We start from the raw sequence: 140870 nt of genomic DNA, 5'->3' as shown, positions 1-140870 counted from the left end.
ATACAATCCACCTGTGTGTAAGCAAGTCTCCGTATAAATGCACCTGCACTGTGATAGTCTCAGAGGTCCGTTAAAAGCGCAGAGAGCATCATGAAGAACAAGGAACACAACAGGCAGGTCCGAGATACTGTTGTGAAGAAGTTTAAAGCCGGATTTGGATACAAAAAGATTTCCCAAGCTTTAAACATCCCAAGGAGCACTGTGCAAGCGATAATATTGAAATGGAAGGAGTATCAGACCACTGCAAATCTACCAAGACCTGGCCGCCCCTCTAAACTTTCAGCTCATACAAGGAGAAGACTGATCAGAGATGCAGCCAAGAGGCCCATGATCACTCTGGATGAACTGCAGAGATCTACAGCTGAGATGGGAGACTCTGTCCGTAGGACAACAATCCGTCGTATATTGCACAAATCTGGCCTTTATGGAAGAGTGGCAAGAAGAAAGCCATTTCTTAAAGATATCCATAGAAAGTGTTGTTTAAAGTTTGCCACAAGCAACCTGGGAGACACACCAAACATGTGGAAGAAGGTGCTCTGGTCAGATGAAACCAAAATTGAACTTTTTGGCAACAATGCAAAACGTTATGTTTGGCGTAAAAGCAACACAGCTCATCAACCACAACACACCATCCCCACTGTCAAACATGGTGGTGGCAGCATCATGGTTTGGGCCTGCTTTTCTTCAGCAGGGGCAGGGAAGATGGTTAAAATTGATGGGAAGATGGATGGAGCCAAATACAGGACCATTCTGGAAGAAAACCCTGATGGAGTCTGCAAAAGACCTGAGACTGGGACGGAGATTTGTCTTCCAACAAGACAATGATCCAAAACATAAAGCAAAATCTACAATGGAATGGTTCAAAAATAAACATATCCAGGTGTTAGAATGGCCAAGTCAAAGTCCAGACCTGAATCCAATCGAGAATCTGTGGAAAGAACTGAAAACTGCTGTTCACAAATGCTCTCCATCCAACCTCACTGAGCTCGAGCTGGTTTGCAAGGAGGAATGGGAAAAAATATCAGTCTCTCGATGTGCAAAACTGATAGAGACATACCCCAAGCGACTTACAGCTGTAATCGCAGCAAAAGGTGGCGCTACAAAGTATTAACTTAATGGGGCTGAATAATTTTGCACACCCAATTTTTCAGTTTTTGATTTGTTAAAAAAGTTTGAAATATCCAATAAATGTCGTTCCACTTCATGATTGTGTCCCACTTGTTGTTGATTCTTCACAAAAAAATACAGTTTTATATTTTTATGTTTGAAGCCTGAAATGTGGCAAAAGGTCTCAAAGTTCAAGGGGGGCGAATACTTTCACAAGGCACTGTACGTATACATATGAGATGAATAATGTAGGGTATGTAAACATTATATTAGGTAGCATTGTTTAAAATGGCTAGTGATATATTTTACATCATTTCCCATCAATTCCCATTATTAAAGTGGCTGGAGTTGAGTCAGTGTGTTGGCAGCAGCCACTCAATGTTAGTGGTTGCTGTTTAACAGTCTGACGGCCTTGAGATAGAAGCTGTTTTTCAGTCTCTCGGTCCAAGCTTTGATGCACCTGTACTGACCTCGCCTTCTGGATGATAGTGGGGTGAACAGGCAGTGGCTCGGGTGGTTGTTGTCCTTGATGATCTTTATGGCCTTCCTGTAACATCGTGTGGTGTAGGTGTCCTGGAGGGTAGGTAGTTTGCCCCCGGTGATGCGTTGTGCAGACCTCACTACCCTCTGGAGAGCCTTACGGTTGTGGGCGGAGCAGTTGCCGTACCAGGCGGTGATACAGCCCGCCAGGATGCTCTCGATTGTGCATCTGTAGAAGTTTGTGAGTGCTTTTGGTGACAAGCCGAATTTCTTCAGCACCCTGAGGTTGAAGAGGCTCTGCTGCGCCTTCTTCACGATGCTGTCTGTGTGAGTGGACCAATTCAGTTTGTCTGTGATGTGTATGCCGAGGAACTTAAAACTTACTACCCTCTCCACTACTGTTCCATCGATGTGGATAGGGGGGTGTTCCCTCTGCTGTTTCCTGAAGTCCACAATCATCTCTTTAGTTTTGTTGACGTTGAGGGTGAGGTTATTTTCCTGACACCACACTCCGAGGGCCCTCACCTCCTCCCTGTAGGCCGTCTCGTCGTTGTTGGTAATCAAGCCTACCACTGTTGTGTCGTCCGCAAACTTGATGATTGAGTTGGAGGCGTGCGTGGCCATGCAGTCGTGGGTGAACAGGGAGTACAGGAGAGGGCTCAGAATGCACCCTTGTGGGGCCCCAGTGTTGAGGATCAGCAGGGTGGAGATGTTGTTGCCTACCCTCACCACCTGGGGGCGGCCCGTCAGGAAGTCCAGTACCCAGTTGCACAGGGCGGGGTCGAGACCTAGGGTCTCGAGCTTGATGACGAGCTTGGTGGGTTCTATGGTGTCAAATGCCGAGCTGTAGTCGATGAACAGCATTCTCACATAGGTATTCCTCTTGTCCAGATGGGTTAGGGCAGTGTGCAGTGTGGTTGAGATTGCATCGTCTGTGGACCTATTTGGGCGGTAAGCAAATTGGAGTGGGTCTAGGGTGTCAGGTAGGGTGGAGGTGATATGGTCCTTGACTAGTCTCTCAAAGCACTTCATGATGACGGAAGTGAGTGCTACGGGGCGGTAGTCGTTTAGCTCAGTTACCTTAGCTTTCTTGGGAACAGGAACAATGGTGGCCCTCTTGAAGCATGTGGGAACAGCAGACTGGTATAGGGATTGATTGAATATGTCCGTAAACACACCAGCCAGCTGGTCTGCGCATGCTGTGAGGGTGCGGCTGGGGAGTCAGTGAAGGAGAGTCCGCATGTTTTCGTTGCAGGCCGTGTCAGTGGCACTGTATTGTCCTCAAAGCGGACAAAAAAGTTATTTAGTCTGCCTGGGAGCAAGACATCCTGGTCTGTGACTGGGCTGGTTTTCTTTTTGTAGTCCGTGATTGACTGTAGACCCTGCCACATACCTCTTGTGTCTGAGCCATTGAATTGAGATTCTACTTTGTCTCTATACTGACGCTTAGCTTGTTTGATAGCCTTGCGGAGGGAATAGCTGCACTGTTTGTATTCGGTCATATTACCAGTCACCTTGCCCTGATTAAAAGCAGTGGTTCACGCTTTCAGTTTCACGCGAATGCTGCCATCAATCCACGGTTTCTGGTTAGGGAATGTTTTAATCATTGCTATGGGAACGACATCTTCAACGCACGTTCTAATGAACTCGCACACCGAATCAGCGTATTCGTCAATGTTGTTGTCTGACGCAATACGAAACATATCCCAGTCCACGTGATGGAAGCAGTCTTGGAGTGTGGAATCAGCTTGGTCGGACCAGCGTTGGACAGACCTCAGCGTGGGAGCTTCTTATTTTAGTTTCTATCTGTAGGCAGGGATCAGCAAAATGGAGTCGTGGTCAGCTTTTCCGAAAAGAGGGCGGGGCCTTATATGCGTCGCGGAAGTTAGAATAACAATGATCCAAGGTTTTGCCAGCCCTGGTTGCGCAATCGATATGCTAATAAAATTTAGGGAGTCTTGTTTTCAGATTAGCCTTGTTAAAATCCCCAGCTACAATGAATGCAGCCTCAGGATGTATGGATTCCAGTTTGCAAAGAGTCAAATAAAGTTCGTTCAGAGCCATCGATGTGTCTGCTTGGGGGGGAATATATAAAGTCTGTGATTATAATCGAAGAGAATTCTCTTGGTAGATAATGCGGTCGACATTTGATTGTGAGGAATTCTAAATCAGGTGAACTGAAGGATTTGAGTTCCTGTATGTTTCTGTGATCACACCACGTCTCGTTAGCCATAAGGCATACGCCCCCGCCCCTCTTCTTACCAGAAAGATGTTTGTTTCTGTCTGCGCGATGCGTGGAGAAACCCTCTGGCTGCACCGACTCCGATTACGTCTCTCCAGTGAGCCATGTTTCCGTGAAGCAAAGAACGTTACAGTCTCTGATGTCCCTCTGGAATGCTACCCTTGCTCGGATTTCATCAACCTTGTTGTCAAGAGACTGGACATTGGCGAGAAGAATGCTAGGGAGTGGTGCACGATGTGCCCGTCTCCGGAGTCTGACCAGAAGACCGCCTCGTTTCCCTCTTTTACAGAGTCGTTTTTTGGGTCGCCGGCTGGGATCCATTCCGTTGTCCTGGTTGAAAGGCAGAACACAGGATCTGCTTCGCGAAAGTCATATTCTTGGGCGTATTAATGGTGAGTTGACGCTGATCTTATATTCAGTAGTTCTTCTCGACTGTATGTAATGAAACCTAAGATGACCTGGGGTACTAATGTAAGTAATAACACGTAAAAAAAAACTGCATAGTTTCCTAGGAACGCGAAGCGAGGCGGCCATCTCTGTCGGCGCTGGAAGTTCACCTTACAGTGAAATGCTTACTTACAGGCTGTAACCAATAGTGCAATTAAAATAAAAAAAGGTGTTAGGTAAGTAAAGAAATAAAAACTACAAAAAAAACAGTAGCGATGCTATATACAGGCACCGGTTAGTCGAGCTGATTGAGGTAGTATGTACATGTAGATATGGTTAAAGTGACTATGCATATATGATAAACAGAGAGTAGCAGCAGCGTAAAAGAGGGGCACATAATGCAAATAGTCCAGGCTATATTATTATAGTGTGTGTGTGTGTGTGTCAGTGTCCTAACAAATATAAAAATCTGCATACTTTTAGCCCTTTCCAGCTTTATGCAAGTCAACAATTCTTAATCTTGGGTCTTCTGAGATCTTTGGTCGAAGAATGGTTCACATCAGGCAATGCTTTTTGTGAATAGCAAACTAAAATTTGGAGTGTTTTTTTATAGGGCAAGGCAGCTCTAACCAACATATCTAATCTTGTCTCATTGATTGGACTCCAGGTTAGTCATTAGCCTGGGGGTTAATACTTTTTCCAACCTGCACTGAATGTTTCAATTATGTATTCAATGTAGAGAAGAAAAATACAATCATTTGTGTGTTATTAGTGTAAGCAGACTGTTTGAACCCCCCAGGCTAATGACTAACCTGTCTCTGTCTCCTACCCTGTTCCCTTTAACTCTGCTCCTGTTGTTGTGACTTAGATGAAGATCAGATAAAATTTGATGACCAATTTATGCAGAGATCCAGGTAATTCCAAAGGGTTCACTTACTTTTTCTTGCCACTATCTCCCATTTATAACAATGCACTAATCTATCAAATTTTCTCACAGTAAGTTTAACCTGTGTATGTGCTTGTTTATGTCTCTGTCTCTGTCTCCTACCCTGTTCCCTTTAACTCTGCTCCTGTTCTCCAGGACCTCAAGGTTCTGCCCAATACACAAACGTGGATCCACCTGATGTCCTCCATTACCAACCACCCTCCAACTTTTCATTACATCATCTACAGCTACTGTTGTTCTCATGTTGTCATTATCTGCTAAGAAAGTTCTTTCTCGATCATACCGAGCACATAATGTGAGATACACAGATTAACTTAACAAGAGCACTGCAAACACTCAGAACACCTTTGCCCGCTTTGAGGAGAATACAGTGCCACCGACGCGGCCCACTACCAAGAACTGTGTTGCTCCCCCTCTCCTTCTCTGTGGCCGATGTGAGTAAGACATTTTAAACGTGTTTACGGACATATTCAATCTCTCCCTATCCCAGTCTGCTGTCCCCACATGCTTCAAGATGGCCACCATTGTTCCTGTACCCAAGAAGGCAAAGATAACTGAACTAAATGACTATCGTCCCGTAGCACTCACTTCTGTCATCATCAAGTGCTTTGAGAGACTAGTCAAGGATCATATCACCTCCACCTTACCTGCCTCCCTAGACCCACTTCAATTTGCATACCGCCTCAATAGGTCCAAAGACGATGCAATCACACTGCCCTATCCCATCTGTAAAAGTGGAGGTACAGCATGTAAGAATGCTGTTCATTGACTACAGCTCATTATTCAACACCATAGTTCCCTCCAAGCTCATCATTAAGTTTGAGGCCCTGGGTCTCAACCCCACTCTTTGCAATTGGGTCCTGGACTTTCTGATGGGCCGCCCCCAGGTGGTGAAGGTAGGAAACAACATCTCCACTTCGCTGATCCTCAACACCGGGGCCCCACAAGGGTACGTTGCTCAGCCCCCTCCTGTACTCCCTGTTCACCCATGACTGCGTGGCCATGCACGCCTCCATCTCAATCATCAAGTTTGCAGACAACACAACAGTAGTGGGTTTGATTACCAACAACGACAAGACATCCTACAGGGAGAAGGTGAGGGCACTCTAAGTGTGGTGTCAGGAAAAAAACTCACTCAACGTCAACAAAACAAAGGAAATGATTGTGGACTTCAGGAAACATCAGAGGGAGCACCCCCCCCATATCCACATTGACGGGACAGCAGTGGAGAAGGTTCCTCTGCGTACACATCACGGACAAACTGAAATTATCCACACAGGCAGTGTGGTAAAAAAGGCACAACAGCTCTTCAACCTCAGGAGGCTGACGAAATTTGGCTTTCGCCACCTAAAATCCTCAAAGTTTTACAGATGCACAATTGAGAGGATCCTGTCGGGCTGTATCACCACCTGGTAAGGCAACTGCACCGCACACAACTGCAAGGCTCTCCAGAGGGTGGTGCGGTCTGCACAACGCATCACCAGGGGCAAACCATCTGACCGACAGCAACCGATGTCACAGGAAGACCAACAACTGTTACGTTCCCCAGTTTGTGTTGTAGTTTGTGTATTTGCATGTGTTTATTTCAGGAAATGGCTTCCTGAAATCCCTCAAGCAGCTGATTGGTCAACTCCATGGCTAATTGAAGAGCTGACCCCACCCCCTCGTCAAGACACAGCTGTCTCCAGTTACATATTCATTCTGAAGCTATATAAAAGCCAGTGTTCTGTTCAGGAGATTCATTGCTGGGAGGTCATTGCAGAGAGATTGAATGTGATAGAGAATCATTGCTGAGAGAGGAGGCTGATGGCTGTGGATAATTTACTATGTTAGTTGTTGGTAGCAGTTGGTATGTTCAGTGAGTTTGTTGCTCAGATAGAGCTTATTTGATGTACTTTGTTTGAGAAATGATTTGTTCTCCTGTTTAATTTGTTCCCAGGGGGGAAGGGGAAGGCACCTAGGGAGTGCTTAGGCAAGAGGCCCGCGGGCATACATATACCCGTAGTATATTCACTGTCTAGGCACAATAGGTAAGACCTGAGCAGAACACCCCCTGTATTTTGGTTAGGGCACCAGGTGGTGCTAAATTAGGTAAGTATAGGAGAGGGGGGGGGGCTTTGAGATTTACTTTGCTTTGGTTCCGTCCATCCCCTTTTCCCCATATTACCGTGTAAAGGAATAAAGTCCTTGTAAACGGTACCACATTCTGTCTGTTGTCATCCTTACTCGCACCTACAGTCCATACCTTTTTCACTTCACGGAGAGTTGAGTTGTAGCAGGGTTAGCGTTCCCTCTTCATAGAGACGTGCGTAACAACAAAAAAAGCAAGGTCAGTGCAGGTGCATCAAAGCTGGGACCGAGAAGCTGTTTTTCAGTCTCTCTCAAGGCCATCAGACTGTTAAACAGCCATCATTAACAGAGGCTGCTGCCTACATACAGACTCGAAATCATTGGCGACTTTAATAAATTAATCAGGCACTTTAATAATGTTTACATATCTGACATTACTCATCTCAAATGTGTATATACTGTATTTTATGCCATCTATTGCATCTTGCCTATGCCGCTAAGTCATCGGTCATCCATATACAGTTGAAGTCGGAGTATGTGGTCATCCATATACAGTTGAAGTCGGAAGTTTACATACTCCTTAGCCAAATACATTTAAACTCAGTTTTTCACAATTCCTAACATTTAATCCAAGTAAATAATTCCCTGTCTTGTGTCAGTTAGGATCACCACTATATTTTAAGAATGTGAAATGTCAGAATAGTAGTAGAGAGAATGATTTATTTCAGTTTTATTTTTTTCATCACATTCACAGTGGGTCAGATTACATACACTCAATTAGTATTTGGTAGCATTGCCTTTAAATTGTTTAACTTGGGTCAAATGTTTTGGGTAGCCTTCCACAAGCTTCCCACAATATGTTGGGTGAATCTTGGCCCATTCCTCCTGACAGAGCTGCTGTAACTGAGTCAGGATTGTAGGCCTCCTTGTTTGCACATGCTTTTTCAGTTCTGCCCACACATTTTCTATAGGATTTGAGGTCAGGGCTTTGTGATGGCCACTCCAATACCTTGACTTTGTTGTCCTGAAGCCATTTTGACAAAACTCTGGAAGTAAGCTTGGGGTCATTGTCCATTTGGATGACCCATTTGCAACCAAGCTTTAACTTACTGACGTCTTGATGTTGCTTCAATGTTCCTCGGCTTGCAAGCCTCCCCCTTTTTCCTCGATCTTTGTCCCAATGTGCAGTTGCAAACTGTTGTCTTGCTTTTTTTAAATGGTTGTTTTGGAGCAGTGGCTTCTTCCTTGCTGAGCAGCCTTTCAGGTTATGTCGATATAGGACTTGTTTTACTGTGACTATATATACTTTTGTACCTGTTTCCTCAAGCATCTTCACAAGGTCCTTTGCTGTTCTGAGATTGATTTACACTTTTTGGACTGTTGGAACTAGAAGCACAAGAATTTCGCTACACTCACATTAACATCTGCTAACCATGTGTATGTGACCAATCAGCTTTGATTTGAACAAAGAGCAGCAGTACCTGGACTTTGCAGTCTCCCCTCTTCAAGTCCCCCTTCTGAGACTGGCTGTCTGTTGAGAACAGGCAGAACCTCGCAACCACCTCTATTCCAAACACCAGAATGCAGTTTTTTAGTCTATGATGGCCATGTGAGTGGTAAAAAAAAAAATCATAGAAAATAAATCATACAATTGTACCAAAAACTATCAAAGTTTATGTATTAAAATCTTAATATTGCCAGGTTGGTTTTCACAGCTGTTTCACAAGGTATTAGTTGTAAATTACTCTTAGATCGTAGTTATTTGCACCACGTTATTGTTGTATTTATTCTAGGACCTACAATAGATGGGTGTACCACATGGGTGTACTAATGAGCTTTGCGAGTTAGAAAAAATAATTGTGGGACAACTGAAATTATATTATTTCAGTGTAGATAAGGGAAGGGCAGGTAAAAATGAAAACATGATAGCTTGACAAGCCAGTCTATTAATCAAACGAATTTGCATATAAATGGAGTGTAAATTAGCTGACTTCGTGATCTGTCAAGCAGATTACACGTTCTTTGCCTTTTCCGAAAGGTAGCAATGTTGAAGTCATAGAACATCAAATCTAATGTTAACAAGGTACCCAAAAGTAGTTCGAATTAACTTTGTCCTTATATTAGCTTACAGCTTGTTAAAACAGCGAAATTGTCGCGGAAATCAGGCGACGTTGAAAATTGTCATTTAGGCCTTAATGATAATCACAGCGTTGATAAAGCAACGGACGGTAATATTTGGCATGACAGAGCCAAAAGGAGTGTAAATTGGGATGGAGCCTGTCAAAGATCAGCCACAGAGATGTGACTGGGAGGTCTCGCCAGAGCTGTAGTGAATGCAGTGCACACTTGATTCATCTCGATCATGGACACAGATTTCTTGGTAATCTGGAAATTAAGATGAATTAAAAACTAAAACTGGTGAATTTGTAATTGTTTTCAAGAGTGCGATCTAGCAGGCGTATTCTTTAAATCTGTGTCCTTGAAATACGCGAGCATGGTTTTACGCGCAGCAAGCAATTATAACACACTGACCTGAGCTAAATTACATAAAGATGAACCACATTCGTGCAGCCAGAATATAATGAGAAGAAATACAAGTATGTGATTTTGTTCCTTGGGTTAGTACGAATCCGAATATTACGCAACATCTACGACTATTAAGGATTCCTAGTCATTATGACGCAGCTGTCACAAACCGTTGAAGAATCAGGAGGGATTCATTTCGTCAGTTGCTGTCAACTTCGAGCATTACCTGCGTCTTACCACTGTATTTTACTTAATTGTTTCCTTATCCGTGTCTTCTCGTGATATTGAACATTGATTAGCTAGGCTACTTGTTTCTTTTCAAGCAATTATTATTGAACAAGTGTCTCTCTTTTATTGGGTGATCAAAGAGATCTGCATCCATAAATTCAGCTTGTCATGGATGGAAGCTCAAGTTGTGGATGGCCTTGTGCAGGCGATAGTTTACCACAGCCCCCCTCCCCTCCTGGTGAAGATGCAAAAGCTCCACGAAGAGCTTGGCGAGTTGACTGCATTAATGCAGCCTGTCCTGGATCAAAGCAGCAACGCGATGGAGGCTTCACCACAGCCCCCCCCCCCCCCCCACCTGGATCTTTCCTGCGCCAACAAGGGGTTGCCGACCTGATTGCATTAACTTAACCTGTCCTGCTGGATCAAAGCCCAGTGCACACTTCAACACAGATATGGACACGGCCCCTCTCCCCTGAAGCCCTCCTAACACAGATGCAGCTGCTCAGCCAAGAGGTTGTGGAGCTGAGTGCTTCAATCAGCCAAGTTCTGGATGAACCCGAGACAACCGATTTGGACGCACCGACACCTCTCCCTAAAGCCGCCTGGGCCTCCAAGGGTGAGCCTCAGAGGGCCCTGAGCCGGTTCTCCATCTCCAGGAGTGGGGGCATGTCATGGCCGAACTCCATCTACCCTCACCGGCAAACCAGTTCCTGAGGAGAAGCCTGTGGCAATTGTTGACAAGGCTTCCTCAAATCCCAATAAGATGTCTTTCTGGAGGAGGCTGGCATGTTTTGGGAAGAGGAACAAGACTGGATCCACTAAGAACAAGGTCAAGAAGAAGACCAAGGCAAAGGGGGAGAAGACCAAGGTGAAGAAGGTGAGATGACCACTGGCTCATCAGTCATAAGTATTATTATGTGCCAGTGTACCATGACATCTCTAAAGTCTTGTTTCTGTTCTCTGCTTATAGGACACTGCCATGACCAGGGGATATTTCAACCTCAAAACTACTCACAAAGTAATACAACAAACGGGTGAAGAACTGAACTAGGATTTTTATTTAATTGTTTTTCCTATAGATTCAGCTATTAAAACATGGTTGCCTGACCCAAAGACAAACGCATCCTATCCATCAGGATATCCCGAATGGGAGAGATCATAACATACTTATCAAGGCTGGGATGGTTAATGTTGTTAATCATGTTTTCAATTAAGTTTTCTAAATGATCTACCGATTCTACGTGACTTTCATATGATAACTTTAGGGTTCTGACATGAGAAAAAAAGACTCAACATCAAACCCAATGTGGTGATCTGGTAATACAAATTGTGGGTTACAAATCTGGAGAAGTTCAAGCTCCTTTTTAAAACACTATCATTCAGCACCCTATGTTGATATGGGTTGCTAAGTCTTATCAATCAAAGAAGGCTGTTGATAAAGACTTCCCACCACCAGACTCATTTAAAAGCAGTTTAATTAAAACAATGGTAAAACAGTACAAATGTAGGGTCAAGTTACAGTAAGTATATTCAGGCAAATGATCTTGGAGGACAAATGATCTTGCAGTGGGAAGCAGCTTTGAGTCATTGCCTTGTGCAGCAATATCTAACAAGTGAACTAACAATTCCATAACAAATACCTAATACACACAAACCTTTACTTAGATTTGTGTTTATTAGGTAGTTGTGGAATAGTTTATATATAAAAAAAATATATTGAATATTTAAAACGTACAATATACTTGCTGTGAAGCCACTCAACTTCATCACATTAGTCATCTAACAGACCCCCATCCAGAGCAACACACAGAGGCAACCAACATCATGCGCAAGGGCACGTCAACAGATCTCCCACACGGTCAAAAACGGGGACCGAAACCAGCAATCCATCAGCCACCGGCCCAAGCTCCCTGCCCCTCAACCATCCGAGACCCCCCACAGTCCCCCAGGTTAGTCAGCTAACCTGGAGTCCAATCAATGAGATTGGAGACGTTGGTTAGAACTGCCTTGCCGTATTAAAAAAAACTCACAAAATTCTTGTTTGCTATTCACAAGCATTGCCTGATGTGAACCATGCCTCAAACAAGGAGACCTAAGATTAAGAATAGTGGACTTGCATAAAGCTGGAAAGGGTTACAAAAGTATCTCTAAATACCTTGATGTTCATCAGTCCACGGTAAGACAAATTGTCTATAAATGGAGAAAGTTCAGCACTCTTGCTACTATCCCTTGGAGGGGCCGTCCTGCAAAGACAACTGCCAAGAGCACAGCATGCTCTATGAGGTTAAGAAGAATCCTAGTGTCAGCTAAAGACTTACAGAACTCTGGAACATGCTAACATCTTTGTTGACGAGTCTACGATATGTAAAACACTAAACAAAAAAACATTGGCATGTCTGACGTTTGCAAAAGTGCAACTGGATGTTTTACAGCGCTAGTGGCAAAATATTCTGTAGGCAGATGAAACTACAGTTGAGTTGTTTGGAAGATCACTGTGTGGAGAAAAAGGCACAGCACACCAGCATCAAAACCTCATCCCAACTGTAAAGTATGGTGGAGAGAGCATCATGGTTTGGGCTGCTTCAGGGCCTGGACAGCTTGCTATCAATGGAAAACATGAATTCCCAAGTTTATCAATACATTTTGCAGGAGAATGTAAGGCTATCTGTATGCCAATTGAAGTGCAACAGAAGTTTGGTGATGCAAAAGGACAATGACCTAAAACACAGAAGTAAATCAACAACAGAAAGGCTTCAACAGAAGAAAATACACCTTCTGGAGTGGCCCAGTCAGTCCTGACCTCAACCCGATTGAGATTCTGTGGCATGACCTCAAGAGAGCAGTTCACACCGGACATCCCAAGAATATTGCTGAACTGAAACAGTTTTATAAAGAGGAATGGTCCAAATTTCCTCCTGACCGTTGTGTGGGTCTGATCCACAACTACAGAAAACGTTTGGTTGAGGTTATTGCTGCCAAAGGAGGGTCAATCAGTTATTAAATCTAAGGGTTCACATACTTTTTCCACCCTGCACTGTGAATGTTTACACTAGAGGTTGACGATTAATCGGAATGGCCGATTTAATTTGGGCCGATTTTAAAGTTATAACAATCGGTAATCTGCATTTTTGGACACGATCATGGTCGATTACATTGCACTCCACGAGGAGACGGCGTGGCAGGCTGGTTACCTGTTATGCGAGTGCAGCAAGGAGCCAAGGTAAGGTGCTAGCTAACATTAAGCGTATCTTATTAAAAAAAAAATCTTAACATAATCACTAGTTAACTACACGTGGTTGATGATATTACTAGTTTTTCTAGCTTGTCCTGCGTTGCATATAATCGATGCGGTGGCTGTTAAGTTATCATTGAATCACAGCCTACTACGCCAAACGGGTGATTTAACAAGCGCAATCGCGAAAAAAAAGCACTGTCGTTGCACCAATGTACCTAACCATAAATATCAACGCCTTTCTTAAAATCAATTCACTAGTATATATTTTAAAACCTGCATATTTAGTTAATATTGCCTGCTGACATTAATTTATTTTAACTAGGGAAATTGTGTCGCTTCTCTTGCGTTCTGTGCAACAGAGTCAGGGTATATGCAGCAGTTTGGGCCGCCTGGCTCATTGCAAACATTGTGAAGACCATTTCTTCCTAACAAAGACAGCCAACTTTGCCAAACGGGGGATGTTACGGATCGCTTTTTGGCCCGACAGTCTAGGGGGGGATGGTAATGAGACCCGTAACATAACTCATGCAAATTATAAGTGACACAGTAAAAGTGTCAACGAAATAACCAGGACAACTGAAATCTACCGTCAAACTCAAGGTTTATTTGAAAACACACGGTATTGGGGGGAGCAGGAAAAGGGGCTGAGCTGGACCCAAGGAAAGAAACAAGTATTTAAAAAAAAAACTAAGCTAGACTAGCCTACTTTAACAACAGCTAACTAACCAAAAATACAGTGGGTGGTCCGCCCAGTTCTAACTAGTGTATTTAACAGAGTCTACCTCTGGGTAGTGTATGACCATGGGCGACTTGTCTTGGTTTCCCCTTTTCCCACCAGCAATCAAACACCATAACCAAAACAATACTCACAAGTGCTATGGAGGTACTCAAACAAAAGAGAGGTTAATACACACCGAGAGAGTGAACCACAGAGACCTACAGACATGGCATTTACAGAGCGATTGAGCTCTAGAGCAAACAACTGACAGGGTTTTTAAACCTAGGGAAAGGAACTGTGATAGGGTAGGAAAACAGGAGGAGGTGTGTCTTCTGATTGATGATTGATTGGTGACTGATTGGGGAGTGATGATTTTCACCTGTGAGGGGAGAAAGAGATCAAACACAGGATACACACACACACACACACAGGATACCTGTATCCGTAACAGGGGATGATTTAACAAGTGCATTTGCACTTAATCGTATAACATTTGCACATAATCGTTGCACAAATGTGTACCTAACCATAAACATCTGTTACTTTTATTTGGGCTGCAACTTTTGTTAACTCTAATGAACCTTTGCGTCAGAGGTCTTCCTTTCCTGTGGCGGTCCTCATGAGAGCCAATTTTATCATAGAGATTGATGGTTTTTGTGACTGCCCTTGAAGAAACGTTCAAACTTCTTACATTTCCGTATTGACTGACCTTCATGTCTTAAAGTAATAATGGACTGTCAGTTCTCTTTGCTTTATTTGAGCTGTTCTTGCCATAATATGGACTTGGTCTTTTACCAAATAAGTCTATCTTCTGTATACCAACCCTACCTTGTCACAACACAACTAAATGGCTCAAACATATTAAGAAAGAAAGAAATTCCACCAATTAACTTTTAACACGTGTTAATTGAAATTCATTCCACATGTCTACCTCATGAAGCTGGTTGAGAGAATGCCAAGAGTGTACAAAGCTGTCATCAAGGCAAAGGCTGGCTACTTGGAAGAATCTCAAAAAATATATATTTTGATTTGTTTAACACTTTTGGTTACTACATGATTCCATATGTGTTATTTAATCTTTTTGATGTCTTCACTATTATTCTACAATGTAGAAAATAATTTAAAAAAAACCCTGCAATGAGTAGGTGTGTCCAAACCTTTGACTTGTACTTTATGTGTAAAAAATTTGATACCCATTCACACCTCAAACCAGAGAGAAAGCATGTGGTCAGTCAGGGGCATGTCGCCTCTGTAAATATCAGTGGGAACCTGCTTTGGATTCCCATAGCTAGTCTTCCTGGATAAGAGCTAGATGTGCTTGTTATTCCTGGGAGGCACAGTAGTAGCACCTCCTTTTCTCTGTGAAACAACAATGGAAAAATCTAAACAATTCGATCCAAGTAATTTATCGGTTTTATGTCATCAAAAACATGTACAAACTATGGTTTAAAACACATACAGTGAGCTCCAAAAGTATTGGGACAGTGACACATTTGTTGTTTTGGATCTGTACTCCAGCACTTGGATTTTAAATTATACAATGACTCGTTAAAGTGACTCGTTAAAGTGTAGACTGTCAGCTTTAATTTGAGGGTATTTTCATCCATATCGGGCAAACCGTTCAGATATTACAGCGCTTTTTGTACATAGTTCAATTTAGGAGTATTGGAACAATTTCACTTGTGTGTATCAAAGTAGTAAAAAGTTAAGTATTTGGTCCCATATTCCTAGCACGCAATGACTACATCAAGCTTGTGACTCTACAAATTTGTTGGATGCATTTGCTGTTTGTTTTGGCTGTGTATCAAATTATTTTGTGCCCAATAGAAATAATGTAGTGTCATTTTGGAGTGACTTTTATTGTAAATAAGAGTAATGTTTCTAAACACTTATACATTAATGTGGATGCTTCCACAATTACAGGTAATCCTGAAAGAACTGTGAATAATGAATGAGAAAGTTAGATACACCCCAAAAAATGCTAACCTCCCCTGTTATTGTAAGAGAGGTTAAGAGATGTCTTGGGGGTATGATATTTGTGCGTCTAACCTTTTCACTAATCATTATTCACGACTCATTCAGGATTATCTGTAGTCATGGTAGCATCCACATTAATTTAGATGTGTTCATTACATTATATAAAAAGGTAAAAGTTGAAACATCAGGGACGTGTTCATGTGGGCACATTCAAATGATTTGAAAAGGAAAACAAACATTTATGTTTATTTTTGGAATCCAGGTAGTCCCTCTCCTTTTAAGTTTTTCTTCTGTTTGATGCCCAATGAACCTGACCCTAGGCTTACCTGAGGGACACCTGACGCCTGTTGTAGTTGTAACTTTCACATGTTTCGCTTAATAACACTCCTGCTTGTCGTATGAGTCATTTTTCTGAGACGGTGATGACAAAGACAATGGCTCAGGTCTCAAAACAACAGAGATCTGTTATTTACCCAGCTAGCGAACAGAGGACAGGCCTCATCAGGTACTGACTTGGAAGTGGGAGAGACTGTCCATTACATTCCCAGAGTATTAGCCAATCCCCTGTGACAGGGAGGAATGCCGAATGTTCAAAGTTCAGGCTAGGGGGAGGAACACAAGAGGGAGCCTGTTAAAGTTACTGTAAAGAGAGACCAGATACTGTAACAAGCAGAGGATCTGTGCAGGGTCAAAACATCTCAAGAGGCCAAGTATAAGAGTCAACCGCTACATGACTTGGGAGTTGCACTGGTGTTGGGGTCAAATTGTAGTATGATTTGAACTATCAACCATACCTTCCTAGGAGGGAAAAAAGGAGACGTTACTGCATTGACTGAAACATTACCCTTTATGGATAACCAAAATCCAGAATATGTGTTCTAATCCAGTAGGGTATGTATGGTACAATGAATGCGCAGTGAATATGCTAATAAGACCCCTGCAGCAGAGGGATTGTTCTGGCTGAATCGTGGGACATCAGACGCTCTTCTATGTCTTAATTACAGCCCTCGGTGCTATTGGTCATGGGCTTTATGATGGGAGACCCACCCAGACCAGTGTGCACGCTTTTTGAGCTCTGGAGCTACCACAGCCACAGACTCTACAAGCAAATCAAAACAAAATATAATTTTATGTCACCAAATACAGCAGGTGTAGACTTCACCATAAAATGCTTACTTACTCTGCATTGTTGGGAAAGGGATTGTAAGAACATTTGAAAATACAAATAGAAAACAATAACACAAATAACAAGAACTAGTGCTCAGTCCCCTCCTGTAGACCGGACTGTAGACCGTCGTTGGAGGTTCCGGAATGTGGACTGTCGCTGGAAGCTCTGGACTGGGAACTGTCGCCGGAAGCTCTGGACTGTGGAGGCGCACTGGAGGCCTGATGCGTGGTGCCGGCACTGATGGTACCGGGCTGATGACATGCACCTCAGGGCGAGTGCGGGGAAGAGGCACAGGACGGACCTGACTGGGGAAACGCACTTGAGGGAGAGTGCGAGGAGCAGGAACAGGACACGCCTGACTGGGAAAGCGCACTTGGGTTGTGAAGGTACACTGGAGACCTGGTGTGTATAGCTGGCATCAATTGTTCCGGAACTTTAACACACGTTTCAGGACAAGTACGGGGAGCTGACTCAGGTGGTACCAAACTGACAACACGTTCCTTTATTCCAAATCCGTGCGTCCTCCACCAACTCAACAACTCCATTTCTCTCTCCTCCGAATTCTCATTCTTCTCCCAGACTGGCTCTGGTTTACTCCTGGGCTCCGCCGACTCCATGTGCCCACCCAAACATTTTCTTGGGGTTTCTGTGGCCTACCTCTCCGACTTAACTCCTCGTATCAACGCTGTTCCTCTCTCGCTGCCTCTCTCTCCTCCTTCGGACGGCGATACTCCCCGGCGCAGCGTGAGTAGACTACCACATATTTTTTATGAGCTGAAACTCACCAAAACAAACACCGAACCGTGAAGCTACTTGTGTGCACACAAGATCCCACACCTGAAAGTGGGGAAAAAGGGCTGCCTCAATATGATCCCCAATCAGAGACAACGATAAACAGCTGTCTTTGATTGGGAACCATATCAGGCCAACATAGAAATACAAATTCACCTAGATGACCCACCCAAGTCACCATCACGTCCCAATCAACACAGAGAAAAAACAGCTTACTATAGTCAGGATGTGACCCACAGAGACGATCACGTTCTTAAACCTCATTACTCAAAGAGTATATCTAATGATTATACAGACATTCAGAAAGTACACACATGACAAAGCAAATGCAGGTTTTTCGAAATTTTGGCAATTTTATTATGCATTTAAAAAAAATACATTATTTACATAATTATTCAGACCCTTTCCATTGAGACTCAAAATTGACTTCAGGTGCATCCTGTTTCCATTGATAATCTTTAAGATATTTCTACAACTTGGAGTCCACCTGTGGTAAATTCAATTGACTGGGCATGATTTGGAAAGGCACACACCTGTCTGTATAAGGTCCCACAGTTGACAGTGCATTTCAGAGCAAAAACCAAGCCATGAGGTCAAAGGAATTGTCCGTAGAGCTCCGAGGCAGAATTGTGTCGAGGCACAGATCTGGGGAAGGGTAGCAATCAATGTCTTCAGCATTGAAGGTCCCCAAGAACACAGTGGCCTCCATCATTATTTAATGTAAGAAGTTCGGAACCACCAAGACTCTTCCTAGAGCTGGCCACCCAGCCAAACTGAGCAATCGGGGAGAAGAGCCTTGGTCAGGAAGGTGACCAAGAACCCGATGGTGACTCTGACAGTGCTCCTCTGTGGAGATGGGCGAATCTTCCAAAAGGACAACCATCTCTGCAGCACCCAATCAGGCCTTTATTGTAGAGTGGTCAAATGGAAGCTACTCCTCAGTAAAAAGGCATATGACAGCCCGCTTGGAGTTTGCCAATAAGCACCTAAAGGACTATTAGACCATGAGTAACAAGATTCTCTGGTCTGATGAAACCAAGATTGAACTCGTTGGCCTGAATGCCAAGCATCATGTCTGGAGGAAACCTGGCACCATCCCTACGGTGAAGCATGGTGGTTGCAGCATCATGCTGTGGGAATCTTTTTCAGCGGCATGGACATTAGTCAGGATTGAGGTAAATATGAACGGAGCAAGGTACAGAGAGATCCTTGATGAAAACCTGCTCCAGAGCGCTCAGGACCTCAGACTGGGGCAAAGGTTCACCTATCAACAGGAAAACAACCCTAAGCACACAGCCAAGACATCGCAGGAGTGGCTTCAGGACAAGTCTCTGAATTTTCTTGAGTGGCCCAGCCAGAGCCCGGACTTGAGCCCGATCGAACATCTCTGGAGAGACCTGTAAATAACTGTGCAGCGACGCTCCACATCAAACCTGACAGAGCTTGAGAGGATCTGCAGAGAAGAATGGGATAAACTCCCCAAATACAGATGTGCCAAGCTTGTAGCATCATACCCACGAGGACTCGAGGATGTAATCGCTGTTGAAAATGCTTCAACAAAGTACTGAGTAAAGAGTCTGAATACTTATGTAAATGTGATGTTTTTATTTATTTATACATTTGCAAACAATTCTAAAAACCTGTTTTTGCTTTGTCATTATGGGGTATTGTGTGTAGATTGATGAGGAAGAAAGGGGGAGACGCTACATTATGTCTGTAATGTAACAAAATGTGGAAAAGGTCAAGGGGTCGGAATACTTTCTGAATGCACTGTATTATACACTCACCAGCCAGTTTAGTAGGTATACCCATCTAGTAGCGGTTCGGTCCCCCCTTTGCCTCCAGAATAGCCTTATTTCTTCAGTACATTCTACAAGGTGTCGGAAATGCTCCACAGGGATGTTGGTCCATGCTGACCCGATGTCATCAAGCAGTTGTTGCAGACTGGACAGCAGTACGTTCATGCTGCGAACAGCCTGTTCCAGCTCATCCCAAAGATGCTCTATTGGGTTGAAGTCTGGGGACTGTGCAGGCCATTGAAGTGAAGTGAACTCGCTGTCATGTTTCAGGCAATGTATTTTCATTCCTCAATTGTCCAGCATTGCCCAATGGAGCCACTTCTTGTTTTTAGATGATAGGAGTGGAACCCGGTGTGGTCGTCTGCTGCAATAGCCCAACCGTAATGAGGATCGCCGAGTTGTTTGTTCCGAGATGCCGTTCTGAACACCACTGTTGTACTGCGCCATCATTTGTCTTTTGTGGCCCACTTGTTAGCTTGCACAATTCTTGCCATTGTCCTTGGTCATTGTCCTGTTGTAATGTAAATCTTCGCCCTTTAGGTAGTTTGCACTCGGAAGCAGGTTCTCATCAAGGACGTGCCTGTATTTGGCTGGCTTCATTGTTCCCTCTATCCTTACCATCTCCCGGTCCCTTTCACTGAAAAGCATCTCCATAGCATGATGCTGCCAGCACCATACTTCATAGTATGGATTGTGTTAGACGGGCGATGAGCTGTGCCTGGTTTACTCCAGCCAAAACACTTTGCATTCTGACCAAATTTTTGTCTCATCAGACCACAGAATCTTTTGTCTTTCATGTGCCATTTTGCAAACACCAGGCATGCTGTCATGTGCCTTTTTCTCAGGAGTCATGATAAGTGAAGTGCTGTAGAGACGTGTCCTTCTGGCAGGTACTCCCATGTCAGCCAAGGAATCCTGTAGTTGCTCAGTTTGGTCGGACCGCCAGCTCTAGACAGTCTAGGTAGTTCCATATTTTGTCAATTTCCCAATGATGGAGACTACTGTGCTCTTGGAAGCTTTCAACGCTCTATAAATTGTTTTATCCCCTTTATGCCTCATCACAATTCTATCTCAGCGATCTATGCCCAGTTCGTTGGACTTCATCGTATAGTTTCTGCTCTGGCATGCACTGTCAACTGTGGGACCTTATATACAGTTGTGTTTCTTTCTAAATCATGTCCAAACAATTGAATTGGGCACAGGAGGACTCCAATCATGTTGAAGCGACGTCTCACAGATGATCAAATGAAATTGGATGCACCTGAGCTCAATTTGGAGTGTCATAACAAAGGGGTGTGTGAATACTTACAGTACCAGTCAAAAGTTTGGACACACCTACTCATTCAAGGGTTTTTCTTTATTTGTACTATTTTCTACATTGTAGAATAATAGTGAAGATATCAAACTATGAAATAACACTTATGCTACTACACTACTATGTAGTAACCAAAAGTGTTAAATAAATCAAAATATATTTTAGATTTTAGATTCTCCAAAGTAGCCACCCTTTGCCTAGATGACAGCTTGGCACAAGCTTGGCATTCTCTCAACCAGCTTCACCTGGAATGCTTTTCCAACAGTCTTGAGGGAGTTCCCACATATTCTGAGCACTTGTTGGCTGCTTTTCCTTCACCCTGCGGTCTAACTCATCCCAAACCATCTCAATTGGGTTGAGGTTGGGTGATTGTGGAGGCCAGGATATCTGATGAAACACTCCATCACTCTCCTTCTTGGTCAAATAGCCCTATCAAATCAAATTTCAAAATCAAATCAAATTTATAAAGCCCTTCTTACATCAGCTGATATCTCAAAGTGCTATACAGAAACCCAGCTTAAAACCCCAAACAGCAAGCAATACAGGTGTAGAAGCACAGTGGCTAGGAAAAACTCTAGGAAGAAACCTAGGAAGGACCCAGGCTATAAGGGGTGGCCAGGCCTCTTCTGGCTGTGCCGGTTGGAGATTATAACAGAACATGGCCAAGATGTTCAAATGTTCATAGATGACCAGCAGGGTCAAATAATAATAATCACAGTGGATGTCGAGGGTGCAACAGGTCAGCACCTCATAGCGCTCTATGGTTTTTCTGACTACACTTGAAAAAACGTTCAAAGTTCTTGAAATGGTCCACGTTGACTGACCTTCATGTCTTAAAGTAAGGATGGACTGTCATTTCTATTTGCTAATATAAGCTGTTCTTGCCATAATATGGAGTTGGTCTTTTAACAAATAGGGCCATCTTATATATACCACACCTGCCACACTGATTGGCTCAAACTCATTAAGGAAAGAAATTCAACAGATTAACATTTAACAAGGCACACCTGTTAATTGAAACGCATTCCATGTGTACCTTATGAAGCTGGTTGGGAGATTGCCAAGAGTGTACAAATCTGTCATCAAGGCAAAGGGTGGCTACTTTGAAGAATCTGAAATCTAAAATATATTTTGATTTGTTTAACACTTTTTTGGTTACTTACATGATTCCAAATGTGTGTTATTTTATAGTATTGATGTCTTCACTACTATTCTACAATGTAGAAAATAGTAAAAAATAAAGAAAAACCCTTGAATAGGTGTGTCCAAACGTTTGACTGGTACTGTATGTAAATGAGATATTTCTTTATTTCATTTTTAATAAATGTGCAACATTTCCCATGTTTTATTTGATTCATTACGATCCCCTGTAGCCAACATCAATGGTGACAGCTCGTCTTACTGGGATTCAACACAAAATTAAAAATGCCAAATACTTTACAATTTACATAGATTTAAAAACATTAACATGTAGAGTGTGTGCATCTATCAGTTACACATACAGTACATGTCAGTACATACAACAAGTAGGTCACATGGGGGAGAGGCATTGTGCCCCGAAACCAGGTTTACTGTTCACTTGCGCAATGCACTCATGGCTCTGTATAATACTGTACATTTCCTTGAATTTGATCTGGACCTGGGGACTGTGAAAAGACCCCTGGTGGCATGTCTGGTGGGGTAAGTATGCGTGTCAGTGCCCTGTGTAATTCCCAACATATTGTTTCTTATACAAACAAAAAGGGACACAGTCTTTCCTCAACTCTTAGCCAAGAGAGACTGGCATGCATAGTTATAATATTAGCCCTCTGATTACAATGAAGAGCAAAACGCTCTGCTCTGATCTGGGCCAGCGCCAGCTTAACTGGGTTTTTCTTTGCAGCACTTGACCATTTGACTGGACAATAATCAAGATAAGATACAACTAGAGCTGAAGGACTTACTTTGTGGAGTCAAAGAAGCAGAGCAACTCTTTATTACAGACAGACCTGTCCACACCTTTACAACCATTGAATCTAAATGTTTTGACAATTGCAGTTTACAATCTAAGGTAACAGAGTAATTTAGTCTCCACTTGTTCAACAGCCACACCATTCATTACCAGATTCAGCTGAGGACTAGAACTTAGAGAATGATTTGTACCAAATACAATGCTTTTAGTTTTAGAGATGTTCAGGACCAGTTTATTTCTGGCCACCCATTCCAAAACAGACCGACTCCTTGTTAAGAGTTACAGTGACTTCATTAGCTGTGGTTGCTGATGTGTATATGGTTGAATCATCAGCATACATGGACACACATACTTTGTTTATTGCCAGATCATTGGTAAAAAATCGAAAAGAGTAGAGGGCCTAGAAAGCTGCCCTGCGGCACACCGCACTTAACATGTTTGACATTAGAGAAGCTTCCATTACAGAAAACCATCTGAGTTCTATTAAATAGATACCTCTGAATCCACGATATGGCAGAGGTTGAAAAGCTATAACACATACGTTTTCTCAACAGGTTATGGTCAATAACATCAAAGGCTCCACTGAAATCTAACAGTACAAATCCCACAATCTTCTTATTAATTTCAAAATTATAACTTACAATGCTTTTCTTTCATTATGTGTTTTTTTTAAGCACGAATACATTGGCTCACTGTTCGTTATTGGCATTGTCTGCCTATGTTTTTCCACTCTGCCAATGAAGTAATCATTAAAATAATTGGCAACATCAACTGGTTTTGTGATGAATAAGCCATCTGATTTGATGAAAGAAAAATGTAACTTTCTGCCCAAACTTTCATTTAAAGTACTCAAGTTTTTTTCATCATTCTTTACATCATTGATCTTGGCTTCATAAAACAATTTCTTCCTTTTGTTGAGTTTAGTCACATAATTTCTCAATTTGCAGAAAGCCAGACTTATTAGCCACTCCTTTTGCCCCATCTCTTCCAACCATGCAATTGTTCAATTCCTCATCAATCCATGAAGCCTTAACAATTCTAACAGTCTATTTCTTAAAAGGTGCATGTTTATCAATAATTGGAATGAGCAATTTCATAAATGTATCAAGCGCAGTGTCTGGATGCTCCTTATTAATCACATCAGACAAACAAATATTTTAAACATCATCCACATAAGTCACATCCTAATCTTTTGTATGATCTCTTATATACCATTTTAAGCCCAGCTTGTGGAACTTGGGCTTTCCTGGATATAGCCAATATATTGTGATATATATTGTAATCACAGCATCCAATGGGTACGGAAACATGTTTGCACACTGTCGTTGTGGGGTATTATGTGTAGATGGCTGACGAAAAAAAATCAATTAATTTTGAATTCAGGCTGTAACACCACACAACCTGACTCAGATACCAGGCTAATAGCCTAGAACTGACTCTTATCAGCCAACAGCGATCTTGATAAGTGTATATTCCAATGTAAGTAATTAGATTACGACTTGAGTCTTTGGGCCAACATAAATATTCTGCTCCACTGGGCAAACAGGCTCTCTGAGGAAAAAGACTACTCCATGCCCCCCTGGTCGAACTGAGATCAGATGGTTAGGCTGTGAAGTACAGTGTGAGAGAGACAGAGTGGCAAAGTCAGCCAGTAGAGAATGTAAGGGGACACATGAAGGGGACATAGAGAAAAAAAACACAATATAGACAAACAGTACCTTGTGGGACACAGTACGGTATTGAGTGAAGGAGATGGAGACAATTCAAAAGAATGACAGAGTTATTTGAGTGACAGTAGTACCATACCAGACTGCTGTTTTGACCTCTGCGACATTGTGTATGTGATTGTCCTGGTGCAGGTAGCCATATTTCTCCAGGAAGCCCTGCAATAAATGTCACATCATTTTTCATGAGACTCCCACACTTACACGGTATTTAAACATTATGAAATCAGACACTAATTTAACTCAGCCTTGTAAACTTCAACTTTTTCCTTAGGGCCCCTCTTCATGTCTTTAAAACGCCATCTGGATATTATTTTTTTGCATTTCATGTTATAGTCACTGTCAAGTAGTAACTTCCCCCTCATCCTTCTGGGTGACTGAGGAGAGAGGTGCTTTTTTAATCAACAGATGACAACTCTGTTCAGAGGTGCAAAACACAGCTGGCGAACGGTAGGCAAACCTATGTGTCCGACTTCTTACACACAGGGAATGTGGAGAGAAAAGTTCCATTGTCTTTAACATCTTGGCAGAATCAAACCACAATTTTTTATTATACTGGGATCCACTTTTAGCTTTTGCCTGTCTAATACAATATCAGTTGTCTTCTGAATCAATACTTTGCCTTGTTTAATTGCACAACACAGCAATTTAGCAGTTTATGAAACCAGTTACCACAGATTGTTTCATACACCTATTTTGCCTCAGTACTACGCAACTTACAATTACAAATTACAATGAGCAAAACTATAAAACGCAACATGTAAAGTGGTGGTCCCATGTTTCATCAGGTGAAATAAAAGACCCCAGAAATGTTCCATACTCACAAAAAGCTTATTTCTCTCAAATGTTGTGTACAAATGTCTTTACATCCCCGTTAGTGAGCATTTCTTCTTTGCCAAGATAACAAATTATAAATGTGCACTTTTGTCACACAGCACAATGCACCAGATATTTCAAGTTTAGGGAGAATGAAATTGGCATGTTGACTGCAGGAATGTCCACCAGAGCTGCTGCCAGAGACTGAATGTTAATTTCTCTACCATAAGCCACCTCATCTTTTCAGAGAATTTGGCGGTATGTCCAACCGTCTTCACAACCATACCAGCCCAAGACCCCCACATCCAGCTTCTTCACCTGCAGGAGTCTGAGACTTCACATAGTCATTGAAGAGTGGAACACTCCTCCACAATCTACTATATGCAGACTTGTTGCACTGCATGAGGCAAATGGTCACACCAGATACGGACTGCTTTTCTGATCCACACCCATGTCATTTTTTTATGGTATCTGTGACCAACCAATACATATCTGTATTCCAAGTCATGTGAAATCCATAGATTAGGGCCTAATTATTTTTTACTTCAATTGATTCGATTTCCTTTATGAACAAACTCAGTAAAATCTTTGAAATGGTTGCAATTATATTTTTTGTTCAGTGTGTATAGAAATACTCAAACAGTATAACAAATTGAGTTGGGTAAAATGTTAGGCTATAATACTGAACAAGAAATGTATTGAAGGTGTTGTGGGAAGTCAGTGTAACCACAGTAAAATAGGATACCAATTTTCATAAAACGCAGCCAGTGTTAAAATATCTTATAACAAAAGTAGGATAGTTCTAAAGTTGTAAACCTGAAAAGCTCAAAATACAAAAAACGTACCTCTGCCTCAGAGGTCTCGACCCGCCAGTCCGTTGACAGCGTTCAAACCGTTGACTTGGATTATAACTGTGCTGGTACTCGTGCCAATATTCCACAAGTTATTCTAGTCCGAAGAGTCAAAATCATTGTATGACACTTGTAATATTCTTTGACTAACCCCACAGACGTCACCATACATTTAAATCCAAATAAGTTATATCCAAGTACTGCTTGTCTAATGTGCAACAGCCAGGGGAATATCAATGTTTGTGATCCGAGTGTTGCGAAGGCAACACCGGCACACGAGCCACTCATATGTCCTAGTCATTTTGCTCACATAGGGGAGGGACAGTACCACCCACAGCTCAAGGGCTAGAATGTCAAAACTTCCCTTCTCTTGGCAATTTGTATAAGCTACCTCAATATTGTTTAATTAATTGACCTAAAGATATTTAGAAAGCTGACCACAAGTTCACTTAGTGCTGGAGTATTATGTTGCTTGTGTTTTGACTACTTAGCAATTACTACCGAAGCACTCAAATTATATAAATACTAACTAGAAATAAAACATACATGAAGACACTAAGATCAGAACAGTTTAATATCATTTGGAAAAAAGAGAAACCCAAATAAAACTGTTCATTTAAATTTGACAAAACAATGATACGAAGTCTACCTCACGATGCCTGGACCTAGTAGAATCAGGGAAATGAAAAAAAAAGAAAAGACATTTGACCCTGCCCCCTTCTACACCTACAACCCTGCTTATCAGCACAAAAGTCCTTTCACAGTAGTTGCACATATTTCCCAGACCTCTCGACAAGACAGATCAGAAGCAATACATGTGATGCATTGGTAATGAAAGGTATGCAAATTAAAGTGTAGATCAATCCCCCCCACTCCCTTCCCACTAACCCAACCCAACCCCTGGGCATTCTGGAATGGTGTCCATGTGAATCCTTAGTATGGCCGGTCTCTTCTGTCTTCTCTATGGTCACCTCTGAGGGAAAAGGGGAAATAGATCCATAGTAAATTATACTGTACCATGAAGCTAGCTTAATATAGAAATATCTTACCATTGAAAAAAAAAAAAACACAAAAGTAACCCTAATTCAATATTCTACAGGTCTTTCATGTCTCAGGTATGCCCTCTCCTGGTCAAACATCAAACTGCATGGGTGGGAATTTAAGTCGTGATCAATTTACCTTCCTCCCATCTTGTAGCCCCTGTCACCACCATATCCACCTCCGCCATAACCACCGCGGTCACCTCCACGGAATCCCCCACGGCCTCTGTACCCACCGCCCCTGTCACCACCATACCCTCGGCCTCCACCACGATCTGCAAACACAAACCAGCCATTAGAGCAAGTTCTCAAACAGACCTGTAATAGTTTATAGTATGTGGTTAAATTACTCAACTTCCCCAACAGTGTACCCGACACCAGTTCTCTACAACAAGCTCATAGCCATTCTTACATACCTCCTCCGCTGTCCCCTGGTTTCGGTGTGCCACACTTGTTGCATTCGTACCTACGCGCAAAGTTCATGTTGCCACAAGAACTGGAAAAGGATAGGGGAACAATTGTCAATCACATTCAAAGATGTAGCCATTCCATATGAGAACAGAGTTCAGTGACACATACAAGGTGCGATGGATGACCCATCAAATTGTTTTAACTGCATCTGTCATGCTTCAAATAAAATAATGTAAAACAAATACCTGTTAGGACATGGCCAGTCCCCTCCCTTGATGTCAAAGTTGGGTCCACCACCACCACCACCACCTCCTCCAAACCCACGTCCACGACCACGGCCCCCAAAACCTAGAGAGCGACAAACACCACTTAACTAAGTGCAAGGGACAAAGGACCTCTGAAGGACTAGCTACAATAAAGGGGTTCCAAAAACATAAATTAATTGTTTAAAAAGTATAAGATATCAAAGCAACTCAATCCTGACCTGTCTACACATTTTAAAGTTTGACCAGCGTTTGTAGCTTAAACAGTGTAAGAGTTGCGTGCTAAAGACTAACTAAACTCAGCAAAAAAGAAACGACCATTTCTCAGTACCCCGTCTTTCAAAGATAATTCATAAAAATCTAAAAAAACTGAACGGATCTTCATTGCAAAAGGGTTTAAAGCACTGTTTCCCATGCCTGTTCAATGAACCATAAACAATTCATGAACGTGCACCTGTGAAACAGTCATTAAGAGACTAAGAGCTTAGACGGTAGGCAATTAAGGTCAGAGTTATGACAACTTAGGACACTAAAGAGGCTTTTCTACGGACTCTGAAAAACAAAAGAAAGATGCCCAGGGTCCCTGCTCAACTGCATGAGCGTGCCTTAGGCATGCTGCAAGGAGGCATGATGACTGCAGATGTGGCCAGGACAATAAATTACAATGTCCGTACTGTGAGACGCCTAAGACAGCGCTACAGGGAGACAGGACGGACAGCTGATCGTCCTCGCAGTGGCAGACCATGTGTAACATGCACAGGATTGGTACATCCGAATATCACACCTGTGGGAAAGGTACAGGATGGCAACTGCCAGAGTTGCACCAGAAATGCAATCCCTCCATCGGTGCTCAGATTGTCGGCAATAGACAGAGGCTGGACTGAGGGCTTGTAGGCATGTTGTAAGGCAGGTCCTCACCAGACACCACCAGCAACAGCTACGGGCACAAACCCACCGTCGCTGGACCAGACAGGACCGGCAAAAAGTGCTCTTCACTGACGAGTTGAGATTTTGTCTCAGATTCGCGTTTATCGTAGAAGGACTGAGCATTACACCGAGGCCTGTACTCTGGAGCGGGATGGACTGAGGTAGAGGGGCCGTCTTGGTCTGGGGCGGTGTGTAACAGCATCATCGGACTGAGCTTGTCATTGCAGGCAATCTCAACACTGTGTGTTATAGGGAAGACATCCTCCTCACTCATGTGGTACCCTACTTGCAGGCTCATCCCGAAATGACCCGCTCGCGCGACAAAGCCACCAGCCATACTGGTGGGGTAACATCTCACAGCAAGAACTGGCAAATCTGGTGCAGTCCATGAGGAGGAGATGCACTGCAGTACTTAATGCAGCTGGTGGCCACACCAGATACGGACTGTTACTTTTGACCCCCCTTTGTTCAGGGACACATTATTCCATTTGTTAGTGACATGTCTGTAGAACCGGTTTGGTTTGACTCAGTTGTTGAATCTCGTTATGTTCATAGAAATATTTACATTAAGTTTGATAAAAATAAATGCAGTTGACAGTGCGAGTTTCTTTTTTTGCTGAGTTTATAATAAGAAATATGTTGAAGGTTAAAAAGTGGGGACCCCTGCTTTGTAAGCCCAAATAATAACTAGAAGTCAGCTTTGCAAGCCACAATTACTTGTTTCTGTGAAATTACTCAGAAAGATTTTTGTCCATCTTCATTGACTTTTGCGGGACTTTTTTCAGCATTCACTGTTAACGCAATAATGCAACTTGGCACAAATCAGCTACTTTCACAAAAATCTTCCTCTACTGCTCTCCTATTTAAATCGAAACAATAATTTATACCAATCAAACAATACAGCTATTTTACTAACCACGTCAACATTTCCTCAAACATTTTTTATAAAGTGAAATTGACCACTTTCCCAAAAAGTTAGGAGCGTATGAAAATCATCTACTTCGCTGCTATTCTAATCCGAAATAAAATACCTGCTATCAAAACAGTTTTAGTAACCGCATTACATTTGAAATTGACAAGTCACAGGACTTCAGACTTAAACTTACAGGGTATGATATATTGGTCTACTTTTGTACTATTCAAATCAAGAATAGAATTATCTACTACCAATCAAGTTACTGCTGTTTGCCGGTATTGAGTGACAAAAAGCAGCTAGCTAACATCAAACAGCTCTCGTGTCTCGTCATTGAGCAGGCCAAACCGAGCCATTGCCATAGATACTCATAGGAGCACATGGGGCAGCACAGGAAAAATGATGAGGGTGAAACCGCGCTTGAATTTAGAAGAGTGTAATGATCAAGGGGCTGGAACCCTATTTTTTTAAATTTTATATACAAATAAAAAAATAGTGTTACAGCCCCTTGATCATTACTCTCTTCTAAATTCAAGCACCCTTTTCACCCTCATTTTTTTGTAAAATGATGCACAAATACATTAGGTTACACATGGTTGCGCTATGAGCCACTTTGGACTTCAAAAGGTTAGCCCCGCCTCATAGTTCAACCTAGTCTTGGAATTTGGCACATGGGTTCCTCTACCCGAAGAACAAATTTGCCATCTGGACCAATGGCACCATAAATTATCAACCACCATCTTGAAAATGATATATATATATATATTTTTTAAGTTACAAAATCTTATGACACCAAACAGATCTCTAAAACTGTGTACAATATTTATAGACCAATATCTTTATATGTATTCTAAAAACAGGGGTTGGAACTGGTTCGAGAAACAAAAATACATTTACGGAACCTGGAACAAAAGTGAACCATACTGTTCTGGAAGAGAACCGTTATTTTCCACTGCAGGCATTTTTTTGTACTTATTCCCACAACAAAATGCAACAAAGCTACAATGGAAAGCCCTACGTCACTCAGAAACCTATTCATGCCTGCCTGCAAGATGAAAGCCAGTGCGTGTGGCCGGCATACTCTGACATGTCACCAATTGAACATGTTTGGGATCTCTGGATCACTGTGTTCCAGTTCCTGCCAATATCCAGTAAATTCACACAGCCATTGAAGAGTGGGACAACATTACACAGGCCACAATCAAACAGCCTAATCAACTACGCGAAGGAGATGCGTCGCACTGCATGAGGCAAATGGTCACACCAGATAGATCAGAACTAGTCTATGCCCCTACCTTTCATCTGTGACTAACCAATGCATATCTGTATTCCCAGTCATGTGAAATCCATAGATTAGGGCCTAATGAATTTATTTCAATTGACTGATTTTTTAGAATATATGCATTAAAATCTGTCATCAATTGGATGAAAACGAAGCTAGTGACCTTTCTTGTTGTTTTGGTTCAGTACACCAGCACTTTATATTTTTAAAGCAGCAGCACGGCTTGGGGTCATGTTTCAGAGGACGCATGACTTGACCTTTGCCTCACCAGAGCCCGTTGGGGAGTTGCAGCGATGAGACAAGATCACAATTGAATATTAGAAAAAGGGGGTAATAATCCACACAAATTATTTTTACTGATACATTGACTATGAGGTTAGAATGTAGACGCATCTTTAATTTGAGGGTATTTTCATCCCATTGGGTGAACGGTTTACAAATGAGAGCACTTTTGTACATTAGTCCCTCCATTTTAGGGGACCAAAAGTATTGGACCAAATTCACATTTTAAAGTAGTAAAAAGTTCAGTAGTTGGTCCCTTATTCATAGCATGCAATAACTACACCCATCAAATTAACATTACATTACATTTAAGTCATTTGGCAGACGCTCTTATCCAGAGCGACTTACAAATTGGCTTATTATTAACGGGATGCTCTTTATTTTAAGATGGTCATATCAAGGATAATTTACCCATTTGATTTAAATTGTGTGCCTTCCTTCTAGTAGCCCATATAAATGCATTGAATGACATTCATACATAGAAAAGGTCAAAATAAAATCAAAAGGAAGAAGTGTCTGTAGTTTAGTGTCTCCTATATAAACTCAGCAAAAAAAGAAAACGTCCTCCCACTGTCACCTGCGTTTATTTTCAGCTAACATGTAAATATTTGTATAAACATAAGATTCAGATAAACTGAACAGGTTCCACAGATGTGACTAACAGAAATGGAATAATGTGTCCCTGAACACAGGGGGGGGTCAAAAATCAAAGTATCAGTCAGTATCTGGTGTGGCCACAAGCTGCTTTAAGTACTGCAGTGCATCTCCTCCTCATGGACTGCCCCAGATTTGACAGTTATTGCTGTGAGATGTTACCCCACTCTTCCACCAAGGCACCTGCAAGTTCCTGGACATTTCTGGGGAGAATGGCCCTAGCCCTCACCCTCCAATTCAACCAGTCCCAGGCGTGCTCGGTGGGATTGAGATCCAGGCTCTTCGCTGGCCATGGTAGAACACGGATATTCGTGTCTTGCAGGAAATCATGCACAGAACGAGCAGTATGGCTGGTGATATAGTCGTGCTGAAGGGTCACGTCAGGATGAGCTTTCAGGAAGTGTACCACATGAGGGAAGAGGATGTCTTCCCTGTAATGCAGTGTTGAGATTGAATGCAATGACAACTCAGTCCGATGATGCTGTGACCCTCCACCTCCAAATCGATCTCACTCCAGACTACAAGCCTCGGTGTAACGCTAATTTCTTCAACGATAAAAGCGAATCCGACCATCACCCCTGGTGAGACAAAACCGCAACTCGTCAGTGGACTAGTCCTGCCTGGTCCAGCGACGGTGGTTTTGTGCCCATAGGCGACGTTGTTGCCGGTGATGTCTGGTGAGGAACTGCCTTACAACAGGCATACAAGCCTTTAGTCCAGCCTCTCTCACCCCATTGAGGACAGTCTGAGCACTATTGTGCGTTCCTGGTGTAACATAGGTTGTTGTTGCCATCCTGTACTTGCCCCACAGGTGTGATGTTCAGATGTACTGATCCTGTGCAGGTGTTGCTAAACGTGGTCTGCCACTGCGAGGACGATCAGCTGTCCGTCCGGTCTCCCTGTAGGGCTGTCTTAGGCTTCTCACAGTACAGACATTGCAATTTATTGTCCTGGCCACATGTGCAATCCTCATGCCTCCTTGCAGCATGCCAAAGGCATGTTCATGCAGATGAACAGGGGCCATGGGCATTTCTTTTGGGGGTTTTCCAGTCAGTGGAAAGGCATCTTTAGTATCCTAAATTTTACTAACTGACCTTAATTGCCTACCATTAGTGTCTTTAACAACCGTTCCACAGGCGCACGTTCATTAAATGTTTATGGTTCATTGAACAAGCATGGGAAACCGTGATTAAACCCTTTATAGTGAATATCTGAAGTTATGATTTTTAAGAATTCTCTTTGAAAGGGCCGTTTCTTTTTTTGATGAGTTTACATGCATACATACAGATATACACTGAGTACATCAAATATTAAGAACATTCCTAATATTGAGTTGTGCGCACCCCCCCGCATGGACTCTACAAGGTGGCGAAAGAATTCCACAGGGATGCTGGCCCTTGTTGACTCCAACAGCCATGTCAAGAAGGCTGGATATCCTTTGGGAGGTGGACCATCCTTGATACACACGGGAAACTTGAGCACCAACTGGTGCGCCCGGCACCTACTACCATACCCTGTTCAAAGGCACTTAAATATTTTGTCTTATCCAATCACCCTTGAATGGTACAAATAATGTCTCAAATCCTTATTTAACCAGCACAGCCCCCCCCCCTTTTATTTATTTATTACATTTTCAAAATATATATATATTTTTTTTTAAATCGGCAGATTAATCGGTATATGCGTTGAAAAATCATATTCCGTCGACCTCTAGACTCCAGGTTAGCTGACTCCTGGATCCAATTAGCTTTTGGAAACGTCATTGGCCTAGGGGTTCACATACTTTCCCCAACCTACACTGAATGTTTAAATGTATTTTTCTTGTCTATATTAAATACAATAATTTGTGCGTTATTAGTTTAAGCACACCGTTTGTCTATCGTTGTGAATAAGATGAAGATCAGATCAAATTTTATGACAAATTTATGCAGAAATCCAGGTAATTCCAAAGGGTGCACATACTTTCTTGCCACTGGAGCTGAGCCATAGCGGAGACTGGGCATCTACCACACCTCATAATGGGGTGGTGATAATGTATGCTTTATGACTCCCCCTTATGATCTGCACTCACCGTCATCCACTAATTATCTTGTCGTCAATTTTGCAAATAAGTTTGAGTTAGTTATGCATCAATATCTACATTTAAAATTGAGCTTTTTTCAGGGAGGTTCTCTTCTCCTCCAGGGCGAGTAAACCATGTCGCGCGGCTCGCAAAAGTGATTTCTATACAAGGACAGCATTTATCAACTTTACTGTGTAAATCTAAAAATGATTATGGTGACACTTATCATAAAGAGCAAAACATTTATTTATTTTTTTAAATACCAAAACTATTGCTGATGGGAAACCTGAACAAATGTCTGAGCTTGTCACTCAACTAATAAAGCCTAATAAAGCGCAATCTATTTCTACAAGCATTTAAAAATGCGGAAGATGGGTCTATTCCAGATTTTTGCACATCACCCCTTGGAGTTTTACTGCCCGATTCATGTTACATTTGGGGTCCCTACGGACTGATGCACTCATATCGTAAACCAGAATCCGTTTTTTAAATTGGTGAATTGTTATACCCAATGGATTTAAAGGGCATTTTTAGCACAAAGATAATCTTGTGTTTTTGGCGAACTCACCCACAGGCAGTTGCAGCAACATTTGAATGCTTGTCAACCAAAAGTGAATGAAACATACCTCCTCCTCCTCTTCCTCCTCCTCCTCCTGCTGCACCGCCACCCCTCTGCGTGAACTCGGCTCTTCGGGTGGCAAAAGACACTTTGAGGGGTTTCCCTTGGAATTCTTTGCCTAGAAGAAAATTGACAGATTAGAATGGAACAGAAGAACTGTAGACAGCATACGTGCACAGGTAGAGAGAGTACATTCTTACCGTCAAACCACTCAATGGCCGCTTTGGCAGAAGGTGGATCATCAAATGAGACAGTGGCCTCTCCCTTCAGTCTTCCAGTAGCCTTGTCAGAGTACAGGTTGATCATGGGCAAGCCAGTCTTCTTGTTCAACTACCAAACAGGACACAAAGATTAACACGGTGACACAAATCTGGGTAGCCATTATGACTGGGAATTGCCAGGGACCTCACAATAAATTATCACAATACTTAGGCGCCAATACATTATGTATTGCAATTCTCACAATTCTATATGTACAGTGGGGCAAAAAAAGTATTTAGTCAGCCACCAATTGTGCAAGCTCTCCCACTTAAAAAGATGAGGCCTGTAATTTTCATCATAGGTACACTTCAACTATGACAGACAAAATGCGATTTTTTCCCAGAAAATCACATTGTAGGATTTTATGATTTTATTTGCAAATTATGGTGGAAAATAAGTATTTGGTCACCTACAAACAAGCAAGATTTTTGGCTCTCACAGACCTTTAAGAGGCTCCTCTGTTCTCCACTCGTTACCTGTATTAATGGAACCTCTGAACTCGTTATCAGTATAAAAGACACCCGTCCACAACCTCAAACAGTCACACTCCAAACTCCACGATGGCCAAGACCAAAGAGCTGTCAAAGGACACCAGAAACAAAATTGTAGACCTGCACCAGGCTGGGAAGACTGAAGCTGCAATAGGTAAGCAGCTTGGTTTGAAGAAATCAGCTGTGGGAGCAATTATTAGGAAATGGAAGACATACAAGACCACTGATAATCTCCCTATATCTGGGGTTCCACACAAGATCTCACCACGTGGGGTCAAGATGATCACGGGAACGGTGAGCAAAAATCCCAGAACCACACGGGGGGACCTAGTGAATGACCTGCAGACAGCTGGAACCAAAGTAACAAAGCCTACCATGAGTAACACACTACGCCGCCAGGGACTCAAAAATCCTGCAGTGCCAGACGTGTCCCCCTGCTTAAGCCAGTAAATGCCCAGGCCAGTCTGAAGTTTGCTAGAGAGCATTTGGATGATCCAGAAGAAGATTGGGAGAATGTCATATGGTCAGATGAAACCAAAATATAACTTTTTGGTAAAAACTCAAAACGTCGTGTTTGGAGGACAAAGAATGCTGAGTTGCATCCAAAGAACACCATAATTACTGTGAAGCATGGGGGTGGAAACATCATGCTTTGGGGCTGTTTTTCTGCAAAGGGACCAGTACGACTGATCCGTGTAAAGGGAAGAATGGATGGGGCCATGTATCGTGAGATTGAGTGAAAACCTCCTTCCATCAGCAAGGGCATTGAAGATGAAACGCGGCTGGGTCTTTCAGCATGACAATGATCCCAAACACACCGCCCGGGCAACGAAGGAATGGCTTCGTAAGAAGCATTTCAAGGTCCTGGATTGGCCTAGCCAGTCTCCAGATCTCAACTCCATAGAAGATCTTTGGAGGGAGTTGAGAGTCCGTGTTGCCCAGCAACAGCCCCAAAACATCACTGCTCTAGAGGAGATCTGCATGGAGGAATGGCCAAAAATACCAGCAACCTTGTGAAGACTTACAGAAAACATTTGACCTCTGTCATTGCCAACAAAGGGTATATAACAAAGTATTGAGAACTTTTGTTATTGACCAAATACTTATTTTTCCACCATAATTTGCAAATATTCATTAAAAATTCTCCAATGTGATATTCTGGATTCCCCCCCCTCATTTTGTCTGTCATAGTTGAAGTGTACCTATGATGAAAATTACAGGCCTCATCTTTTTAAGTGGGAGAGCTTGCACAATTGGTGGCTGACTAAATACTTTTTTGCCCCACTGTATTGCAATTTGATACTGTGATTTTAGTAAGGAAAGGAAATGTATTGTTAAAAACGGATTGTTACAAAAAAAAAAAAACGAATTGGCCGATTACTCCTATCGACGAGATTATTTAATTACTTTATGAAGGGGAAACCATTGGAGCCATTTCAAATTTGGATCACAATATCCTTAAAATGCTAATATTATCTTTAGGTAATCTTAGGAAGCCATGGCAGGTGCAATTACAGGTGTAGATATCAGATGAGTTGGGGGAATGTATGGAAATGACTATATAAAGCCACTACAAGTAACCGAACAAGGGAGTTTCAATTCAAAGTACTACATAGTTTTTTTATGAGCCCTGATAAACTTAATAAACTGAAGGAATGTCCGCTACGTGTTGGAGGCAGTGTGGACAAATGGGTACTTCATCACATGTTTTGGCAATGTCCAAAAATCCAGCCCTTTTGGTTTGAAATTCCCCATGTTATACAGGACATCACAGGTATTATTCAACCAGACCCATGTCATCTCCTAGGTATTGTTCCTGTGAACATAACCTATCAATTTAAGTGGAGAGGATTGGAGTGTCTTTTAGTAGCAGCAAGGAAATGTGAAACAAAATTAAATTGTGGTTAGGTCTATGCGGGGAACTTGCTGACAGAGAATTACATCATTCTTGCAACATTGACAGCATAGGTATGAAGGTGTCTGGTCAGAGTCCCGACATACTGCACTGATCTTATTCTGTCATTTCTGGGGGTTTTGTTTGTTGTTTTTCCTGGGGCTTTAACCAAATTATACTCTTATTCAGACCCTTGAAATATGTGCTCTATACAGCAAAATTGTACCCTTAACATGTGAATGTAATTATGCTCCTTTATAAAGACCACAAAGAAATGCTGTGTTTGAACAGAACATGTTATTTATGTGCTCTTGAATAAAACTTTTTTTTTTACAGTGCAGAAAACATGTTGGCTCACTTTATTTATCTGTTATTTTACCAGGTAAGTTGACTGAGAACACATTCTTATTTGCAGCAAAGAACTGGGGAATAGTTACAGGGGAGAGGAGGGGGATGAATGAGCCAATTGCAAACTGGGGATTATTAGGTGACCATGATGGTTTGATGACCAGATTGGGAATTTAGCCAAGACACTGGGGTTAACACCCCTACTCTTACGATAAGAGCCATGGGATCTTTAATGACCGCAGAGAGTCAGGACACCCGTTTAACGTCCCACCCGAAAGATGGCACCCTACACAGGGCAATGTCCCCAATCACTGCCCCCAGACATTGGGATATTTTTTAGACCTGATAAAAGAGTGCCTCCTACTGGCCCTCCAACACCACTTCCAGCAGCATCTGGTCTCCCAACCTGGTCTTAAACCATGTAGCCAACACTGAAGTCTTGTTCTGCCCTAAATGACTGACCAGGACCAACCCTGCTTAGCTTCAGAAGCAAGCCAGCAGTGATATGCAGGGTGGTATGCTGCTGGCATTTTTTTAATGATGAGAACAAGCTATAGGATGAAAAATACCAGTTTTGGCGCAGGTACAGCCGACTATTGATAAGCTAAGGCTACCTAGCACCAACATAAACCAAAAGTTTGTAGATTTTTTTTTTGCGATATCGATACGAGTCAAAATATCGATATAACACTACAGACCTGTCAACCTTGAATTTGTATGAATACCAGGTCAGCGATGTAGCGCACATACGACACCCACACCGCTCAAATTATAGGCAAAAGCACTGCCTAATAATGATGTTGGCATTAGACTGCTTCAGTAGGAATTGTAAGCTTATGACTTATGGGTACTTGGCTGCTATTCAGTAGCTCACTCGCTCCCCCTCAGGAAACTTGGGGCATTTTTTAAAAACCTATAACTGCCATTTCCTGAAACCTGGTCTTAAACCATGTAGCGAACACTGAAGTCTTGTTCTGCCCTAAATGAAAGTGTTCTCAATTACTATTTTCTCTAGATAAATGTAGATGTAATAACTGATTCATTAACATAGGCTTACTAATGTACAGTAACAACGTTATATAAAGGACAGTATTAGCAGAACAGCTCTCTACCATGTCCGTTTCCATTGACGCAGCGACGTGCACTACTAAACAACTGCACGTTTCCTTGCTCGTCAATGTGCTCACGTCTACTACCTTTGTTGACTAAAATCTGTCGCTAACTACCTTTGTCGTAATGACTAATGAGCCAACCCCACACGGTTGAGTCCAAAACCACAGTGTGCCAATAGTAGCCCATTTCAGGGGCGTTTTTATGTACCAGCGTACTTGTGTGCATGGTACTCAAAATGTCTGCAGGTTGGCAGGTCCAAAATAATAGTGCGATATTTAACTAAATATTTACACCCCCACCCCACCCACTAGTACCCATGCAAGTGAATAGGGAGAAGCAGTCCCCATCCAGAAACAATCACTCAATCCATACCTTAATGATCCCAATCTGTTTGAAGTAGTTGCCCACTTCATCACTTGTGACATCTTCTCCCAGTCCCTGGACAAAGATGGTGTTGTTGTCAGAGTTGTCCTGTTCCCCACCGCTGCCGCTACCTTGGCTACCACCGCTACCCCCAGCTGGGGACAAACATTGAGGTACTACTCAGCAGATGCATCACTTGAACCAGCCTGTTCTGTGGCATTTGCTTGTGAGAGACTGGAGGTCTGTGTTAGTCTGGCATGATTGCAGGATGTGTCAAACCCTAGATTGAATTTCAGGGCAACAAGAAGCAAACAAGCATGTGCAACTCACTTGGTTCATCCCTTGAGCCGTAGTCTCGAGGACCTGAAACACAAATGGGAAAGGTGGGGAAAGCCATGAGAATCTGCACTTCGTACACAACACAAATGCATTTGTCAACTCTCTACCAATAGTGTATGCATGAGGCTACTTTAAAACATTTTGAATAAGGCAGTTTACAGCTTTCTGCTGCAGTGTTGAGACAGTTGCATCATATATATCTCAACACCTTCCAACATGGGCAGAACTGTTTGAGTTTAGAAGAAATAAAAAAATCTCTCCCGTTTCTAGCCAGTTTCCTTCTTCGCCACAGCACACATCTCATCTTCTGTCATTTACATTCAACATTGTCCTCATGCAACAATACCATTATGTATAAACTTCAGGTTTCATGTGCTAAAAGACCTAAAGAGGATATGAGAAAACCCCATCCCTAAGAACAATAGGTGGAGGCCCTTGAGGTTTGGACAAGAAAATGGTGGCATTCAGTTTTTTTGCTTTCTTTCTCACTCCCGTTTTTATCTTTGCTAATCAACCTTTTTACTCCCCAACCGAGACAGTTCTGATGCTCGTCACTTACCACCGTAATTTTTGTAGCCACCACGGTCACCACCTCTGCAGAGGAAAAATTGTAGATATGATGGGTTTCCTTTGTCCCAACAGAGCTCAAAGCTCCCCTACATCCCCATCAGTATGCACTCCTGCCATGGTGTGCGACTATCGTGGAAATGTCTTCCAACTCAGATGGGAAAGTGTCATTCTTGGACGTTTTAAAATCAAATGGACAAAACTTAGCAGAACTCCCACTATGTACAAGTAGGTTCTGATGAGTGAAGAGGCTCTGATGGCTAATGTGTAAATTTAGATTGCTACAAGACCAGATTAGTTCCAGCATTCAGTTGGCTAACATTTTTTGATAAAAGTTACTGATAGGTCGAAATGGTTTGAATAGTTGCGGCACTCGACAAGACGAGTGTTCTTCCATTGAGTGCTTATATGAGCTCCATTAGCTGAGGTCCAAGTTTTATTTCATTCACTGAAACCTGTAGTATAAAATGTAGATCCAAAGTTAACACAATACAAATGTCTCCATGTCAAATATACAACACTTAAATGAAACCTGTTGATGTACAGCAGCTTACAATGTTCCTTGGGTTTAACTTGTGAAAATCAGGTCACTTCAAGAACAGATCACTCTGGGGCATTGTTTAAACCGTTCATGAGGCGGTTCTCAAAGCAACATGGGGGGCAAAAACAATCCTCATTCCTAGAGACCAGCTAGACTATAGTCTTAACTGTGCACAAAAACAGCCAATGAATGGTTTTAATTAGGAAAGAGCGCTCATAACAGCCAGTAGGCATCGTAGCAGATCTTAGATTGACGCCACATTTGATATACATGTATTGAAGCATTCCAACCTGCCTCTGATGTCTATTACTTGTCAGGGACCATGTAATATGAAATCTAGATTGTCAGCAATTTTTAGAATGTGACAGTACTGTGGCAGACCTACTATACGTGTTACTAAATGCCATTACTAAAATGGTTGTTAAAAGCTACCAGTTACAAATAATGTCTCAATTTCAAATCATAGCCACAGAAAATATAAGTCTTCTTGCCAAAATACTGGGTTAGGCTAAAAGGTCCTCTACACTGAAAGCTACTTGGCCAAGATCTATACTTGATTGTTTTTTCAGAACTAACCCCTGTAGAGATTGCAAGGTGAACCGATTTCTGGCAGGCAAATGTCTTGACTATGTTCAACAGCCTTGTTAATGAAGATGTAAAAAAGCTGGGGTCTACAGGATCCTTGGATGGTGAAGTGACTTAATCCTCAAAAACCCTATGTAGTTCATAAAGGGGGTCAGGTGAACAGTGTCCACTTAACTCTTTGCACCACAGGTGTCAGTAGCAGACACCCCACCATGTCATCTGTCCCACAAGCCTTTTGAGCTTCTCATTTATTGCCATTTGCTAGCAAGGCCATAATCAGCTAGAATATTGCATGCATATTTATGATTGAGAATGAATACAAGTAATTGCCTCACAGGTCATTGAAACCATAGAAATATAATTCAAATTGTATGAGTGAACCCTCAAGGTGAAACATAGCACATCTAGGGCTGGGCGATATAGACTTAAGTTAAAGCAACATTCCAAATGCCTGTATAGCTAAATTTAAGGGTAACATTTTTTTGTTCGTTTTTGAGCGTTCTGTGTCTTTTTTTGTCTCGTCTCCGGTCATATAGACACCGGAAAACTTACATTAATTTTACTGTAATAGACAAGAAGTTATTTTTATGTCTCAACTCCCAAAATGTAGAACAGCCACTATTAAAACAAGAGTATGAATGAACATGTTGTGGAAAATAAATGCTCAGTTTGTCATGCATGGCATTGCAGTACCGCTAGCATTATTTTAGCCACAGTCATGTGTCGCTGTCTGGTCTGTTTCACAAATGTGCAATGAGCACAAAAATGCATGTATAAAGGAATTGGCAACTTGTTCTAATTGAGAAATAAGCATCTTATTCAGGTAAGCCACTTGGCATAAATATCTAAACAAAGTGAACAGACAGGGTGTTCCAACAGTTGAGGATGGACAGGCGGGTCCGTTAGCAAGAAAATAGTTCTAAACTTGAAACATAAAATATCAGTTGGCTACTCACTAGCACTTGTGCTTGAGAGATTGAACCCTGTGCTTATTTTCTATAATGCCTGTTACAAGAAGTTGGTCATTATTAGTAGATGTGCATGGTTATTGTTCAATTTGTAACAGAAGTTGCATTTTTCAAAGACAGTCTTTAAAGCCAGATCTGTGTTCATTGCGCAAAAAGCAGAGTGAACTATTTTGATAAAATAATTAAATGATTAGTGGGTCTTATGGTTATAGTGGGTCCAGGTCATCTATAAGTCTCCGCTGCCTTATCTCAGCTCACTGGTCACCATAGCAACACCCACCCGTAACACACGCTCCAGCAGGCATATTTCACTGGTCCCCTAATCCCCTAAGCCAACACCTCATTTGGCCGCCTTTCCTTCTAGTTATCTGCTGCCAATGACCACCGAATTGCAAAAAAAAAAAAGTGACGCTGGAGACATATCTCCCTCACTAACTTTAAGCATCAGCTGTCAGAGCAGCTTTCCGATCACTGTACACAACCCATCTGTAAATAGCACACCCAACTACCTCATCCCAATATTGTTACTTATTTTTGCTCTTTTGCACCCCAATATCTTTCCTTGCACATATATCACTCCAGTGTTAATGCCACTATGGCTGTACCTCCTTAACCTTACTACATTTGCACATCAATTTTTCTACTGTGTTATTGACTGTACGTTTGTTTATCCCATGTTTAACTCTGTTTTAGTCACACTGCTTTGCTTTATCTTGGCCAAGTCGCAGTTGTAAATGAGAACTTGTTATCCTACCTACCTGGTTAAATAAAGGTGACAAATAAACAAAAATGGTTGTGGAAGGCTTATATTAAGCCTAGGTATAATTTTACAAGACACGAAATCATTAGATTGTTTGAAATGCAGTGTATTGCCCTTTAATTGCACAACAAAGCTTATTTACACAACATTTCAAAAATCAAGATGAAATAGTGTGACTCAACCAGTTGGGGAAAAAAAATTTAAATATGATTTTTAGGCCATATCGCCCAGCCCTAAGCACATCCCAGGTGAAAATAGCCGGGTGGGGTGGGAGGTGAGGAGGTATTAGTCCATGTGGATGAGGTATGGGGTGATGGACCAGAATGGTGAGGAGGTATCATGCATTGCGTTGGAAGGAACATCTACCTGGCATGGGTGTTGCAGAAGTACCTTGCGGGTGGTCACGCTCTGGAACTTACCCCATACCAGATGGAGGGCCGCCTCTTCCACCCCTGTCGTATCCCCCACGCTCGTACCCACCACGCCCTCGGCCTCTATACCCGTCAGAAGAGCCCCTGTCTGAGCCCCCATCATCTCCACCATACCTCCTGCCCTGACCGCCTTCACCTGGGGCAAAACACAGGCACACAAGCCCTTTGAGTTGTGGTATTGACTTTCTTTGAACACGTTTTTATTTCCTGTTTTATATGGCACTTTGTTTTATATGTACGAGATCCTTCTGCAATGAAAAGTTATTATATTTATTAGAGGCAATCAGCCATAAACAGGCCAGTCTTGGCAAAAGATGGCTATGAATCGCTGATCCTTCATCTCAAATAAACAGGAAAAAAAGTATGCAGAGATTTGCAGGCCAACTGGACAATTGATCAATACAAATTAGTGCTATGTAATATATACAATAACTAACCTTCACTTCGACCTCTGTAGCCGCCTTGAGCTTGTCCATAAGAGCCGCCACCAGCGGCGCCACCGTAGGAACTCGGCTGACTGTATGATGACTTGTCAGCGCCACCATACCTTGAGAAGTTCTCACAACAATTATTCTCTTGAGACACCAACAAAGAGTTGAATAATTAACAAAAATGTAACATTTGCAATGATATTAGACGATTAGAAAGGCAAAGTATGTAACGGCAAGCAATACTCGTTTAATGTAGTGCCAGTGGCCTTACCCAGCAGCGGAATCAGAGCCTTGTTGCCCAAAGCCATCATAAGGCTGGCCATAACTTGCTGCCTGTGTGGTTTGGCCATAACTTTCTGCTAGAAAAACAAAAAAAGAAACGTTATGCATTACAATCAGCAACTTCTAGAACTCAAATAATTTCCCATGACTCTATATAAGTTTTACATACCAGACTGTCCATAGCCAGCGTAACTCTGTCCACCATACGAGCCACTTCCATTTCCTTGACCGTAGGCCTGCAATAAGCATTGAACCGTTATATGAACAAAGCTGTGATGAAATAACATAGAAAATAGTTTCAAACAATTCTCAGTGAGAAATTGAGGGGCCACACATACTTGCCCACTCTGCTGAGCAGGAGGATACGTTCCATAGCTGTGGGAGGGAGAGGTAAAGTTAGATATCTTAAAGACATTCTCCGGTACTTTTGTATACTTTTTAGCCAGTAGTTTTGAAAGTAGCACTCACGAGTCAAAAGTGATGACCGAAAATGTACGTACTACGTCACATATGTGCCCCACGACATTGCTCCCCCCATTCTGCTGTCTCCAATGAGCCGCTGGGCCCGCCCGGCAACCTCATAGGAAACGCTGGGCAAGCCTCTTGCTAGCTGCCACTCAAATGACAAGGGCTGAAGCTCATTGGCTAGAACTAGAATTGCTAAGGGGCTGGCCCACTTTTTTTTTGGGGGGGGGGGGGTGTAGGAAAATGGAGCAGCGTAGCTTCAAGAAAACACTGTTTCAAACTAGGGATTTTGTGGCTAATTGAGGTAAGACAAGTATTCTGCTCATAGATCATGCATGTATGAACTACACATTGACACATCATCCCAAATCAGGAGATTTATATATAAAAAATAATAATAATTCAAATGCTTTTAGTCACCGGAACATGTCTTGAATGTAACGTAAACATCCCCAACAACTGATTTGGAAGTTTCTTTCTAAAGCACAACGTCAGAGATGCCAACTTATGGTTAAATTGATTAAACGTCCTAGCAACAAACTCGGCCATAACTTAACTTTGGGACACATCGTGAGCATTTGTTGGACTCCCGGAGTTGTGCATCATTCTGGTGGCTGGCCATGGAAAATAACCCTCCCACAATATAGCCAGGTTCACCAAAAAAAACCATGGCATATGTATAATCTCTAGGAACTCTACTTACCAGATGTCAAGTGAAATGGGTTCCTCGCTATCAAATAAAAGTCAATCCAACTATTGTCCGAACAGCACCATATTCCTGTAGATTTAGACAGCGGGCTGCCATTTCACCACACACTTCACCCAAAACTTCCTACCACTATCTAGACAGCAGGACTATGGTGGGGTTCATCTGGTAAATAGAGTTCCTAGATATTATACATATGCCTTTGTTGACAGGAAACCGTTTTTGTGTAGCAAGCCATATTTTGGTAGTCTCCCCACCAACACGATTCACAATTCCTGGAGTCCAACCAATACAGACTTCCGATGTGCGCTGAAGCCTACAATCTATTAGTTAACCCGTCAAAACCATAACAATACATTAGACATTTGAAGTGAATCAAGCATTGTGTGGCCAATTGGATAGTTTATAAATTGTATAATCGCTAGAGAGTGGTAGCTAAATAGATACGTTTCATGGCAACTTGAAAGCAATATTGAGTAGCTAATATGATGTGATGTCACGTTACCTTGGAGCGCCAGGCTGACCGTAACCCGAATCTGTGAACGAGAAGGATACGAGAAGGATATGGGTGATTGGGTGGCAAAATTGCTACAACTAACGTTAGCTCATTGGCTAGCTAGCTATCTGTTAGTTAGCCATTGAACAAGTCACAATAATACGAATGTTAGCAAAGATTTTAGTATCAACCCGGACGTAAACCTATAGTTAACTTATCTTGCTAGATTAGATTATATCGATAGCAAGTAAACTTTGGCTAGCATGGTAAACTGTGACAACGTTGGATGGAAACAGTACGTTATCATAAAAAACGCAGTGCAAGTCGAATATGAAATGTATATAAATACACGGTGAAAATAGCAGGCCTAGCTAGCTAACTACCGTAGCCTAGCTAGCTAACTACCGTAGCCAATAATATACAAGTTTCTCGTTGACGAGCTAACAACGTTCGTACAGTGCTAACTAGCAAGCTAAAAGGACCACGCTGCGCGACAAAAATGGCGGTCAATTCTCATCTACAAGACAAACGAAACAGTAAGAAATATGGTTGAGCGAGTCAAAATAACAAAGTACGTTTACAGAAAGCGGCATACGTTATAATAATTTTAAAAAGGAGGTAATAAACTAGCCAACAAACTACGGCTAGTGTTTATTCTGATGGTCGCCCCTGAAAGCTTGCTAAACTAACGTTAGCTCGCTGAGACCTTCCGTCTCAGCCGTTTAATTTAACATTGTATAACAAATGTGACACAAAAACATGATATTGAACAAGTCACGTACACTTAGTTCACACTAAACTTACCGGAGGCCATTCTCTTTTCTAAAAAAAAATTCGATGAATCACTTTTCAACAAATTAAAATCCCAGTAACATCAGCGCACAGCCGCACACACTGCGGCAATTATGAACTCTGACCTGCCGCTGGGTTGAACCAACTTCTGTGTAATAAATAATTTGCGCATAATAATTTGAAACCAAGTAACTTTCAAAACATGTGAGTTGAATATATCTATGTTCGTATTGAATACATGTGTCAAACATCTAGTGACACGGCACATTAACAGTAGTTTGATTTTATTTTTTTAAAATACCCCTATTGTTAGATAATGGTATGTTTCATGTTGCTCCGTTTTCTTCTTTCCGTTTGATTTCAGCTTCATCAGCCGATCACATGGAAACGATCGACTTGGAAAGAGCTAGCCCAGAGGGGTATACAATCAAGCTGGATCAAGGAGTTGGCTAGCTAACTTGCCAAAAATATTCTGAAATAACTTTGTATTTAAAAAAAAAGATGAACTTCAAATGGCCATTGTCTTTTTGACTCAACTACCACAAAGACATGAGTTTTGCTTGCTTAAACGGGAAGTTAAGCCATTTTTACATGTGGCCTTATTTTTACTCTTTATGTGCTTGTAGTTGATCCTCCAAACATGTATTTATTTTTAGAGAAAATTTGTCACATTTTGCTGAGTCCAAAACAACTCCAATTACATCAGAATCCCATTATTGAGGTCTCTGCACTCAACTATTTATTTATTTTCCGACTGTGCCATACAACCATGTTTAAATTATTATTTTTACAACAATATTATGGATTTATGGGACAGTGGAACATTCTTTAAAAAATGTAGTACAGAGGCATTATCCAGAATGAGATTCTGATGTAATATGAGTTGGTTTGTAGTGTTTTATAACATGCTTAGACACATTTTCATAATGCATTGTAGTGTATGGCAAGGGATGCACAGAAAGAGTGTAAATATGGCCACATTTAAAAACGTCCCCTTTAAAAAAACAAAAAATCTATAGATATTTTTGGTTATCAAAGTAAGCTGATGGATCCTGCTTTGTAGTATACCCCGTTGGTGGCCTTTTGTGTGTGATATACTTAAGTTGAGACTACTTAAGTTATTATGCCTGTTCATCTCTGGTCAAGGGTTGATAGCAGCAACGTAGGGCCTCCATTCATCAAACATACTTTTATCCATCACCCAACCGGTCACTCTGGGCTCCCGAGTGGCGCAGCGGTGTAAGGCACTGCATCTCAGTGCTAGAGGCGTCACTACAGACCCTGGCTCGATTCCAGGCTGTATCACAACCGGCCGTGATTGGGATTCCCATTGGGCAGCGCACAATTGGTCCAGCCGGCATTGTAAATAAGTAATTGTTCTTAACTGAATTGCCTAGTTAAATAAAGGTTAGGGTTGGAAAGGGTCGGAAAACTTTCTGGTACATTTCTAGAATTTTTACTTAACTTCCAAGGAAAATGTAAGCCCGGGAATTTTGCTTAAATTCATCAAAAAGTTATCTTATAACAGGGAACCTTTTCTGTGGGATACACAAGGCAATTCTAGGTCTTGTGGCATATTTTGGTTAAACTATCCCCAATTCAATGGAATTGCAACCCTCTGCATGCACAGTGAATTCTTCAATCATATGTGCAGTGCACTCTTCCATCACATGTACAGCTGATTCTCAAGAACTTGCACACTAATGAGATGCTATTGAGCCCACACTACTACACTGAGCCAAGGACTACATGCTTTCTGGTAAGTTTTGATTAAAATAATTGATGGGGTGAATAGATTTTATGACATGCATTATTCTTTGTTAACTAGTAAATAGTAGCCTACAGCAAAGTGACGTTTAAATAATTTCTAACTTAACTATTTCTGCTAGTTAGTTTTTGCCACCATGTGGGTTTTAGCCTGCTTGAGCCTGCTAACTTAGGAGTGTTAATTCAAATGTTTCCATACATGTTTCCTTTTAAAACATCTTACAAAGGAGTTGTTTAATCTAACTACTTATCTGTACGTGGAATTATATATAATTTTTTTAAACTAATTGTCTTCGTAATCTTTACAGGAAAATGCCACGGGCACTATCTGACATGGAGACATTTCACTGTAGCTAATGTAGAAGGACAAGCTGTGTACATTTGCAAATATGGTGCCAAACCATATGTGGAGAATGCAACAAAGATGCAGAATCATCTGGCCAAGCGCATAAAGTTCCCTCAGCCCTCACAACCTCTAACAAAAGTACCTCTACTTCTATTCAAGGTGAAAATTATGAATCAGACATCTTATCGATAGCAACAGCTCATGGTCCTCCTGGAATCAGAAGTTTTCTTGACTCAATTGAGGAATGTAGTCAGAGAAATGACGATGAATGTTTTGCTCGAGCTGTATATGCAACTGGTTCACTTCTGTTGCTCACAGGCAATGTGCATTGGAAGAGATTTCTGAATGTTCTTCGCCGAGCATACACCCCTCCACCCAGTCATGCTTTATCTACTCATTTGCTGGATGCAAAGTTTAAGCAAATCATAGAGAAAGCAGACTGTATCGCAATCACCTCTGATGGGTGGTCGAAAGTGCGTGGGCAAGGAATAATTAACTACAGCGCCACCCCTCAACCAGTATTCTACAAGAGCACAGACACAAGGGACAACAGACATACTGGTCTCTACATTGCAGATGAGCTGAAGGCAATCATCAATGACCTTGGACCACAGAAGGTATTTGCACTGGTGACAGACAATGCTGCGAACATGAAGGCTGTTTGGTCTAAAGTGGAGGAGTTCTATCCTCACATCACACCCATTGGCTGTGCTGCTCATGCATTGAATCTGCTCCTCAAGGACATCATGTCACTGAAAACAATGGATACACTCAAGAGAGCCATTGAAATGGTTATGTATGTAAAGGGTCAAGTTGTAGATTGCTTGGTGAGATAGCAGCACAGCAAAGTGAGAAGAATAAGAGCATCAATTCCAAAGCTGCCCAGCAACACCCGTTAAGGGTGGTGTTGTCATCATGTTTGACAGTCTCCTGGAGGGGAAGGAGACCAAGAAATGGCTATATCACAGTATGCCGATATGGACAGCCCCATCAAGAGGATCCTCCTGGATGATGTATTTTGGGAGAGTGGTTAGCAGCCTGAAACCTATAGTAGTAGCCATTGCATGGATTGAGGGAGACAATGCCATCCTGTCTGATGTTCAGACTGCTTGCAGATGTAAGAGAATAAATATGTACTGCCCTGCTGCGCCAAGCAGAGGACACTGCAGTTCTGAAATACATCAAGTGTGAAGACTAATGCCTGAAGCCCATACATGCCGCAGCGCACATGTTGGACCCCAAGTATGCTGGCAAGAGCATCCTGTCTCGTGCAGAGATCAACAAGGCCTATGGTGTCATCACTACTGTGTCTAGCCACCTTGGCCTGGACAAGGGCAAGGTTCTTGGCAGTCTGGCGAAGTACACTTCCAAGCAAGGGTTTTGGGATGGAGATGCAATATGGCAGTCATGCCATCATATCTCATCAAGCCACCTGGTGGAAGGGACTTTGTGGATCTGAGGCTCTTTCCCCTGTTGCCTCCATCATCCTCCAAATTCCACCAACATCAGCCACCTCAGAGCGCAACTGGTCCTTGTTTGCGAACACACACACCAAAGCACGCAACAGGCTGACCAATACAAGGGTTGAAAAATTGGTGGCCATCCGAGCCTCACAACGAGCCATCCTCAATAAGGTTGGAAAGTGACAGTGAAGATGAGGCCTAAGAGTCTGATGTTCAAGAGGTGGACATTGAGGAGGTCCAGGGAGAAGACATGGAAGCCTGAGAGGAAGACAACCAAAGCTTTAGTTTCTAGACTATAATTTTAACAGATTTATGTTGAAAACGTTTTTGGGAGATGCGATGGATCATTGAGGATCATTCAATATTCCCTTTCTTTTGTTCAGTGAAATCATCCCATGTGAAGAGTCAACTCATTTAATTAAAGTTCAATTTGTAAATCTATTTTTTATTTTTTAATAATAGAAGGATTTAATCATTTGCAATTATGTCTACTTATAAGGTAAAATATTTATGTTTTTGTCTCCATATGATATGGTAAATATATCCAATGCAAAAAACAATTACATTTAAATGGGGTTAATATTAATTTGCATATATTCCCATATATTCCTGTTAAATCCTACAGAAAGTTTCCTGAATATTCCCCAAAATGTGCAACCCTAATAAAGGTTAAATAAAAAATAAACTACATCATCTTGCATCCATCAAACATTAATCCCTCCATCCTTACATCTAACAATTGAACATAACGATAATCTCATTTTCAAAAAATGTATCAGATGGAAGAGGATGCATACCTCAGACATGAAAAACAAACTCAATCTGTTAACCATATTTAATGTTTTTTTATTAATTTTAAAAGGATATTCTTAGATCCATTCATTCAGTTGACACTTATTGTATTATAAAATGGAATGTGGACAAAAAAGTAACATGAATGTCTTCATAATATGGTTTTTCTACAATATTTTTGAAAAATTGCCTTTACAGTAATGCATCCAAAAAAAACTTCTACATTTAAGTCAGGCACCACTTTCAATAAGGCACACACTGAATTTACAAATTGATATGCTTTGCTTGGCTTACGGGCCAAAACGGGTTTACTATTTCCACAAGTTGACAACCTTGCCCTTAGTTTTCAGTGAAGTGAAGAAAGGATATGTCAAATTTCATAGATAAGTGTGATATCATCCTGTACTTACACTGATTAGTGTGCAATAGTACATAGAAAATAAAATAAAGTTGACACTCAAAGCCAACAAGCTGTAGAACTCTACATTCTCAAGGTACAGTGCGAGGTTTGCATGATAAAGAAACATGTACATTTGAATGCTTGCTACTAAGTGGTGTACGTGTTCAGTTTTTGTTTCATTGTAAACTGGATAATGCAGAGAATTTAAGTCGAAATATGCATATTATTTACCCATTCCCCTTTGATGCTTACTTGCATCATGTATACAAATACTACAGGGAACCTAAAAATAATTTTCTTTGATATATTTAAAAAGGCAGTCTTGTGGAAAATAAAAGCTAATAATTTCTCCTCAATAGAGGGCTTGACTACTGAATTGCAAAATGATACTTTTATCATGCCTTGCTAAGGGTTACTGTGATTGATTAGAAATGTACAGTAACATCATTGCATAAAAGGCTATATCGCTTATCCAAATGCAAAAGGTACTATAATCAAACACTAAGCTTTTCAGTTACTGATTTCATAGACAAAAAGATCTCACTTTTTATTTCTCAAATCTAAAATATTTATCATGTATTCGGAATACACTTGAGTACCCAGATTAGGTCAACTTCCTAAAGAAGAGACTTGCACTGTATGAGTTTTGTATTTAAACCCACCTCCTCACTTTGTACAATTATGTACAGCAACAGTATATCATTATCAAACGTTCTTTCTCCTGCAAAAGATAAACATCAACAAATGTGATACTACATTTGACGCTACCAAACTGATGGCAGACTGACATAGAATATCAATAAATCATCTGAATGAGGATGACCGACTGTTATTGTGGTGCATTGTTGAGTGCTTGTGTTGCTCCATGGAATAAAAACAACCAGCGATATCCTTCCCCAGTGGTCACAAATCCTAGTCCCAATGTGTAGGCTTTTATTCTAGCCTGACACAAACACACCCATCTCAACTAATCAAGGTCATGATAAGGCAATTAATAGAATCCGATGTTTTAGTGCTTGGCGGGAACAAAGGCCGGCACAACCGGTAGCTCTCCAGTACCAGGGTTGGTGACCCATTATAACCGTTGCTGATACAAACTGACACAAATAACAATGCAAGTCTAAAAACAAACAAACATAGGATGTGGTTGGATCCTAGGTGTTTTAGCTCCAGACGTCCTGCGAGTACCGTCCCTTGGTCATCAGTTTCTTGATGTAGTCGGTGGCCTGAGTGCGTGTCATGCCGCCCAGCTCCTCTGCTATCTCATAGAAAGCTGTCTGCACATCCCTGGCCATGTTCCGCGCATCCCTAAAAACAGGAGCATTTCTCTATAAGACATTTGTCTTTTAACCCTAGTTTGAGGATTTTTGTGAATTCGGGGAGTGCTTTCAAGAAATATGTCAATTCAATTTCAATCCATTTTATTGCCAAGGTGCAAATGTTACTGGCGAGGATCCTTCCTTACCCGCAGATGTATATGTGTGCATTGTCTGTGTGGATCTGCCTCCACAAGTCCTCCTTGTTGGTCCTCAGGAGATGCTGCACGTACACCTGGCGGGACGGCGAGAGGAAACAGATCTATTACAACATCCTCTTGAGCTTCCAGTCTTCACACAAACAAAAAACGACCTTGCAAGGAAACGTGTTCCTCTTCCTTCATGAGATGAGGCAGCATAAAATCAATCCCTCAGGTATCCTCTGAGGTCTAGCCTAGGACTCTGTGTGGAGTATGTGTTGACCATCCCCACTAATAGTACACCCCCAGTGGTACAGAATCTGACAGATTTAGATACCGGTCTATAGTACCAACAACCATGATTGGCAACACTCAAGAACGCTATGGAAATATGATAAGGATTACAATCTTGTCTTGGTGTCCCAACTGCAGTGTGTGTAGGATCAGATAACATGGTCGTATATGGCTATTTAATAAATGTCATATTCTAGCTAAAAGAAAAGTATTGTTCACCCTTTTTAATAATAGTTTTTTTAAGGTCCTAGTGCTGAATAACTATAACTAATAAAACAAGTATACCTTTTGCTCCTGGTCCCGAGAAAAAGCCACATTGAGCTTCGTGATGACACCTGTCTTCTCAGCCTCCTCCAACTCCTCCTGGTACAGATAGTCCTCCTCCTTGTGCCTGCAGCCACAGTACAAGACCGTCTCCCCCACCTCCTTGCCTACAGGAAAAAGCAGACCAATTGGCTTACTTGTATCCATACAAGACAGTTATAAGGTGCTTTATTTTAGTCAGTGTGACACAGAACATGACAACTCATAAAATAGTACTATGCAGCATAACACAACAATCAGGAAACCAACACAAACATTTCCATGCGTCTATGGCAAGCTTCTATCATGGTGTCTACCATGTACCTTGCTCTTTGAGCCACCCACGCTCCTGGATGAAGCCCATGAAGGGAGCGATGCCGGTCCCAGGACCGACCATGATGACTGTGTTGCTGGCCTTGAAGGGCAGGCGGAACTGGGACTTGCGGATGTACATGGGGACCGTGGACTTGTGGCCGTTGTCCGAAACCAGTTTGTTCTTCAGCCAGGTGGTGGCCACTCCCTTTGTGAGGCGCCCGGTTTTAGTTGTGTATTCCACCAGCACAGCACAGATGTGGATGCTATTGGGGTGGACCTACAAAGAGAAGGCGTCATTAACCACTCTTTTTAGATCACACTATTGCAGGTTGACCGACAATGGACGCTTAAAGGTCCATTGCAGCTGTAATCACTGGGTATCAATTAAGTACCTGACTGTGATTTATGTTTCATTTTAATTGAAAACAAAAGCTTCTTAGCAAAGAGGAATTTCTCAAGCAATAATTTTGCTAGGACTGTCTGGGAGTGGTGTGATTGGGAAGGGGAAACTGAAAACGTTCCGTTATTGGCAGAGAGGTTTGGAACTCTTTCTTATTAGCCTATTAACTCATTTACCGGATGGTGACGTCACCATGGAAAGCACAAACTCCCATCCAAACAGGCAGAAATTTTTGGCTGTCTTTTCAAACAGATTTTACACTGAAAGGGCATTATCTCAATTTCAAAGTATTACTCCAACTCCAGTGTGGAAATACACTACTGGTCAACAGTTTTAGAACACCTACTCATTCAAGGGTTCTTTTTTTTTCTTTTTTTACGATCTTCAACATTGTAGAATAATAGTAAAGACATCAACTATGAATTAACACATATGGAATCATGTAGTAACCAAAATTTTTTTTTTATATATTTCAGATTCTTCAAATAGCCATCCTTTGAATTGATGACAGCTTTGCATACTCTTGGCATTCTCTCAACCAGCTTCATGAGGTAGTGACCTTGAATGCATTTCAATTAACACGTCTGCCTTGTTAAAAGTGCATTTATGGAATTTCTTTCCTTCTTAATGCGTTGAAGCCAATCAGTTGTGTTGTGACAAGGTAGCGGTGGTATACAGAAGATAGTCCTATTTGGTAAAAGCGTTATGATGAAACTGGCTCTCTTAAGGACCGCCACAGGAATGGAAAACCCAGAGTTACTTCTGCTGCAGAAGATAAGTTCATTAGAGTTACCAGCCTCAGAAATTGCAGCCCAAATAGATTCAAGTAACAGACACATCTGAACATCAACTCTTCAGAGGAGGCTGTGTGAATCAGGCCTTCATGGTTGAATTGCTGCAAAGAAACCACTACTAACGGACACCAATAAGAAGAAGAGACTTGCATGGGCCAAGAAACACGAGCAATGGCCATTAGACCAGTGGAAATTTGTCCTTTGGTCTGGAGTCCAAATTGGAGTTTTTTTGGTTCTATCCGCCGTGTCTTTCTGAGGCGCAGGTTGAAGGAAGGATGAAGGAGGTGGTGCTGGACTAGTACCAAAAGGTTGCAAGATCGAATCCCAAGGTAAAAATGTAAAAATCAAGGTAAAAATCTGTCGTTCTCTGACCCTGAACAAGGCAGAAAACCCACTGTTCCTAGGCTGTCATTGAAAATAAGAATTTGTTCTTAACAGACTTGCCTAGTTAAATAAAGGTAAAATAAAAAATATTAAAATTATGGTGTGGGGGTGTTTTGCTGGTGACACTGTCTGATATATTTAGAATTCAAGGCACATTTAACCAACATGGCTATCACAGAATTTTGCAGCGATACACCATCCCATCTGGTTTGGGCTTAGTGGGACTATCATTTGTTTTTCAACAGGACAATGACCCAACACACCTTCAGGCTGTGCAAGGGCTATTTTACCAAGGAGGAGAGTGATGGAGTGCTGCATCAGATTTTTATTTATTTACCTTTATTTAACTAGGCAAGTCAGTTGAGAACAAATTCTTATTGATGACCTGGCCGCCACAATCCTCTGACCTCAACCAAAGTGAGATGGTTTGGGATGAGTTGGACTGTAGAGTGAAGGAAAAGCAGCCAACAAGTGCTTAGCATGTGTCAACTCCTTCAAGACTGTTGGGAAAGTATTCCAGGTGAAGCTGGTTGAGAGAATGCCAAGAGTGTGCAAAGCTGTCAACAAGACAAAGGGTGGCCATTTGAAGAATCTCAAATATAAATATATTTTGAATTGTTTAAACCTTTTTTAGTTACTACATGACTCCCTGTGTATTGTTTCATAGTTTTGATGTCTTCACTATTATTCTGCAATGTAGAAAATAGTAAAAAATAAAGAAAAACCCTTGAATGAGTAGGCATTCTAAACATTTTGACCGGTAGTGTATATTTCCCTAAACACAGGGAAATCATGTTTTTGACTGCACTGGGCCTATAATAATACGTTGTCGTTTCACATTATCTCAATACAATTTATAGTGGATGACAGCGTCTGCTAAATAACTCCTGTAAATGTAACAAGAAAAATACATGTATTGAGGAGGAGTTAGGTTGTGGGGTCATTAGGGGTGATGTACTGGGGTATATTCACTAGAAACCATAGTTTTGGTACAATGCATGGATACACCCCTGTATATATCCTCACCTTGGAGGAGGAGGCAATGGAGTAGTAGCGAGCCTGCAAACGGGGCATGAGCTCACACAGGTGGTCGATGGGAGGCCGCAAGGAAGGCAGATCCTCCAGGATGGCCAGGATGTTCCTGTTGTCTTCCAGCACAAAACTCTGGTACAGAGCCTAGTAGAGACCACAACAACACTTAGCTGGGACAACATGTAGTAGGTAGAAGTTGCCCCTAACCACTGATCTGTAGTCAGGCATCTGGGTCAGATATATTTACCAGAGGGTCAGATATATTTTACCATCCTCCTAAATTGGTTAAGGCTGGAGTTAGATCTGTGCTTAAGGGCAATTTTTCACATGTGTTATAGGCTTATCAGGGTTGTGGTCAATTCCATTTCAGTTCAACCAGAAAGTACATTTAAATTCAAATTCAATTTTTTCTTAATGCTTTTCAAGATTGCTTCCTGAATTGACATCGAATTGACCCCAACCCTGAGGTTTAAGCGTACTTTCCCACTACCAATAACCCATCTTGAGTATGTTGAGGAAATCTCGACTACTTTTAGAATAGGAGTAGAGAGGTGATAAGTTAACACAGTGTCATAGCCACACACCTTGCCCTCGGGAGCAGACGAGGCCATCTTGCGCATGTTCTCCTGGTCCTTGGGGTCAGTGGCGTACTGGGCCAGCTCATACAGGACGTTGGTGCGAGGCGGATGGATGATGTCCAGGTAGTGGGTCAGAGCAGTACGGTAGGTGGTGGGGCAAGGGAATGGGTGCTTCTTATTGGACTCCTCTGATAAACGGCATCAGATAGCATCACATTAACATTGGTTATACATTAAGGGACAGTTTCCACGGATTAAGCCCAATCTTGGACTAAAAAGTATTCTCAATAAAGCTTCTTTTTAGTCCAGGACTAAGCTTCACCTGGGTGAAGGACACCGACCCTAAGATTTAGAGTAATAAAGAGCAGTTGGTGATTTCACAAAACCTTCTCCTTCAAAAAATGTTAATACAGGGAGAGTAACATTTCAAGAGATGTCCAAACAGAATGTGTGTTTAAGGATCTTCAAAAGACATTGAGAGATTTTCGGAGGACTCCAAGTCAAGGTGTTGCATCAGGTCAGTGCCGCACCATCAAGGTTGTTGAGAGAGATAACGGAATCAAGGTCCACACCAAGGATCTGTCCCAGCCTGTTCACGATCACTGTGTCATTGGTAGGGTAGACGGCAACGTGGTCTCCCGACTCATATCTACAAAGACAGAATGACAAAGGGTTTTCAAGTCATCTTTCCATGATATAAAAAGGCACCATTTGATCCAAGAAGTGTAGCCTATTCCTTTTAAGGAAATACTATACAAAGAAAGTTACAGCTCTCTTGGCTCTCTCATTTACCTAATCTTGGAGCCTGTAATGTCCACTTCAAGGTGCATGAGATGCCTGTCACCTGCTTTGTTGAGCTTGCGGTTAACAGTGACTGGAGCCAGGAAGGGGTTTTTTGCATCAAAAGGACTGGGAGGGAAAAGATCAATAGAATTGTACACATCAGTATGCAGAGACAACACGAGGTAAATCATAGAGGTGAACATCGACAGATAAAGCAGTGTCGCACTTCAGCGTTCCAGGAAATCCCCTTTAGCTCCACTAGCGGGCAGTAATACTTGTTTAGAGAGAAAGCTAATAGAACACAAAACTCTGTAGCAAATATTGTAATGATAAGTGAAGAGGATGGGGTAGAATAACTCACGGTTTCTGGGTCTCAAAGCTCTTCAGACGGCCCAACTCTCCTGTGTACACCTTGTTCATGTTGATGTCATTATGCTCCTTGAGCTCATACTGACGAACGCTAACGGAGAGCGAGAAGGCCTACAGTTAATCTGCAAATCACTCCTGCCATATTCTGTGTGTGAATTGAGGGAAAATAATAATGTGATAATTACAATAAATTGGCATAAATACCTGGAGTCCTCTCCTGAAGCCTCCACTCCAAAGTGCTCACACATGGCTGGCCAGAACTGCTCCCTCCATGTCACAAAGTCCTCCTCCAGGCTGACAAATGAAAAGAAGCAGAAACACCCTCTTATCAACCCCCATTTCCATCATTTGGCCATCATTTTGATCTCAACATCGGTCACAATTTGATACAGGAGAGATCCAAGTTTATGTCCCAGTTATCTCTCCTTCCTCCCAAAGTGTGCAATCATTCACTTCCATTCACTGATTTTAAAGGAGATGACTGGTATAAGAAATATGGTGTGAACTCCCATTAGTGCATGCCTCCACCAGTCCAACGCCTTTAGATTTGTGGGAAGTAGTAAACAAGTGCACTCTTCAGGAGAAAATAGATATTGGGACGCACCCCTCCAAAGCAGCCTCACTCACTTGCCGTCGTCGTCTCCCATGCCCAGGTCGAAGACCCTCTTGGCTCCCAGTTCCTCCAGCCTCTTGTCTACGTACGCCCCCATGGCATTGTAGTGTTCATATGTCTTGTTGCCCAATGCAAACACCTGCAGGGAGGGATGTCAACAGTCACTTCTAGTTTATAAAAAACAAAATAAAATACATTTTAAAAAACTAACGTTCAACATATTCAATATAAGATTGTATACTATATAAAACACACAGAGACATGCACATACCTTGAACGCAAGCTCCTACACTGTACACTGAACGTCTATCATCTTTCATTAACTGTAATTAATGCTGTCTTTCAAGTCTAGGACAGAAAGACACTGGCAGGGAGTGGAAGGAGCCCAAGTGCCCGGCCAGATTGCCTCCAGTCAGAAGTTAAATTCTTCATCCCATTGAGGGCAGGAACGTTGGACCAACTCCGACAATGACCAATCAGCCAGGATGGCACGCATGTCAGCTATGGCAGAAGCAAGAACTCAACCATACACATAAAGCCTATTTTTTGGATGTTAGCATAACTCATCTCGGTCTCACACTAAAGTTCATCCATGTGAAATACACATTTGAAAGTGAACGCTTGGCTAATGTACAGTTGAAGTCAGAAGTTTACATATTTAAAACTAGTTTTTCAACCACTCCACACATTTCTTGTTAACAAACTATAGTTTTAGCAAGTTGGTTTGTGCATCTACTTTGTGCATGACAAGTAATTTTCCAACAATTGTTTACAGACAGATTATTTCACTTATAATTCATTGCATCACAATTCCAGTGGGTCAGAAGTTTACATACACTAAGTTGACTGTGCCTTTAAACAGCTTGGAAAATTCCAGAAAATTATGTCATGGCTTTTAGAATCTTCTGACATAATTTGAGTCAATTGGAGATGTACCTGTGGATGTATTTCAAGGCCAACCTTCAAACTCAGTGCCTCTTTGCTTGACATCATGAAAAAATGAAAATAAATCAGCCAAGACCTCAGTAAACAAATTGTAGACCTCCACAAGTCTGGTTTATCCTTGGGAGCAATTTCCAAATGCCTGAAGGTACCATGTTCACCTGTATAAACAATAGTACGCAAGTATAAACACCATGGGGCCATGTAGCCGTCATACCGCTTCAGGAAGGAGACGCGTTCTGAGATGAACGTACTTTGGTGCGAAAAGTACAAATCAATCCCAGAACAACAGCAAAGGACCTTGTGAAGATGCTGGAGGAGTAGAACGAGTCATTCTTAAAATAAAGTGGTGATCCTAACGGACCTAAAACAGGGAATATTTACTGGGATTAAATGTCAAGAACTGAGTTTAAATGTATTTGGCTAAGCTGTATGTAAACTTCCAACTTCAACTCTATGTGAATGGGGCCAACAGGAGTTTTTCTTGGGCAAACTCCTGGCCCTGATTATGAAAACAGGGGGAAGAGAGCGAGAGAGAGAAAAAGATAGTCACAGTATAGTTGACTCCATCCAATTGCCCGTCGGTCTCCTGCAGCCAGTCATAGAAGTCCTGGGCGTTGTCTGTGGGGTCTCCCTCACCATAAGTGGCCATGCAGAAGATGGCCAGGGAGTTGCAAATCTCAGCCAGACGGGACAGCTCAGACTGTGGATTAGAAGATGCCTGGACATTAGATATTTGCCATTACATGTGCTGTATGCCATTCAGGGCACTAATTAGCTTTTCAACTTTATGGAACAGGACCTTGGCTCAAGAGACTAATATTGTTAACAGGGGTACAGTTAAGCCACCTTTGAGCTACACAGGTATGAATCCTTGCTGGAGCTGCCGGGGTGGCAGTATAGAAGCCTTATTAGACAGGGTTGTCATAAATGGGTTATTAGAATCATTATTATACTAAGGTTGTTTTCACATTTTTATTTAACCTTTATTTAACTAGGCAAGCTTATGGTACTCTGATCCATGCTATAAAGCCTGTGTGAAACACTAACAAACCCTGACTGAAGCGAATTCTGGACCTGTGTAAGTAGCGGATCCAAGACCCAGGACCAGAGTACCAGGTATTGTGACGTGGCAGCACGAATTGCATGGTACTTTTTGCCCATTGTAAACAAGCTAGCTTGCTAATGTCACGTAGAATTCAAATCGCACCCGAAATGATTATTTCCAGGTCTTGTGGAAGCAAAACCTATTTCGTAAAATTCTCAAATGATCCAGAAAAACGGAACCAGGATACCGAATTTCATATGTAACCATATAAACACTGATATAGGAATGTCGTTAATTAGTTACCATGTCGTATTCCTCGGGGTCGGCGGCCATACCCTTCATGCCGTAGCGCTGGGCGTCTTTGGACAGCCGGTTGGCAAACTCCTCGCCCGTGCCTGTCTGAGAGCCGTAGAATACCACGATGTTCCTACCCTGGAGAGGGAAATAGCAGCAACACTTGGAATGAGGGCCAGGAGTTTTTCCTGACCACATGACCTGGCGGCCAGGAAAAAACTCCAGGCCCTAGTCGTAACCAAATACCAACCCACCATGTTGCCATTTAACTTTTTGTTGTCCAATAACAAGGTAAAATATTATATTATACAGGTTAGAGCATTATAGTCTGTGATAGAATAATTAAATACACTGAGTATACCAAACATTAGGAACACCTTCCTAATATTGAGTTGCATCTCCTTTTGCCCTCAGAACAAGGTGTCGAAAGCACTACTCTGCAAGGTGTCAAAAACTTTTCCCTGGCCCAGATTGACTAACGCTTCCCACAGTTGCGTCACGTTGGCTGGATGTCCTTTGGGTGGTGGATCATTCTTAATACATACAGGAAACAGTTGAGAGTGAAAACCCCAGCAGCATTGCAGTTCTTGACACAAACCGGTGCACCTGGCACCTACTACAACACTCCATTCAAAGGCACTTAAATCTTTTGTCTTGCCCATTCACCCTCTGAATGGCACACATACACAATCCATGTCCCAATATAGTACCACAGTACCTAGCGGTCAGTACCTCCAGGCTCTGATCAGGCCCTACACCCAAACAAGGGCACTGCGTTCATCCACCTCTGGCCTGCTCGCCTCCCTACCACTGAGGAAGTACAGTTCCCGCTCAGCCCAGTCAAAACTGTTCGCTGCTCTGGCCCCCCAATGGTGGAACAAACTCCCTCACGACGCCAGGACAGCGGAGTCAATCACCACCTTCCGGAGACACCTGAAACCCCACCTCTTCAAGGAATACCTAGGATAGGATAAAGTAATCCTTCTCACCCCCCCCCTTAAATGATTTAGATGCACTATTGTAAAGTGGCTGTTCCACTGGATGTCATAAGGTGAATTCACCAATTTGTAAGTCGCTCTGGATAAAAGCGTCTGCTAAATGACTTAAATGTAAATGTATGGTCAAACAGGGAAATGGTTCCAATAGTTTTTCCAGCATAATCTTTTCCCACGGGGGATTTTAGAAACACTTAAAATAAGGGCTGTGTTTTGTGTAGGATTACTCTGGCGTGACATTTTGATAACCATGTAAATCTCTAGGACAATATGATATATATTTACCCCCCCAAAAAATGAATCGCTAATTAGCTGTTAATGTGGCTATCATAAAGAACTACAAATGCAATAATGATCTGGACGAGACTGCCAAATCGAGGCAAAGGTAAGCATCTCTGGATTAACTAATGTTTGCTAAATGAATGAATGAATCAATTGGCTACATTCCACAATACCGTTAGCAAAGGTGTCAGCTAGAGATTACATGCAGGAGCTTTCAGTGATTTGTAGTTTTGCATGATGTCTACATTGACGCTATTTAGCATTTTATAAATGAGAGTAAATAGAGCTGAACATATTACAAAAAGTCACCTTGTGCGAGAGAGACGTACATGGTTAGCAAAACGAAATGCCAGGGTAAGCCCACACGAAGCATAGCCTTTATTTTAAGTGTTTCTAAAATCCCTTATGGGAAACATGAATGGTGAAAAAAACGATCGCTTTTGTGGGTATTATGAAACCTCCACTGTTGGGCTCTATGGTCTCAAGGTTGAAAAATCATTTTTTAACCTGACTCCTCCCCTTCATCTACTTATTGAAGTGGATTTAACAAGTGACATCAATAAAGGATCACCTGGTCAGTCTATGTCATGTAGACAGTGAGCAACAGAGACTAAACTACACGATGTCGTAAAATACCATAATTGTATTCATTTCACCTTCTGATATCTGGGTACTTTGCAGCCAAATCAACTATATACATTTCACAAGGTCAGCTAGTACGGCGCAGACGAAATGTTCAAATACTATTTTCTTCCTGGATTGCCAGATGGGCAGGGTTTTCACCTTTTTGACTATTCTATTTGTTCTATTGTACCAGACAAGCTCAATCAAGCCCAGAAAATATTTCAAAATTATTTTAAATAGTATTTGAACCCAAGTCTGGACTGAGGAGTCGGGAGGATCCACTGCAATCCGTCCTCTACCTAATAACCATTATGTAAAGTCAGTCTAGTAGCTCGACCATTATCCTTCCCACACCCAAAATACTGAAAAATAGAAAAACACTCACTGTTTTCTTCATCTTTTCAATAAAACTAGTCTCTTGAGTAGAAGGTGCTCTGAAAGAAAAAGGAGACAAATGTTATGCACTTCCAAAGTCTTGCACTGGAACAATTATTCTTTCACCACTATCTGCTGGGACATAAATCACAGCAAACCAATGATGCTTTTCACAAGCAAGAAAAGCACACATGCCTAGTACAGGGACTAATGTTTAATCACCACACTATGCAAAATAATGGGAATGTTACAAGCATGTCATTGGAGGACCCTCAAACTTTCCTATTATTGCCTCATTGATCTTGTTTAAAACCTCTTAAGGATGTCTACAGATAGGTGTCCCACCCACTGAACGGTTGAGCTAATGTGCGCTAATGCGATTAGCATGAGGTTGTAAGTCAACAAGAAAATTTCCCAGGACATAGACATATCTGATATTGTCAGAAAGCTTAAATTCTTGTTAATCTAACTGCACCTGTCCAATGTCCAGTGAAAGAATACCATGCTATTGTTTGAGGAGTGCATAGTTCTGAACTTGAAAAATTATTGGTACATTTGGGCAGTCTTGAACATATATGCAATGGTTCATTGGATCAGTCTAAAACTTTGCACATACACTGCTGCCATCTAGTGGCCAAAATCTAAATTGCGACTGGGCTGGAATAATACATTATGGCCTTTCTCTTGCATTTCAAAGATGGTACAAAAAGGTTTTTTCTCTTCTTTGTATTAACTTTTACTAGATCTAATGTGTTATATTCTCCTACATTAACTTCACATTTCCATAAACTTCAGTGTTTCCTTTCAAATGGTATCAAGAATATGCATATCCTTGCTTCAGGTCCTGAGCTACAGGCAGTTAGATTTGGGTGTGATTTTAGGCAAAAATTGAAAAAAAGGGGCAGATCCTTAAGAGGTTTTAAGAGCCTATTCTCACTACGAGAGATTGCTTAGAGATTGAGAAAATACTCTCGGCTAGACCTTTTACTGTAATGTAAACTTGTTAACTTGTCACCTCTCGACCGCTACTTCTGGAGGAAACACATGTCACTGGTCTCACAGTTGCCCCCCTCCAAGCAAGGCAGTGTTAAAAAATTCTCACCGAGTCCAACACTCCTACAATAAAACATCATAATTATATTATATATTAGTATTTTTAAAACAGCTGAAATGTTTAGACATTTTCCTAATATTTTATTGGGTTTTTACCTGAAATTGCAGTAACAGCCTGTCCTACATTCTGAAAATGTAGGCGTAGCTTTAAAAAATAAATACAACTGTCAATGGTTCTTGGCTGGCTGCACTGAGCCAAGTAAAACAGCTATTCTCAACTCCCCAGTGAATTATCCACTTTTTTTTCGCAATTAGCTTTTACCACATGTAATGATTTGCATTATATTGATAAAAATAAAGCCTGGTTTGTTCTAATTTTGTAAGGTAGGCCTCCTCTACTTTTATATTCCTATGAGAGGGTAATCATACATTTTTTATAGGCTAACGTTACATGTTAGCTTTAGTAACTGTGCTTTTGCATTGAAGCTAAAAATGTAATGAGTGTACAGATGTGAAAATAAACCCCATCTGCACATGCTTGTGAATTGTTGCATTATTCAAGAGTGCAATATGGTTAAGATGAAAAGTTGCTTGCGTAGTTGAATAGTTTGTGAAGCATGCTTTACTGGCTAGTGACTATACTGGGATATTTACTGTAAATTTAAGCTGCAGAGCAAGACCGTTCATTGCCCCCGAACCCTCTCTTTGCACATCACGTTACATTGCTAATGTAAATTTAAAAGGTTATGTACATATTATGAAAATGTAAATCTCGTCACGGTCCCTCTGCTACAACTCTTCAACGTGAATATGCCCCAAGCCTAGAGTTGACTGATGTCCTCTAGCTCTTAAGTAAACACAGAGCATTGTAAAAGGTTAAGCGGGGTAAGGTGTTTGGCAAGGCCAATGATGAAACAGGGTCCAATACAGCATCCTCCCTGTCCTGGCATTCTTTTAAAAGGATATTTTCCTCAAAAAACATGAGTATTTCATTAATCAGTCCCCTTGATACAGTCCCCCCCAAAGTGTCCATGTCAGCAGTTAAGTTTTCAAAACAGAGCACTTTCAATAAAAATGGAAGTGTTTTTTTCATCATATGATGCATTTTGCATCATCATCACACTTTCTGTTGCATAAATATCCCTGGCTGTAACATGACTCACAATTTTGTTTCTCTATTTCTTCATTTCCTTTCCAATTTACTCAAGTGTTACTGTCAGGCTAGGGTGAGTAACTTCAGTGAAGTATGACAGGCACGCAAGCTTGCAAAACAACCTTTTAGCTCAAAAGGGTTGCTTTCTGTCTTGAATCTTTCCCACGTCAAATTTTTTGACGACTCAAAAATGTAAATTGACATTTAATGTCAAGGATTAACCTTGAAAGTGTCCATACTGCAACATTTGACTATATGAGAATGTCCACCATGCATATTTCCTTTTGTATTCATATTTGAATAAAGATGGTGTGAAGCTGACAACTTGCAAATACATAAAGATGTGAGAGCTATCCCATTTTGTACCATATTACACAGTCTAAACGGGGAACTGCACTTTAGACTGGCCTCATTTTAAATTTAGTTCATTAAGAAATGCTAGTGGCCATGACTGAACTCAAATGTGAGTTGGTTTCGGGTTTGATGTGGGTGTCCCGTGTGTGTGTTCGCAGTTGGGAAGATTTAGCTAAATTATTAGCTTCAGCCATATGGAATTGATTTAGGATGGTCAAACCAATGATCCTTTAGCTATTTGATTTGGTTTTTAGGACCCCTTAAGGTATCAAACAATCATTTTGATACTGCTATTAACCCATAGAAACGCAATGAATAACAGCTTCAAACATGGATAAACAGATCGTCCTTCAAATCTGAAGTGCCTGTCCTATATCTGAGAGATAAGATTAGGAAACTATATATGTTTTTGTTGCATTTTAACCCCTTATTTTAGGCACAACACTAACTCTTAAAAAAACTTAACCAGCTACCTTCAGACTGGTCTTGTACGTGTTTGTGAAAGACTCATCTTTCCACAGAGGGGTCAACTTAGTGTGTAGCACAAAACGTTCAGACAGAAGTTGGCAGATCAGATGTACTGACTTCAGACAAGTCCTGTGATGTTTGTGGGAGCCGTTAGAGCAAAACAGAGAATGCCATCGTGTTCCTCACATCTTTCCATTGAGGTGTTATAATAGCTTGGACGATACAGATGTTTGTGAGAAAAGATTTTCGGGAAGTTGCATGGTTTGACAAACACCGCTCTAACTCTGCCACCTTTCACTGCAGTGGATTGAGATACAGCCCATGCAACAACAAAAAAAAGACCTCTAGGTTAAACTGACGGATTTTGATGGGGATTTTTTTATGATGCTAATTTGATGAACGCAAGGCTGCGGACTCGAGGGGGTTAAAAGCAACTAACATATGTATCCTACTGTAAACCTCAGTATGATCAGTAATTTAGTTTCATCATTGCATTCTGTTAATTTATAAAGCCCTTCTGTGAAAACTCCTACCCAACATCGTTACTAACCTATAGAAGCATGAGATTCCATACCCTGTCACAGGAATGGCTAATTGTTGAAATTACTTCTGTCACCACAGATTTTGGTCTCTGTTGCGACAGATCGCACCTCACTAATGGAATAATCTTCAGAATACTATATCATCAGATTGTTGGTAGAGGACCTCTTCACCGAGGAATTATTATTTTTCTATGACTGTTTTTTTGTTCATTTTTCTTTGTTTCCCATGCTCGTCTTGATTGTGTAATTGCTTGGTCTAGTCATGCAGAGCTCAGTCGAAAAAGAGACCTTGGCCTCAATGGGACTACCCCTGCCTAAATAAAGGTTAAATAAATACATCTGGGGTTTGAACAAATAATAATAAAAAAAGTCACCGTCTCAGGCTGGGGGGGATGCAGCAGAACATGTAATCTAGAGTGGTCACACACACACAGGGAATGCTGCACCTTTCCTCCAAACGTCATCAGACTTCAAATGAGTGGACAGCTGCAGTATTCTATGCGATGAAATGGGCACAAACAATTACCAACAGCAAACATGAATTACAAATTAGTAGGTATAGGCTAGTCTGAACAATTTTAGACAATTCAGTAGTGTGTAAACTGAAGCAGCTTAAAATCGTTTGAGTGACAGCCGTGTAAGGTTTTTGGTAAAGACCGGGAAATAAATGCTTGTTGACAACTTGCTTGTTGTCAACTAAATGCCTTCTGGCCCTATCCCCCTCTTGTTCACGCTCTCTGCCAAAAGCCAACTGTTACAAGTACCCATGATATTTAATAGGTTGAAAATGGTGGAATGTAAGAATTTATAGGCTAATATAGGCCTCACGAATCCTTTTTTTCTTTCCCTTCAAGCGTAACTTCTGTGGTGTCATCACTCCAATGGAAATATACAGAGCAGTTCCATGTACAGATGTAGGATCTAAATTTGAGCCAGTTGAACCAGTTTGCTACAGCAGGAAAATAATCTTGTAGCAACAGGAAATGTGAATTATTATGTGGATTATAATTAATGGAACATTTTTGTAGGGGTTGATACATTTGATGAAACAAATAAAAAGTGACATTTTAAGGTTGTTCTGAAATTGTTTCTGTAGTTAGCTGTTTCTAAGATTAGCATTCCTGAAACTTTAGTTGAAATGCAAATTTGATCTATGAGAAATTAAGAGTGCACCCAAATTGGCCATTTTAATTTATAGAATTCAGATATTAAATAACAGTACCCAACATCCAATTTGGACCAAACTTCTTCCTGTAGATGAGCGAGACATGAGGAATCCCAAAATAAATTGCCCAAAGTCGTCACCCCCCCCCCCACCCCACACACACACACACACCATGCCAATGTATCTCCAATAACCAGTATACAATATCAGTTCGGTGTTTTACAAGTAGTATAAAGCTGCAGCTTGGAGTATTTCTTCACCATTCTATTGAAATGCATTCCCTGTGAATTGTGTTTTTTCCATGTTTATAGAAATTAGTTATTGAAGTTGCTTGGATTATTTTCCATAAAGTGGTGTGAAAGTACCAGATTTTGACCAATAGATGCCGCTGTTCCTGCTATACACATATATTTTGCTGGTTTATTAAGTACAGTGCATTCGGAAGTGTTGCTAATTTATTAAAAAAATTCTAACTGAAATATCACATTTACATAAATATTCAGACCCTTTGTTGAAGGACGTTGGCAGCGATTACAGCCTTGAGTCTTCTTGTGTCTGACTCTACAAGCTTGGCACACCTGTATTTGGGGAGTTTCTACCATTCTTCTCTGCAGATCCTCTCAAGCCCTGTCAGGTTGGATGGGGAGAGTTGCTGTACAGCTATTTTCAGGTCTCTCCAGAGATGTTAGATTGGGTTTAAGGCCAGGCTCTGGCTGGGCCACTCACAGACACAGACTTATTTTCTAAACTATTGGAACCAAGACTTAAAAATAACTAATGTTGGCACAAGGAGGGAAAGTTGGAGCATAACTAACAAAATTACAGTTAACCAAATTTTACACTTAATCCAGTAAACAAATAAATTAATGTATATAATTTATTACACAAGAGACCAGATGCAAAAATTCTAGAGCACAAAAGCAGAGTAATGTCTTAAGTGTAAAACTAATAACTTAATAATCCATGCTTTCTGGGAATGGTAAATACATACATTGTGGGCAGAGCTATAAAGTTGTCTGCCCAGAAGTATTACATTTTTTATTTAACCTTTAAATAGGCAAGTTAGTTTACAATGCTGTGTACAATGTAAACTTACTTTTAATCCATCTGTGTGTATTTTTCAAGACATGGCATATGGGGGTGTAGTGAGATACCCGATGGGTTGGACGATTCTTTTATCACTCATCTTGAAAAAACGTATACTAAACCTGGAAAGCAATCAATTCACCATCACCACCACAATGGAAAATTCGAGTTATTTACATATTAAAAGTGCGTGGGCTACAGAGAGAAAAGAAAGTGGAAGCTTCTTACAGAAACCCCAAAGCTCAGGGTTAGATTGGCTGAGGAAACAATGCAAGAACACATCCAGCCTAGTCTCTATGGGCCAGAAAGAGAGGAGCGCTCACTTTTGACCTCAAGGGACAGGAAGTTCAAAAAACTATTGGGTAATCACATCACCTGTAACAAAACAGATGAACGGATAAGTGAAAATGATTATTCAAATAAAATTTGTCACATGCACCAAATACAACAGGTGTAGACCTTAGTGAAATACTTACAAGCCCTTAACCAACAATGCCGTATAGAAAACACCAAAAAAAAGTAAAGATAAAAATAAAAGATAAGAAAAACAAATAATTAAAGAGCAGCAGTAAATAACAAAAGCGGGGCGATATACAGGAGGTACCAGTAGAGAGTCAATGTGCAGGGGCACCAGTGTAGAGGTAATTATTTACATGTAGGTAAGGTTATTAAAGTGGCTATGCATAGATAACAGAGTAGCAGCAGTGTGGGAGGTGCAAATAGTCTGGGAAGCCATAGTCTGGGTCGAGTTCCTGGATGGCAGGAAGCTTGACCCCAGTAATGTACTGGGCTGTACGCACTACCCTCTGTAGTGCCTTGCGGTCGGAGGCTGAGCAGTTGCCATACCAGGCAGTGATGCAACCAGTCAGGATGCTGTTGATGGTGCAGTTGTAGAACCTTTTGATGATGATCTAAGGACTCATGCCAAATTTTTTCAGTCTCCTGAGGGGGAATAGGTTTTGTCGTGCCCTCTTCACGACTGTCTTGGTGTGCTTGGACCATATTAGATTGTTGATGATGTGGACACCAAGGAATTTGATGCTCTCAACCTGTTCCACTACTGCCCGGTCGACGAGAACGGGGGCGTGTTCGGTCCTCCTTCTCCTGTAGTCCACAATCATCTCCTTTGTCTTGATCACGTTGAGAGAGAGGTAGTTGTCCTTGCACCACATGGTCAGGTCTCTGACCTCCTCCCTATAGGCAGTCTCATCGTTGTCGGTGATCAGGCCTACCACTGTCATCAGCACACTTAAATGGTATTGGAGTTGTGCCTGGCCATGCAGTCATGAGTGAACAGTGAGGTTTGGAGGGGACTGAGCACACACCCGAGGGGCTCCCGTGTTGAGGATCAGCATGGCGGATGTGTTGTTTACCTACCCTTACCACCTGGGGGTGGCCTGTCAGGAAGTCTATAATCCAGTTGCAGATAGGGAGAAGTTGAAAATGTCAGTGAAGACACTTGCTAGTTGGTCAGCGCATGCACGGAGTATACATCCAGGTAATCAGTCTGGCACAGCGGCTATGTGAACGTTGACCTGGCTGTCAACGCTCCTCACATTGGCTGTGGAGAGCGTGATCACACAGTCGTCCGGAACAGCTGATGCTCTCATGCATGTTTCAGTATAACTTGCCTCGAAGCAAGAATATAAGTAATTTAGCTCATCTGGTAGGCTTGTGTCACTGGTCAGCTCTCGGCTGTGCTTCCCTTTGTAGTCTAACGGTTTGCAAGCCCTGCCACGTCAGACGAGTGTCAGAGCCGGTGTAGTAAGACTCGATCTTAGTCCTGTATTGACGCTTTGCCTGTTTGATGGTTTCTCAGAGGGCACAGAGGGATTTCTTATAAGCTTCCGGGTTAGAGTCCAGCACCTTGAAAGTGGCAGCTCTACCCTTTAGCTCAGTGCGAATGTCTGTAATCCATGGCTTCTGGTTGGGGTATGTATGTAGATACAGTCACTGTGGGGATGACGTCGTCGATGCACTTATTAATAAAGCCAGTGACTGATGTGGTGTACTCAATGCCATCGGAAGAATCCCGAAACCTATTCCAGTCTGTGCAAGCAAAACAGTCCTGTAGTTTAGCATCTGCTTCATCTGACCACTTTTTTATACCCAGTCACTGGTACTTCCTGCTTTCCTTTTCGCTTGTAAGCAGGAATCGAGAGGATAGAATTATGGTCAGATTTGCCAAATCAATGGAGAGCTTTGTAAGAGTCTCTGTGTGTGGAGTAAAGGTGGTCCAGAGTTCTTTTCCCTCTGGTTGCACATTTAACATGCTGATAGAAATTCAGTAAAACTGATTTAAGTCACCAGCCACTAGGATCGCCACCTCTAGATGAGCATTTTCCTGTTTGCTTATGGCAGAATACAGCTCATTTAGTGCAGTTATAACCTCGCTCTGTGGTGGAATGTAGACAGCAATGAAAAATACAGATAAACTCTAGGTAGATAGTGTGGTCTACAGCTTATCATGAGTTCCTTAGATATCGTGCACCAGCAGTTTACATAAATGCATAGGCCCCTGCCCCGTGTCTTACCAGAGGCTGCCTGAATCGGTCTTGCCGATAGTGTATAACTGTATGCTCTTAATGTCGTCGTTCAGCCACGACTCTGAAAAATAAGATATTTAATGTCCCATTGGTAGGATATACGCGTTTTCAGTTCGTCCCATTTATTTTCCAGTAATTGAACGTAAGCTAGCAGGACGGAAGGCAAAGGCAGATTAGCCACTCATCGCCTGATCCTCGCAAGGCACCCTGATCTTTTGCCTCTAAATCTCTGTTTCCTTCTCCAGCAAATCACAGCGATCGGGCCTGATCTGGTGTCTGCAGTATATCCCTCGCATCTGACTCATTGAAGAAGAACTCCGTCTAATTTGAGGTGAATAATCCCAGTTCTGATGTCCAGAAGCTCTTTTCGGTCATAAGAGACGGTAGGCAGCAACATTATGTACAAAACAAGTTACGAACAACGCACATTTTTTTTTTTTATTAGCATGATTGGTTGAGAGCCGATAAGACGGCAGCCCTACCCTCCGGCGCCATCACTGACTAATCATTATATTACATCAGACAGGCTTCTGTCACTTATTACCAAATGTATACACAATTGTATAACCATTCTATTAAACTATTCCTACCAGCAGACACACCTGACAACTTCTTGTCTAGCAGAAACGTATGCACAAGACTGCTCATTCTGCCCTGGCACCAGTCTGGATCAGAACATGAGAGTGGGGTCCAAACATGCCATCTGTCTTATGGTGGGTTATTTCAGGGGGCTCTTGTCCTGCACTTTCTTTAGAATGTTTGACATAACCTTCATGCAGTCTCTCCTAAACTCTAGGACAGTGAGCTCTCCTTCACTGTTTTTTCTCTGCAGTTTCTGACAGAGGGATAATGGGCCGTAAATAGTGATTAATGACTTCATACAATAGAAAACAATCTGCTGTCTGCATCCTCACCATAATTTGACAGAAAGTAATACTTCTAAATTCTCACACTACCTTGAGGACTGACTCGGCACCCAAGCCTATGTCAACTTCCTTCAGGCGGACCCCATTCTTTTGGTCAACAACATCCAGTCTGATCATCTGCAGTGGAGGAGCTGCATCTTGACAGAACGCCTAAACAAACTCTGCAAACGGAAAACTCAAAATGTAGTGCAAATGCTGGTTTTAACCACATTAAAAAAAAATACATGTAGATTTCCAACTCTTATCTTTGTTGTCACCTCTATCATAGCTTCATATCATCAATATTACAATCAGTGATGAGAGTGGAAATCAAATGGGAATATCAAGTTGCGCAGTACTAGAATATAAATCATTACCTTGATCAACTCAGCAAAGTCTTTGAGGAGGAATGGCATCACGGGCTCGTCAGTCTGGTACTTGGTCAAAAAGGGACTGAAAGTCCTGGAGACAGCCATGAAGAACAGCTGTTTGGCCAAGATGAGCTGATCTTGCTGGGTTCTATGGTGTCAAACGACCTTGTTCCAGGGGTTGGGAGATTCTAGGGTCTCACCGCATCCACATACTGTACTTCACCAGTGATGGCCATACTTCTATAGCCCTCTCCACCACAGGCAAGTTCTCAATCCAATGAACTGCGACCCCAGGTACCTTGACTGAATGTGATTCCTTTCAATAGCATACGTGCAGGTCCAGTTTTTTACTTTGTCTTTTGGTTGAAGCTTTCGTCAAACCAAACGTGCACTTGTTCACATTGGACATTGGTCCCTTAAATTAAAAAAAACAGCTAATCTCAAGTTGTGTGATGTAGGCGGTTTTGTCCTTCCTGCATTTACATGTCTTGGCGATTTCTGAGCCAGGGAACATCGCCTGAAAGACCACTTCAAGTCCCTAATTGGCATAGGACTGGTGCTCACACCTCCACTTTTAGTGTGGGCATAGAGCCAAACTTTGTTCGGAGATCGCTTGATGATGTGGTTCCCAGCAACGAAGTTGTTGGAGCAGTGGTAACGTTACTGGCTGTACTTGGACTGTCGTATGTGGTACTGAGACAACTGAACAGAACTGAGAAATGCTGGCCGTTTGGTGGCTTTTCACAGCGGTTCTGTGTTTTTCACACTGCATATGGGATTCTACAGCTTTAATTCCCATAGTGCCAAATTTGAAGGACTTCTTTCAAAATACACAGCAGGCTTCGTGTTGATTCCCTTCAACTGATTTTAACCACAAAGCAAAGTGGCTGTTCTCCAACCAGTTCTTGTTGAATTTGCACTTTCCCTATGGTAGTTGCAGACTAACGTTAACTGTCTACCATAGTTTCAAGTCTACCTCCGTTACCACAGCCAATCTCTGGCTCAAGCTAAACTGTGTTCCTTCCATTGTAGTAAATCACTATCCTATCAACCATTCTTTACATCCCTTGTGCACAATGCAAACGGAAGATAATAAAAAGTAGTCCATCTCCCAGTCTACCTATTTTTAGTTAAGACCTTTGAAAAAATGTATTTAAGACAAAATAATTTATCCACATTAAGGCCTTAAGAACCTGTGAAAAACATTTGTATGATGTTGTCGTTTGTATGTTTTGTATCGTTTCTAAAAGAAAAATAACCTTAAAATATTGTAATATGTTTCAGGAATGCTAATCGTATCGGTTACTAATTACAGAAAATATTTCAGAACAATCTGACAATGGTGGGTGTCACATCCTCTTGTGCTTTTTGATGTGAAACGACCCTACACGGTGCCGCATTGCATGTCGAATGACTTTGTAAAATCCACAGCTCAAGTTCATTTGACCAAATGACCAACACTAGGGACCATTCAAGAGCCATATCCACACAGTGCATATGAATTGCATTAACTACTAAGAGCAGTGCGTGTTGCCTATAGAGATGGGATACACAAGCCAGGGCATCCCATAGAAACTTAACACACCACACAGAGTTAAGCTGCTATCAGCAGATCTAACCACAAAATTATTGAATGGAGAAAAATCTGTTCACGTCATTGTGTGCCAGGGTGCGATCAGAGGTTCTCAGAAGACATGAAAAAAAGTACAAGCTGTAGACTTGGCTCACATGCGATGCCTGTGCGGTTTTTTGAAAGAAACTCCAGATTTCGTAGTACGAAGTTTCATACTGACCTTTCTGCGGCAGCACTCCTATCCTCCGGCATGGAAAACACACAGCCCATAGCACTTGGCTCTGTGTCCACCAGCGAAGCCACACCACTGTCAAACTCCGAGCTAAGAGGTGCTGCCACACATTTCACAACAAGATGGAGCTGAGTAGTGTGTACACCAGCCTGAACCACAGCAGCACTCCGTCCACAATCCAAGCTACAGCCGCCCAAAGACACCTAGAACAACCAGCTGTGCCTGAACTCTGTTCTCCACCGAGTACTCTACACCACACACTTAATCCTTCTCTCTCTCACACACACACACACACCCCAACCACGTCTGGCAAGCACAGAAGAGGCAATGGTGGGAAACAGACTTCCCATAAAACCCTGAAGCGTCTCACACACACAGAGAGAGAACATTCAAACTCAACGCATGCCTCCCACATCCCCACCTCTTTTCCTTCCAATCTGAAAGGTGTTAGCTAGCTACGGCACACAAGTTGTGGTCCATTCAGGGGTGAGAAGCTTCGTCTGACTAAGTGCCCCCCCCCCAACCACTGGAGTAGGGGGAATGTGATTGCTATAGCAACCTCTATCATAAAAGGATTCAATTTGTGGCACAGACCCTACTTCATCAAGCGGAGAAGCCAGGCAAATAAGAGATGGCTTCTCCCAAAAAGAAAGAAAGTGAAGGGAAACAAAAACAACTAGAGCGGGGGGGGGTCTGCTTGTCTTTGCCTCAACTTTCCACCTTTGGGAGGGCTCAGGGAGGGCTTAACTTGCCTTTCTCACTAGCTCTCCAGGGAACTTTGGCTAGGGCCCAAAAACAGAGGCTGCTCAACTTGTACAGGAGAGATTGCAACGCCCCATTCATATCACAGTTAGGTACCCAGAATACCCATTCAAAAGAGATTATCCAGTACTTTTGTATACTTTTTAGCCACATTGACTCATCCAGCCCAAAGCAGGAACTTTCTTAGACGCCAGAGTACCGGAACATGTCTTTAAATGAGAATAAAGGGGGCTGGGTTATATTGTAGTTATCCTCTCCTTTCCTGTACCCCCACCCAGGGCTCTAAACTATTCTTTCATAAGATTGGAAGCATAATTTTTTTTTACTAGCACCACATGAAATTTAGGAGGGCCAGGAAATATTTTTTAAATTGATTTTGAGATATATATACACAGGGCCTATATGAATTCTAGCTACTTAGCACATGTGCCCTAGACAATATTTTGCACTGTAAAGACAGTTTATTATAAAAGCTAAAATGTTGATACAAATACCTGTCATTGAAATTCCAAAATCATTTGTTGAATTGGGTTTCTACATTGTGTAAAAGCACGATTTTCCAATTGTTCAATATAATCAATGTACACTTAAAAAAATGCAGGCTGGTGGTGACGACATGCAAGAGATCTGTCATTCAAATGATCATTGGTCTCCCAAAGAAGCAATCCCTTTCCCTTCTATACCCAAAATGTTTAGATATACTGGTAAAGTTACCAGGTTGTTAGCTAGCCAATGAAGTAACAAGTGTAAACAAATGGTTAATGATGCAGTTTTAGTATGAAATGTAAAAATGGGGTCCCGGCGATCCTCTACAGGAAGATAAAAATGTTGCGCTGGTAATAATAGGTCAGATCTTTGACCTGGTTGGGCTAGAAGCAAGATGTTTTCGCTGTCGTTATGGTGCAACCATTACGCTATCGAATCTACATTCACTTTTTTCTCTAGGGCACTCGGAAACAACAGTACAGCACAGTGCTCCCAAAATAAAACTCCTGGTCACGCAAAATATTTTGTTGCATGTGACCAAGTTAGTCAGACTTTATAGCCCTGCCCCAACAAAAAACAACATCCAGCCCGTTTTCACACATGTTCATGATCTCCCATACGCCGAGCAGCAGTGTCAGGAGCAGCCTAGCTGTGTTGTCTGCCTCCGCTCCTTGCAACACTGTCTCCATTCACTGAGCACAGCCCTGGGCCAGTGAGAGAGCAGGCCAGGACTATTCATAGACAGCTTTTCCCCACTGATTAGAACAAATGGAAGGCAGCCTCTGCTGCTCTGGGGAATGGCTCAGGCTTCAGTCAGCTTGTGGTGGAAGAGCAGTGCAGTGAGCAGGGAGCAAAGCACAGCCAAACCTCAAGTCACTGACTCCACACTGATAATATAAGTGATGAGGAGGGTGGGGCAAGCAGGACAGCACAGGGGAAGCTACTCAGAGGGGGGAGAGGAAAAATAAATAAATAAAAGTCACTACTGGGCCCAGCTGGAACATTTATAATATTTCCCAGGCGCTTTAGGCAATAAATGTGACTGCACTGCCAATAACTTCCATTCATTTTACATTATGGAATACGCTCAATTTGAGGTATATGAACACATTCAGAAATTATTAATGTCCTCTTTTGTGAACATCAGTAACTATACACTAAACTGCCATATAGCAGCTTAATCAATGAAAAGAATAACTCCCATTACAGCACTGTGTATTTAAATCCACATTATGGTATGGTAAGCTACAGTATAGCCCCTCCCACAGAAAATACACACCAGCACTGTAAACTGTAGGTCTTTGACAATTGCAGTATTGTGATTTTTTTTGGGGGGGGGGGGGGGGCAAAAATGAAAACAAGCAGAACAAACCCATTAGTCAGTCCTTTAAAACCTGTTACGGCTAGACGTCTGGTACTTTCATAAATTCACAAGTGCAATACACCAAAATAAAGCTTAACTTCTTGTTAAATCAGCCACCGTGTCAGATTTCAAAAAGGCTTTTACGGCAAAAGCAAACCAATGCTATTATCCGAGGACAGCGCCCCATCGTACAAACACATGAAAAATCATATTTCAACCAAGCAGGTGCGACACGAAAGTCAGAAATAACGATATAATTCATGCCTTACCTTTGAAGATCTCCGGTTGGCACTCCAATATGTCCCAAAACAAATTGTAATTTTGTTCGATAAATTCCTTCTTTATATCCCCCAAAATGTCCATTTATTTGGCGCGTTTGATTCAGAAATACACCGGCTCCAACTCGCCCAACATGACTACAAATTATCTAATAAGTTACCTGTAAACTTGGTCCAAACATCTCAAACAACTTTCCTAATCCAACATTAGGTATACAAAAAACGTAAATAATTGATGGAATATACTGTGTTCAATAGCGGATAAAATCAAAGTGGAGCGAGCTCCAGGTCGTGCGCACCAAACAAAAGAGTCCACTTGGCTTGACACTCAAAGTACAGCCGTACTTCATTTCTCAAAAGGAAAAACGTCAACCAATTTCTAGAGTATTGACATTAGTGGAAGCCATAGGAACTGCAACCAGGTGCCTCAAATCTAGTTTCTCATAGAAAACCAATAGAAAACATAGTGAACTCAAATGTATTTTTTCCTGGATGGTTTGTCCTCGGGGTTTCGCCTGCCAAATACATTTTGTTATACTCACAGACATTATTTTAACAGTTAAAAAAACGTTAGTGTTATCTATCCAAATCTACCAATTATATGGATATCCTAGCTTCTGGGCCTGAGTAGCAGGCAGTTTACTTTGGGCACGCTTTTCATCCGGACGTGAAAATACTGCCCCTATCCCAAAGAGGTTTTAAAATACCTGCCATCAGAAAAATAGTGTGCTACAGCTTGGAAAATAAATAAAATATGACTCTGGATGACAACATAATATTTTTTTCCAACATTCGGGCTATTTTTCCTAAATAATTTAAATCCGCTTCTTGTTGTTTCCTTGCCATGATACTAATGAGTATCGCGATAACATCCTGGCCCTAGTAAACTGATCTCTAAACCATAATGCATTGTGTGCTTTCAACCCTAAACTCCAATGTAACAGTAGGCACAGTGTTCCCTGGAACAACAAGCAGATGAAAACTAGGATCTAGTCGGGCCCATGGGGATAATAGTAACATAGTCCTAACACCCTACAGATCCTATTATATTTTTTAAAAATCCATAAAAAAAATAAAAAAAATGGGACAAAAAAGTGGCAGCCATCTTGAGTAGGGAGAAATCCAAAACCAGTCTAATTAGAATTGTGGTAATGGCATAGGTGACGCATTTCCTGCTTTTACTAATGTAGGAAAAAAGGCATATGACTTATCAGAAATTGTGTAATGGAATCAACCTAAATTGTCATTCTAAAAACAATTTATACAGGTTTAATACCAACTTTGTATAAATAGCCAAGCTTTCATTTGAAATCAGCTGTGTAGGGCAAAAAAGAAAATGTGCACCCCTTGGGATCCAGAGTACTGTGTTTGGGAAACGGCGCTCTAAAATATACAGTATGTAAACGGAACATAAATGTCTGATTTTGTTTTCTTGGAAAGTTGTGGATGTTATTATATGATACAATATCAGTACTTGTTACATTTACAACAGTGTATAGGGGATGTTGGGGGATGTTGTTCCCACTGTGATGATTAAAACCTATTCAAAGCAAAAATCATGGAAAGATGGCAGCAATCGTGCAAAAGTGAAAGCACGAACCAGCGCATTTAACCACGGCAAGGTGACTGGAATATGGTACAAACAGTACAGTTATGCCTTCCGTAAGACAATCAAACAGGCAAAAAGTAATTCCAGAGACAAAGTGGAGTGGCACTTCAAAGGCTCAGACATGAGAAGTATGTGGCAGAGACTCCAGAAAATCAAAGATTATAAAGGGAAAACCAGCTCCCGGACAAGGTGAAACACCTCTCGCTTCGAGGGAAACAGTCCCGCCAACGCGGGCCACCACCACTCCCGTGCAATGCGAGCTCTCGTTTTCATGGCTGACGCGAGAAACACATTCAACCATCGCAAGGTTGCCAGCCCAGATGGCATCCCTCGCCGCGTATTCAGAGCATGTGCAGACCAGCTGGCTGGAGTGTTTACAGGCATATTCAATCTCTCCCTATCCCAGCCTGTTGTCCCCACTTGCTTCAAGATGTACACCATTGTTCCTGTACCCAAGAAAGCGAAGGTAACTGAACTAAAAGGTAACTAACCTAAATTGTCATATAATTATAAAAACAATTTACACAGATTTTATACCAACTTTGTCATCACTTCTGTCATCATTAAGTGCTTTGAGAGGTTAGTGAAGGATCATATCACCACCACCTTACCAAACACGCTTGACACACTTCAATTTGCATACCGCCCCAATAGATCCATGGATGATGCAATCGTACTCCACACTTCCCCATCTCATCTGGACAAGATGACAATAGCTCAGCCTTGAACACCATAGTACCCTCCAAGCTCATCATTAACTTCTTCGATATAGGGGGCGCTCTTTTAATTTTTGGATAAAAAAACATTCCCGTTTTAAACAAGATATTGTCACGAAAAGATGCGACTATGCATATAATTGACAGCTTTGGAAAGAAAAGACTGACGTTTCCAAAACTGCAAAGATATTGTCTGAGTGCCCCAGAACTAAATGCTACAGGCGAAACCAAGATGAAATTTCATACAGGAAATGCCCCAGATTTTGAATGCACTGTGTTCCAATGTCTCCTTATATGGCTGTGAATGCGCAAGGAATGAGCCTACACTTTCTGTTGTTTCCCCAAGGTGTCTGCAGCATTGTGACGTATTTGTAGGCATATCATTGGAAGATTGACCATAAGAGACTACATTTACCAGGTGTCCGCCTGGTGTCCTCCGTCGAAATTATCGCGTAATCTCTAGCCAGCTGCATGCACGTTTCCATTTGGTTCAGAAGAGAAAGGCAACTGCCACGAATGATTTATCATCGTAAAGATATGTGAAAAACACCTTGAGGATTGATTCTAAAGGACGTTTGCCATGTTTCTGTCGATATTATGAAGTTAATTTGGAAAAAAGTTTGGCCTATAGGGAAGAGGTCAGAGACCTGGTCGAGTGCTGCCAGAATAACAACCTATCCCTCAACTTAACCAAGACTAAAGATGATGATTGTGGACTACAGGAAAAGGAGCACCAAGCACGTCCCTATTCTCATCGACGGGGCTGTAGTGGAACAGGTTGAGAGCGTCAAATTCCTTGGTGCCCACATCAACAACAAACTAGAATGGCCCAAACACACCAAGACAGTCGTGAAGAGGGCACGAGAAAGCTTATTCCCCCTCAGGAAACTAAAAAGATTTGGCATGGGTCCTGAGATCCTCAAAAGGTTCTACAGCTGCAACATCGAGAGGATCTTGACCGGTTGCATCACAGCCTGGTACGGCAATTGCTCGGCCTCCGACCGCAAGGCACTTCAGAGGGTAGTGCGTACGGCCCAGTACATCACTGGGGCAAAGCTGCCTGCCATCCAGGACTTCTACACCAGGCGGTGTCAGAGGAAGGCACTAAAAATGGTCAAAGACCCCAGCCACCCCAGTCATAGATTGTTCTCTCTACTACCACATGGCAAGCGGTACCGGAGTGCCAAGTCTAGTACAAAAAGGCTTCACAACAGTTTTTACCCCCAAGCAATAAGACTGACTATTTGCATTGTGTGCCGTGCCCCCCCCCCACACACACCTTTTTTTTTTTTTTTTCTTTTTTTCCCGCACCACTGGTTAGAGCCTGTAAGTATTTGGCGCACGTGACAAATAAATGTTGATTTGATAGGGCAGTGTGGAGTGCAATAGAGACTGCATCATCTGTGGATCTGTTGGGGCGGTATGCAAATTGGAGTGGGTCTAGGGATTCTAGGATAATGGTGTTGAAGTGAACTACGACCAGCCTTTCAAAGCATTTTATGGCTACAGATGTGAGTGCTACAAGTCAGTAGTCATTTAGGCAGGTTACCTTAGTGTTCTTGGGCACAGGGACTATGGTGGTCTGCTTGAAACATGTTGGTATTACAGACTCAAAGTTAAACAATGCAGATAAACGAAAAAAGAAAAAAAACAATTGGTTGGTGGCACGTAAAACCTTATGCTTAGGTGCAATTTTACATGTGTTTGTCTGTGTTACTGCACTGTTGGAGATAGCGAAATGCTTGTGTACACAAGCATACCTACACCCGCAATATCTGCTAAATATGTGTATGCGACCAATAAAATGTGATTTCATCGTCTTATCAAGTCATATCATCAACTGATTTGAGTCAGTGTATGGCTGGGGTTTGACTGCAATTGCTTGAACGGAATATTGGCATATACAATTTTAGAAGAATTGTTCTGGCTAGCTATCACAATAGCTTATCACTGCACTGGCAAACCATGGTTGACTAACTCCCTGACCAACATGGCTGATCTTTGGACCATCATATGGTTCATGTCAATTCTAGTACTCTGTGGTTAGGCCGTGGTGACTTATTTGTTGAGAGATGTATAGCATGCGCCTGGTGTGCATTAAGCACACAACGAGCAGTACTCACGGTTGGTCGAGCTTCTTGAACTCAGGGATGGGCTCGGCCTTCTTGCGGGACATGAACCAGTAGATGATGAGGCCGGCGATGAGGGTGAAGAGGAAGAGGTCCAGGTTACTAAAGAGAGGATTCTCCTCCTCCATGGCCTCCGGCTGGGTGCTGCTCTCTGCTTCCACGTCCGCCATTGTCACACACAGGGCTGGCAGGGCAACATGGCAGGGCAGAGGTTAAAAATCACGAGTAGGGCTGTCCGACAAAAAAAAGATCTGTTGACCGAAATCGATTGGTCTAAAGAATGTGTATTTTTCCAAATATTAGGACACATCCTACGTGTTTTAATTAGGTCAACTACAACTTTAAGCACACTGTTTGATGAAATAAGACACAAATGACTCAAGAGCAGAGATCAAGATACCCAGAAGAAAACATTTAATTTGACCCAACTACTCTCCTCCCGCTCCTACGGGCTTTCGCAGATTCTGCCATTACTCTGCCGAAGTTACCGGCTACACAAGGAATCGGCAGACTTGCGGAATGCCAATTTATCTTACCATTTCTACTGATCATGCCAGTTATGGTTTTCATGGAAAAGTGTAATTTAACTTAGAAGAAACGTCTGCATATCACAAAATCATTATCATATGGTAAATTAAAATTATATCCAAATGAAAATGAGAAACCTGAAATTAACTTATATTGCCAACAATGTACAAATAGCCTATTAAATCCAACAAAGAAAAACATTGCAGCCTGCAGGTAGAAAATATCCTGATGAAAATAAATACCCTATAAATGACATTTGCAGGCAGGCCATGGGTAGCCACGAACTTAAAACATTGTATCAACTATTAATTTGGGTCCTGCTGGAAGCTCAACTTGCAACATTGTATAAAATATTCTGGGCCCTCTGACACAGCTGTAGGCTATTTGTACAAGGGATAAGAAGTAATCAGGCAGGTTTATTTTTTTACATTTCCACTGGATCACAGCATGACATTTTTCCCCTTTCACTCTGAGTAGTTATCAAAAGGGAGAGAGCTGGAAAGATTAAAATACATTGAGGAACTATTGTCATTCTCAAAGGACCTAAAAACAGACTTTGCTTGCTGTTTGATTTGAAGAAAACATTACTTTGGGAAACTCCACAGCTCATTAGTGGTGGTGCGTTAATCCAATCAGAAAAACTATCACTTATTTCACATTTTGATACGTTAGTTACAGCCTTATTCTAAAATGTATTAAATTGTATTTTTTCCATCAATCTATACAGAATACCCCATAATGACAAAGCAAAAACGGGGTTGCAGCATTTTTTTTGCAAACGTATTAAACTGAAACATAATAAGTATTCAGACCCTTTACTCAGTACTTTGTCTAAAATGCTTGAACAGCGATTACATCCTCAAGTACGACACTACAAGCTTGGCACACCTGTATTTGGGGAGTTTCTCCCATTCTTCTCTGCAGATCATCTCAAGCTGTCAGGTTTGATGGGAGCATCGCTGCACAGCATTTTTCAGGTCTCTCCAGAGATGTTCGATCAGACATTCAGAGACTTATCCCGAAGCCACTCCTGCACTATCTTGGCTGTTTAGAAGGTGAACCTTCGCCCCAGTCTGAGGTAGTTAGCACTCTGGAGTAGGTTTTCATCAATGAGCTCACTGTACTTTGCTCCATTCATCTTCCCCTTGATCCCAGTCCCTGACGCTATAAAAACACCCCCAGAGCATGATGCTACCACTGCAATACTTCACCGTAGGGATGGTGGCAGGTTTCCTCCATAAATGCCTGATTGGTGGAGTGCTGCAGAGGTGGTCTTCCTGCAAGGTTCTCCCATTTGGACAGTGGTACTCTGGAGCTCTGTCACCATCGGGTTCTTGTTCACCTCCATGATCGAGGCCCTTCTCCCCCCATTGCTCAGTTTGGCCAGGCAGCCAGCCAGCTCTAGGAAGAGTCTTAGTGGTTCTAAACTTCTTCCATTTAAGAATCATGGAGGCTACCGTGTTCTAGGGAAGGGTACCAAAAATGTCAGCAGCATTGAAGGTCCCCAAGATATGTGCCGACACAATCCTGTCGTCTCGGGAGCGCTACGGACAATTCCTTCGACCTCATGGCTTGGTTTTTGTTCTGACATGCACTGTCAACTGTGGGACCTTATATAGACAAGTGTGTGCCTTTCCAAATCATGTCCAATCAATTAAATTTACCACAGGTGGACTCCAATCAAGTTGGCAAAACATGTTAAAACTTCTAAAAAAAAATATTTTTTTTTACCTGTCATTATGGGGTATTGTGCGTAGATTGAGGATTATATACAGCGCCTTGCGAAAGTATTCGGCCCCCTTGAACTTTGCGACCTTTTGCCACATTTCAGGCTTCAAACATAAAGATATAAAACTGTATTTTTTTGTGAAGAATCAACAACAAGTGGGACACAATCATGAAGTGGAACGACATTTATTGGATATTTCAAACTTTTTTAACAAATCAAAAACTGAAAAATTGGCCGTGCAAAATTATTCAGCCCCTTTACTTTCAGTGCAACAAACTCTCTCCAGAAGTTCAGTGAGGATCTCTGAATGATCCAATGTTGACCTAAATGACTAATGATGATAAATACAATCCACCTGTGTGTAATCAAGTCTCCGTATAAATGCACCTGCACTGTGATAGTCTCAGAGGTCCGTTAGAAGCGCAGAGAGCATCATGAAGAACAAGGAACATACCAGGCAGGTCCGAGATACTGTTGTGAAGAAGTTTAAAGCCGGATTTGAATACAAAAATATTTCCCAAGCTTTAAACATCCCAAGGAGCACTGAGCAAGCGATAATATTGAAATGGACGGAGTATCAGACCACTGCAAATCTACCAAGACCTGGCCGTCCCTCTAAACTTTCAGCTCATACAAGGAGAAGACTGATCAGAGATGCAGCCAAGAGGCCCATGATCACTCTAGATGAACTGCAGAGATCCACAGCTGAGGTGGGAGACTCTGTCCATAGGACAACAATCAGTCGTATATTGCACAAATCTGGCCTTTATGGAAGAGTGGCAAGAAGAAAGCCATTTCTTAAAGATATCCATAAAAAGTGTCAATTAAAGTTTGCCACAAGCCACCTGGGAGACACACCAAACATGTGGAAGAAGGTGCTCTGGTCGGATGAAACCAAAATTGAACTTTTTGGCAACAATGCAAAACGTTATGTTTGGCGTAAAAGCAATACAGCTCATCACCCTGAACACACCATCCCCACTGTCAAACATGGTGGTGGCAGCATCATGGTTTGGGCCTGCTTTTCTTCAGCAGGGACAGGGAAGATGGTTAAAATTGATGGGAAGATGGATGGAGCCAAATACAGGACCATTCTGGAAGAAAACCTGATGGAGTCTGCAAAAGACCTGAGACTGGGACGGAGATTTGTCTTCCAACAAGACAATGATCCAATACATAAAGCAAGATCTACAATGGAATGGTTCAAAAATAAACATATCCAGGTGTTAGAATGGCCAAGTCAAAGTCCAGACCTGAATCCAATCGAGAATCTGTGGAAAGAACTGAAAACTGCTGTTCACAAATGCTCTCCATCCAACCTCACTGAGCTCGAGCTGTTTTGCAAGGAGGAATGGGAAAAAATTTCAGTCTCTCGATGTGCAAAACTGATAGAGACATACCCCAAGCGACTTACAGCTGTAATCGCAGCAAAAGGTGGCGCTACAAAGTATTAACTTAAGGAGGCTGAATAATTTTGCACGCCCAATTTTTCAGTTTTTGATTTGTTAAAAAAGTTTGAAATATCCAATAAATGTCGTTCCACATCATGATTGTGTCCCATTTGTTGTTGATTCTTCACAAACAAATACAGTTTTATATCTTTATGTTTGAAGCCTGAAATGTGGCAAAAGGTCGCAAAGTTCAAGGGGGCCGAATACTTTTGCAAGGCACTGTATTTTTTTATTACCCCTTTTTCTCCCCAATTTCATGGTATCCAATTGTTTTTAGTAGTTACTATCTTGTCTCATTGCTACAACTCCCGTACTGGCTCGTGAGAGACGAAGGTTGAAAGTCATGTGTCCTCCAATACACAACCCAACCAAGCCACACTGCTTCTTAACACAGCGCGGATCCAACCCGGAAGCCAGCCGCACCAATGTGTCGGAGGAAACACCATGCACCTGGCAACCTTGGTTAGCGTGCACCTGGCAACCTTGGTTAGCGCGCACTGCGCCCGGCCCGCCACAGGAGTCGCTGGTGCGCGATGAGACAAGGACTTCCCTACCGGCCAAACCCTCCCTAACCCGGACGACGCTAGGCCAATTGTGCATCGCCCCACGGACCTCCCGGTCGCGGCCAGTTACGACAGAGCCTGGGTGCAAACCCAGAGTCTCTGGTGGCACAGCTGGCGCTGCAGTACAGCGCCCTTAACCACTGCGCTACCCGGGAGGCCTAAGAATGAGGATTTCTTTTTTTTTATGTATTATTATTTTTGATTAAGGTTGTAACGTCACAAAATGTGGAAAAAGTGAAGGGGTCTGAATAATTTCCGAATTGAAAACAACACAGACTCGTCAATAGTTTGTGGCGCTGGGGGTTGCCTCGTCCCCCAGCAGGCAAATCAAACGTTCTGCACCTTTGTGACATTTTATTGATGTAACTACCTATTGAAATAGGGATTCTAAATAATTATATGATTAGGCCCTTAAAAATGTGCACGTTGTAGGCGGCCCAGTACTAGGAAGAAATTAAATTTACATTCACCCAGATAATGTTTAAGTGCTTCGCTCATTCCAAGTCAAACAAATTAGCAGTGCAAGCTGACACACAGCAACCACCATCTCAACTTGTGCCATTTCATAAGGAGGAAGGCAATAATGATTTGTAATGACTAACCACAGGAGCATTGACAAAAAGGAAAATAAACTGCTGAACAAGCATTTAGAAAGTGTGCTTTGTCAGCCATGGTGCACTGGCCAAGTGGCACGTTCTGGCTGTTAGGAGACATACAGTGGCAAGAAAACTACGTGAACCCTTTGGAAAATTTGATCTGGTCTTCATCTAGGTCACAATAATAGACAAACGCAGTCTGCTTAAACTAATAAACAATTACATGTTTTCATGTCTTTACTGACCACACCGTGTAAACATTCACAGTGCAGGATGGAAAAAGTATGTGAACCTTGGATTTAATAACTGGTTGACCATCCTTTGGAAGCAACAAACTCAACCTAACATTTTCTGTCAGGAGGAATTTTGGACCATTTCTCTTTACAAAACTGTTCCAGTTCAGCAATATTCTAGAGATGTCTGGTGTGAACTGCTCTCGAGGTCATGCCACAGCATCTCAAATCGGGTTGAGGTCAGAGGACTGACTGGGCCACTCCAGAAGGTGTATTTTCCTTCTATTGAAGCCATTCTGTTGTTGATTTACTTCTGTTTTTTGGGTCGTTGTCCTGTTGCGTCACCCCACTTCTGTAGAGCCTCAATTGGCGGACAGAGCCTTACATTCTCCTGCAAAATGTCCAAATAAAAAAAATTGGGAATTAATTTCCCATCGATGATAAACAAGCGGTCCAGGCCCTGAGGCAGAAAATCAGTCCCAAACTGATGCTCCCTCCACCATACTTTACATTTGGGATGAGGTTGATGTTGGCATGCTGCGCCTTTTTTTCTCCACACATTGTTTGTTCCTTCCAAACAACTCAACTGTCCACAGAATATTTTGCCAGATGCACTGTGGAACATCCAGGTGCTCTTTTGCGAACTTCCGACATGCAGCAATGGGTTTTTTTGGACAGCAGTGGCTTCTTTTGTGGTGTCCTCCCATGAACACTATTCTTGTTTAGTGTTTTTACATATCATAGACTCGTCAGAGATGTTACCACGTTCCAGAGATTTCTGTAAGTCGTTAGCTGACACTAGGATTCTTAACCTCATTGGGCATTCTGCTCTGTGCTCTTGCAGTCATCTTTGCAGGACGGCCACTCCTAGGAAGAATACCAACAGTGCTGAACTTTCTCCATTTATAGACAATTTGTCTTAACGTGGACTGATGAACATCAAGGCTCTTAAAGATACTTTTTTGAACCCTTTCCAGCTTTATGCAAGTCCAGGTCAGTTAGGATCTCCACTTTATTTTAAGAATGTGAAATGTCAGAATAATAGAAAGAGTACGATCTTTGTCCCCATGTGCAGTTGCAAACCGTAGTGTGGATTTGTTAATGGCGATTTTGGAGCAGTGGCTTCTTCCTTGCAGAGAGGACTTTAAGCTTATGTCGATATTGGACTTGTTTTACTGTGGATATAGATACTTTTGTACCTGTTTCCTCCAGCATCTTCACAAGGTCCTTTGCTGTTGTTCTGGGATTGATTTGTACTTTTCACACCAAAGTATATTAATCTCTAGGACACAAAACGTGTCTCCTTCCTGAGCGGTATGATGGCTGCGTGGTCCCATGGTGTTTATACTTGCATACTATTGTTTGTACAGATGAACGTGGTACCTTCAGGCATTTGGAAATTGCTCCCAAGGATGAACCAGACTTGTGGAGGTCTACAATTTGTTTTCAGAGGTCTTGGCTGATTTCTTTTGATTTTCCCATGATGTCAAGCAAAGAGGCACTGAGTTTGAAGGTAGGCCTTGAAATACATCCACAGGTACACCTCCAATTGACTCAAATTATGTTAATTATCAGACGCTTCTAAAGCCATAGCATAATTTTCTGGACTATCTAAGCTATTTAAAGGCACAGTCAACTTAGTGTATGTAAACTTCTGACCCACTGGAATTGTGATACAGTGAATTATCAGTGAAATAATCTGTCTGTAAACAAAAGTTGGAAAAATGACTTGTTTCACGGACAAAGTAGATATCCTAACCGACTTGCCAGAACTATAGTATTTAAAAATAAATTTGTGGAGTGTTTGAAAAACAAGTTTTAATGACTCCAACCAAAGCGCATGTAAACCTCTGACTTCAACTGTTGCTGGTTTCTATAAAGTGTATAAAGTTTAAACATGGCTCTGGATAATGGCCTGTAGAGATGTCTAATTTATGAAACATGAATACTAAATGCTAAATTGTAAGAGCTAGGTTATTGTTGTTGACAGCTTATGCTGATTCATGTTTAGCAATTCACATGTAATATCCACGTCTGCCAGAGTGCAACAGGTCACAAGAGTTAATCTCATGCCTCTTTCCTTATCTCCCGTGGTTAATGACATCATATCGCTAATTTATTAACTTCGGACAAAATAGACTAATTAAAAACAGCCATCAAACAATATACCTAACATATAAACAATGTATTATTACACTAATAACAAGAAACAGATATGCGATTCTGTGACATGAACTAAATTCAGACTCTAGCCCAAAACTCGTCTGCATGGTTTTGTGACATGATTTCAAAATGGCTTGATGTTTGATGACTGCTCATAGAAATTTGTAGATACGTTATCCTCTCAGGGAAGCTCCACTCTTTGTACTGTTCTTCCATTTCCAATTTGTGCGACTTGGTAAAAGCACAGTTAAGGATATGAAAACGTTCTGTTCTGGTTGGGGCCGGATTGCGCTGTTCTGTGAAGGGAGTTGTGCACAGCGTTGTGCGAGATTTTCAGTTTCTTGGCGGTTTCTCGCATGGAGTAGCCTTCATTTCTCGGAACAAGAGTGGACTGACACGTTTCGGAAGAAGGTGCTTTGTTTCTGGCCGTTTTGAGCCTGTAGTCGAGCCCACGGATGCTGATGCTCCAGATGCTCAACTGGTCTGGGGAAGGCCAGTTTTGTTGCTTCTTTGATCAGAACAACAGGTTTCAGCTGTGCTAAGAAAATAGCGTTTCTTTCAAAAACAAGGACTTTTACTGGATACTGGAGTGCTTTAATTGATTTCTATAGAAGACATTCTAACTCATATCTGCAGTAGCTGAGAGAGCATCTTTGATTAGACACAGGTTATGTTTGTTTACAAAAGCCTGTGACAGTTCACCCACTGACCAGTCAGCAGGTTTATGTCTGTCTATTACAACATTACATGATATCAGTAAGTCGCCAAGTGCTTGCACTCCATTGGTCTATTGCTTAGTTTTGTTCTTTTCAGAAAAGAGAAGGGAAAATGTTTTTTGTATCTTCAGTTCCAGGCTTTTGACTGACATCTGAACACGAGTGCAGTTTTATTATTGCACTGTCAAGGGCAAAACTCGTCTGCATGGTTTTGTGACATGATTTCAAAATGGCTTGATGTTTGATGACTGCTCATAGAAATTTGTAGATACGTTATCCTCTCAGGGAAGCTCCACTCTTTGTACTGTTCTTCCATTTCCAATTTGTGCGACTTGGTAAAAGCACAGTTAAGGATATGAAAAGGTATATTTAGGCTGGTAGTTTATTTCTTTATAAGCTTCAAATATCATGTTGGTGGCCAGACATGATTTCAAATGCATACTGGACCGGTCTGTGCGATAGACCAAAAAGATGCATATAGATAGGCCTAGTTGTTGTACGGAAAAGAGCATACTCAAAATAACTTCAAACTTTAACGTTTTAACCTTTTCTGACCAATAGACATGCAGCACCACAAATGCTTGGTTAATTATGTTTTTGTTGAGATGTTTCTAAGTACAGATTATTTTATTGTACTGTATGTCCAATTTGTAAGTCGCTCTGGATAAGAGCGTCTGCTAAATGACTTAAATGTAAATGTAAATGTAAGTTGTACACAAGGAGCCTACCATTACGCCTATGGTCCAAGGACCGTATATGCCATATTCAGAGGTAAACTGACTCTGGCTGACAAAAAAGTAAAATACTCAACCTAAACGCAAATCGATTCTCAAATTATAATCTCTGTTATAATATCCACCCGGCACAGCCAGAAGAGGCTGGGTTTCCTCATAGCCTGGTTCCTCTCTAGGTTTCTTCCTAGGTGCTGGCCTTCCTATGGAGTTGTTCCTAGCCACTGTGCTTCTACACCTGCATCGCTTGCTGTTTGGGGTTTTAGGCTGGGTTTCTGTACAGCACTTTGTGACATCAGCTGATGTAATGATGGCTATATAAATACATTTGATTCATTGACTGAAATTGCAATACAGTTCTAGAAACATGAAGCCCTTCACTTTCATATGACATCAAAATGATTTCACAAATCAAAATATACACTGTTTTAACCGGCTTTAAATCACAGTTACAGCTTTCAGTATTTTTCAATGACAACACGTTTCTGGCGGCCTTCTTCTGTTACACACAAGTTTTCGTTCCGAGCATGCTAGACAGCTAATTTAGCACTGTATTCTGTCTGTCTTCCGTAAACACGCATAGTAACATGGAGATATGGACATGTGGGAACACTAACCATATAAAAAGGTAACAATTTTACCTTTTTTCCCCATTATTATTATTTCATGATGGTATGAAAGATAAGGTCCTTATGCTTCCAAAACCATACCACAAGTAGTGTGTTAATGTTCAGAGAACGTCGTGCCCTTTACAAAACTCCCCCACACAAAAGACGCCTTCACCCAATGAGTCATGATCAAGGGCTACAAAGCTTGAGAATGTTTAGCTAGCTATAGGTCGTCATCAACAATACGTCACAATATGGTGCAGAGCGTTCGATTTGGCTACTTGGGGCCAAGGAGCCTCCCAGCTCATCTAAAACCATTAACAACCAATTTAAACGCTGTTCTCAGGGGGATTATTAAATACATGTTTATAACTATTTGGTTTTAATACCAAGACCTCCGGAAGAGCATAGTCGGAACTACACATTTCCGATTATTCTAAATGTAGCCATATCAGAGTTATACAGCAAGTAACGTTTACTGCCTGCTGTTCATGATGAGTAAACGCAAATGTATCATGTAACTTCAGATACATTTAGAGTAGCCTATCCATTTGCCATGTAGCGAACTAAGCAAACAACGTGTCATTTAGGTTGCTTAAGGCTTTTGGAAAGAGCTTGACATAAGCAAGTCCTTGTCCTGGTAAAGTGGTCAGTTAAACTTCTGTTATCACCACTAGAGATGGCAAGCAAATCAAACAATATTTGGATATACCCATCTAGCTTAACCCCGGAAAGTTAGCCAACTATGCATATTGACGTGATGTTATTAGCTCGCTAGCCGATTTGACGTGGTCCATCAAAGTAGCCTAGCTATCATGTCTGTCATCCGCAATCGTGATTAAACACTTAAACCATGTTGAAAAGGGGATAATGTTCGGTAACTTTGCTAGGTTGGAGAAAAATATACATAAAACGTCTACTTACCACTATGTTTAGGCGACTGTACAACGTTTATACCGGTCGCTTTAAAAGTAAACATGATCAGCTAATAGTACATCAGCAAATGGTCCCTTCTGCTGCTTGGCATGCAGAGTGCACAAATAATTGGAAATTTACCTAAACCACTCATCCTTGTCAGGTATAGTTCACTTGTATGTTATATCACTCAAATATCCAGTTAATGGTGGCCAATAGAGAGCTACCGTCAGGCTACTCTCGCGTATCTAAAATTACATTATCAATTGACGTTTACTTATCATGAAAAGCATCCAGTTGCTTGCTGTATAACTGACGCTAGAGCTATGCGAAATTGTTTTGAATGGAATAATCGGACATTTGTAGTTCTGACTATGCTCTTCAAGAATTGATGATTACAACCAAATCGTTAACATTTAACAATCCTTTGAACAGCACGCAGTTGTCAATTGTTTTAGCGGTCTCCTTGCCCAGTTGCCCCTGGAGGCGGCAAATGTAACGCTCTGCACCTTATTGTGTCCTTTAATTGATAACGACCTATATAAATTGGAATGTTACTTGACCACGACATTAGCAATCAAACACCAAACTACTAACGTTAGCTGCTACTAGCTGACTCTACAAAGTGACAAGTGGCAAAGCTGTTAACTAAAACACTAAAAAGTGTTTTGTAAACTTATAAACTAAAATAGCAAAATATAACTATTTATCCATTAGCTAGATAGCTAAGGTTAGCTATACTTGCTGAAAACTGTGTTAGTTCTAACGTTAACATTATACAGTAGTAACGTTACTTGCTTGACAGTTGGTTAGTTAGCCAAGTAGCTCGACAAGGCCAGTTTAGCTATCTAAATTTGATATAAACTTAACATGAATTACAATCCATTCTCAGGACAATAATATTCAATGCTGTCAAGGAAACGGCACTTTACTATATGAAACATAACTGACTTTCAGCTAGCTACTTACCTTCTCGTCTTCAACGTCATGCAAAACCACAGTGTACAACACAATGGGGAAACTTTACCGTGCCGTCACTCAGTAGGACGAAACCAAAACAGTTTTTCTCAAGGGGTGTAGTACTTACTACTCAATAGTGAAAAAATTGATATACAAGTCACGACATGCTATCGGTTGAAAGGTCAGATCACGTGTACAAAAATACATATAATCACACATAATTTTTTGTCTAACAATTAAATTAACTATACTTATTTGCTTATTCACGATATTTTCTGAGTATCTCACTTTGAAGAATACACATTTTAAGAAATGGACTAGTCCATAAAGACATTACCTAATGACGTGCACATATAACTGGAATAGTACAACACAGATCACAGTGCAGTGGGCCAGGAGTCAAGGTTATGTAATCCACCCAATAGTACAAACTGTCTGCACATCCCTGAAACAAGTTACCTTCAGTCATATTGAAGGTATCCTCGCATAATGGGGTGGCAGGATAGCCTAGTGGTTAGAGCATTGGACTAGTAACCGAAAGGTTGCAAGTTCAAACCCCCAAGCTGACAAAGTACAGGTTCTGCCCCTGAACAGGCAGTTAACCCACTGTTCCTAGGCCGTCATTGAAAATAAGAATTTGTTCTTAACTGACTTGCCTAGTAAAATAAAGGTTAAATAAAATAATGAAAGATTAAGGCGGGTAGTCTAGTGGTTAGAGCATTGAACTAGTAACCGAAAGGTTGCAAGATCAAATCCCTGGGTTATACTGCCCCTGAACAAGGAAGTTAACCCACTGTTCCCCAGGTAGGCTGTCATTGTAAATATGAATTTGTTCTTAACTGTCTTGCCTAGTTAAATAAAGTGTATTTTGATTGTTGATAGTACCAAGAACAGATATCAGTGTAGCACAGACCTGTACCTCATGGGATGATATCCATGGAATCAATAAATCTGTCAAGCCTTGTGGTATCTCTCACACACACCTGAAGATGGGGTATGAGATCGGTCCACAGTATATCATTTATTATTTTAGCAATAAGAGGCCATGTTATTGCACAATCACACTGTGACTCTTCTGCTGTCCTTTTAATTTAGTAGAAATTATTCTGAAATGTCTAAGTCACACCATAAACTGCTGTGCCATTATTATATTGAGCAGAAACTATCGTTATATTTATCCAAATCACAAATCTATACAGTAGCAACCCCAAAGCAACCAAAGTTGGGGATCATTGAATACTGCCCATGATCCTCTGTCACTAGTAAATGAGCCATGATTATGGAAATGTTCCAGAGAAGCTCCTATATGATGAACCAGCAGATGCAGTTTCTGTGTATCCTCTTCATCTCACTGACCCTTGGGTTTTGCCTGGTCCTTGCTCTTGAGCTTGGTGCGGACTACTGCAACAGTAGTGAGGAAGTTGCCCATGAACAGAATGAGGAAAGAGATTCCACACATTGAGACCTAGAATGACACCAGAAATTGTGAATACTGGCATAAGACAACTTTTTTTTATAATTATATAATAGAAAACTGGATGGCTTGTTGTCTGCTTTTATGGATGGGAGACTATAATCTAAAGGGCGTAATACGTTTAATAAATAAATCAACATTTTTTGTACAAGCCCCATGCCCTGTTCACACATTAACATTGCTAAGACATGAGGCCCTCTTTATCATTATCAACTGAGTCACTTTAGGGGGTGAATGGAGCAAAGAATATGTCTATCAGGAAAGCTGTCTGGGGGCACACTGACCTGCCACTCTTGACAGTCTGGGAGCCGAGCCATCCTGAACAGAGAGAGTCCGTTGTAGAGTTGCCAAAACTGCAAAACAAAACATCACGTTACACACACACAATACCAAGTGCTAGGTCAACAAAATGTTCAGGGCAGACCTGGGTTCAAATATTTGAAAAATACTTGATAAAAAATAGTTTGAACACATACTTGAGCCTGCCTGGAGTTCCCGATGGGCAGGGTTAGCAGTTTTAGGACTTTTCTATTTGTTTATTAAGCCAGGCAAGTTAACAGGCACAGATAAAGTATTTGAAATAATTATTTCAAGTTAGAAACGCAGGTCTGGTTCAGGAGCCACTAAAACATGATAAAGCATAATTCTACAATATGACTGAAGTAGTGCCTTCAGAAAGTATTCACACCCCTTGACTTTTTCCAAATGTTGTTGTGTTTGCAGCCTGAATTTAAAATGGATTAAATTGAGACTGTGTCACTGGCCTACACACAATACCCCATAATGTCAAAGTGGAATTTTGTTTGAAGAAAATGTTAAAATCATGAGTAAATTCAACTGAAATGTCTTGAGTCAATAAGAATTGAACCCCTTTCTTATGGCAAGCCTAAATAAGTTTAGGAGTTAAACTGTGCTTAACAAATCGCAGAATAAGTTGCATGGACTTATTCTACGTTAAAGAAAATCATGAAAACCACTATTAATGAATAACTACCCCATCTCTGTACCACACACATACAAATATCTAATTCGAGCAGTGAATTTCAAGCACAGATTCCGCCACAAAGACCAGGGAGGTTTTTCAATGCCTTGCAAAGAAGGGCACCAATTGGTAGATGTGTAAAAAAAAAAAAAGATTTAAAAAAAGAAGCCCTTTGAGCATTGTGAAGTTATTAATTAGGCTTGGGATGGTGAATCAATACATCCAGTCACTATAAAGATACCTTCCTAGCTCAGGTGCCGGAGAGGAAGGAAACTGCTCAAGGATTTCACCATGCCAATGGTTGTGATATGAGAAAACTGAGGATGAAACAACAACATTGTAGTTACTCTAACCTAAATGAAGAGTCTGAGTGAAAAGTCTGTACATAATAAACATTTTCAAAAACATGCATCCTGTTTGCAACAAGCAACTTAAGTAATGATGCAAAAAAATGAGACGAAGAAATCAACTTTTTGTCCTGAATACAAAGCGTTATGAATACAAATACTTATTTTCCACCATAATTTGCAAATAAATTCATGAAAAATCCTACACTGTGATTTTGTGGATTTTTTTTCTCATTTTGTCTGTCATAATTGAAGTGTACCTATGATGAAAATTACAGGCCTCTCTCATCTATTTAAGTGGGAGAACTTGCACAATTGGTGGCTGACTAAATACTTTTTTGCCCCACTGTATATACTGTAAAGGTTTTCCTCCACTTCATCTGAAGAGGTGTAGCAAGGATCGGACCAAGCTGCGGCGTGGAAAGTGTCCATGGTTGTTTGTTTAAAAACATGAACTGAACACTCAATGAATACAAAACAATAAACGTGAACAAAACCGAAACAGTACCATGTGGCGAACAGACACGGAAACAATCACCCACAAAACAGTGATACCCAGGCTACCTAAGTATGATTTTCAATCAGAGGCAACTAACGACACCTGCCTCTGATTGAGAACCATACTAGGCCGAACACAGAAAACAAACCTAGAAACACAAAACATAGAATGCCCACCCAACTCACGTCCTGACCAACTAAAAAAACATAACACAGGAACTAGGGTCAGAACATGACATATACTATATTCTAGTCAAGGCTCATCCTATATAACTACTGCTGTACACATCTTTTCTATTCATATATTGCCCGTAATGTCTATACATACACATCAAACACATACAATTGAAGTCGGAAGTTTACATACACTTAGTCATTAAAACTCGTTTTTCAACCACTCCACAAATTTCTTGTGAACAAACTATAGTTTTGGCAAGTCGGTTAGGACATCTACTTTGTGCATGACACCAGTAAATTTTCCAACAATTGTTTACAGACAGATTATTTCACTTATAACTCACTGTATCACCATTCCAGGGGGTCAGAAGTTTACATACACTTAGTTGACTGTGCCTTTAAACAGCTTGGAAAATTCCAGAAAATTATGTCATGGCTTTAGAAGCTTCTGATTGGCTAATTAACATAATTTGAGTCAATTGGAGGTGTACCTGTGGATGTATTTCAAGGCCTACCTTCAAACTCAGTGCCTCTATGCTTGACATCATGCGAAAATCAAAAGAAATCAACCAAGACCTCAGAAAAAATATTGTAGACTTCCACAACTCACAATGCCTGAAGGTACCATGTTCACCTGTACAAACAATGGTATGCAAGTATAAACACCATGGGACCACGCAGCCGTCATACCGCTCAGGAAGGAGACGTGTTCTGTCTCCAAGAGATGAACGCACTTTGGTGGGAAAGTACAAATCAATCCCAGAACAACAGCAAAGGACCTTGTGAAGATACTGGAGGAAACAGGTACAAAATTATCTTTATCCACAGTAGAACAAGTCCAATATCGACATAAGCTGAAAGGCCACTCAGCAAGGAAGAAGCCACTGCTCCAAAACCGCCATAAAAAGCCAGACTACGGTTTGCACCTGCACATGGGGACAAATATTGAACTTTTTGGAGAAATGTCCTCTGGTCTTATGAAACAAAAATAGAACTGTTAATGACCATCGTTATGTTTGGAGGAAAAAGGGGGAGGCTTGCAAGCCGAAGAACACCATCCCAACGATGAAACACGGGATGACAGCATCATGTTATGGGGGAGCTTTGCTGCAGGAGGGACTGGTGCACTTCACAAAATAGATGGCATCATGAGGTAGGAAAATCATGTGGATATATTGAAGCAACATCTCAAGACATCACTCAGGAAGTTAAAGCTTGGTCACAAATGGGTCTTCCAAATGGACAATGACCCCAAGCATACTTCCAAAGTTGTGGCAAAATAGCTGAAAGACAACCAAGTCAAGGTATTGGAGTGCCATCACAAAGCCCCGACCTCAACCTATAGACAATTTGTGGGCAGAACTGTAAAAGCATGTGTGAGCAAGGAGGCCTACAAACCTGACTCAGTTACACCAGCTCTGTCAGGAGGAATTGGCCAAAAATCACCCAACTTATTGCAGGAAGCTTGTGGAAGGCTACCCGACACGTTTCACCCAAGTTAAACAATTTAAAGGCAATGTTACCAAACACTAATTGAATGTATGTAAACTTCTGATCCACTGGGAATGTGATGAAAGAAATAAAAGCTTAAATAAATCACTCTCAACTATTATTCTGACATTTCACATTCTTAAAATGAAGTGTTGATCTTTACTAGGACATTTATGTCAGGAATTGTGAAAAACAATGTATTTGGCTAAGGTGTATGTAAACTTCCGACTTCAACTGTATATATTTATATTCTGGACTCTAACATTGCTCATCCTAATCCTCATAATTATTCCTTTTTTATTTTGGGGATTTGTGCATATTGTATTGTTAGGTATTACTGCACTGTTGGAGCTAGAAACACAATTTTGCTGCACCTGCGATAACATTTGCAAAATATGTGTACGTGACCAATAACATTTGATTTATATAATCAAGATGTGTTTTATTTTACATTTTTATAAATTCACGTGTGTAGATTTACCAAAAATGACAATGAAATCCATTTTAATCCCACTTTGTAAAACAACAAAATGTTGAGAAAAGTCAAGGGGTGTGATTACATTTTGTAGGCACTATATGTGTGATTTATTATGCAATCCCTATGCAACAACAAAGTAGCCTCAGTGTGACTCAGCATTACATTACGTGACAAAGCAAACTAACTCCAGATCAACTAACGCTGAGCTGAGAGGAATCACACAGCCAGATCGCATACTCACATGACCAAAAAACAGGAAGGGCAGAAGAAATGTCAGCCCTTGCCACATCCAGGACTGAAATCCTTCTAAAAGATAGATGGACACAGCGTAGACGTAAACAAATGTATCTGTAACTATGTAGCTATAACATGGAGGGCCATTGTAATTATTACATTGAGTCTCACCCACAGTCAGGTCCATGTTGTGTCTTTCTCCCAGGGTTCTTAGTCTGTACAGACAGCCGCTCTGATAGTAGTACTGCATACAGTGAACGATGCCTGTGATGCACACACACACACACAAAGAAGTGGATGACATTTTTTTTTAACTCGACAATTACTTGTAATTGTTGTAACACTAATGTATTCCTTGTTTTTTAAGTACGAAAGCTTACTTTGATACAAAGAGTAGGCGAGGAATTGGTTCCTGAAATTCTGGTACAGGTATCCATCAGGCCTAAGAGACATCAGACAATGACTTTTAAATACAGTGTACTATATTATATACTGTATACTGTTGAACTTCACCTCCTAACAGTTTAATACAGGATCATCTTTATATTGCTAATGCTCACCTACAAAGCACTCAATGGACTGGCGCCCACATACCTTACTGTCCTCCTGCATCCCTACACTCCCACCTGTTCACTGCACTCCTCGGACGCTGGCCTCCTCACCATCCTTCACACCACGCTCCTCTCCATGGGAGATCAGACTTTTAGAACTGTAGTTCCCCAACTCTGGAACTCCCTCGCCATGTCAGGACCCCACAATCCATACACCTATCCACATCTTCACACAGGCTTACTCAGATACTCTGTTGTCTTAGCTTTTATCTTCTGTCTAGTTCACTTCCCTGGTCAGTCTGTCCTGTTTAGTGCACTTTTATATACTTTTATATACTTTTTATAGTACCAGTCAAAAGTGAACAGAGCACCTTCTTCCACATGTTTGGTGTGTCTCCCCGGTGGCTTGTGGCAAACTTTAAACAACACTTTTTATGGATATCTTTAAGAAATGGCTTTCTTCTTGCCTCTCTTCCATAAAGGCCAGATTTGTGCAATATACGACTGATTGTTGTCCTATGGACAGAGTCTCCCACCTCAGCTGTAGATCTCTGCAGTTCATCCAGAGTGATCATGGGCCTCTTGGCTGCATCTCTGATCAGTCTTCTCCTTGTATGAGATGAAAGTTTAGAGGGACGGCCAGGTCTTGGTAGATTTGCAGTGGTCTGATACTCCTTCCATTTCAATATTATCGCTTGCACAGTGCTCCTTGGGATGTTTAAAGCTTGGGAAATCTTTTTGTATCCAAATTCGGCTTTAAACTTCTTCACAACAGTATCTCGGACCTGCCTGGTGTGTTCCTTGTTCTTCATGATGCTCTCTGCGCTTTTAACGGACCTCTGAGACTATCACAGTGCAGGTGCATTTATATGGAGACTTGATTACACACAGGTGGATTGTATTTATCATCATTCGTCATTTAGGTCAACATTGGATCATTCAGAGACCCTCACTGAACTTCTGGAGAGAGTTTGCTGCACTGAAAGTAAAGGGGCTGAATAATTTTGCACGCCCAATTTTGCAGTTTTTGATTTGTTAAAAAAGTTAGAAATATCCAATAAATGTCGTTCCACTTCATGATTGTGTCCCACTTGTTGTTGACTCTTCACAAAAAAATACAGTTTTATATCTTTATGTTTGAAGCCTGAAATGTGGCAAAAGGTTGCAAAGTTCAAGGGGGCCGAATACTTTCGCAAGGCACTGTACAGGTGTCTTCTTTTTTTAAACCCATAGCCATGTGTGTGAGGTGTATACTTTTGTTTCAAAGTCGATTTGTTTAAGACTACCAAGAAACACTAAGTGTGACCCTGATTTAGCCCACTGCAGTAAATTAACTTAAAATATTGACAAGGAATAGAAAATTCAAACTGGATTCTATTGTTTGCTATCTATCATACCATTGCTTGAAATGGAAACTGCCTATGAAAAAACCTACAGTGTGGTTGTTCTCTCAAAGTTTTTTTATTTATTGTTTCACTACAAACTACTTAGAAATGCGATGCATTTTGTCTACTTTGCAATATTTTTTAACTTAAAGCTAAACTGTAAACTAGGTGTTAAATACTTACTATGATGACTACTGAATTTACGATCATGTTTGGTACAACTATTGGCAACAAGCGCTTCCTGAGTTAGCTCACCATGTCAGCATGACTCCAGACAGAAAGGCTGAGACGTAATGGTGGAAAACCCACCAGCCTTTGATCCTGAAACATTAACCAAATACAACAAGAAAATAATCAGAATAGGCAAATATGAAGAGGGAGTACTTATATAAATGCATCATACTGTAGTAGTTACTATTTTATATATATATTTTTTTAACTTCTCCCCAATTGGTAGTTACAGTCATCGCTGCAACTCCCGCACTGACTCAGGAGAGGTGAAGCCACACTGCTTCTTGAGACACTGCCCACTTAACCCGGAAGCCGGCCGCACCAATGTGTCAGAGGAAACACCATACAACTGGCTTCCATGACAGCGTGCATGCTCCTGGCCCGCAACAGGAGTCCCTAGAGCTTTATGGGACAAGGACATCCCGGCCAACCAAACCCTCCCCTAACCCGGACGACGCTGGGCCAATTGTGCGCCGCCTCATGGGTCTCGAACCTGGGTCTGTAGTGACCGCTGGGCCACTCGGGAGGCAGTAGTTACTATTTTGCCAAAGTAATTTATTGTTGAGCAGTGTAAGAATGTATCATCTCTTAGCCAGGGATTAGGTCTGAAGACTGACGGACCTACCTGGACCCGTTGCTGATGAGGATGCTCTCCCGTACAGTGAGGGTGCAGTAGTACCACACCAGCAAGAAATTGAGGATTGCGTCAACAAATCTAGACAGGGTACAGACACACAAACAAACATGCGCGCACACAAACACACGCACACACGCACGCTCACACAGAGAGAGAGATTCAGACACTAGACAGGGTTGAATGACATATGATTGCTTATGGGTACCTTCATGTGTGTGCAAAGTATTACTGTTCTCAGATTTTTTTATGAATAGATTTTAGATGCGTATTAAAATGGGTTTTGTTGCAAATCGCTATACAGCCATTGTTAAGGTGAAATGGAATGTTTGTATCTTGTATATTTGACTGTGATATGTGGTTGTCTCACCTAGCTATCTTAAGATAAATGCACTGATTGTAAGTCACTCATTTTGGATAAGAGCATCTGCTAAATGACTAAAATGTCAAATGTAAGTATTGATCTTTTTTTTTACATTTAAAAAATATATATTGATGTCACAAATGTATCATTTGTATTTGTTCTTTATAAAAAAATGTTGTTCTTTGTCACATTTGACTGTGTAAAACCTAGCATCACTAGTTATTTCTCAGTGTGAGGCAGAACCATCAAGTGTGCCACGCCCTGGCCATAGAGAGGCTTTTTATTCTCTATTTTGGTTAGGCCAGGGTGTGACTAGGGTGGGTATTCTATGTTCTTTTTTCTGTTTTTGTATTTCTTTGTTTTTGGCCGGGTATGGTTCTCAATCAGGGATAGCTTTCTGTCGTTGTCTCTGATTGAGAACTATACTTAGGTAGCCTTTTCCCACCTGTGTTTTGTGGGTAATTATTTTTTCCTTATGTGTTTGTGTGCACCTCGGTTGCGTCACGGTCTTTGCTGTTTACCTGTTTGTGTTCATAGCTATTCAAGCTTACCTGTAGCTCACAAAGCAATAACACATGAAGGTGAATAGGAGCAGTATAACTGTGAGGTACAGCTTGAATTTCTCATATTCATCTTTGTAGGCAAATCTGAGGAGGAAGAAACATTTTTTTAATCATGCAAAGTCACACTGTTGCCATCTGTTGAAAGATGATTTATGATTTGTTAATTATCAGCTCCATCTGATGGGGACATTTGGAATAGAATGACAAATGGGTTTATGGTTCACTAGATAAGAAGTACAGTATGTTCAAATTTCTAAGAGTTAGCAAATCCATTGAAGTGGAAGCTACTTACTTTGATTGTTTGCTCAGAAGAGTCACGCTTACATTGCCCAGAACAAGATTGAGATACAACCTGTAGTTTGTGAGATGTGAATGAGAATTGTTTTATTTAACTGGCCATTGAAATGTATAAATCCTCAGAATAGGAAAACAGCCAACAACTCTTTCACATGTCCCTCCCCTGAGACCTGTGAAATAATGTTTTTAATGTAGTGACACTCGTACCCATTTTTCTTTGGAAGGAAAGCCTCCATTTCAAAGAAAGTGTTGTGTTTTGCTTTGATGTGCTCCTTGATTTCATCCAAGGTTTTTACATCCTCCTCTGTCAGTCTCTCCTTATTGCATCTGTTTATAAAGGATGGATAGAGGGCCTTGAAAAACAGTGTTAGGGTGCATGAAACCGTTTAGAGAAGGAGAGCGAAGGTGTGTATGTGAGAGCGTGTATGCGTGTGCATTAACTTACTTCTTCATTAACTGAGACATGTCCTTAAGTCTACTCCTCTGGCGGGCGATAGACAAAGAGCAATTACTCTGCAGCTTGGAAACTTCCTCTAGTTTCTGCAAGTATAGCCGGTGGCTCTCCTAGTAACGAAATTTTAAATATCATATCAGTATAGAAGATACTGACAATAATGTATAGCCTATTACATCTATTCTAATGATTCTTCCAAGATGAACCACTGTGATTACTGTATGTAACACTATGTAACTACGTAAGCGTTTCAAGGTAGTCTACACCCGTTGTATTCGGCGCATGTGACAAATAACATTTGATTTGATTTGTATTAGAATAGGATCTGACATCTCACCTGAATCTGATGATACTCTTTCTCTAGACTTTCCCACTCTTGCAGTGCAGCTGTCAAACTTGGAGGCATATTTTCTAACTTTTGTGAGTTTCCCAATTGCTGAAATCTTAGTGTCCTCCTGGAATTGTGTCCTCTGGCTGGTAGACAGGCCTTCTGCTCAAAAACACAGGCAATGTCAATAGGGTCTTGCTGTTAAATCTACCAGAGAGCAGCTCGAGTCTATATGAACAAACTATGTTCCTGACAATGTAATGTGAAACGTTTTCAGGGAGTGTGTATTACGTGTCCACGGGCTGTTTATGGCAGGCAGTGAACTTTGACTTTGTTACAAATATGCTTGATTGACATGGACATTGTTCTCTCTTGCAATTATCTATTTATCACATCTTTCATCACATTCTCCCAATCCAACTCGTTTTCTTCATTTATTACTTCTGCAACTAACACCAGTTTTGGACAACAGTCCTAGTGCAGTGTTGACTGTAGTATTATCTAAAATAAGGACGCACGACAACGAGGTTCTAGCTCCAGCATGTTTACTAACCTAACCCTCACATGTCATACATAGGTACGGATACCCCCAAGGAACATCCTACTACATCTTCCCCTCTCCCATGAACAAGAACTCAACATGCATAACCACTGAACCATAACTGCATTTACATTTACATTTAAGTCATTTAGCAGACGCTCTTATCCAGAGCGACTTACAAATTGGTGAATTCACCTTCTGACATCCAGTGGAAGAGCCACTTTACAATAGTGCATCTAAATCATTTAAGGGGGGGTGAGAAGGATTACTTTATCCTATCCTAGGTATTCCTTGAAGAGGTGGGGTTTCAGGTGTCTCCGGAAGGTGGTGATTGACTCCGCTGTCCTGGCGTCGTGAGGGAGTTTGTTCCACCATTGGGGGGCCAGAGCAGCGAACAGTTTTGACTGGGCTGAGCGGGAACTGTACTTCCTCAGTGGTAGGGAGGCGAGCAGGCCAGAGGTGGATGAACGCAGTGCCCTTGTTTGGGTGTAGGGCCTGATCAGAGCCTGGAGGTACTGCGGTGCCGTTCCCCTCACAGCTCCGTAGGCAAGCACCATGGTCTTGTAGCGGATGCGAGCTTCAACTGGAAGCCAGTGGAGAGAGCGGAGGAGCGGGGTGACGTGAGAGAACTTGGGAAGGTTGAACACCAAGCGGGCTGCGGCGTTCTGGATGAGTTGTAGGGGTTTAATGGCACAGGCAGGGAGCCCAGCCAACAGCGGGTTGCAGTAATCCAGACGGGAGATGACAAGTGCCTGGATTAGGACCTGCGTCGCTTCCTGTGTGAGGCAGGGTCGTACTCTGCGGATGTTGTAGAGCATGAACCTACAGGAACGGGCCACCGCCTTGATGTTAGTTGAGAACGACAGGGCGTTGTCCAGGATCACGCCAAGGTTCTTAGCGCTCTGGGAGGAGGACACAATGGAGTTGTCAACCGTGATGGCGAGATCATGGAACGGGCAGTCCTTCCCCGGGAGGAAGAGCAGCTCCGTCTTGCCGAGGTTCAGCTTGAGGTGGTGATCCGTCATCCACACTGATATGTCTGCCAGACATGCAGAGATGCGATTCGCCACCTGGTCATCAGAAGGGGGAAAGGAGAAGATTAATTGTGTGTCGTCTGCATAGCAATGATAGGAGAGACCATGTGAGGTTATGACAGAGCCAAGTGACTTGGTGTATAGCGAGAATAGGAGAGGGCCTAGAACAGAGCCCTGGGGGACACCAGTGGTGAGAGCGCGTGGCGAGGAGACAGATTCTCGCCACGCCACCTGGTAGGAGCGACCTGTCAGGTAGGACGCAATCCAAGCGTGGGCCGCGCCGGAGATGCCCAACTCGGAGAGGGTGGAGAGGAGGATCTGATGGTTCACAGTATCGAAGGCAGCCGATAGGTCTAGAAGGATGAGAGCAGAGGAGAGAGAGTTAGCTTTAGCAGTGCGGAGCGCCTCCGTGATACAGAGAAGAGCAGTCTCAGTTGAATGACTAGTCTTGAAACCTGACTGATTTGGATCAAGAAGGTCATTCTGAGAGAGATAGCGGGAGAGCTGGCCAAGGACGGCACGTTCAAGAGTTTTGGAGAGAAAAGAAAGAAGGGATACTGGTCTGTAGTTGTTGACATCGGAGGGATCGAGTGTAGGTTTTTTCAGAAGGGGTGCAACTCTCGCTCTCTTGAAGACGGAAGGGACGTAGCCAGCGGTCAGGGATGAGTTGATGAGCGAGGTGAGGTAAGGGAGAAGGTCTCCGGAAATGGTCTGGAGAAGAGAGGAGGGGATAGGGTCAAGCGGGCAGGTTGTTGGGCGGCCGGCCGTCACAAGAAGCGAGATTTCATCTGGAGAGAAAGGGGAGAAAGAGGTCAGAGCACAGGGTAGGGCAGTGTGAGCAGAACCAGCGGTGTCGTTTGACTTAGCAAACGAGGATCGGATGTCGTCGACCTTCTTTTCAAAATGGTTGACGAAGTCATCTGCAGAGAGGGAGGAGGGGGGGAGGGGGAGGAGGATTCAGGAGGGAGGAGAAGGTGGTAAAGAGCTTCCTAGGGTTAGAGGCAGATGCTTGGAATTTAGAGTGGAAGAAAGTGGCTTTAGCAGCAGAGACAGAGGAGGAAAATGTAGAGAGGAGGGAGTGAAAGGATGCCAGGTCCGCAGGGAGGCGAGTTTTCCTCCATTTCCGCTCGGCTGCCCGGAGCACTGTTCTGTGAGCTCGCAATGAGTCGTCGAGCCACGGAGCGGGAGGGGAGGACCGAGCCGGCCTGGAGGATAGGGGACATAGAGAGTCAAAGGATGCAGAAAGGGAAGAGAGGAGGGTTGAGGAGGCAGAATCAGGAGATAGGTTGGAGAAGGTATGAGCAGAGGGAAGAGATGATAGGATGGAAGAGGAGAGAGTAGCGGGGGAGAGAGAGCGAAGGTTGGGACGGCGCGATACCATCCGAGTAGGGGCAGTGTGGGAAGTGTTGGATGAGAGCGAGAGGGAAAAGGATACAAGGTAGTGGTCGGAGACTTGGAGGGGAGTTGCAATGAGGTTAGTGGAAGAACAGCATCTAGTAAAGATGAGGTCGAGCGTATTGCCTGCCTTGTGAGTAGGGGGGGAAGGTGAGAGGGTGAGGTCAAAAGAGGAGAGGAGTGGAAAGAAGGAGGCAGAGAGGAATGAGTCGAAGGTAGACGTGGGGAGGTTAAAGTCGCCCAGGACTGTGAGAGGTGAGCCGTCCTCAGGAAAGGAGCTTATCAAGGCATCAAGCTCATTGATGAACTCTCAGAGGGAACCTGGAGGGCGATAAATGATAAGGATGTAAAGCTTGAAAGGGCTGGTAACTGTGACAGCATGGAATTCAAAGGAGGCGATAGACAGATGGGTAAGGGGAGAAAGAGAGGATGACCACTTGGGAGAGATGAGGATCCCGGTGCCACCACCCCGCTGACCAGAAGCTCTCGGGGTGTGCGAGAACACGTGGGCGGACGAAGAGAGAGCAGTGGGAGTAGCAGTGTTATCTGTGGTGATCCACGTTTCCGTCAGTGCCAAGAAGTCGAGGGACTGGAGGGAGGCATAGGCTGAGATGAGCTCTGCCTTGTTGGCCGCAGATCGGCAGTTCCAGAGGCTACCGGAGACCTGAAACTCCACGTGGGTCGTGCGTGCTGGGACCACCAGATTAGGGTGGCCGCGGCCACGCGGTGTGGAGCGTTTGTATGGTCTGTGCAGAGAGGAGAGAACAGGGATAGATAAACACATAGTTGACAGGCTACAGAAGAGGCTACGCTAATGCAAAGGAGATTGGAATGACAAGTGGACTACACGTCTCGAATGTTCAGAAAGTTAAGCTTACGTAGCAAGAATCTTATTGACTAAAATGATTGAAATGATACAGTACTGCTGGAGTAGGCTGGCTGGCAGTGGGTGCGTTGTTGACTTTGTAGGCTAGCTGGCAGTGGCTGCGTTGTTGACACTACACTAATCAAGTCGTTCCGTCGAGTGTAATAGTTTCTACAGTGCTGCTATTCGGGGGCTAGCTGGCTAGCTGGCTAGCTAGCAGTGTTGATTACGTAACGTTACGTTAAAAGAACGACAATAGCTGGCTAGCTAACCTAGAAAATCCCTCTAGACTACACAATTGTCTTAGATACAAAGACGGCTATGTAGCTAGCTAGCTACGATCAAACAAATCAAACCGTTGTACTGTAATGAAGTGAAATGAAAATGCGATGCTACCTGTGGAGCGAAGCGGAATGTTGACCGGGTAGTTGAAGTTCAATTTGGTAGACGTTGGCTAGCTGTTGGCTAGCTAGCTAGCAGTATCTCCTACGTTAAGGACGACAAATAGCTGGCTAGCTAACCTCGGTAAATTAAGATAATCACTCTAAGTCTACACACTCTAAACTACACAATTATCTTGAAATGCAATTTGGAAACCAGTGTTATTCTCTAACACGCTACTTCACATCCTGAAACAGTATGAACATTAGGAGCTCGGCAGGCGACGGCCTATGATACAGTGGTGTAACTCTGTAAGCTAACAGAGCCCTGTATGGATCCTTGTTCTTTTTCAGCAGTTCCTTGACTGTTTTCACAGCTCTCTCTGCCTCGCCATTACTCTGTGCATGGTAGGGGCTACTGGTCACATGTGAAGTCATATTCTGCGGCAAAAACAGAAAAGGAGCTTGCAGAGAACTGGGGAGCGTTATCTGTAACCAGGACCTCAGCGACCCCTTGCCTGGAAAAAATGGACTTTTATCCATTAACACCAGCTGATGTGGTTATGGGTGTCTTTGCTATTTCAATGTATCTTGAATAGTAATCTACCACTAGCAGATAAGTGTAATTTTTTCCAATAGAACATATCTGCCCCTACCTTTTGCCATGGCCGTTTTGGCAGCTCCGTTGCCATCAGTGTCTCCGGATGACAAGGTTGACATTTTGTACAGACCTCACACTGGGCCAACAACTTGGCAATCTGAGTACTCAGACCAAGACACTGTTGACTGTTGACTGTTGAGCCCTCAGTCTGCATTTGGTTATCCCCATGTGTCGCTCATGCACTCTGTCTAGCATTTCTGGTTGAGTCTCTGGGATAACTATCCATTGTCCTTTCATGAGAAGGTCTCCATTATAGTGGAAGTCACTTTGGTGCACCCAATAGGGCTTCAGCAGCTGAGGCAGTTCCTCCATCCCTTTTTGCATTGCTGCACTATCTGTTGGCAGATGTGGTCTCGTTGTTGCTCCTCTGCAATCTGCTGCAGTTTGGTCTGAGATGCAGGTAGGCTGTCCCTTATTGCATTAATGGACACCTGTACCTCACCCTCTAGACATAGCTCCTCCTCTGATAATGGACATTTAATTGGGGCCCTGGAGAGTGTATCTGCTGTGATCAGTGCCTTCCCTGGCACATACACCATCTTGTAGGTGAACCTCAGTAATCTGAGGCAGAAGCGCAGAACTCTAGGAGGCAAGGCGTCCAGTGATTTTGTCCCTAACAGAGCCAACAGTGGTTTGTGGTCAGTCTCTGCTGTAAACTGCAGGCCAATAAGGTATTGGCTGAGCCTTTCACATGCCTATGTGATAGCCAATGCCTCCTTCTCCACTTGAGCATAACTTTGCTCTGTGTCGGATAAGCTTCGGGAGATGTATGCTATTGGACGCCACTCCATGTTGTCCTGCATCTGTGTGAGGACCGCCCCTAGCCCAAAGGATGATGCATCTGCTGATACCTTTGTCTTAGCGTGGGGACGATACTGGGACAGCACTCTCTGTGAGGCCAGGTCTCCTTTGATTTTGTCAAAAGCCACCTGTTGCATGTGACCCCATGACCAGTCATTCTCTTTGGCTAGTAAGTCTCTCAGGGGGTTGGTTGTATCTGAAAACTGTGGGAGGAACTTACCCACATATGTGGCCATGCCCAAGGTCCTGACTTCAGCCACATTCTGGGGTCTGAGCATATCTGTGATGGCACTGATCTTTTCCGGGTCCAGCTCTATTCCAGCTGCACTGATTTTGTGTCCCAAGAACAAGGACTCTGACTGTGCAAAAGTGCGTTTTTCATTTAGTGTCAGGCCAGTCTCCTGGAGTTGGATCAGAACTGCTGTGAGCCTTACATCCTGTTCTGCTCTGTCGCTTCCGCACACGAGCACATCGTCCGCGTGGACTATGACGCCACTCAGCCCATCCAACAGCTGGGACATGCGTCTTTGGAAATGCTCAGGACCGGAAGAGATTCCAAATGGCAAAACATTAACACAGCAACAGCCAAACGGTGTTATAAACGTTGTGAGCTCCCTACTCTCTGATGACAGCGATATCTGCCAGAAACCTGAACCAGAACATCCAGCTTTGTGAAGACTTGTGAGCCATCCAACTGAGCTAGTGACTGCTCCACTGATGGTACGATGTGTCTCTCTCTGCAGAGTGCCTCATTCAATTTAGTCATGTCCACACAGATCCTTATGTCCCCATTGGCTTTTGGGACCACTACCATCCCTGCACACCAATCTGTGGGACTCTCTATTTTAGACACCGACCCAATTTCTTCCATCCTCCCCAACCCTTCCTTTACTCTGGCCAATAAAGGGATAGGCACAAGGTGGGGGGTAAGGGAATAGGGGACAGCATCCTCTTTCAGGCAGATTTTGTAGTCACCTTCTATCCTTCCTCGACCAGAAAATACTTTTGGGAATTTATTTTTGAAAACCTCACCTGGGTCCTCCAGGTGGTGAAAATGGTGAAGTCAAAGAATGGAACAAAACAAACAAAAGTTATAGTGGATGTCACGTCCTGGTCGAAGTATTTTGTGTTTGTCTTCAATTATTTGGTCAGGCCAGGGTGTGGCATGGATTTTTGTATGTGGTGTGTGTTGTATTGGGATTGTAGCTTTAGTGGGGTGTTCTAGATAAGTCTATGGCTGTCTGAAGTGGTTCTCAATCAGAGGCAGGTGTTTATCGTTGTCTCTGATTGGGAACCATATTTAGGCAGCCATATTCTTTGAGTGTTTCGTGGGTGATTGTCCTGATCTGTGTTTATTTACACCAGTATAGGCTGTTTCGGTTTTCGTTACGTTTTTGTAATTGATTCGCGTTCACCTTTGTTTATTAAACATAGATCGTAATCTCCACGCCGCATTTTGGTCCGACTCTCCTTCACACCTAGAAAACTGTAACAGTGGAAGACAAGGATCGGTCCAATAGTGCATTTCTTGTTGGAGCGCGTTTTTTGGACAAGAGGGTTCATTTGGGAGATCCATTTGGACTGTGAAGAGAGCAGTGGGAAAGGTTTAGTCAATCAAGGTGACTAGAAGAGATCTTGTTTTGGTTAATTGTGAATGGTGCACTGGATCTGGCAAAAACTGCCCACGTTGGAAGTTACCTGCATCTTCGGGGCAGATTACCTGCCAAAGGAGTTATAGTGTATCTGGAGTCTTGTTAGATTTACAGTACCAGTCAAAATATATTTAACATTTCAGATTCTTCAAAGTAGTTTGGCATTCTCTCAACCAGCTTCACCTGGAATGCTTTTCCAACAGATTTGAAGAAGTTCCCGTATATGCTGAGCAATTGTTGGCTGCTTTTCCTTCACTCTGCGGTCCAACTAATCCCCCTACAATTTCCCGGCGGTATCCCCTTTGTGTGGCCGTAATGCACAGTCAGATGATGCCTTGACACACCGCCCCAGAACATGATGGACCTTCCACCTCCAAATCGATCCTGCTCCAGAGTACAGGCCTCGGTGTAACGCTCATTCCTTCGACGATAAACGCGAATCCGACCATTACCCCTGGTGAGACAAAACCGCGACTCGTCAGTGAAGAGCACTTTTTACCAATCCTTGTTTGGTCCAGCGACGGTGGGTTTGTGCCCATAGGCAACGTTGTTGCCGGTGATGTCTGGTGAGGACCTGCCTTACAACAGGCCTACAAGCCCTTAGTCCAGCCTCTCTCAGCCTTGCGGACAGTCTGAGCACTGAGGGATTGTGCGTCCTCGTGTAACTTCGGTAGTTGTTGTTGCCATCCTGTACATGTCCTGCAGGTGTGATGTTCGGATGCACCAATCCTGTGCAGGTGTTGTTAGACATGGTCTTCCACTGCAAGGACAATCAGCTGTTTGTCCTGTCTCCCTATAGCACTGTCTTTAGGCGTCTCACAGTACGGACATTGCAATTTATTGCCCTGGCCACATCTGCAGTCCTCATTCCTCCTTGCAGCATGGACTAAGGCACGTTCACGCAGATGAGCAGGGACCCTGAGCATCTTTCTTATGGTGTTTTTCAGAGTCAGTAGAAAGGCCTCTATAGTGTCCTAAGTTTTCATAACTGTGACCTGTCTGTAAGCTGTTTACGTGTCTTAACAACAATTCCACAGGTGCATGTTCATTAATTCCTTATGGTTCATTAAACACGCATGGGAAACATTGTTTAAAACCTTTACAATGAAGATCTGTGACGTTATTTGGATTTTTACAAATGATCTTTGAAAGACAGGGTCCTGAAAAAGGGACATTTTTTATATGTATGAAATCTGTTTTCATGTTAGACCATTATGCACCTGTCTTGAAACAGTATAATATTAGGAAAGTTGAGAAATCAATATAGTAGGCCTAGCCTATAGAAAGCTAATGGGATCCTCTTTTTAATAGCGTCAATCACAACTAAGAAGGTCACAGAAGTAAAGTTTTTCATTTTGATAAGCCTAGGGTTGTGTTATACCTTTGTACAGACATTTACATTTTAGTCATTAAGCTCTTCTTATCCAGAGCGAATTACAATTACTGATTATATATATTTTCTGTAAATTAAAGCTTTAGAAGTACAATTCATTATGCATATGTCAATACATCTTATGGCTATAGTACTGGGGAAAGTGTTATAAGATTGTCACCTCTCAAACATCACAGTAAATCATGCCCCTTTTTAGTGTTAGCAGGAAGGTTCTTTAGTGTTCCTCAGAATAAATGGATCACAACTACTTTTTAGGCAAACCAGAGTTTATTGGTGGAATAACAAGCATACGCATGTAACAAGGAGATGTGTCAATGTACACATTTGGATTGGAATCCTGATATAATTTCAGAAACAAAAAACTTAACAGAAGTCTTGAACATTGAACTAACATTTCATCTCACCAAACATTAAGCATTTTTCTTATCCTCCTAGATACAATTGAAAATATATGCTCTATATTCATATTCTGACAATTCAATAGAATGTCTTTACTTTGGGATTGCTATCCGATATCTTAAATATGTACAATATTAATTCGTACAGGTTATGGTATTGAATCATTGATATTACAGGCATTGGCTAAATGTGTTGCATAAAAATATATATAATGTACTCAAATTAAATAATTTAAGTTTAGGTGGGTCTGGAGAACAGAGTAAAACAGTTACATAATAAAAAGAAAAAAATGAAATAAATATTGCACAACAATTGTTTTACAAACATTTGCTTAAAGGAACATTTAAGAATTCGGTGCATGTGACAAATAAAATTAGATTTTATTTGAGTTATTTTGGTGTTTGTTTCATTAGTCCAATTTAATTGATGACATGCAACATATCAACAATGGACAAATTAAACAAATACAATTATAGTTTTGGGGTGGAGTTTTCCTTTAAGTAATACAACTTTCATCCTTTTTAGGTTGACAATACATACAAGCTAATATTTTGAAATTCAAGGTAGTCAACTACTCATCTGCACAACATTTTACAGACACAGTAAAACATTTCATATAATTTTTTTACCTGAAACAAAAAAATGACTAACATGGTCATTTTCAAAATGACAGTTGCAGTAAAGACTTTGGAATTCCACGGCACTACATTTTTAAAATTTAAGGGTTACAAATTACAATTGTTGCTCTAATACGTAAATTTGTTATATGTGAATTCCCCTTTCAAAAAAATAACACAGTAGTTAAAACATATTGCTGTGACTACAAAGTCTCCTAAATGAGGAAAAAAATAAAATGTCAAAATTGAAATGACAAAATGTGCATAACAGGTGACTTGTTTAGCTAGAAAGCAACAAATAGAAACAGACTTTGGCATTCAGGTGAACATAGGGCTAATAATGCACTGGAACTAAGGGGCCTAGCCCGAAGCATGAAAAACAGCCCCCCAACCATTATTCCTCCACCACCAAACTTAGGCAGGGAGCTTTCTGCTGGTAGCCGCCAAACCCAGATCTGTTCGTCACACTGCCAGATGGTGAAGTGTGATTCATGACTCCAGAGAATGCGTTTCCACTGCTCCAGAGTCCAATGGCGGCGAGCTTAACACCACTCTAGCCGACGCTCTTCAGTATGGGCCATTCTACTGCCAATATTTGTCTATGGAGATTGCATGGCTGTGTGCTCCATTTTATACACCTGTCAGCAACGGGTGTGGCAGAAATAGCCGAATCCACAAATTTTAAGGGGTGTCCACATACTTTTGGCCACGTAGTGTATTTCTTCCTTTCTGGATTACCATTTTGATATGGGTACTTACAGAGTACAGGTGTTAAGACTATGAAATGATTGAAGCTGTAACGCTCACTGATGAAATGTAACAGATGGGGAGGCAGGAGTGGCATTTGCATTACGTACATGTGCAATGTCATACCTTACAATACTTAGCCTTTGGGTACAGTTTATCAACTGTACATAGATTAGAAGCAGCATGCGACAAGTGAGAGGTACTGTTCATATACCACATACACATCTATTAGGTGTGCCTATTAGCACAGCCCACTAGGAACAAAATGACTAGTGGTATGGGTACTACAATGGAGAAGAGGCATTTTCACGAGTAAACCTTGTCTGGGGGCTGCATGGCATCTCACCTCATTGCGATTTTGTCTCATGGAACGGCACAGACTGTCCTGGTGTATACCTTAGGCTACTTATTTTAGATAAATGGAAAATCCTCATATGACAAAACCAGATATGCAGATTCTGGTTTACAAATTCTACTCCTGCATATTAATCCACGTAACCCACCTTGGCACACCAAATGAAAAAACCCAGACAAGCAATAGTCTGAAGTACATTTTGGTTTCACAGTTAGGAAAAACATTAATAGAACATAAGCAGGATAGTACAACAATACGACCGATGCATCTGTATAGAGATGAAAAGCCCAACTAGATTGATCGGCGAATCAAGTTGTTCTTAACAGGCTCCAGAAACTCCTCGACGAGAGTATCTGTTACTTTCTTAAGTTCCTCCTCAAGACTTGAGATGTCACTGAAAGCCAAAATAAAAACAATTTTAAAATGCAAAACATTTTTACAATGCTAGCTCGTCTATGGCTTGGCTTTACCTTAATTGCCCAAATGTGCAGCCATTCGTCTTACACTATAGCTTAAACCAGGTCCAACACACTTTTTCCTACCATCTCTGCCACTAAAATACTGAGACTATACTGGTGCTTTTGGAACTATTCCGTAACACTGTAGCTAGCCCTAGCTGGTCCTCCAGTGTGTCATTGCTAGTAGAAGACGCCGTTACACTCAACACAAACCTTTTTCCGGGTGGTGCACAGAATTCTGTGTAGAACTTAATCTTTGGCTCTGTGCCACTGGTCCTTAGTGTGGCCACGATCCCATTCTGCAGAGTGAAGGTGATCATTTGGCTGCTCTTTGTCATAGGTAGCACCTGAGAGAGGATGATGAGTTTTTACCTATACCTCTCATTATGAACCATTCAATTTGAAGCACACTAATGTATGAAATAAAATTAAAATAAACCACATTACACTGTTACGAGAATTATTATGTTCTCAATGTTCAAAACCCAATTCAATTAAACTACTGTCTGCAAGCACACTAATGTATGGAAAAAAACAACAACAACAACATTACACTTACGCAAAGTTTGTCAGGTTGACTACTATCATATCCCGTAGTCACATCTCTCACGTCCACAATGCTGTGTCCACCCGAGGATCTGGGGTAAGTGTTCTCGCCCTCAAAGTTCCGAAGACGTGTGAATATTCTCTTGACAGTAGGGGGGTCGTGGCAGATGACATATGACGTTGTGGAAATGTGATAACCGTAACTGAAGGATAACAACAGTAAAGGATATTAGCATTTGACTTGAGAAGAGAGAGACAATGGATATTTATGGTAAATCAATAAAGTGAAGCTGAAATAAAAACGGCCAACTTCATGGTGCAAAAACACCACAAACCTTTATGTATCAGAAACCACACTAAAAGTATGTGGACACCTGCTCGTTGAACATCTCATTCCAAAATCATGGGTATTCATATGGAGTTGGTCTTCCCTTTGCTGCTGTAACAGCCTCCATTCTTCTGGGAAGGCTTTCCACGAAATGTTGGAATATTGCTACGGGGACGTGCTTCCATTCAGCCACAAGATCCTTAGTGAGGTCGGGCACTGATATGTTGGTCGATTTGGCCTGGCTCGCAGTCAGCTTCCAATTTATCCCAAATGGGTTTAATGGGGTTGAGGTCAGGGCTCTGTGCAGGCCAGTCAAGTTCTTACACAGCGATCTCAACAAACAATTTCTGTATGGACCTTGCTTTGCGCACGGGGGCATTGTCATGCTGAAACAGAAAAGGGTCTTGCCGAAACTGTTGCCACAAAGTTGGAAGCACAGAATCATCTGGAATGTCATTGTATGCTTAAGCGTTAAGATTTCCCTAGCCCGAACTATGAAAAACAGCCCCAGACCATTATTCCTCCACCAAACTTTACAGGCACTATGCATTTGAGCAGGCAGCATTCTCCTGGCATCCGCCAAACACAGATTAGTCCGTCGTACTGACAGATGGTGAAGTGTGATTCATCACTGCAGAGAACAAGTTTCCACTGCTCTGGAGTCCAATGGCGGCGAGCTTTACACCACTCCAGCCTGCGCTTGGCATTGCGCATGGTGACCTTAGGCTTGTGTGCGGCTGCTCGGCCATGGAAACCCATTTAATGATGCTCCCGACAAACAGTTATTGTGTCTGATGTTGCTTTCAGAAGCAGTTTGGACCTCGGTAGTGAGTGTTGCAACAAAGGACTGACCATTTTTATGTCCTGCGCTATTCAGCACTCAGTGGTCCCGTTCTGTGAGCTTGTGTGGCCTACCACTTCGCGGTTTAACCGTTCTTGCTCCTATATGTTTCCACTTTACAATAACAGCACTTACAGTTGACCGGGGCAGCTTTAGCAGGGCAGAAAGTTGACAAGCTTATGACGGTGCCATGTTGAAAGTCACTGAGCTCTTCAGTAAAGCTATTCAACAGCTAATGTTTGTCTATGTAGATTGCATAGCTGTATACTCGATTTTGTGTGGCTGAAATAGCCAAAAATAGCCAATAGCCGAAATAGCCAAAACCACTTATTTGAAGGGCTGTCCACATACTTTTGTATATATAGTGTATATATTTCTATGGTAGTTAGTGTTGTTGCGATACCAGAATTTTACCAGATTAGGTATTATGATACTAGACAGCAAAATGATACCACGGCAAAAAATGAAAGCAGGGAGAACAACTGTGAAAAGGTCAGTCCTCATTTCCCCAGAAATAAACCCAATAACATATTGGATTATCCATATTAAAATCAGGTTGGTGTGCTATTAGCAATAAGCATTATCATCTGTAGCCCAACTGATAATAAATAGGCTGAAGCATGGGGTTTCCCAAATCCATACCCCATTGGGCTAATCATTAGCTAGATTCCAAACTCTAAACATGATGATGTTACTAGTTAGCAACATAATGAGGACTTTAATGTCTCCCAAAAAATTGCATAAACAGTGAATATAATGTAGTGCCTACCAGTTACAATTGACCCTTTGTTACATTTAGCCCTGGTCAACCCTATGCAGTCAGTTTGAATTGCAGAGCACAAACTGCTGATATACTCTTTCAAAACAGTGCAGTTTGCACTGAAATTAGGTAGCGATGGAAGTGTTTTCCAGCAATTGCATTGAGAAATGTTGTGCATTGACTGCTTAAAAGAATGCATGGTTCTCTGCCTTTTGCACTTGCAACTTAAATGCGCCACGAGAGGAATTTCTCGCATTAGAACGCACAACAAGCCGACTAGGTAGATAGTTAACCTATTCTACTATGGGGTGCCTGATTTTACTGTTTGTTACCCATTTTGTTGGCAGAAGCCCTAATGTATATATGTGTGTACGTACATATACCCCATAGTACGTACCCCATAGTTTATGTACGTACACACACACACACACACACACACACACACACACACACACACACACACACACACACACAGTTGAAGTCGAAGTGTACATACACTTAGGTTGGAGTCATTAAAACTCGTTTTTCAACCACTCCACAAATTCTTAACAAACTATAATTTTGGCAAGTCGGTTAGGACATCTACTTTGTGCATGACACAAGTAATTTTTCCAGCAATTGTTTACAGGCAGATTATTTCACTTACTTCATTCACTGTATCACAATTCCAGTGGGTCAGAAGTTTACATACACTAAATTGACTGTGCCTTTAAACAGCTTGGAAAATTCCAGAAAATTATGTCATGGCTTTAGAAGCTTCTGATAGGCTAATTGACATCATTTGAGTCAATTGGAAGTGTACCTGTGTATATATTTCAAGGCCTACCTTCAAACTCAGTGCCTCTTTGCGTGACATCATGGGAAAATCAAAAATAAATCAGCCAAGACCTCAGGAAAATACATTTAGACCTCCACTAGTCTGGTTCATCCTTGGGAGCAATTTCCAAAAGCTTGAAGGTACCACGTTCATCTGTACAAACAATATTACGCAAGTATAAACACCATGGGACCACACAGCCGCCATACCGCTCAGGAAGGAGACCCGTTCAGTATCTAGAGATGAACGTACTTTGGTGAGAAAAGTGCAAATCAATCCCAGAATAACAACAAAAGACCTTGTGAAGATGCTGGAGGAAACAGGTACAAAAGTATCTATATCCACAGTAAAACAAGTCCTATATTGATATAACCTGAAAGGCCGCTCTGTAAGGAAGCCACTGCTCCAAAACCACCATAAAAAAGACTACGGTTTGCAACTGCACATGGGAACAAAGATTTAACCTTTTGGAGAAATGTCCTCTGGTCTGATGAAACAAAAATAGAACTGTTTGGCCATAATGACCATAGTTATGTTTGGAGGAAAAAGGGGGAGGCTTGCAAGCAGAAGAACACCATCCCAAATGTGAAGCACGGGGGTGGCAGCATCATGTTGTGGAGGTGCTTTGCTGCAGGAGGGACTGGTGCACTTCACATAATAGATGACATCATGAGAAATGAAAATTATGTGGATATATTAAAGCAACATCTCAAGACATCAGTCAGGACGTTAAAGCTTGGTCGCAGATGGGTCTTCCAAATGGACACCAAGCATACTTCCAAAGTTGTGGCAAAATGGCTTAAGGACAACAGAGTCAAGGTATTGGAGTGGCCATCAAAAGGCCCTGACCCCAATCCTATAGAACATTTTGTGGGTAGAACTGAAAAAGCGTGTGTGAGCAAGAAGCACTTAAAAACCTGACTCAGTTACACCAACTCTGTCAGGCGGAATGGGCAAAAATTCACCCAACTTATTGTGGGAAGCTACCCGAAACGTTTGACCCAAGTTTAACTTTATTGTTTAAGGCAACGCTACCAAATACTAATTGTGTGTATGTAAACTTATGACCCACTGTGAATGTGATGAAATAAATAAAAGCTGAAATGAATCACTCTACACTATTATTCTGACATTTCACATTCTTAAAATAAAGTGGTGATCCTAGCTGACCTAAGACAGATAATTTTTAATAGGATTAAATGTCAGGAATTGTGAAAAACTGAGTTTAAATGTATTTGGCTAAGGTGTATGTAAACTCCCGACTTCAACTGCACACACACACGCAAGAAAAAGAATGTGAACCCTTTGGAATTACCTGAATTTCTGCATAAATTGGTCATAGATGAAGATCAGATCCAATTTTAAGTCACAACAATAGACAAACACAGTCTGCTTAAGCTAATCAAATTTTATTTGTCACATACACATGGTTAGCAGATGTTAATGCGAGTGTAGCGAAATGCTTGTGCTTCCAGTTCCGACAATGCAGTAATAACCAACAAGTAATCTAACTAACAATTCCAAAACTACTGTCTTATACACAAGTGTAAGGGGATAAAGAATATGTACATAAAGATATGAATGAGTAATGGTGCAGAGCAGCATAGGCAAGATACAGTAGATGGTATCGAGTACAGTATATACATATGAGATGAGTATGTAAACAAAGTGGCATAGTTAAAGTGGCTAGTGATGCATGTATTACATAAGGATGCAGTAGATGATAGAGTACAGTATATACATATACATATGAGATGAATAATATAGGGTATGTAAACATTATATTAGGTAGCATTGTTTAAAGTGGCTAGTGATATATTTTACATCCTTTCCCATCAATTCCCATTATTGAAGTGGCTGGAGTTGAGTCAGTGTGTTGGCAGCAGCCACTCAATGTTAGTGGTTGCTGTTTAACAGTCTGATGGCCTTGAGATCTTTCATTTTTTGACTGTTTTTCAGTCTCTCGGTCCCAGCTTTGATGCACCTGTACTGACCTCGCCTTCTGGATGATAGCGGGGTGAACAGGCAGTGGCTCGGGTGGGTGTTGTCCTTGATGATCTTTATGGCCTTCCTGTAACAACGGGTGGTGTAGGTGTCCTGGAGGGCAGGTAGTTTGCCCCCGGTGATACGTTGTGCAGACCTCACTACCCTCTGGAGAGCCTTACGGTTGTGGGCGGAGCAGTTGCCGTACCAGGCGGTGATACAGCCCGCCAGGATGCTCTCGATTGTGCATCTGTAGAAGTTTGTGAGTGCTTTTGGTGACAAGCCGAATTTCTTCAGCCTCCTGAGGTTGAAGAGGCGCTGCTGCGCCTTCTTCACGATGCTGTCTGTGTGAGTGGACCAATTCAGTTTGTCTGTGATGTGTATGCCGAGGAACTTAAAACTTACTACCCTCTCCACTACTGTTCCATCGATGTGGATAGGGGGGTGTTCCCTCTGCTGTTTCCTGAAGTCCACAATCATCTCCTTAGTTTTGTTGACGTTGAGTGTGAGGTTATTGTCCTGACACCACACTCCGAGGGCCCTCACCTCCTCCCTGTAGGCCCTCGTCATTGTTGGTAATCAAGCCTACCACTGTTGTGTCGTCTGCAAACTTGATGATTGAGTTGGAGGCGTGCGTTGCCACGCAGTCGTGGGTGAACAGGGAGTACAGGAGAGGGCTCAGAACGCACCCTTGTGGGGCCCCAGTGTTGAGGATCAGCGGGGTGGAGGAGATGTTGTTGCCTACCCTCACCACCTGGGGGCGGCCCGTCAGGAAGTCCAGTACCCAGTTGCACAGGGCGGGGTCGAGACCCAGGGTCTCGAGCTTGATGACGAGCTCGGAGGGTACTATGGTGTTAAATGCCGAGCTGTAGTCGATGAACAGCATTCTCACATAGGTATTCCTCTTGTCCAGATGGGTTAGGGCAGTGTGCAGTGTGGTTGAGATTGCGTCATCTGTGGACCTATTTGGGCGGTAAGCAAATTGAAGTGGGTCTAGGGTGTCAGGTAGGGTGGAGGTGATATGGTCCTTGACTAGTCTCTCAAAGCACTTCATGACGACGGAAGTGAGTGCTACGGGGCGGTAGTCGTTTAGCTCAGTTACCTTAGCTTTCTTGGGAACAGGAACAATGGTGGCCCTCTTGAAGCATGTGGGAACAGCAGACTGGTATAGGGATTGATTGAATATGTCTGTAAACACACCAGCCAGCTGGTCTGCGCATGCCCTGAGGGCGCAGCTGGGGATGCCGTCTGGGCCTGCAGCCTTGCGAGGGTTAACACGTTTAAATATTTTACTCACCTCGGCTGCAGTGAAGGAGAGACCGCATGTTTCCGTTGCAGGCCGTGTCAGTGGCACTGTGTTGTCCTCAAAGCGGGCAAAAAAGTTATTTAGTCTGCCTGGGAGCAAGACATCCTGGTCCGTGACTGAGCTGGGTTTACAATTAATTATTACAATTACACGTTTTCATGTCTTTATTGAACACACTGTGTAAACATTCACAGTGTAGGGTGGGAACTCTGGATTTAATAACTGGTTTACCATCCTTTGGCAGCAATAACCTCAACCATCAGACCTGCACAATGGTCCGGAGGAATTTTGGACCATTCATCTTTACTGTTTCAGTTCAGCAATAATCTTAGGATGTCTGGTATGAACCGCTCTCAAGGTCATGCCACAGCTTCTCAATCGGATTGAGGTCAGGACTGACTGGGCCACTCCAGAAGGCGTATTTTCTTCTGTTGAAGCTATTCTGTTCTTGATTTACTTCTGGGTTTTGGGTCGTTGTCCTGTTGCATCACCCACCTTATGTTGAGCTTCAAATGGCGGACAAATAGCTTAACATTGTCCTGCAAAATGTCTTGATAAACTTGGTAATTCATTTTTTCCGTTGATGATAGCAAGCCATCTCGGCCCTGAGGCAGCCCCAAACCATGATGCTCCCTCCACCATACTTTACAGTTGGGATGAGGTTTTGATGTTGGTATGCTGTGCCTTTTTTATCCACACATAGTGTTGTGGGTTCCTTCCAAACAACTCAACTTCTGTCCACAGAATATTTTGCCAGAAGTGCTGTGGAACATCCAGGTGCTCTTATGCGAACTTCAGACATGCAGCAATGTTTTCTTTGGGCAGCAGTGGTTTCTTCTGTAGTGTCCCCTAATGTTGAATGTTTTATGTATTGTAGAGTCATCAACAGAGATGTTAGCATGTTCCAGAGATTTCTGTAAGTCTTTAGCTGACATTCTAGGATTCTTCTTAACCTCATTGAGCATTTTGTAGTCATCTTTGCAGGACGGCCCCTCCTAGGGAGAGTAGCAACAGTGCCGAACTTTCTCCATTTATAGACAACTTGTCTTACTTTGGACTGATGAACATCAAGGCTTTTAGAGATACTTTTGTAACCTTTACCAGCTTTATGCAAGTCAACAATTTGTAATCGTAGGCCTTCTGAGATCTCTTTTGTTTGAGGCATGGGTCACATCAGGCAATGCTTCTTGTGAATAGCAAACTCAAATTTTGTGAGTGTTTTTTACAGGGCAGGGCAGCTCTAACCAACATCTCCAATCGCATCTCATTGATTTGACTACAGGTTAGCGGACTTCTGACTCCAATTAGCTTTTGGAAAAGTGATTAGCCTAGGGGTTCACAAACTTCTTCCAACCTAAACTGTGAATGTTGAAATGATGTATTCAATATAGACAAGAAAAATACAACAATTTGTGTGTTATTAGTTGAAGCACACTGTGTTTCTCTGTTGTGACTATGATGAAGATCAAATCAAATTTTATGACTAATTTACGCAGAAGTCCAGGTAATTCTTGCCACTGTGTGTGTTATATATATATATCTCCCAACTTATCCTGCGCTCCTAACTTCTCAAAAGTGGCTTGCGCTGGGTTAGCTTACTCAGCGTTGCATGTGCAAGATCAAGTAGCTTATCCTACTACTGTCCCATTGAGAAAATTTGCAGAAATTACTAGACAGACATGATCCGCTCAGTCAGTGTACATTGCGAGACACATTTGATAGAAGTAATGAAAGTAACAAAAATTCTACTATCGAACCATTTTTCATGTATCAAAAAAGTACCCAAAGTTTTGGTATTCCATTTAACACTAAGTTACATAGTCAGGTAGTCGGTTATAGTATCACAGTTGTGACAATGTGTACCTACTACCTAGTTATTCCAGTGAACTAACTACCATGTAGATACAGCGATTTTAGGGCACTTAACGTAAAGTGATACCAAATAAACTCAGTAAACCAGAACATGGGGTATAGGAGAAAACTGGAATGACACCTACGTTTCAAAGATGTTCTCTAGCTGCTGATGAAGGGTCAGGTTCTTGTTGTAAAGATAAGAGGCCATCTCAGCCACAACCACAGCTGCACTCACTCCATCCTTATCTGGGACCATGCTGCCGCACAGGAATCCTGAAACACACCAGACAAAACAAAAAGACATTTCAGGGCATATTTATCAAATACTAGTCCAATGGTCACTGCAGCTCTCCCTCCTTTAGCAACCTGTCTGTACCTCGGGTAAACATTGTACTGATCAACCCATTTGGTACAACTGCAAATTGAAACATTTTCACATCATATTCTCAATTAAATTGAACTGTTTTCTATAATATGCATTAAAGATACCTTGACATGTAACAAATAGGCAAATTGGTTGATCAACTCAAAACCATTTGATAAAGCCTTATATTATGTTCAGGATTGATCATTAATTGTTTGCAATAGTGGATACCACCACCATGACTTTATATTCAAAGTTTCAACCTGCTTTCACCATAAACGACAAAGCAAATGTTGTAAGAACTGAAAGAGATTTGTTAACCTATAGACTCCTCAAAGGCGAAGATCACTTCATTCCCCGTTTTTGCCAACTCGTGTATTTTCTTTCCGATCCATTTGAAACCAGGCAATGTTTCCTGAAACAGAGTGAACAGGGGTGAATTCTTAGGGCACAATGTAGAAAAATGTAAACAAGTGTTTATTGGACAAATTCAGGTAGGTCCCACTACATTTCCACCTGTTTGTTTCGGTCACAGATTCTACATCATATTGACCAGACTAGAGGTCGACCGATTAATCGGAATGGCCGATTAATTAGTGCCAATTTCAAGTTTTCATAACAATCGGAAATCGGTATTTTTGGGCACCGATTTAAAAAAATAATAATAATTTAAAAAAATGTTTTTTTATTTACCTTTATTAAACTAGGCAAGTCAGTTAAGAACACATTCTTATTTTCAATGACGGCCTAGGAACGGTGCCTTGTCCTGGGGCAGAACCACAGATTTTCACCTTGTCATCAACGCAATAACGACGCAATAACGACCTGCCTCTCTCTCGTTGCACTCCACAAGGAGACTGCCTGTTACGCAAATGCAGTAAGCCAAGGTAAGTTGCTAGCTAGCATTAAACTTCTCTAATAAAAAACAATCATAATCACAAGTTAACTACACATGGTTGATGATATTACTAGATATTATCTAGCGTGTCCTGCGTTGCATATAATCTGACTGAGCATACAAGCATCTGACTGAGCGGTGGTAGGCAGAAGCAGGAGCGTAAACATTCATTCAAACAGCACTTTTGTGTGTTTTGCCAGAAGCTCTTCGTTGTGCGTGAAGCGTTGCGCTGTTTATGACTTCAAGCCTATCAACTCCCGAGATGAGGCTGGTGTAACCGAAGTAAAATGGCTAGCTAGTTAGCGCGCGCTAATTGTCGTTGTGTTGCTGGTTTGAGCCCAGGGAGGAGCGAGGAGAGGGACGGAAGCTATACTGTTACACTGGCAAAACTAAAGTGCCTATAAGAACATCCAATAGTCAAAGGTTAATGAAATAAAAATGGTATAGAGGGAAATAGTCCTATAATAACTACAACCTAAAACTTCTTACCTGGGAATATTGAAGACTCATGTTAAAAGGAACCACCAGCTTTCATATGTTCTCATGTTCTGAGTAAGGAACTGAAATGTTAGCTTTCTTACATAGCACATATTGCACTTTGACTTTCTTCTCCAAAACTTTGTTTTTTCATTATTTAAACCAAACTGAACATGTTTCATTATTTACTTGAGGCTAAATTGATTTTAATGATGTATTATATTAAGTTAAAATAAGTGTTCATTCAGTATTGTTGTAATTGTCATTATTACACACAAAAAATAAAATTGGCCGATTAATCGGTATCGGCTTTTTTGGTCCTCCAAGAATCGGTATCGCCGTTGAAAAATCATAATCAGTCGACCTCTAGACCAGACACTGAATTAAAATACATTTCTTAAAAAATGTAGTCAGCAGCCGGGAGGCAAGATCAGGTGGGACCATTCAAGCCAACCAGAGGGCAGGTACACGTCTGAACAACAGGCACAACTTCGATAGAAGATGTTTTTTTAATCAAAGTTGACGGGATGTCACATGTCCTTAATTATATCAGTACACTCGTAACAACGGAAGCATTACGAAACTTCTATTCGATTAAATAAGCCTCACATAGCAAGTAAGCCGTTACAATGACCTCCATACAAAAACGCCTCGCTTGGTGAGCGGAAAAAACCCCACACAAAACGCCACCTGCTGGAGACAGATTTTGAGTCCAGTTATCCCTCTGCAACCGTTTGGTTTCAGAGGTGAGGTTTTTGAGCACCTGGCAGAGGGCTCTCATGCTACTATCGTGACTGCAGGCAACGCAACCTGATTAATTAAGTCTGAAAGCTAAGGGTGTATATTGCTCGACCTCCAACCATGCTTTATTCACCTGGAGGAGGAAAACTTACGTACTTCAAAATGGAAGCCCTCTATCCGTGCAAAGGCCTTGAGGATCTTGGAGGAGACGGTGGTGGCCAGCATGTACATCCTCTCCCTATCAGCCGGGTCTGGGTGAGTCTCCTTCCAATTGAACAGCATCCACCAGCCCAGCAGAGCTGCAAGTTCATTACCGGTGAAAACTTTCCATCGGCACCTAGACAGAACATGACGACAAAGCTAAGGTCAAGAGTTGTCATCTCAAAAACCTCACCTCTGAAACCAAACAACCAGAGCCCAGAGTTCTCACTAGCAGATCACATGGTCAGGAAAAGCTCTTGGCCTTTGAACAAAATAACATTAGATCTGTGCATATCAGTAATAGCTTGTGGTCCAGTAATTAGTATTATAATTATATTTTAAGAGAATAGGCTACATTTGTATCAGGTAGTTTTACCTGTCAGATTGCTCTGCAACAGCCAACCGATCTGCATCTGGATCAGTTGCCATGACAATCGTGGCATTCTCTCTCTCAGCAAGGCGAAGGGAGAGCTCCTACAACACCAAAATATTTAAAAAACAATCATGGAGGATGCACAAGCCGCTTTATATTCACGGGAGTGAGATGCACACCAATTTGTAGAAAAAAATACAGTACTTTTATGCTACAGAGACACGAACGAGGCTGCCGCATTAACACTTCCTTCACGTGCTGCTCTCATGGCCCGAGTAGTAGGCTGCATTGACTACAATTCACACAGCGAGAATTGTGCATCTAGTGTAGCAACTCTGTTACACAGATAGCACTGAAAAGTTAGGTGAATTGATTGAATATTTCCTCACCAAAACAGACTCTCCTTCCTCTGGATTTGGACAGCTAACAGTGGAGAAGTTTGGATCAGGATCTTTCTGTTCTGGCACAGGGATAGGAGGGGGGAACCCAAATGCCCGGAAAGCCTGCTGGACGTAGTCATGCCCTACTCCGTGAAAGGACGAGTGCACGAACTTCAACGGGGACTTGGTGTTGAGTTCTCTGAGAAACAAGCAAGTAAAAACATGTATACACGTGTTTTTTATTCAACAAATACAAATTGTGTTTGCTGCAAAATTCAGTGTGGACACTGAGAAAATTTAATTTTTCTGACTCAGAATTCAAACAATTCAACAAATTGAATAAGGAAAGGTGATCAGGGGTAATTAAAAGAAACATCTGTGATAACTACAACACGTTCACAGCCAGTGTGAGGGTGTTTGCCAACTCCCTGCTTCATAATAAATGTGTTTGACGACTCCCAATTACATCCTAAATCATAATTTTCTGAATTAATTTTATTTTACCTTTATTTAACCAGGTAGGCAAGTTGAGAACAAGTTCTCATTTACAATTGCGACCTGGCCAAGATAAAGCAAAGCAGTTTGACACATACAACAACACAGAGTTACACATGGAAAGTCTATATACAATGTGAGCAAGTGAGGTGAGATAAGGGAGGCAAAGGCAAAAAAGGCCATGGTGGTGAAGTAAATACAATATAGCAAGTAAAACACTGGAATGGTTGATTTGCAGTGGAAGAATGTGCAAAGTAGAGATAGAAATAATGGGGTGCAAAGGAGCTAAATAAATAAATACAGTAGGGAAAGTTGTTTGGGCTAAATTATAGATGGGCTATGTACAGGTGAAGTAATCTGTGAGCTGCTCTGACAGCTGGTGCTTAAAGCTAGTGAGAGAGATAATTGTTTCCAGTTTCAGAGATTTTTGTAGTTCGTTCCAGTCATTGGCAGCAGAGAACTGCAAGGAGAGGCGGCCAAAGGAAGAATTGGTTTTGGGGGTGACCAGAGAGATATACCTGATGGAGCGCGTGCTACAGGTGGGTGCTGCTATGGTGACCAGCGAGCTGAGATAAGGGGGGACTTTACCTAGTATCCAATTGACCGAATATCCAATTCTTAAAGGCAGCACACGCCACTGTGAATAAATCAGCATTAACTACTTTTGATCACTTTCTAAAGTACAGACTCCTAGCACTGTGAATTGGTACCTGTGGAAACAAACAGAGCTGAGGTCCTCCATATACTTTTTGGATATCTCCCTCAGTGGATCGCTCCTCAGTGGACTGTTGTCTGCCAAACTCTCGTTCCAGGACTCGCTCCATGGCTCTAAGCTCTCTTCAATGCACTTCAGGATTTCCTTGTCATTAGGAGAAGAGATCTGAGCTCCATTGTGCCAGTAAACCTTCAAAAGAAAAGCAAGACACTGTACCAAATGCTAATGCACAGCTTAATATCTTAACATTGTATGGCATACCTAATTCATCCTCCCCTTAGGACAGGGTTTCCCAAACTCGGTCCTGGGGACCCCCCTGGGTGCACGTTTAGTTTTTTTGCCCTACCACTACACAGCTGATCCAAATAATCAACTCATCATCAAGCTTTGATTATTTGAATCAACTGTGTAGTGCTATGGAAACAAACTAAAAGTGCACCCAGGTGGGGCCCCAAAGACAGAGTTTGTTAACCCGCCTTAGGATATCATTAGCTAGTAATAAAACAAATGTTTTCTTTTCTTGTATGATAAATAGCATACAGTCCCCTACAAAATGCAGTGTTAAAAGCTTTTAGTTCAACAAGGATTCTAGATGCTGTACGCTTCATGCCTTGACTCAAGTGACCCTGGTAAGATGAAAAGCAGAAGTCTGATACCTTGTATCCATTGTCCTCTTTAGGGTTGTGAGAGGCAGTGACCATCACACCAGCTGCAGCGCCCAGCCTTTTTACAGCATATGGCTAGGAAAGATCACAAAACAGTAAGGCCTTGGGAACTAAATTAATGTAATTCTTAGCCTATTCTGAAAGCGCTGAGACTTTGACTTTACCAGCTGTATAGCCATATAAGTACGTCCAGAGGTTTTTCCTGAAGACACAATCTGGCCATTAAAAACCATTATAACTAAGGCATAGACTTCTTCCTGGTCTGGTCAGGTCACATGGCCAGGTAAATCAACTGGCCCTTCGTATATGACATCAACAGTATATAGGAAACAAATTGGTAAGCAACCAAGAAACAAGTGATTTATCCAAGGAGGGATAAAGTGGCCAGGCTTTAATTTGAATGAAATTGTTCAATTCAATATATTTGATCTTACCACAAAGGGAGTTGGGACATATGTGGAGAAAAGAAACACAGGAATATCTTTACAAAGCATCACAGCTGCAGTCAACCGGGCAAGTCTGTGGAATAAAAAAGAGAACATAATTTCTTTAGAAGAATAATACTAAATATTCCATTGTCATTTTCATTTTTTTGTTGTTGCTTTACTGTGTGCTGTATGTAGTTTGAGGAGTTAGCGAGGTAACTTTGGTCAACTCTGAGATCAACTTGGGATAACCCGTACCACAAAAGTGGCTCACCTTTTAGATAGGTCAATTTCAATGACAATTAATCCTTCAGAACTAACCTGCACCCCGGGCAGACTAACTCAGGGCTAACTCCATTCATCCCGAATGAAGTGTCTGACCCGCGAGTTTGAGGACCAATGAAATCAGATTCCCTCCCTCTCCCAAAGATTGCGTCATCATCCCCTTCAATTGAGGAAGATGACTGATTAAATATTTTGATAATCAAATGTTTTTTTGTGTTCAAAAATAGTCGTGTTAAAATACCTATCTCATTACACGTTTAGTAATGACAGAATGCATTTGAAACTTCACGCACAGTAAAACTTGTATGACTTAATAAAATTATTGTATCGATAATAGTGGGAAAAAGGTGCTTGTGCATTGAAAAGCACACCAAAGATGGCATTATGATAAGTAATAAAATAAATATGGCACTTCAATATGCCTATTTCACACCATAGCCTGCTGAATTTGCAAGATAACTTTGCTTTCGGCACAAATGAAAATGTGGTAATGACTCACCCATGGATTGATGTTTCAGCATTGTCCAAATGAAAAGTTTGGTGTTCCACTAGCCACGTGCGATATGCATGCACAGTTACAAACCTGCTAGAGTTAGCGGCAGATGGACGAGCCATATCCACCGTCATAGTGCAGATGAAGCCTGATTGTCACACCCTGACCATAGTTTGCTTTGTATTTTCTCTCATCCTTCTAGACCTATCGGCTGCCTTCGACACTGTGAACCATCAGATCCTCCTCTCCACCCTCTCCGAGTTGGGCATCTCCGGTGCGGCCCACGCTTGGATTGCGTCCTACCTGACAGGTCGCTCCTACCAGGTGGCGTGGCGAGAATCTGTCTCCTCGCCACGCGCTCTCACCACTGGTGTCCCCCAGGGCTCTGTTCTAGGCCCTCTCCTATTCTCGCTATACACCAAGTCACTTGGCTCTGTCATAACCTCACATGGTCTCTCCTATCATTGCTATGCAGACGACACACAATTAATCTTCTCCTTTCCCCTTCTGATGACCAGGTGGCGAATCGCATCTCTGCATGTCTGGCAGACATATCAGTGTGGATGACGGATCACCACCTCGAGCTGAACCTCGGCAAGACGGAGCTGCTCTTCCTCCCGGGGAAGGACTGCCCGTTCCATGATCTCGCCATCACGGTTGACAACTCCATTGTTTCCTCCTCCCAGAGCGCTAAGAACCTTGGCGTGATCCTGGACAACGCCCTGTCGTTCTCAACTAACATCAAGGCGGTGGCCCGTTCCTGTAGGTTCATGCTCTACAACATCCGCAGAGTACGACCCTGCCTCACACAGGAAGCGGCGCAGGTCCTAATCCAGGCACTTGTCATCTCCCGTCTGGATTACTGCAACTCGTTGTTGGCTGGGCTCCCTGCCTGTGCCATTAAACCCCTACAACTCATCCAGAACGCCGCAGCCCGTCTGGTGTTCAACCTTCCCAAGTTCTCTCACGTCACCCCGCTCCTCCGCTCTCTCCACTGGCTTCCAGTTGAAGCTCGCATCCGCTACAAGACCATGGTGCTTGCCTACGGAGCTGTGAGGGGAACGGCACCGCAGTACCTCCAGGCTCTGATCAGGCCCTACACCCAAACAAGGGCACTGCGTTCATCCACCTCTGGCCTGCTCGCCTCCCTACCACTGAGGAAGTACAGTTCCCGCTCAGCCCAGTCAAAACTGTTCGCTGCTCTGGCCCCCCAATGGTGGAACAAACTCCCTCACGACGCCAGGACAGCGGAGTCAATCACCACCTTCCGGAGACACCTGAAACCCCACCTCTTCAAGGAATACCTAGGATAGGATAAAGCAATCCTTCTCACCCCCCCCCCTTAAATGATTTAGATGCACTATTGTAAAGTGGCTGTTCCACTGATGTCAGAAGGTGAATTCACCAATTTGTAAGTCGCTCTGGATAAGAGCGTCTGCTAAATGACTTAAATGTAAATGTATTTTTCTATGTTTTGTTTGGTCAGGGTGTGATCTGAGTGGGCATTCTATGTTGTGTCTAGTTTGTCTGTTTCTGTGTTTGGCCTGATATGGTTCTCAATCAGAGGATGGTGTTAGTCATTGTCTCTGATTGGGAACCATATTTAGGTAGCCTGTTTGGTGTTGGGTTTTGTGGGTGATTGTTCCTGTCTCTGTGTTTGCACCAGATAGGGCTGTTTTGGTTTTTCACATTTCTTGTTTTGTTAGTCTATTCATGTATAGTTTCTTTATTGAAGAACCATGAATAATAACCACGCTGCGTTTTGGTTCGCCTCTCCTTCGACTCAAGAAAACCGTTACACTGATCTGTAATGTGAAGGTAACTGAAGCTGGTTATCTTAAGAAAACCCTGAGCAGATCTAGCTTCAATCGTAGTAGTTGGACGGCAATAATATTTTTTCATGGAGAATTGACGAATTTTAATTTTAGATATTTATTTTTATAGTCATAGCAGCAAGCAATGGTTGAGTACTGCACTAGTGTTGTGGTCACTGATATGTGTGTGAACAAAGCCAAAGAGTTCAAGTTGCTTTAGGTCACTCATTCTAGAGTAGTCATATTTTAGTAAAGCAGCTGCACTATTGTTCCGTTTCATTCATAATGCTCTTGACATTGAAACATGTTAACCTATTATATAGTTACCACCTCTCTAACCTCTAGGCTACCTGCCGCGCCAAACTCTCTATTCTAAAACTCTAGTTTGCGGTTCCCCGTGTGTCAACTGGGAAATAGCCGACAACACAACATCTATTTACTATTGTTATTTCTTCTCTAGAAATTTGTGCAGTTAACAGTAGGCCAAGAATGCAATAAATGTTCTCCCTCAGCCCATCTGTATTCACAACTATTTTGCCATCACACAACTTCAGGAAGGAATGTGACCTCCTAATACACTTTATCACACTTAACACACTGCACTGTCGACAGAGCAACCCAAAGCCACAATCATCATTACATTAGGAGATATTAGATAACTAAAAGGCCCACTGATATTTACAGCCAGTTTTTATCCATTTACATTAAATCAGACTATCTAATATGTAGCCAGTTATACATGTTTGCAAGTGGTGGTATGATCTGCAGAGGAGAAAGGAGGAGGTATAGTACCGTTCACTGGTGCAACCACTGGCCTCCTGCGCTCGCGTGTCGTATCCAACCACTATGCCACGGCTACCGAAGTCGGGGAAAGACCTGGCCAGGTATTTGTACATACCCTGCAGTGAGGAGGAGTGGGAAAAGAATGGAACGATGAGGCCATGTCTATAGCTCTTTTAAATTCTTATTTTCTATTAACCTTCATGTTTTCACTTTGAAAAGAAGGTAAGGGAAACTCTGGTAGGTAGGTGGGTTGTTAGACTGTGTGCTGTGCTCCATGAGAGTCAGTTTGTTATGATACCAGAATTTTGACTTCGATACCGATACCAGGTTTGGTATCACTATACTCGATAACATCACGATACTCAAATGATATCCCAGCAAAAAAAAAAAAAATGTATATTAGCCAAAGTCACAGAATGGCACTTGATCCAGACAGATACTTCCCTACTGCTCTGGTCAATCGTTGGGCATCTCATTTTTCAGAGACAGCCATTTATGCATTAATGAATCAATTATACAATGATAAAATCAATATGACTTTGTTTTTACCAATAATTTATTTGAATGATAAATCTCTTGATAAACTGGGTAAATCAATTTTTAGCCTAGGCTTATTAACAATACTGGTGAATGCGTATTCAATAGGATTGTGTGCATGCACTGAGTTATTGAGCTTGTTCTGGCTGATTTCATGGGGCTAAAGAGAACAAACAATCTATTTCCCTTCCATTTGGGCCTTATTTTGCTGTACTGATCAACAACATTTGCATAAAAGCACTTGCTGTCTCTAACAAGTAATGACATCATTCATGAGGCAAGATGGATGCAACCAGCCCTACTCACAACACACACACACACACACACACACACATACAAACACACACACACACACAAACACAGTTTGCTCAGGCAAATAGATCATCTTTGACTGAATTGGTGAATGAAATGTTTTTAGTGGCAAACAGCTTGGAACACATATTTTGCATTATAGCACAATCACAAACAAAGTAGTAGGGTTTTGAATTGATGTTAGCTTCAGCTGTAAGCTAACAAGGAAAGTTAGCCTACAAAGCTGGAAGCTACTGGTATCTTCTTGCACTGTAAAGTGTTCTAGCCTGTATGGGCATTGTTTCGTGAACAATTGACAGTTTTAACATTTCTACCTGCAGTGTCACATTATTCAAGTGTGTTAACTTCTGTGCAGCATGAGTGGGAAGCTAAAATTATGCAGCCCAAACTCCCAGTTCAGGTAAGCAATGAGTAACGCTATAGAAGACCTTGGGTGCGCTGATCAGTGAGACAGATTTAACAGAACTACTGAAACTAACAAAAATTCTAGGACTGAACCGTTTTCATGTTCTAGTATTGAAAAAGTACCAATGTTTCGGTATACCTTGCAACATTACTGCTGCTGAAAAAACTCAGAGGGGAAACACTGTACATACTGTTGAAGTCAGAAGTTTACATACACTTAGGTTGGAGTCATTAAAACTAGTTGTTTTCAACCACTCCACAAATGTTTTGTGAACAAAATATAGTTTTGGCAAGTCGGTTAGGACATCTACTTTGTGCATGACACAAGTAATTTTTCAACAATTGTTTACAGACAGATTATTTCACTGATAATTCACTGTATCACAATTCCAGTGGGTCAGAAGTTTAAATACACTAAGTTTACTGTGCCTTTAAATAGCTTGGGAAATTCCAGAAAATGATGTCATGGCTTTAGAAACTTCTGATAGGCTAATTGACATCATTTGAGTCAATTGGAAGTGTACCTGTGTATATATTTCAAGGCCTACCTTCAAACTCAGTGCCTCTTTGCTTGACATCATGGGAAAATCAAAACAAATCAGCCAAGACCTCCAAAAGTCTGGTTCAGCCTTGAGAGCAATTTCCAAACGCCTGAAGGTACCACGTTCATCTGTTCAAACAATAGTACGCAAGTATAAACACCATGGGACCACGTAGCCGTCATACCGCTCAGGAAGAAGACGAGTTCTGTCTCCTAGAGATGAACGCACTTTGGTGCGAAAAGTGCAAATCAATCCCAGAACAGCAAAGGAACCTGTGAAGATGCTGGAGGAAAGAGGTACAAAAGTATCAATATCCACAGTAAAACGAGTCCTATATCAACAGAACCTGAAAGGCCGCTCTGCAAGGAAGAAGCCACTGCTCCAAAACCGCAAGAAAAAAGCCAGACTACGGTTTGCAACTGCACATGGGGACAAAGATCATACTTTTCGGAGAAATGTCCTCTGATCTAATGAAACAAAAATAGGACTGTTTGGCCATAATGACCATCGTTATGTTTGGAGGAAAAAGGGGAAGGCTTGCAAGCTGAAGATCACCATCCCAACTGTGAAGCACAGGGGTGGCAGCATCATGTTGTGGGGGTGCTTTGCTGCAGGAGGGACTGGTGCACTTCACAAAATACATGGCATCATGAGGCAGGAAAATGATGTGGATATATTGAAGCATCATCTCAAGACATAAGCCAGAAAGTTCAAGCGTGGTCACAATTGGATCTTCCAATGGACACTGACCCCAAGCATACTTCCTAAGTTATGGAAAAATTAAGGACAACAAAGTCAAGCTATTGGAGTGGCCATCACAAATCCCTGACCTCAATCCTGTAGAACACTTTGTGGGCAGAACTGAAAAAGCATGTGTGAGCAAGGAGGCCTACAAACCTGACTCAGTTACACCAGCTCTGTCAGGAGGAATGGGATATAATTCACCCAACTTATTGTGGGAAGCTTGTGGAAGGCTACCCGAAACGTTTGACCCAAGTTAAACAATTTAAAAGGCAATGCTACCAAATACTAATTGAGTGTATGTAAACTTCTGACCCACTGAGAATGTGATGAAAGAAATCAAATCTGAAATAAAACATTTGCTCTACTATTATTCTGACATTTCACATTCTTAAAAAATAAAGTGGTGATCCTAACTGATCCAAGACAGGGAATTTTTACTAGGATTAAATGTCAGGGATTGTGAAAAACTGAGTTTAAATGTAGTTGGCTATGTAAACTTCCGACTTCAACACACCGAGCGTTAAAAAAACCCCATTAGGAACACCTGCTCTTTCCATGACAGACTGACCAGGTGAAAGCTATGATCCATTATTGATTTCACCTGTAAAATCCTCTTCAAAATCAGTGTAGATTTAGGGGATGAGACAGTTTAAAGAAGCATTTTTAAGCCTTGAGACATGGATTGTGTCGGGTTTGCCATTCTCAGAGGGTGAATGGGCAAGACAAAATATTTAAGTGCCTTTGAAAGGGATATGGTAGTAGGTGCCAGGTGCACCCGTTTGTGTCCAAAACAGCAACGCTGCTGGGTTTTTCACGCTCAATAGCTTCCCATGTGTATCAATAATGATCCAACACCCAAAGGACATCCAGCCAACTTGACAACTGTGGGAAGCAACATGGGCCAGCATCCCTGTGGAACGCTTTCAACACCTTGTATTGAAAGCTTCAATGAATTGAGGCTGTTCTGAGGGCAAAAGGGGGTGCAACTGAATATTAGGAAGGTGTCCTTAATTAATGTTGTTGTTTTTTACACTTGATGTATATACGGTACCAAACATTAATATTGTTTTCGCCCCTTTCGCCCTCAGAACAGCCTCAATTTGTAATTGTCTATTCACCCTCTGAATGGCATACATACATACAAACTCCATACCTTAAAGCTTAAAAATCCTTCTTTAACCTGTCTCCTCCCCTTATCTACACTGACTGAAGTGGATTTAACACGTGACATCAATAAAGGATCATAGAATTCACCTGGTCAGTCTGTCGTGGAAAGAGCAAGTGTTTTTAATGTTTGTATACTCCGTGTATATACTACAACAGCCCAATGCCTTTGACACTGCTTAAATGTAATATTGTATTCTACATTCATATTTTTTCAATTTAATTTAATTACATAGGCCTATGCATTTTACAATTCAGCTTTTTGCCCCAAATGTGTACAATTCAATATAAACCTTAACTATATATATATATATATATATCTAAAAACTACTGGGAGGTAGAGACTCTACCACCATATTTCAATGCTAAAGTCATTGATCTCATTAATGGTTAAACTTAAAATTGCTGATACCAAAATATAGAAACCACTGTTACGCCTAACACGTTTATTTTAAAACATTAATATAGTGGTTTTACAATAACCTGTGATTGATATATTATGCCAACAGCATTGTACTTAATTAAAAGGTAAAATCATCAATATGACATCACACACAGCGGGGTGCCTACTTGCTTACAGACAACTGCAACAACAACCTTCAAATCTGTCAGGGCTGCCACTATTGGCTGTTTCCATAAAGATGGAAAAGAGAGAACACCCATTTTTGCAAGGGCCAGATTGGATTGTGCTGAGCCGCGTAGCACCGGTCCATGGCCCGTGACGTGAATGGGCAAAAGCGGTGAGGGAGGAGCGCCCTTCTCAAATCAAACCATAATCTGTGCCGCTTGGTCATGTTGTCAACAAGGCAGCATGGTGCATCGTCCAGAAACATACAACATATCTTTTCCATAAAATATATATTTGAATTTTCAAACTAGTTTTCATTGGGAAGGCAGATAAAGCATTTTCATCAAAAGCAATCACTTTTGCATGTGAAAAACACAATGGTAGTTATTACTCCACGTGCTAATTACGTCACTTTCGTTTTGAGAAAACTTTGCTGTGGGCTTTGAACGGGGCACCCTGCTCATGCCCAGTAGGCAGCCCAGTTCAAAAAGGAATAGAATCAACTTTCACCCAGTGCAAAACACACCTACCCAAGGTTAATTGAATCTCCTCAAAGCGCCATTGTGGGCTATCTCCATTTTAAAAGTACATTTCTACTTGGTAGTCTTCTACTTAAATGAGGTTATTGGCAGTTAATAAACAAATTGAAAAGGTGCATAGTATTGTGCTGGAGTGTATGTATAGTCTGACAGGGTATAAACCCAAGGTTGATGATTTACTGCCACTGAAGAACTGAGCCAATGTTGTTGTTGTTGAGATCTGTAAACAGGAAGTTGTTCCACTGTACACAATGATGTCATATAGCTGAGTGAGTCTATACCTTTAACATAACCTGTGCCAGAATAGTTTGCTCATAGAAGGAAACTATTATTAACCTGTGTGGACTGGATGATGGTCAGATCATTAATGAGGGCAAAGCCTGCACCCATGGCTGCCCTCAGCCCTGCCGTCCCAAACGCCATCCTGGAGCAGAGCCTACGCCTCAGCTCCTCAACTTGCCCATCCAGCAAAAGGGCCTCTATCTGAGCTCTGGTCTGTGGATTCTGAATGGGAAAGAACATCCCAAAAATATATTAGCTTCAAATTCAACACTCACTTACTGACATCATTACTCAACACAGTTGCACACCACTTAATTTAAAACTGCTTGCAGATTGAGTCAAATATACACAATACCAACTGCTTCAGCATTATGGTTGAGCTACACTGGAACTGAACAAAAAGAGAATCTTGCTGTTGCTAAAAGTAGCCTAATCTTGTCTGTTCAATTAGCATTTAAATATCCTCAGAATATAAGAATATCTTCTTAAATCTAAACAGACATAGATCTGGGCCCTTACAGCTCCTTAATGGATCTGACAGTCCAAGTAAGGTTATGAAGTCTGACATTTAGAGAGTGGGGGTCAGCCATATCCATTGCTTTTACGGCCTTTCTAAACTAGGGCTCCAGTGCAAGTGTTGGGGGTGGAGTAGAGGCTACATGAGCCGGGCTCTGTACTTTGCGATTAGTAATAAGAAAAATTGTTAAAATTGTTGCTTGGATACTAGACTTATTTGTGCTAATATTCCACACCTTGTCATATGCCAAACTGTTTGGCATAATGACAAGGAGTGGAATGTTAGCACAAACATATCTGGCACCAGGATAGGTCTTGCCCCCCATAACATGTTTTACATTTTAGTCATTTAGCAATCATGCAGAGCGACTTAGGGTTAGGTGCCTTTCTCAAAGGCACAGACAGATTTTTCACCTAGTCGGCATGGGAATTTGAACCAGCAACCAAACAGATACTGGCCCAACGCTCTTAACCGCTAGGCCACCTGCCACTATTAAAGACACACATTTCAGAAGACCACCGATCTGAAGGACAAGGCATTTGCACCTGACATACCAGGCAATTGACAACCCAAGCCAGTAAGTTACATCGTCAATAAAGTGTTCGTTAACTATGATGATGACACTGACAGTTGACTCACTGACCTTATCCCACGTTATCCATTGGTAAATAGCCTTATCAAGTCGCACGTCCCCAGTTGCATGGCAATTTAGGTCCAGGTCTCCGTTGTTCTCCATAGTAAGATATTGTGCAGCAAAACATCAAGCTAGCTAACTACGTAGCTAACGTTAACCAACGTTAGTTTACAAAACTAGCAAACTCACAAGCTAGCAATAGGCCAGGCAGGACATAACGTCCCTAACTATCGTATCGGTCTTGACGTTGTCTGTGTGTGAGTGTTTGCTTTGGCTACCGAAACTCAGCAAACAGATATAGCTAGCTAACAGAAGATAAGAAAATAAATGTATTTTCTAACAAACCGTTATGACGCTAGCTCGCTAACGTTAGCTGGACGCGCAGAGTGGTGTTGTTGAGCGATCGAGCTAGCTAGCTACTAGTAGTAGTACCATGTTATCATCCGCAGTGGACATCTGGATGGCGTGATCACACTTGAAAACAGCACGCTAGCTAGTTATAACTAGTTATCAAGCGTAGCAACATACTGACCCATCCTTACCAGGCTTGTCATATCTTGGCACTCAAGTTGTCTTTATTATGTTAAACTAGTTCGTAGACTGAGGTTGGGACTAGTTACCACAGCCACCAAGTCCAAATTGGATATGTCGTAAAAAGTCATCAAAATATATATATATATATATATTTGGTCTTAATTTGTGGTTAGGGTTTGGCATAAGGTTAGCAGTGAGGTTATGGATATTTTTAAATAATTTTAGGAAGATATTTTTTTTTTCTAATAGGCGGGGTTTAGACGTAATTTTGACTTTGTGGTGGTGGTAACTAGTGACAACCAACTAGTAGCCTTCAGTCGCGGGGCTACATTTGGACCACCAAAACAGCGGGCTCACGCCTTCATAAGCGCAATGTGGGAAACGTAGTTTCTTGGCTGACAGATATGCTCGGGAGAGGGAGAGAAAACAACATAATGATTATCAAAATATACATGTTTTATTTACCGTGAAGCAGTGTGCAGTGTACTTATGAAGTAGTGTGCAGTCAAACTGATCACTGAAAGTTTCCAGCAGTCGTGGGATGGTTTCTTCAATATAGACATCTCATCCCAGTTCTTGACTGAGGGAGGTGACACCAACAATCCCACATGGCACAATGTTTTCAAACCAGCCCATATCTGTGTTGCAGTTGCGTGCCAATGTTATGTATCTCCCACAATGGATTCCTGAAAGAGGAAACATTTGACTGTGATATCAAGCATGACACATTGTAGCCCTGTTGGTGTAAACATAGCAAAAAAATTGTTATTTAAATCAAGGGTTAACCTACCAATGGCACATATCTTGTTGTTTCCAACCCAGACCCCGGTGTCTGGGGAGGAGGATGCTTTTAACACATACTTCCTGAAAAGGTTGATGCCAGTCCTCTCCAACTCAAATACATACCATTTCACACTTTTCTTGAAGCAGCCCAAGTTGATTATTGGGTAGCACAGCAACTCCCCTGGGCCATGGATAGTTATGAGCCCGCCACGATTGCTACGAAAGAATTCAGCACCAAGGAGTTTGAGTCTTTGCTCCTCTTCGAATGGTGAATGTCTAGTTCTAATGGTGTAGACTGGCAGGTGTTCACACAGTAGCAGAGCATTGTGCAATTTGTCTTTAGAATCCAGATGTCTCCTAACATAGAGTTGCTGTACCTGTAATGCACGTGCATAGGAAATACGACCCAACTGGATCACTTCAGCTGCTGCTGTTGAAGGGTGCATTTTTTATGATAATTGAGTGTAATCTCCTTTTTCAATGTTTTCGATAGACAGGCAACTCCAAGTTTCTATTCTGAAGGACATAAAGTACAGTAGACAATGCAGCTCGCATCTTTCACAACAAACTTTGCATCCTTTGCCTGTGTTTGATCTTGCCTGGCTCCATGATTCGGGTTTTCCAGTGTCGAGATCTCGTAGATGGGGGGCTGATACGTTAAATCGCTAGTCTACTATTGTTAAATTATCATCATCACTTGTAGTCTTTGTTACATCTTGACATCCACG

General features: G+C 41.9%; 4 protein-coding genes across 10 annotated transcripts; all 4 read right to left on the bottom strand.

The window, feature by feature from the left end:
* Positions 1-26888: 26888 nt before the first annotated feature.
* Positions 26889-46747, bottom strand: LOC135546039 (RNA-binding protein FUS-like). Of its 3 annotated transcripts, none has more exons than XM_064974121.1 (16): positions 46631-46747; positions 45836-45866; positions 44498-44534; positions 44329-44395; positions 44149-44236; positions 43884-43993; positions 43435-43582; positions 40154-40188; positions 39586-39618; positions 39265-39410; positions 34986-35115; positions 34793-34903; positions 28029-28131; positions 27789-27868; positions 27512-27647; positions 26889-27305 (listed from the first exon to the last, which is right to left on the bottom strand). In XM_064974121.1, the coding sequence occupies exons 1-16, from the start codon at positions 46638-46640 to the stop codon at positions 27266-27268; spliced, it is 1305 nt and encodes a 434-aa protein (XP_064830193.1). In that variant the 5' UTR covers positions 46641-46747; the 3' UTR covers positions 26889-27265. The 3 variants fall into 3 exon arrangements, with proteins under 3 accessions (XP_064830193.1, XP_064830194.1, XP_064830195.1); XM_064974122.1 differs by having other exon boundaries at positions 44149-44233; XM_064974123.1 differs by lacking the exons at positions 40154-40188; positions 43435-43582.
* Positions 46748-51024: 4277 nt separating this feature from the next.
* LOC135546038 (NADPH--cytochrome P450 reductase) lies at positions 51025-104003 on the bottom strand. 3 transcript variants are annotated; one of them, XM_064974118.1, is made up of 27 exons: positions 103749-104003; positions 103403-103521; positions 103165-103284; positions 102953-103012; positions 102649-102744; positions 101725-101814; positions 101124-101189; positions 99313-99374; positions 99104-99196; positions 98940-99004; positions 95010-95078; positions 94608-94716; positions 82053-82242; positions 63278-63326; positions 61001-61129; positions 60203-60352; positions 58722-58846; positions 58299-58388; positions 58087-58185; positions 57735-57851; positions 57473-57591; positions 56949-57130; positions 56359-56508; positions 53764-54031; positions 53422-53567; positions 52852-52937; positions 51025-52694 (listed from the first exon to the last, which is right to left on the bottom strand). In XM_064974118.1, the coding sequence occupies exons 1-27, from the start codon at positions 103815-103817 to the stop codon at positions 52550-52552; spliced, it is 3063 nt and encodes a 1020-aa protein (XP_064830190.1). In that variant the 5' UTR covers positions 103818-104003; the 3' UTR covers positions 51025-52549. The 3 variants fall into 3 exon arrangements, with proteins under 3 accessions (XP_064830190.1, XP_064830192.1, XP_064830191.1); XM_064974120.1 differs by lacking the exons at positions 94608-94716; positions 95010-95078; positions 98940-99004; ... (7 more) ...; positions 103403-103521; positions 103749-104003 and adding an exon at positions 93261-93359; XM_064974119.1 differs by lacking the exons at positions 94608-94716; positions 95010-95078; positions 98940-99004; ... (7 more) ...; positions 103403-103521; positions 103749-104003 and adding an exon at positions 92301-92674.
* An 8706-nt stretch (positions 104004-112709) lies between these two features.
* On the bottom strand, positions 112710-139562 carry pgm2l1 (phosphoglucomutase 2-like 1). Of its 3 annotated transcripts, none has more exons than XM_064974114.1 (14): positions 138835-139562; positions 137729-137896; positions 132591-132697; positions 129216-129300; positions 128773-128856; positions 128112-128305; positions 126916-127105; positions 126530-126627; positions 126109-126289; positions 124158-124251; positions 123616-123745; positions 115597-115786; positions 115251-115384; positions 112710-114973 (listed from the first exon to the last, which is right to left on the bottom strand). In XM_064974114.1, the coding sequence occupies exons 1-14, from the start codon at positions 138925-138927 to the stop codon at positions 114871-114873; spliced, it is 1851 nt and encodes a 616-aa protein (XP_064830186.1). In that variant the 5' UTR covers positions 138928-139562; the 3' UTR covers positions 112710-114870. The 3 variants fall into 3 exon arrangements, with proteins under 3 accessions (XP_064830186.1, XP_064830187.1, XP_064830189.1); XM_064974115.1 differs by having other exon boundaries at positions 139368-139562; XM_064974117.1 differs by having other exon boundaries at positions 139358-139561.
* Positions 139563-139923: 361 nt separating this feature from the next.
* LOC135545231 (octanoyl-[acyl-carrier-protein]:protein N-octanoyltransferase LIPT2, mitochondrial-like) lies at positions 139924-140588 on the bottom strand. Its single transcript, XM_064972860.1, has 2 exons — positions 140150-140588; positions 139924-140045 (listed from the first exon to the last, which is right to left on the bottom strand). The coding sequence occupies exons 1-2, from the start codon at positions 140586-140588 to the stop codon at positions 139924-139926; spliced, it is 561 nt and encodes a 186-aa protein (XP_064828932.1).
* Between the last annotated feature and the right edge of the window lie 282 nt (positions 140589-140870).

Source organism: Oncorhynchus masou, chromosome 9 (assembly GCF_036934945.1).
Source record: "Oncorhynchus masou masou isolate Uvic2021 chromosome 9, UVic_Omas_1.1, whole genome shotgun sequence".
Lineage (NCBI taxonomy): Eukaryota > Metazoa > Chordata > Actinopteri > Salmoniformes > Salmonidae > Oncorhynchus > Oncorhynchus masou.
This window is presented reverse-complemented; position numbering and strand designations above follow the sequence as displayed.

What these genes read in the sequence shown, in the direction of transcription:
- LOC135546038 (XM_064974118.1), bottom strand. Translation starts at nt 103,817, where the DNA reads ATGCCTCCAAGTTTGACAGCTGCACTGCAAGAGTGGGAAAGTCTAGAG. An exon ending in AAGAGTATCATCAGATTCAG is followed by an intron (nt 103,522 to 103,748) that starts GTGAGATGTCAG and finishes TTTCGTTACTAG; the next exon opens with GAGAGCCACCGGCTATACTT. An exon ending in CTCGGGACCAGGAGCAAAAG is followed by an intron (nt 52,938 to 53,421) that starts GTATACTTGTTT and finishes CCGTCCCGCCAG; the next exon opens with GTGTACGTGCAGCATCTCCT.
- LOC135545231 (XM_064972860.1), bottom strand. Translation starts at nt 140,588, where the DNA reads ATGCACCCTTCAACAGCAGCAGCTGAAGTGATCCAGTTGGGTCGTATT. An exon ending in CAACAAGATATGTGCCATTG is followed by an intron (nt 140,046 to 140,149) that starts GTAGGTTAACCC and finishes TTCCTCTTTCAG; the next exon opens with GAATCCATTGTGGGAGATAC.
- pgm2l1 (XM_064974114.1), bottom strand. Translation starts at nt 138,927, where the DNA reads ATGGAGAACAACGGAGACCTGGACCTAAATTGCCATGCAACTGGGGAC. An exon ending in TAGAGGGCTTCCATTTTGAA is followed by an intron (nt 124,252 to 126,108) that starts GTACGTAAGTTT and finishes ACTCTGTTTCAG; the next exon opens with GAAACATTGCCTGGTTTCAA. An exon ending in CGCCTTTGAGGAGTCTATAG is followed by an intron (nt 123,746 to 124,157) that starts GTTAACAAATCT and finishes GGTGTGTTTCAG; the next exon opens with GATTCCTGTGCGGCAGCATG.
- LOC135546039 (XM_064974121.1), bottom strand. An exon ending in CTGCTCAGCAGAGTGGGCAA is followed by an intron (nt 44,396 to 44,497) that starts GTATGTGTGGCC and finishes TGCTTATTGCAG; the next exon opens with GCCTACGGTCAAGGAAATGG. An exon ending in GGCCATTGAGTGGTTTGACG is followed by an intron (nt 34,904 to 34,985) that starts GTAAGAATGTAC and finishes ATTTTCTTCTAG; the next exon opens with GCAAAGAATTCCAAGGGAAA.